The sequence below is a fragment of the Heterocephalus glaber genome, unplaced genomic scaffold, assembly GCF_053883595.1.
Source record: "Heterocephalus glaber isolate CG9 unplaced genomic scaffold, H.glaber_assembly_v1.0 deba00001538, whole genome shotgun sequence".
NCBI lineage: Eukaryota > Metazoa > Chordata > Mammalia > Rodentia > Bathyergidae > Heterocephalus > Heterocephalus glaber.
Genome location: NW_028258333.1, coordinates 20700848 through 20845026, shown reverse-complemented (window position 1 = coordinate 20845026; position 144179 = coordinate 20700848). Strand labels below are relative to the sequence as shown.

General features: G+C 39.6%; 5 protein-coding genes across 10 annotated transcripts; 2 read left to right on the top strand and 3 right to left on the bottom strand.

The window, feature by feature from the left end:
• Positions 1 to 18467: 18467 nt before the first annotated feature.
• On the bottom strand, positions 18468 to 19764 carry LOC101720071 (N-acyl-phosphatidylethanolamine-hydrolyzing phospholipase D-like). The gene is given in 3 exon segments (XM_087189473.1): positions 18468 to 18584; positions 18699 to 18920; positions 18922 to 19764. Coding segments are annotated over 3 exon segments (1179 nt in total). The 5' UTR covers positions 19762 to 19764.
• Positions 19765 to 43619: 23855 nt separating this feature from the next.
• On the bottom strand, positions 43620 to 49548 carry LOC147824502 (speedy protein E4-like). Its single transcript, XM_087189215.1, has 6 exons — positions 49446 to 49548; positions 48776 to 48834; positions 48097 to 48182; positions 46111 to 46279; positions 45857 to 45948; positions 43620 to 44481 (listed from the first exon to the last, which is right to left on the bottom strand). The coding sequence occupies exons 1-5, from the start codon at positions 49546 to 49548 to the stop codon at positions 45904 to 45906; spliced, it is 462 nt and encodes a 153-aa protein (XP_087045341.1). The 3' UTR covers positions 43620 to 44481; positions 45857 to 45903.
• Positions 49549 to 61689: 12141 nt separating this feature from the next.
• Slc45a2 (solute carrier family 45 member 2) lies at positions 61690 to 127339 on the top strand. Of its 6 annotated transcripts, XM_087189275.1 has the most exons (13): positions 61690 to 62059; positions 64246 to 64453; positions 65500 to 65676; positions 67088 to 68296; positions 70351 to 70455; positions 72543 to 72721; positions 99423 to 99874; positions 101777 to 101953; positions 113300 to 113625; positions 119447 to 119590; positions 120318 to 120441; positions 124452 to 124663; positions 127064 to 127339. In XM_087189275.1, exons 7-13 carry the CDS (start codon positions 99490 to 99492, stop codon positions 127292 to 127294), a joined length of 1599 nt encoding a protein of 532 aa, XP_087045401.1. In that variant the 5' UTR covers positions 61690 to 62059; positions 64246 to 64453; positions 65500 to 65676; positions 67088 to 68296; positions 70351 to 70455; positions 72543 to 72721; positions 99423 to 99489; the 3' UTR covers positions 127295 to 127339. The 6 variants fall into 6 exon arrangements, with proteins under 6 accessions (XP_087045401.1, XP_087045405.1, XP_087045400.1 ...); XM_087189274.1 differs by lacking the exon at positions 61690 to 62059 and having other exon boundaries at positions 62686 to 64453; XM_087189279.1 differs by lacking the exons at positions 61690 to 62059; positions 127064 to 127339 and having other exon boundaries at positions 62123 to 64453; positions 124452 to 124678.
• On the top strand, positions 67707 to 70494 carry LOC147824501 (alpha-(1,3)-fucosyltransferase 4-like). Its single transcript, XM_087189214.1, has 3 exons — positions 67707 to 67967; positions 68100 to 68348; positions 70351 to 70494. Exons 1-3 carry the CDS (start codon positions 67707 to 67709, stop codon positions 70492 to 70494), a joined length of 654 nt encoding a protein of 217 aa, XP_087045340.1.
• A 4321-nt stretch (positions 127340 to 131660) lies between the features above and the next one.
• Rxfp3 (relaxin family peptide receptor 3) lies at positions 131661 to 135472 on the bottom strand. Its single transcript, XM_013073506.3, has one exon. The coding sequence runs from the start codon at positions 134734 to 134736 to the stop codon at positions 133369 to 133371; it is 1368 nt and encodes a 455-aa protein (XP_012928960.1). The 5' UTR covers positions 134737 to 135472; the 3' UTR covers positions 131661 to 133368.
• Positions 135473 to 144179: the final 8707 nt, after the last annotated feature.

Sequence of the window (144179 nt, the reverse complement as noted above, 5' to 3'; positions counted from 1 at the left end):
TATGTTTGTATTTTGGAAGCATAACCTTGTGTTCTATGTTTGGTGTCTTGAACCTTCCTCCCTGACTATTTCCAAAGTGCGGCTTCTCACCTACCATGAATTAAGCAGCTTTGCATCACCATGCCATTATGCCATGATATTTCTAACTTGGAGCACCTGATCATGAACTGAAACTCCTTTGAAATAAGCCCAATTAAGCTTCTTCTACTTTTAAATTGTAGTCAGGAAGTACTGTGCCCAGCAACAGGTAATGTGGCTAATACATATAACTACGCCACAGCCTAAATGTTGGGCTGCCTTGAAATATTCTTTATCACATTTATCTGTCATCTTTACATTCAGCCTTATGCAAAGTTTTGGGACAATTCTCTAGCCTTCGTTTGCTACAGTTTAACACATATGGGCTGTCGTCAAGTTTGTAATACACTCCTCATTCCCATCTGAATCTCATGAGCCTGGCCTTTATGACCACATTCCAATTACCATCCTGGTCTTTGGAGTTTCAACCAGAATCAGTCTCTGCTTATAGCACTGTTAAGCATTCATAACCCACATTACCAAATCTTTCCAAATTTTTTTCACAAACTATTTTCAAAAGCTTATGAACCACATTGTCTAAGTACAGTGGTACCACAATACAAAACTTATTTCCATGATTCTGGTTGCAAATTCAATTGGATGAAAACCAAATCAAATTTTCCATAAGGTCAACATAGACCTAATCATTGAATTTTACTCAGCTCATGTCTAATTTAGTCCATGGTCAGAATTATGGAAAGAATTAAGTTCATGAACTAAGGTACCACTGTATAGTCACAGAAATCATCCCTCTTCTCTAATATTTTAAGTTTTGTTTTAACTAGTTTTTCTGTTGCTGGGAAAAATGCCCTACACAAATATCTTAAAGGAGGAAATGGTTTATTTGTCTCAGTGGGTTTCAGAGAGTCCAGTCCATCCTTAGCTGGCTCCAAGACAGGAGCATCATTACAAATTACAGTAGGAGCAAAGTTTGTCTCTTCCTCATGGCCATGAACTAGTGGAGGTTGAATGGAGCTATGGAAAGGAAAGGGATAGAAATTAGATATAGTTTCTCAGGTCACAGTACCATGATTCATCTTGACACACCCCCAGAAATGTGCTTTACTAAACTCTTTGGTGTGTCCTCACATGTGTAAATACCAAATCGTTTCTCTGGTGTGAAAAACTAAAAGTGTAAATAAGGATCAAAATGTATAATTGATATTGTGAAATAGGAAGAAAATGTCTAAAGGAGTAGGGGAAGTGGGAGGGGTAGGGGAAAGGAAAGAAGAGAAAAGAAAAAATATGAGAAAAGGAAAAAAATGGAAACAAAGTCTTTGTAAACAGGGAGGGGAGGAGGGGGTGAAGGGAGGGCAGAGGAAAGGGGAAAAAATAAGAACCAAGATACATCATGTAAAGGTACAAGATCCCAATGATGAATATAACTGTATTGTATACCTAAAAAGTACCAATAAACTTAATGGAAAAAAAAATAAACTCCCAGGTGTGTCCTAATCCAGTTAAATTGAAAATCATGATTAAGGGTTACCATCTCCAAGATATCTCACGTGATGAACTAGGAGAAAAAAGTTTAAAAATAATAAGGTATGGAATATAATAGTAAAAACATGTAGGTAAAAGAATAGGACTTCAGCTTTGGAAAAATTATTGTATTATTGTAAAGTTACACATTTTGTTGATGGAAGATCATACACAAGTCCTTTCTCCTTTCTTTTACTTTCTATCCTGCCTTTCACCCTCCTTTCTTTTCTAGCTTCCTTCCACCTTCTAATTTCTTCTTTTCTTCTGTTATTAATTCAATTATTGTGAGAATTACAAGTGTATTTCTAGGATTAATTTATAATTAAGAAATTAACACAGCAAAATATTAATTTCTTTTTTTTTTGGTACTGGGGATTGAACTTGGGACCTTGCACTTGCAAGGCAGGCACCAGAACCTAAACCCCTGGCCCCAAAGTATTATTTTGAAAGAACTGTCTCATTCTAAGTTTTCAGACCATTTTCTTGATTCCAAAATAGACATTTCTGTTAAAAATTTTAGTCATAACCGTGACAAAGAATTTATTGTTTATAGGATGTATCCTATATATGCTGCTCTTGTATTTTAAAATGTCAATTTATATATATATATATAATTTATATATATAAATTTATATATAATTTATATATATACATATGAATTTTCACAAAGGACATGTAAATTAAGAATTTTTGGTTAACTGCTTTGTCTGAACCTGAAAACATTGTCTAAACATATTTTATTAGTCTTTGTTTCTCTGAATTTCCATTTTATATTCATTCTCTATAAAATATTAATATTCTCACAGATGGGAGATTCTGCCTGGGCATCTACAACTGTAAATATGTTACTGCTTTCCAAGCACTTCATTATGTACCTGTTTTTTTAGATACAGGCTGAATTATGTATCTTTTCTTTATACTTCTAAATATTGTTTACAAAAATTTTCAGGAGCATTTTCATATAATATTATCACTATTGTTAGCTTATTTCAGATGCTGACTCCACTAGATATTAATTTCCTTATGTACAGGACTCATAATCTCATTTTTATCTTTAACATTTCTTCCAGTTAACTTTAACTTTTTTTTACCAAAACCTATTAACCTTCAGGTACAGTAAAAAATTGAAGTAAGCCACAGCCCCTAAATTTAAGTACTTCACAATCCAATGGGAAATATTAATGTAATTCAGAGACTGTAATGATAAAAATAAACCAGAAAAATTGAAGGTATTTATTGAATGCATGAAAGAATTAAAAATGAAGATTGCTCTGATCAGGATAAATCACATAGTAAAAACTTTTATAAGTTTTCCTAAAACATTTAACTAAGATTTTCATCTGGATCCCAGGCTCCTAGGTCAGTGAAGCTCAGCAGGTCCCAGCACCCAAAGGAAGCTCCTCGCCTCCATCCTAGGCTCTTAGGGTCAAGAAGGTGAGCCGGTCCCAGCACCCGGAAGGAAGCTCCCCGCCTCCACCCCAGGCTCCTAGGGCAGTGAAGCTCAGCCAGTGCCAGCACCGGAAGGAAGCTCCCCCACTGCCATCCCAAGCTCCTAGGGCAGAGAAGGTGAGCCGCGTGGGTGCCAGAAGCACCCCTCCCCATGGAAATGAGAAGACACATAAACAAGCCTCAAAAACAGACTTCCAGATCACCTACAGCAACCCCAAAGGGAAATGAGATGGAACACTCTGATACTCAACCACCTGGACTCTCTGAACTGGCAACAAAAGAGGATCTGGGAAAAATGAAATCAGAAATAATTACTCAGATAACAGCAAAGATTTTGTTCATGGTGCAAGACATGATTAATAAATCTAGAGAGGACACAGATAAAAAAATAGAGGATCTGAGGAACATGATGGAATCCCAACATAGGAAACAAATGGAATCCATAAAACAGATACAAACAGATTTCCAAGGGATTAAAAACTCCATTGAAAGTCTACGCAGCAGAATGAACCAATGTGAGGATAGAATTTCACATACAGAAGATAAGATTGCAATTAATGAGGAGGAAAAGAAAAATTGCTTTAAAATTGTAAGGGAACATGAGAAATCAATCCAGCAGCTGTTAGACGATGCAAAGAAGAATAACATAAGACTGATTGGAGTCAATGAAGAAAGAGGAGAGAGTGCAGATGACATAATAAAATGGAGTACTACTCAGCCATAAAAAATGAGGAATTAGAGACATTTATAGCTAAGTGGATGCACATTGAGGCGATACTCAAGTGAAATCAATAGGACACACATGTGTAAATACCGAATAGTTTCTCTGGTGTGAGAAACTGAAAGTGTAAATAAGGACTAAATGTATAATAGGTAATGTGAAATAGGAAGAAAAGGGGCAAAGGGGAAGGAAGTGGGAGGGCTAGGGGAAAGGATAGAAGGGAATGGGATTAATATGAGAAAATGGAAAAATAGGAACAAAATCTTTGTAAATAGGGAGGACTGGAGGGGTTGAAGGGAGGGCTGGGCAAGGGTGAAAAATAAGAACCAAGAGAGGCTATGTAAAGGTGCAAATTTCCAATGATGAATGTCCTTATATTGTATACCTAAAATGTACCATTGATTAGAATGAATAATCGATAATGTAAAATAGGAAGAAAAGGTCCAAAGGGGTAGGGGTAGTGGGAGGGGCAGGGGAAAGGAAAGAAGGGAAAGGAAAAATGATGAGAAATAGAAAAAATGGAAATAACGTCTTTGTAAATAGGGAAGGGTGGAGGGCATGAAGGGAGGGGTAAGAATGGGGAACAAATAAGAACCAAGATGCATTATGTAAAGGTACAATTCCCAATGAGAAATGTAATTGTGTTGTATACCTACAATGTACCAGTAAAAGAATTTAATACAAAAAAAAAACCAAAAAAACTCTTCACAGAAGTGATGGCAGAAAACTTCCCAAGCAGGGGAAAAGAACTTGACATACAGATAAGTGAGGCATATAGGACTCCAGCTAGCCTTAATAAAAAATAATCTACACATAGGCATATAGTAGGATTATAGCAGTAAGAGAAAAGAAACAAATCACATACAAAGGAAAGCCCATCAGAATCACAGCAGACTTCTCAATGCAAACCCTCAAGGCAAGAAGAGCTTGGCATGATGTATTTCAAGCGCTAAAGGAAAACAACCTCCAACCCAGATTGATGTACCCTGCAAAACTATCTTTCAAAATTGATGGAGATAAAGAGCACCTCAGGAACTTCATGAATACCAAGCCTGCACTCCAAAAAATTTTATACAATACCCTAGGAAAAGACAATGAGCATCACAACCCCAGGAAACCCAGCAGAATGAATCCATTGGGTGTGACAAATTAAACACAAAGGGGGAGAATCCAACAAAAAGAAAAAGTCATGACAAGGCTTTTAAAACTTTTGACTTCATCTCCCTAATGAGTGTATAATTCAATCTTATTATTGTACTGATTAGTATTTTTTCTGATTCTAGAATTGCACACCATTCCTTGTGCCATACTGGCTATTTATCATCTTCTTATGTCTACATTTTAATTGGGTTGTCTATTAATCAGCTGTAAGAATTCTTTATATATTCTGGTCATAGGTTATATGCATTGTAAATATGGTCTGTTTAAGGACTACTTTTCATTTTAATGATGTTATTTAAAGTTCTAAATTGTGATGGGATCTCATTTAGCATTTTTTTTTCTTTTATACATCATGTTTTTTGTATCCTAGGTAGTTCTTGCCTACCCTGAATTCATAAATATTTTCCCTTATAATTTCTTCTTAAAGTTGTATACTTTTAGGCTTTTTTATTTAGGTTCATAGATCCTTTCAAGTTGTTTTCATGTATGGAAAAAAAGGGTTGAGGTTAATTTTTTATATACGGATACCAGGTGTTCTAGTGCCATTTGCTGAAGACACTGTCTCTTCCTTGGCTCTTGAATCGAGTTTATATTCTATACAATGCTAACGTTAAATAATCTTTCAAAACTCAGTGAACCATATATGTGTGGTTCTATTTCTAGATTCTCTGTTTTATTCCAATGATCTATATGTCTTTCCTTACACCAACACTGCCTTGATTACTGTAGCTTTAGAAGAACTCTTAAAATTGGGTGCTAAACGTCTTCCAACACTGTTTTTGTTTTTGGCTTTTCTGGGTCCTTTGTACTCCTACATAACTTTTAAATTTCAATATCCAGTTCTTCATTTATAGCAAGTATACACAGACCTGAATTTTTATATATACCTTGTGTTTTCTAATCCTGCTAAATTCAAATACAAGCTCTAGGGGCTCCTAGAGATTTCTTAGTATTTTCTCTGTAGATGATCATTTCATCTACATATAAAGATTTTGCTTCTGCCATGCCAATCCTATCCTAGTTGTGTCATTTTATTGCCAGACTATTTTGGTTTAGACCTATGTTTCAAAGTCTAATGGACAGATGAAGAGTAGGCATATATGCCCTTGTTCCCCACTTTAGGGAGAAAGCATTGTATCATCTCCATTCAAAGAAGGAGTTTCTGTTGGAAGTATGGAGTACATGTCTTTGATCTGTTGAGAAGGTTCTGTTCTATTTCAAGTCTCCTGATAGATTTTACCATGAACAGCTTTGGAATTTAGTCCAATATTCTTTCTCCAACTAGTGACAGATTATATGGCTTTCTCCTTTCCTCTGTTAAAATGATTACTTTTGGGGGTGGGTCTTCCAATGCTGAACCAACACTGCCATCCCTATAACAAAACCACTTTCTACATACTGCCAGATCTGACTTCTACTAGTTTGTTTTGTTAAACAAATTTCTATCTATGTTCATACTTTTTTCTTCTATTATCTTTATCCAGTTTTAGCATTAGCACAATGTTGATTTCCTAAAATGAGGGGAGAAGTGTTCCTTCTTTTTTCTGCTTTAATTGTTTGATATAATTTATCAGTTAAAATGTTTATGAGCCTGCTGTTGTCATATAGGTAGGTTTTCAAGCTAGAAATATACTTTCTTTAATAGGTGTTATTCAAGTTTTATATTTCCTCCAGAGTTAGTTTCATTAATTTGTCTTCTAAGTTACTTCTTAGAAGTTGTCAAATTTATTTCAAAAAAGATTTTTGTAATGAGCTTTCTATATCCTTTTAAATTCTGTAAAATCTGTGGTAATGTTTCCTAGATCTTAATATTGTAATTTTAAAAATGTATAACTGATATTGTGTAATAGGAAGAAAAGGTCTAAAAGAGCAGGAGAATTGGGAGGGGTAGGGGAAGGGAAAAAAGGGAAAGGAAAAAATATGAGAAGAGGAAAAAAATGGAAACATGGTCTTTGCAAATAGGGAAGGGAGGAGAGGGTGAAGGGAGGGCAAGGGAAGGGGAAAAAGAATAAGAACCAAGAGACTCATGTAATGGTACAAGATCCCAATGATGAATGTAACTGTATTTTATACCTAAAATGTACCAATAAAGTTAATGGTGGGGAAAAAAAGTTTTTCATCTGTTTCTTTTGAATCAAAATAATAAAAATTATGCCTATGGGAACTTTGTTGTTTAGGATTCATGGATTCAATAAAACTCAAACCAATCAATTAGTCCTGCGAGATAATCCCAATATGTCTTGATATATTTTATACATAAAATATTCATGAAAAGTAACTGTGCATTCATATGTGTACGTATGTGTGTGTGTGTAAGTGTGTGTGTGTGCTGGAGACCAATCCCAGTGCCTTGCACACACTAGACAAGCACTCTTTCTCTGAGCTATATCCATTGTCCTTACGGCAAGCAATTTTTGATAAAAATCCAGCAATATCATAACTTCTAAACATGAAAGAAGATGTAAAAAGGTATTCTAGATACTCTAGTGTCTCCAATTTCATATAAAACAGTTTCTCAAATATGAAATATATCATAAACTACTTATCATCTTATCAGATTTATATTTGAAGATATATGAGTATAATAAATATATTGTATATATTTGCTTCATGAATAACTGCCCAATGTTATTTATGTAAAATGCTATTAATATTATTTTATTTATGTATTATTAATTCTATTCTTGGGAAAAATATTTGATATTAGCATCAAGTGGATACAGTATAAGCTAGTACCTCTCTATTGCCCTGTGTCTCTTGGATTTTTGCTAGAAGTTTAAAAATAACAGCAGTCAGCAGAGAGAGTTTATGAGCTATACTTATTTATTCAGTGGGATAAAAATATATAGATTTAATTATAACAAATATATTACCAATTTCACATACAAAAAACTGTCACATATTAAGTCTTCTAGAACCTAGCCATTTTTAAAACAGTATGATTTAATTTGTAGAAAATTAAGTGACAATGCATATTGATTGAGATTATAAATGTATTTAACAGCAAAGAATTTGAGTAGCATGATATGCAAAAATAAATGAAAATGCAAAATTCTCACCATATATTTTATCCTCATTATCTTCTAAGGACTTTAGCTCTAGAAAAACTAGTATGATAACTTTTTTGCCACTCAAGCCCACATGTCGCACAAAAGGATTGAGTGCCTACTATGTGTTGGGACTTTTTTATGTGCCTGGAATATCTCATGAAACCAAAGAGATAAAAATTGTTACCCTAGAGAAATTTCCAGTTTGGGGAAAGAGGCAATGAAAAATGAAAATAATAAGTAAACTTAATATGCATTTGGGTATTATAATGTAAAAATAAGCAAAGGGTACAGCAAGGAAGCTCATGTGAGCTTGTGGGAGGAGGGAAAGTTGCAGCCTTAGAATGGCCAACTATGTTTCAGGACCAGCTCATTGGGAGGGTAAAACCTGAACAAAAATCAAAAGGACTTAAGGGAATTATCTACTGGAAAAGAATTTCTGCTAGAAAATTTGATTGAACAAATGTCTTATGCATTTGTAAATAAGCTAGAAAACCAGAAAGCATTCTGGGGATTGAAGGAGGAATAGGAAAGAGAAGAAGAATAGAATACACAGTTCTCGTTTAGCCATCTCAGAGGTCTGTAAAACCAGTGTAGGAATTATGAAATGTTTTCAAGTGAAAGAACAGCTAAAAGATTTTGACTGAAGAATTGACATCAACTGACATAATTTTACATTTTGTGTTTCGTTGGTGGTAACAACTTTATTCTTGGTAAAATTTATATTTGAGAATGTGGCTCACATGTACAGACTTTGTATGCTTGTGGACAAACTGGATTAGAAAGGCTTTTCTGTAAGAGATTTTTCTCTTATACTTGTACCATGGAGATGCAGATGTGATTCATGCTTTATCTGAGAAACTGGCCCCCTTGATTAGAAAATAAAATAAAAAAGAAGAGTGTGGGTACGAGGAGGTAATCTTTCTAAACTTTGAATAAACTGTAAAAGGGGTACAGAGCCCTAATTCAGGGTTGCTTTGAAAGCAACTCCTCCAGGTGGGAAAGAACACGAGGAGTGAAAAAGAGATTTCCTCCCAACAGGTTCATTTTTGTTCTGCTTTCTGCATGAAGTGAAGAGACTTCCCCTGTGCAGAAGGTGTTAAGTTATTGAGTGGCTAGAGTAAGTCAGTCAGTCTGCTTCAGATGAGGACTACCAGGCCATTTGGCCATGTACCTAAGCCTCATCTTCAAGTCTGGTTTTTGTCAATAATTGTATTTAATCCTTATTAATCCCACTTCTTATCTCTCAGTGGCTTGTGAATTAGAAGAGAGGTGTTATCTGTTCATCATACAAATTTAAGCAGAAGGAAACCATGAGTGATAAAAGTATCTGGAAAAGGGATTCAGGGTTTCAGAAGTTTCAGGAGAAAAGACAAAAATGAAGTGATTTTTCTCTGGTAGGGAAACAGACTAGACAATGATATTTTGACAATTCATTAATTACAAGTATTTGGGTTTTGCAGATTCGGCATTTAGGCTGAGCATTCATGGGCAAGGCATTTACATCCCCCCCATATCAGAGTGGCTTATGTGTTAACACATATAGGTTACACCCACATATCCAGGTACATTAAGATATGCTTTATTAGAACTTGAAAGCCCAGGATACATGATGCAAAAGAGAGATGAGAGTCAGTTCAGGGATCTCTACCATATTGTAGAACATGCAATGGAACTCAAGTGGTATAAGATGTAATGTACCTGCTGATAATATTGTGGATGGCTCTTGAAACTCAAGATATCACCAAAGAGTCATCAAGAAGATGTCATTTGAGGCATATGGTGGAACAGGGGTATTTTAGATGAAGAAAAAGAATGCTGACATCTACAAAGGCACACATTCTTTAACTTGATACATGGTAAAATATTACTAAATATGTTTTGAAGTTAGTGCTTAGAAAAAATGAAAAGAAAACATGTAGACAAATAAATCAGAGCTTTACTGTGGAAGTAAAAGTTTCATTTTTAAAATAACAGAGTATCAGAATTTATTTGTTTAAATTTGGGTTTATTACAACTGGAATCATTTATTGAAAACTAATGTAGTAGATATATCTATGTCCAATCAATGTAAGAGATGTTGGTACTGGAACAATGCTTAAAAACTTATTTTAGTTGTGTTAGTCTCAGAATTTACTGTTCAGAGGGATATGAGAAATTCTCCAAATACAGAGCCTAAGCTATGCCCGTCAGACTCAGACTTATTTTCTCTGAAATATGACAGAGATATCAGCATTTTGGTGGGCTCTGTGTATCAATCCAATGATCAAGTTCAAGTACACGTGGAGCAAAGCTGTAGTAGTCTAAGTTAGATGTCATGGGACCCTGAACTTGGGCACAGTTCTTGAAATGAAGAAAACAGACTACAGAGACATTTTGAGTGTTCTGTTATCAACATTAAGAATCTGTACAATAGTAAGAATAATTCTAATAATTCAAGCCCTAGTAAGGATTATAATGTTTTAATGTAATTTATAATTTAAGAAAAACATCTTAGATGAGGAAGATATATTTTCTTAGAAGACAGCTTTTGCAAAAAGCTCATGTATTGAAAACTTGGACATCAATACCTGCAATGTTCAGAGCTGTAGCAGGGGGATTTGGAAAGTGATCAGATCATGAAGGCTCTGATCTTATCAATGGCTCCCAGCTATTGTCTCATAGTTGAATTTACTATCCTGAGGTGATGAAAACTATAGAGGTAGGGCCTGGTTGGAGGAAGTAGGTCACTGGGGTGTGCCGTGTAACAGTATATTTCTTCCTAAGCTTTTCCTTGCTCTCTCTGTGCCTCTTTTCCACCATGATGTGGGCCACTTTGCTCTATTCCATATTCTTTGCCATGTTAATCTCACTATGGGCCAAGAAGCAATGCAAGCAAGTGACCATGAATAAAAACTTCTGAAACTATGAGCCAAAATAAACCTTTCACCTTTTAAATTGATTTTCTCAGGTATTTTGTTACAGCAGTGAAAAGCTCACTAACATGTAGAATCAATGAAAATATGTTATCTTTACTGTGAGATCAATGAAAAGCCAGAGGAGTGTCTTAAAGAAACAAACTGGAGGATATTTCTACAGCAAGGTGCTGAGTACATGGCATAAGAGGCTATCATAATTTTAGAACAGTTGTTGTGAAAGGTAGCATCAATTCTATCCTCCTATTGTTTCCTAAAATGAACCTTACAGTTGAATTCATTATTATTTATCTTTTCAGATAGATTGGATTCAATGCTAAATCCATGCTCATTCATTGTGTTACTTTGAAAAAATCTATTTACTTCCTTGTTTGTCAACTTTATTTTCATGAGAATAGTCTATAAGGGGCTAAATAACAATACCTGGTCATACCTCCCAGAAATTCTAAACTTAAATATCAAAGACAATTTTAAAACACTGTCAGATATTTTTAATATTTTTCCATTGCTGGAACCCATTGACTATCATTTAATGTTTAGTTTTTTTCACTGTGACAATTGGCTGAAGATATTAGTACCTAAACCTGGAATTGGTATGAAATTAGATGGTGTTTGAAAACACTCATAGACTAGTCATGTTGCTAAAACCATGCTAGTTATTCTTATAGTCACCTATTATTAACTATTCCAATTACATGCAACCACACCAATTCAATGCCATTGAATTGATCTGTAAGGAAGCTATGCCTTTAGCTCCTGGCCTGGTACTCTGGATAACACTGATTATTCAATCCACTGTAGAAGGACTCTGGTTTGATGTGTGGCAAAGTTTCCCTGTATTCTGAGAATATTACCATTTGTAATAGCATTTTAATGTTTAAAATTTTATAGACTCATTAAAATTTCTTTGCATCAGTTTTTTGAGTGGTATGATTCATGCTCAAGAAAATGTATTGTTCTTACTCATTGTATTCTGAACATCAAAATCAAGAGAAAGAAATAAAGCAAAACAGAAAAAAATTAACAGCAAAAACAAACTCATTAGGCTAGAGGATGGATATAGTGATTATATAGCCTTGATTGGCTTGGGAGCTGCCCAGAGGATTAATAAAGCATATTTTGGGCTGGGGATTTAGCTCAGTGGTTCACTGCCTGTTGCACAAGTGCAAGGACCCAAGTTCAATCCCCAGTACCAAAAATAAATAAATAAATAAAGCATATTTTGTGGTGTGTCTCAGTGGGTCAGGGAAGCAAGACCTTTCATGCTATACATAGTCCTTGGCCATTTCCTCTCTAGTACTGATCCTCTGCTCTGATTGCCAGAAACTATGAGCCAAGTGTGTTTGCTCCACCATGGTTTTCTAACATTAAGTTTCTGCCTTGGGGCCAGCCAGTCATGGATTGAAATTCCCAGAAATTTTGAGCCAAATTAAACTTCTTCTCCTTTAAATTGTGGGTGTAAAATGTTATGTCTCAGGAATGGGACAGCTGACTAATACAAATACAAGTATAGATGGAATTTAGAGATGTTGAATATAGTGATACAGATGTAATACATCACTTTAAAATTTAAAAAAAGTTGTGCTATATAGACTAACTTTACATTTAAATTTTAAGTAACAAAACTTCTTTTTCTGTAGAAATCCTACATAAGAACTAGTATGTAGATCTATTTGGTAGACTTCACTTGCTCAGCCCCCATTCTTCAGTATACAGATGATAAATAACTTTGAACCTAGTAGTCTGAGTATAGATTTTAGCAGGCTAATTTTCTTGCCTGACTTTTGTTCATGTATTAATTCATAGTTAAGAGGCCATAATTCAGTCCTTAGGGTTTTTCACTGTAATTTGTCCTACATTATGTTTCATCATTTCCTCTGCATTTGAGAATAATTTGTTTTCTTTTTTTTAAATAAATAAATAAAATTTATTTCTTTTGAGAGAGGGTCTTGCTAATTTTCCCAGACTGGGCTCAGAATTGGAATCCTCCTCCCTCAGTCTCCCATAGTGCTGGGATTACAAACATGTATCACCATGCCTGGCTTCTTTTACTCTTTGGCTTTTATCTATGCAGGATTTTGTAACATTATACATTGGTTTAAAAAAAAACCCAAAACAAAACATTATACATTTGTCATTTGGAAAATAGTAATTCATGAGTTATGCAGATCTCCTAAATATTGATGCATTTCATTACACAATATAAAAAAATCACATTTGTTTATGCTACCATCAATTTCTTCAGAAAAGTATTTTGGTAAAATGTTAAGCTCACAATGTTGGATACAAGTTTTCCTGATTTTCTCTTAAAAGCTTGCATTTTATCATTGACAACAATGATGAAATAATTGTTCTTGAAGTTAAAGGCTCAGTTTGTTCATTTTCAATAAAACATCTGCCAAATACCCTAATCAGAATGAGCATACTTTGCCTATCAGTTGTTCTTTCAAATAAAGTGGTATTTCATGAAAAAGCAGCTTGTCCAGCTCAAAAATTATCGCACAAATGCACTTCCTGGAAAGGGCTGTTTTAGTTGAGTGTGCAGAAGAAGTTGTTTATGTGTACTGTCCATTTCATCTCATAGATTTAACAAGATTAATAATTTTAGTGCTTTATCAAGGACAGTAAGTGAAATTGGTTTTCTTCCTAAGTGCTTTTTGATAACCCTATCTTAATACATGCTGATGTACCAGCAGTTTTACTACTTTGTGCTATTAAAAAAAATTGTTAGGGACAAATTCCAAATAATCTTAGTATTATGAAGTTATATATTATATATTTATAAATTGTATGTTTAGATATTTCATAATATAAATATATAAAATACATTTGTTTAAAATTATACTATGAAATTACTTTTTTTAAATCTCATAAGCCTCCTGAAATAATCTCCCAGATCCCCAGTGGTCCACTGATCATGCTTTTATAGAAAATAGTTTATTTATTTCATTTATGAGTGTGGCAGATAGGTAGGGGAAGAGCCTGAGATATAGTTGGATATTCAGCCATATTGATGGGAATTAAAATAAGAATAGACAGTGAACTAGGACTTTTGACCAAGAATGAACTTCTTCAAGCAACATGGAATGCAGCCCATTCTCTCCTAAAGGTAGTTGCAGCCTATCCGTACTAAGTTCCTGAGTTCTGAGGAAATTATATTGCAAACTAACCAACTTTTTTCTAAGATCCCAGGTTTCTGTAAACTCTACACATTGAAGAACTGATTGAGAAGTCTGAGTTCCTATTGGTTATTTTAAATCCACTGAGCCATCTGTGGTAAGTGACCACTAAACTGAGCAATTCCTGGGCTCTGCATATCTATAACTATCTCTGGATTGAGAGGCCATGTGTCTTCCCACTTGGGACCTCTTCTGGAAACCCAGGAGCTATTCTTATTATTGTATCTAATAAAATTCCTCTAACCTCCTCTTTTGGTTTGTGACTTCATTCCTCAATGTTTGTGGAACTATGAACTTGGTCCAGACGTATGATATTTTGGTGTTTTAGACTGGTGTATCTTTTTCTCTACATGCACTATCCTTAGAAGCATTAAGCCCCAGCAAGGGAGCCATAAGAGAGGAGAGAGGTGGCTACAGAAATCAGTTTGCATTAAAGTTAGCCATGGACAAAGAGGGTTTGAAAGAATTCAAATGCTAACAAATGCTAATGAGGCTGCTGGGAAAAATGAACCCTTCTATGTCATTGATGTGAGACAGGAAATTAGAGCATGGCAAAGCTCCCTGGGGAAATAGGTATGACCTGTTAATTACAAAATCTCAGGACACATGCACAGAACAGTTCCTAAAGCCCTGCACATGGGCTTCTCATGAGAATTTGAGCAGGTTTTCTTTTTTTCTTTTTTGGTACCGGGGATCAAACTTGGGTCCTTGTGCTTGTGCAGCAGGTGGTGAAACCAGTGAGCTAAATCCCCAGCCCATCAAGCAGGTTTTCAACAGGATGGCCTAGGCTTGACAGGAGCCCTGATTGATCTAAAGAAGACAAAGATGGGTTTTGTTTGGTGAACCATCCACTTTTGATAGTCTGAAAGTACACTACAATAACACAATGGAGCTATACTGAGTGGCTGAAGGTAATGTCCATGGAGGGTCGTACATCATGCCATGCTATACCATGCTATAATGTCCAGGGGTGGACAGCACATCACTGCTCTGCCATGTCATGCCACTGCTTTGCTGGAATACAGCTTCTAGTGATCCTAAATCCAGCATCTGTAAAGAACTCCGACCAGTAATTTTGGTGGAAGACCTCCAAAATGATATAGGGGGAAGAGATGTAACTCCTAAACCTACTAGATATCCAAAACGCGAGTTCGTGTTCTCTAAAATTGAAGAATGAATTCTAGGAACAACAGAAGATAAGAGTAGAAAAAATTTATTGGGAGAAAGAAAGCTTCTGCCTAAGAGAGAAAGAAGGGAGACCAGAAAGTGGGTTGCCCTAATAATTTGTTTTCTATTATTTGTACACCTTCAAACGATCTTAAGTTATATATGCATACATGATATCTTTCTTGAGGTCAGAGACTGTTTCTAGGTTGATCTTGGGCTAGTGGAGCTGATTCTAACAGAACTGCCATTTAAAAGGGTATTCTAGGCCCATTTATTTTACTGTACAGTTTTTTAAACAATGTTGATACATCCCCACTCAAATGAGGAATCATTACCTGTATGACAGAAATGACAGTGACTGTAATGCTGACCAGAGCTTAACTTTGACTCTTCACCAGTTTTGGTCACTTCACTACCTTAAATATGCTGAGTTATATTCCTTCCAGTACAATGCTTAGCCAGAAATATAACTCTTCAATGATTTTGTCACATAAAAACTAAATCAAAAGTCAAAACCATAAAATTGTAAAACAAAAATTCAATTTTACAGTCTTAGGTTACCCAGTAATCAATGCTATATATAGCTATCAAATATGTTGATTAATGTACCTTTGATATGCATTAACTTTATTTTATTACATAAGGATTCAAAATTCAACATATAAATACAAGATGAGAGGGAAGCTAGAAATCTCAGGAGAAGCATTTGTAAATACAATAAGATATGAGCACAACACTTGATTAAAAATTATAGAAAAATAGACAGTGGGGCTGGGGATTTAGCTCAGTGGTTCCTCTGTCTGCCTCATAAGCACAAGGTCTGGAGTTCAATTCCTGGTACCAAAAAAAACTAGACAGTGTATTCTACTGTAATAGTTATTTTCCTCCCTGCCTAGAACATAAAAGGCAGTACTACAGTTTTGCCAGGAATGCTACCTTAAAGGAGTAGCAGAATGGACTGCCTCTTCCTTCCAAAATTATGTCTTGTTTTTCCAATGAGGAGAAATACTGAGTGTGATTAATATTTATTGTTTTTATTAGCAGTGTTTAGCTAAGTTTACTGAAGGCACCAAGTGTGGCTTTAGGGACTCTTTGGAAGAGACAATATTCTTTTCTTACTACAAAATATTCATAGTATACTTACCTGGAAGTTTTTAAATGCAAGTTTGTCTGAATCTACTTTGAACTAAATGGCTTGGTAAATTGAATTGGGAAAAGACTGTTTCCACTTTCTACTACACTGAAATGTTCATATCAAATGGCTCCTAAATACACAAGTCAAAAAATACTGCAGTATCCTAATGAAAGACTGAGCAATGGGGAATAAATTAGCATTTACAAAAACCTTTTAGTGCTAGGTGTTCATTTTATACAAGTCTGAGAATGACTATGTAAGTATCTCCACTTTCAAAATGAGGAAAATAAAGCCACAGAGATATGTGCAGCATAACCAACTCATCTAGCAGGCCAATTCAGAATCCAAACTTTTGTCTTTCCAATGACAAAGACTTTGTGCAATAGTCATTTTTGTAGTTTATAACACTTGGGATAAACCGTATCTTGCTCCTTCTCTCTGCATTTTTAAGACACTTTTTTCCCCAAATTATTTATATTTGTGAACTTCTGCTTTTTGTCCTTTTCTGATTACACCCTTAAATCTTAGTAAGTTCACTGATTCAGAATATAAAATTTATCTCTTTTTTTTTTTTGCTTTTTAAAAATCTCTTTATTAATTTTACACATTTTGAAGGTAGGTCAAAATTACCCTCTTGTTGCACATGAGGAAGAGGCACAGTGAGCATAGTGACTTTTCAGGTTACAAAGAAAATGAAGATGAAACAATGAAAATTGAAATTCAGATTCAGTGGTTAATGTGTCATGCATGCATCCATGCAAATCCAATTACAGAGCAATGCCTAGGTAACATTTGGCTTAGAAAACGTGTTATTTTATGTGAATAAAGTATTTCACTAAGCCTATGGAACCGGAGCATGGAATGGCCCTCTAATAGCATCTAACACACCTCCCTGGTGATCCTCCTGCCTCAGCCCTCCAGAGTTCTGGGATTACAGGCATGTGCCACCATGCACAGCTGGTTTAGAGCAATCAAGTGAATACAGAGCCTTATTAACCCTAAAACTCAACTCAGCTGACACCCAGTATCTTATTTTAACAATCAGTTGTATTCCATAAAGGAACTATCATACTTAGAGGATACAAAATATATGACATCTTAATCATATAAAACAAAATATTTATAAAACAAATTGGGATTAGTGCTAGCAAACCAGAAAAATATGTATATAAAGAAAGTGGAAAATGAAGAAAGTCAGAGTGTATAGGCACATGTAAAACCTACACTTATCTTCTCTGAAATACTTAATTACAGCTATATTTGTGCTTAGCAGGTGTTTTATATTAAAAATAGAAAATTTCATAAATCATGTTCTCATCACCATACCCTTTCCCTTCCTCTGCCCAGATCAGAGTGCTTTTAATTTGGGGATCATAAATGTGCAATAGAATATACTGTTCCCCTCTTTTAAAACTTTTAAGTCATGGTAGTCATGAGTGCAGAAGAATGTGAATATACTTAATGCCAAAAAACTACATTTTTTACATGGTTAAAATAAAGTTTATGTTAGGTATATTTTATCACAAAAAGCAGTAAGTCTTTAAAAAAGGTAATTTAGCCCAAGCACCTATGTTTTTATGCTTACCCAAGTACATCGCCTAACATTTGGCATGTAAGCTAATCATGACAGAGCAAGAAATGCTATGTTTATAAGCATGTGGGAGTCAACTGTATCACTTACTACAATGTGAATATTGGATGTGTGTGTAGGCCTCTGAAAAGATGCGAGGAGACAGCCTTGACTTACCTTGAAGGCCCTAAAGAGAAAAACAGATGGGTCTTTAATAGCAGTTTTTCATAACCTCAGAAAATTCTACAACCACTAAAGTATAGTGCTTTAGTTAAAAACTTTCTACTGAAATGCTTATACCACTGATATATTTCTATATCCGCATTGGCCAACTCATTATTTAAGTGACCCACCCCTGAACTACCTTCATAGTTTTCATAAGCTGGTCATCACACTGGTAAGCAAGTTATTACATAAAACATAAAACACACTTGCAGGAGCTGTTTGCTAATGAAAAAGTCTTTAACACTCACGAATTTCTTAGTCTTTTCGTTTGTTTTCCAATTTATATCAAATGATGCCTTTTTCATTAAAAGCTTCTGTGCTCATCTTTATTCAGAGTTTTAATTATCAGTATTTAAGTATCTTGATTCTCCATGCTTCAAGACAAAAAAAACTTCAGTCTTAAGTCCATATCTTTCCAAAGCTTCACTCAGTTTCACTGGAGGCTCTAAGTAATGACGACAGCACTTCCCCTTCCAATATCTGAATCGCATTCATGTCTTCCAGCTCTCGCTAACAGGCAAATCACCTCGAAGGGGACAGCACGGTGGCTCCTTTTTCAACTCCTGAAGCTCATATGCTAAGGCAAAAGTTCCCCAGTGAATGGCCACAGATTTCTTTGCTTGAACGTCAGTGTGAATCCTTATGGCTTCTTCCGGGTCTACATGCTGGTATTTCATAAACCACCTTGGCTCGTAAGCTCCAATGGGAATAGCTGCAAGGTCAAAAGGTCCAAATCTCTTTCCTATCTCTTCAAACTCAGAGCAATAACCAGTATCTCCTGCAAAAAAAAAATCGATTCCAAGGCCCCAAGACAGACCAGCCGCCCCACAGAACCTTGTTGTCATCCATGAGAGTCCTTTTGCACCAGTGCTGCGAAGGCGTGAAGACGAAGGTGACCTGGTTGTGGCCAGGGACACAATTCTCCACCCACCTGTCCAGCTCAATGACGTTCTCACAGCCACACTTTTGCATCCAGTCAAGGAGACCCAAAGGCACGAACCACCTCAGTTCATTTCCAAATCGCTCGTTCAAGGCAACAACAGAGTTGTAGTCCAGGTGGTCGTAGTGGTTGTGACTGATGAGGACGGCATTTATCCGGGGGAGTTCCTCTATCATGCACGGGGGAGGACGAAACCGCTTTGCACCCAGGTACTGGAATGGAGAGGCGCGAGAGCTGAAGATGGGATCTATGAGGAAGATGAGCTCATCCGTTTCGATGAGCAGTGTTGCATGGCCCAGCCAGGTGGCCCGTAAGCCTGCCTCCCGCACTCTGGCTTCTCCAGGGTCGTCAATAAAATAGAGTTTAAGCACTGGGAGCTCTTTGTCAAGTTCCTCTTTGCAGCTCGGAACGCTGCTGTGATTCTTCTCCGTGATTAGCCACTTGAGAGCATTGGAAAAGGACGGATTCCTCCATGTGGGCCACGGGTTAACAAACCTCCCATCTTTGCCCTTCTTTGATTTAGTTACATCTTCCTCTAGTCTGTAATCCAGCTTGAAGCTTTTCTTGGACAACTTAGAAGAATCACTTTCACCAGAATCCTGTGCTGAATTTTGTCCTTTTTGTACTGCATCATCGGGACACCGGCCGCTTGTCATCCCTGACTCGTTACTTTCATTTTTATCCATGTCCATTGGTGAAGAAAGTTTATAGATGTTTCAGTGCATAGTTGGCTGGTTTCAAGGGAGGGCGGCATGACAGAGGGGCATCAAAGAGGAGAAACAGTCCATGCCAGGCAGACAGGCAGGAGGCAGCCTAAAATTTATCTCTTGATCTCGTCTTCCTCATTTTGAGTCAAAGACTAACATGGATGGTCTTTGGTATCATTGGAATAATATTGTAGCCAAAGTGTAGTATCAGAAAGATTCAACATGTTAGAGTTAAAAGATGTCTTAGAGATGATTTGATATGAAATTTTATTTACTTCTCAAGGAATGAGAAGCTGAGACTCAAACTTACATGTAAATTTGAATATAAGCACAGAATTAATAAGAATAAGAACCATAATTAAAGCCCAGCTCACACTTATATTGGTATTTTCATGCTGAGGCTCTGAGTAGTCTTACAGCTGGAGTTATTTTACTGTCTTTTATATTCCTGTACAAGTTTGAAGATATCTGCTCAAATTAATTAGTAACATTCTCTCTAAAAAAACAAAACCAATTTTAACTCTTTCTAATTTAGGAATTTAAATGGGATCACTGAGTGGGGCTTTGTGTGTTTGTGTGCTTTATGATTAGAGTAAATTGATTTTAACAGAAGTCTTATTTTTATCAGGTTGAAATTTAAAGTGATTTGATATTACTCATTTAAACAATGTTCTCTGCATTCAATTGATACTCCATTATTGTCACTTGATGTATCAATATGATTGTGCCCCCATGCCCAAATATATGCAGAATATTTTTAACTAGTTGAAAAATGAGTTTTCTGCTACAAAAAAGGAAAATAAATCTAAAATTATCTCTGTGGAAAGTTATTCAGAACTGTGAGGAATTACTTCATTTTTGTGTTCAAACACATTCACCTAACAATACATTTGCCTATTTAGTGGAGAATAAATTTTTATTCATTTTTTTAACAGATACTGAATTGCATTTGAGAAAACAAACATTCACACTACACAAAGTTGAAAATTACTAATTTCTCAGTCACATAGATTTCTTAGAACATTGAATACTTTGTTATTCCTTCCTTTAGCAATAACATTGCAAATTGAGCTGTTAAACTGATTAATGCTTAGACTAGCAAAAAAAAAAAAGGCAGTAAGTGGCTCTGAATCTTTCATAAATGCGGCAGAAAAGATTTCAGTCTGTGCTTACCCCTTACACCTGCTATTTTGTGTCATAATGCATCATTACATACTGATGTTTGCTCTTGTGCAAGTCAGCAAAAAAAGAGATTGCACCGTGTGTATTGGCTTTTTTCCTTGAATTAACTGTGTCACTTTTGATTTGTTATGTTATTGAACTGCGTCTCAGTACTTCTTCGCATTGACAGCTATGGCACAAATATACGTAGTCCTCCCCAGAGCATTGCTATATTTTTATCTACACTCTGAACATTTTGGACATTTGTAGTCAGATAAAATCTATTTAAATATGATATAAAATAACATTCAAGAGGGGAAAAATTGATGATGTATAATCTAAAGAGTGTGTTTTATGTAGTCATTCCCTCATGGAAATTATAATAGAAAGTGAAGTGATTTTGTAGACTCAATAGTAAGACAAATTGAGAAAAATTTTGAGTCTAAAAATTATCTCAGATGTTATATAGCATAATCATTCTTTCCTTTTCATCCTCAACTTTCTTCTCAAACAGGTAGTACCAGTGATCAGTCTACCTTTTGCTCAAATTCTTTCATTGATGAAGACCCCACTGCCTTCAAGGACACTCCTGACTGTTGAATATTTCCCCATTGTTCAAATATTCTACATGTAGTTTCATCAGAATCTTGCTTTGGGTTGATTCTTCAGATGTTAGAGATAAAAAAGTGTTGTATTTTATTTCCTGTCCATTTAACCTATTGTAAAAAATGACTAAAAATCATATAGTCTCAAAAATCTCAACTTTTCCTGTTACCATTTTATTGCTTATACTCATAACTAAATTAGGACTTGTTTTGGTTTTAAAAGTTTGGATTTCTGACTTTTATATTTTGTTTCTTTTCTCCTCTGCCTTCCCTTTTCCCCCGTAGTGGACAAACTACATTCATAGGTGGCAGGATCATTGGGTAGTTTTGAAAAATAATACTCTGAGTTACTACAAATCTGAAGATGAGACAGAGTATGGCTGAAGGGGATCCATCTGCATTAGCAAGGCTGTGATCACGGTGAGTTCCTATTTCTCTTCAACAAGGATTCATTGAGCATCACCTATAGTCAGGAACCATATACATCTGTGAACAAAATGAAGATCCATGCTTTTGTGGAGCATATTTTCTAATACTTTTTTTTTTCTTTTTGGTACCGGGGGATCAAACTTGGGACCTTGCACTTGCGAGGCAGGTGCCGGGACTGCTGAGCTAAATCCCTGGCCCTCTTACACTTTTTTCATCAGTTATTTTGGAGTGCTGATCACTATGTAGTGTTATTTTGTATAGGTATGCAATATTTCATATCCAATTAAATTGGGACATTTACTTCATAAGTTATGGAAAGAGTTAAATCAGGAAAATCATATAAAATTTGCATCTTATTTTCAACTTAAAATATATAAATATATATTCATTTGCCAAGTTTTTCACGTTGAGCAAATGTCATCTTTTGTGATGCTGAGAATTGTTACTGTGTTAACTGTATCCATAATTATGTACAGTCTACAGTTTCCAGTTTTGCTTCCCCTAAATCGGAGTAAGAGTTTAAAGATACTTTTGAAAAACTGATTCTGGGCTCTTTCTGTGATGTTCCCTAACATTTTGCAATTGTGTCACCTTTATCTAATGTAACACCTTTTTTTTTTTTTTTTGGTACCCAGGATCGAAATCGGGTCCTTGTGCTTGCTGCTTGTGCAGCAGGCCGCGAAACCACTGAGCTAAATCCCTGGCCCTAATGCAACACCTTGTAAAAGAATAACTCACTTTTGAGTCATTCTACTTAGTTTACATTCAACTCTGGACTGCAGTCCACAGACTTAATGTAATTCATTTGTGTAAGAATAAAAAGTGAACTGGCCTAAACAGGTTTGGGAATAACAACTGACTTGTTTAGCATGTAATTCAGTTATACTGGGATTAGGAGTGTTTGATTATGGTTGGATGGAGTGGCTCATGACTGTAATCCCAGCATTTTGGGAGCCTGAGGCAGGAAGATTCCAGGTTCAAACCCAGCCTGAATAACTGAATGACTTGGCATGACCTTATCTCAAAATAAACAATTTTTAAAAGATTTGGAATGTAGCTCAGTGCTGAGGTGCTGGGTTCAATTCCCAGCACTGAAAAAATGAAAAGTTCTTAATTGTAACAAAAATAGTTGTTAGTTGAGAGTGGCCAGAATGCCATATTCATATTTATATTTAGTAAAGGCCTAAAAAAATATTGGCTAAGGTAGGACAGGTAAATGAAGATAGATCAGTTAAGGGAGCTATTGTAGTTAATATCTAACATTGGGTATGCTAAAATAAAAGTATACATTTTATTCACCCATTCAAAGAGAAAGCACATTTTCCAATAGAATTTATTTTATTTTGCTTATGAAAGTAAAAGGTATACTTTGGATTTGTGACTATTTGTATCTCATTTATGTCATGCATTTAAGGAAAATCTTACAGAATTTTTCCATCATTTTTTATTCATTTGATATATTCAAGTTTGAAAAGAGAAGCTTAGTTAGATATCAAGTTGGAAAAGCAGGAATTGTTTGGAAGCATTAAGCTACTATTCTTCATTCTAGGGACAATTTTAAATAAATATTTTGAACTTAAAGCTCAATATTTACTTTGATGTGTGGTAGATTATGGTGTGTTTTGATATATATTTATCCAGTCTAATATTTTCAAAGTTTTTCTCTTGGGCCGAGGATTTAGCTCAGTGGTTCTGCTGCCTGCTTTGCAAGTGCAAGGTCCCAAGTTCGATCCCTGGTACCAAAAAAACAAAACAAAACCAAACAAACAAAAACAACGTTTTTCTCTTTTAAGATACATCATTATTCATATCGGGATAGAATAGTGGATGGAAATATAGTTTATGATCTTGAAGTGTCTTTCCACGGGTTCTTCCCTGCTCCCCTTCTTTTGCATATGTCAGGTACATATTAATTGTAGTAAATGACTCTTTGAAAATAATATGTTGATGATTGATGTCAAAAGGGGAGGGAAATAAATATTATCTTTATCGTCTCCTAAGTAGTAGTATTCCTAGAGTACCATGCTCGTTTCTGTGGATTTAAATATAGTTATCCTGTCTTGAAATATTGGTAGTAGTAATAGTTCATGTCTTATTTGAAGAAAAGTGTTTTTTTGGTACCGGATATCGAACTCGGGACCTTGCGCTTGCAAGGCAGGTGCCAGAACCCCTGAGCTAAATCTCCAGAGTGAAAAAAGTTTTAATAAACATTTTCATTGCATCTGCGGGGTAGAGAGCATTATGTTACTTCATTGTAGATTTTTTTGTGTGTGTGATAGTTATATTTGTATGCAGAACTTTCAGTTTGTTATATAGTTACAAGGAATGGGTAGAAAAGTGGGATTGTTTGAATACTTTGGAAGGAAAGATGTATAAGTGACTAGTGGGAATATATTAAAAACATTTCTTTCTAGTAAAAAAAGAAAATCAGCTCGATTGTTTGGGTCACCTGCACTTCAATTTGATGAAATTGAACTGACAAGGGACTTGGGAGACAGCGCTGAGGAGCTCAGGCCAGAGAGGGGGCGTGTGCCAGGGAAGGAGGAGGCGGGAACTTGCGCGTGGGAGGGGGCGCGCTCAGCCGTTGCGGTCCCCTCCCCCCTAACGGTGGCCCATAACGGTGGCCATGAGGGAGGCAGGCAAGGCATGAGGCTGCGCCGGGAAGTGACCCGCAGCCTCCAAACAGGGTCTGGGAGGACATAGTAAAGGGCGCGAGTAAGAAGCGCAGAGGCGGAGTCCGGAGCCGCTCTTGACCTCCGCGCCTGGGTAGCCCGAGCTAGAGAAGCAGCGACGCGTGGACGAGGCCTCCGGGAACCTGGCTGGCCTCGCGGGGCTCCAGCCCGGCGTCCTGGGGATCGGGGCTCCCGAGGAGGCAGGCACCCTGCAGCAGCCTGGGACCCACCACGGTGCCATGCTGGGCCTCTCAAGGGGGCGGGAGGGCGCCAGGCCTCTAGGGGGCGCTGCAGCCTGGACAGAGATGGGGTGGACTGGACCCAGTGAGCAGGCAGGAGTGCGCGGGGCCTGAAAGGGGTGCTGCAGCCTGGACAGAGGTGGGGTGGACTGGACCCAGTGACCAGGCGGGAGCGCGCGGGGCCTGAAGGGGGCGCTGCAGTCTGGACGGAGATCCAGGATCCGGGGCTCAGGGCTCAGCCCTGTGCCTGCAAAAGTTACCTTAGTGCTAACAGCCAGTTTCAGACTTTGTAAAAATGACTGGCTGCCTCTCGTGGACTGACATTAGGTTGCACTGCATTTAGAACAGACAGTATGCCCCTGGGGATTGATAACCCGTTTACTTTCATCTTGCTGGAGAGTTTTAATATCTAAAATTATAGGCTTTTAAAAATGTAAGCACTGGAAGGTTTTTCCTTCTCCATTTATAGCCCTTGTTTTCTGTAGCTTGACAGAAAACTGAAATGCTGCTGTCTTAGTGACACCAACTGTGATTGAAGCCCTTGTTCAGGCGGCTGCTGATATGAACGGGGATGTGGTTGGATGTCTCTCAGTGCAAGTTATTGCCACTGCTTTCCACCCTTTGTTGTCTGGCTGTGGGGTGTGGTGTGAGAACCTGTCCGAAACGAGGTATGGAAATTTTAACAGCTGTGTTAAAATCCCCACAGACACATCCACAGCCAGAATCATCAATCAGGACTTGGAAACCATTTTCCCAAATCCAAGCTCCAACCCGCTGGTATCTGTCACACAGAAGACACCCGATGAGAGCTGCAGTGATGACTGACCGTGGCAGTGTTTCTGGAGCTCAGAAGAGGGAAATCATACTTCAGGTTGGAAATGGGAAAGGAGATCAGCAAAATCAGCAAAGACTTTTAGGAAAAGGTAGGATTAGAACTGTAACAAAGCGCTAAGCTTTAGATGTGCACAGTTGGTGCCGAAAATATTGGGGGCTGGCAGAACTGCAGGATGGTAGTCACCAGGGTCCCTCAGCAAGAGAACAGTCTGGTTGGAAGAGAGTTTCTGAAAGAGGAGGAAGTGGGAAGCAGGTTGGAAGATTGTTTGGGACCAGTCCTGGAGAGCCTGATTCATGACTGGGAGCAGGGCATTCATTCTGTAGGAAGGCACGAATTGATTCTTCTCTTTTAAAAATCATATGAGCCACTTTAAATACAGTAGCATTTGGTACACTGAATGATTTTTAAGTAGGAGAGCGATTTGATCAGAAGTGTAGTTCACAATGAACTAGACAGCAGTGCATAGATGGATTGGAGATGGACCGAGAAAGGAGAAGCATGGTTGTGAAACCACTAGTAGACTCCAGGCTGCGGTGGTGTAAAGGAGGGTTGCAACAGTAGGGTTGGACAGGAGAGGACAGAGGTGAGAGTTGATGGAGAAAGACTGCAAAGACTAGATAGATGGCAAGATCAAGATGATGGGAAGGGGAGAAAAAGGAAGAAAAAGGTCATCCAGGAATAAAGATTATGGATTGGAAAATTATGTTTGTAAAAGTGGAAGTGAAACTTGAAGATTTGGTGAGATTTTCAAGGGATATCATTATGGAGAGAAAAAGGCCATAGGTAAATATACTTTGGGAAAACTTTTAAACTTGAAGAGACAAAAGGAAGGAAAAAATCAGGTTAATGGTGTAATATGTGAGTATTTAGAAAAATAAAACCAAGAGAGTTGGTATGACAGAAGATTAGAAAAATACAAGTATCTGATCAAATACTGCAAAAAGATAGAAAAGCTTAAAAATTGAGGGAGGCCATTGATTTTGATTTTGATAATGGAAACGTTGGTCAAGTAAGAGAATTATGGAACCTTATAAGAAAGAAGTAGGTGGAAGTGAGAGGGGTAGGGGAAAGGAAAGAAGGGAATGGAATTAATATGAGAAAATGAAAAAATAGAAACAAAGTCTTTGTAAATAGGGAGGGATGGAGGGGTTGAAGGGAGGGAAAGGGAAGGGGAAAAAATAAGAACCAAGAGAGTATGTAAAGGGGCATATCTCCAATGATGAATGTCATTATATTGTACACCTAAAATGTACCAATAAAAGGATAAAAAAAAGAGAAAGAAGTAGGCCAAGAACCTTGTCACTGAATGGGAAGAGAGGGAAGGGCTGTTGGCTCATGGGAAGAGTTTTAGCTTCTAGGAGAAGGAAAGACTGAAGGGAAAGGTTCAGAGGAGGGAGTGAGATGGAGGATCCAAGAAAGGGAAGACTTGAAGGAGCAAAGTCTGGAATATTTGGCATGGGAAAATGAAGGCACAACTTGAGAAGCTAACTGGAAGGAGGAGAGCTGCTCTCTTTTCTGAAGTGGTGAATACAAGAGCAAGAATTATGTAGAGAAGTGTTAGGGGAAATGTAAAAGTAGCTCTAAAAGAAGTTAAGAGAGCTTGTTCTCACAGGTTTTGTTTTAGTAATGTAAGAAACTGGTTCACCTTCTTTGGTGAGCTGCTGGAAATGGGAGCAGGGTAGCTGGTGAGAAGCTGGAGGTGGGAACAGGGATTCAGGGTGAGGAGCTTGAGATGGAGGAAAGGGTGGAGAGTGTGGAGCTCAGAGTGGGAAAAAGGAATCCAGAGCAATTGCTTTCAGCACAGAAGTTCTTGTGATAATTACTTTATGCATTTGGAATATTAGCATAATTTCTCTCTCTCTCTCTCATGAGTGGTTGTCAGAGTCAGAAATATTTTGAGGATCATTGAGAAGATGGATGGATTTGTTAGCATGTTGATCTTTTCCATTTAAGTACCATATGTAAGAATTTTGCCAGTATATATAATTTCAAACAATACTGTGTACTAGCATGGTTGAGCAACACAGTTTCTGGTATTGTATTTGTTACAGTTAATGAAGCCTTAGCAGAGACACATCTATTTGGAGTTCAGTGAAGTTTTAACTTCAATTTCAGAGTGGTTCCAAGTGTAGTAGATAGAAAGTGTCATCCTAGGGCTGAGAACACTTGCCTGGCATGCAGCAAACCCTGAGGTCCCAGCACCACCAAAAATAAAATATGTTTTTCTTTGAAGATCCAGTGAGTAAACTGTTTAAGTTTGCAAGCCACATGCTCTTTCTTCATCTTTTTAAAATTTATTTTCACAATCTTTTAACAACAGTAGAGATCTTTTTTAGTTTCCAGCCAGTGAAATAACAGTCTGTGTACTATAGTTTGCCCATCCTAATATAAAATGAGTATATCTTTTGAGAAGTGTTTGAAAGGCACCCAGGGTCAAAAGTTATATAGATTTGGGGATAGATTTGAAGATGCCTGACTGGGAATTTCAACATTGCAATTTTTAATTGAATTTGAATTGATTTTGTTAGTGAAGGGGAATAATTCTTGAATTTTTTAAAAGATTAAAGTTGATGGTTTTAAAATGACTTGGGACAACCTGAAGAAATACTGTTACAAAATCTTGGAAGGAGGCAGAAATTCTTTTATTTATTTATTTATTTATTTATTTATTTATTTATTTATTTATTATTTGTGTCCTTCAGTATTTATTAAACAGGAAATGACAACAAAGGGCAATACAATCCAATGTTCATGTAGTATCATTCATGTTACTTATTGAATTTGGCTTTCCTATGTAAATTTCATACAGATAAACAAATGCAAACCATATGTTGTGATTGTTGAACCATCTTCTTACATTCATTTAAGGAAACCGGAAAAGAGTGAAAACTAGCTCTTAACTTAGTAAATATGATGTGGTATTTAACAATGGTTCACTACAGTAGGATTCTAAATATTGCCAATTGAAAAGCTGGAAGTATTATTGCTGTTCCAAAGGGATAGCAATAATTGATTCCAATAGCCTTTTAAATAATTGGATCCCACACTTATTTTAAAAACCCAGCCAATAAAATGGATTTTTCTAAATCACTTTAATTCTTCATTTCTCTTACCTATATCTTGTATTTCAGTGACTGCATTGATAAAATAATTTCAGTGTTATTATTTTGTGATTTGAAATATCTTTGCAAAATGAATTTATTTTTTGTTTTTGGTACCAGGGATCAAACTCGGGTCCTTGTGCAGGTGGTGAAACTACTGAGCTAAATCTCCAGCCCTAAAATTAATTGATTTTATTTAGACTTTGCTAAAATTGTTTGAGAAAGATTTTTAATTCTAATTCAATTATGTACTTCAAAGGTAGGATATAAAAATGACTTTTATTGTTATTCTCTACCAGTAAAAAATAATTAAAACATTCAATCCATTGAGGAAGAGTATAATAAATCATTAAGATTATTGAGGGTGATTATGGCCAGTTGGATCAGTCACCTCTTTACTTTGAACTGTTCAGCTAACAAATCAACTTCATTGTAAAATCACAGTTTACTACCCATTATCAACTAAAGTAGTTTTGCTTTGACACTAAGCACCAATTGGTCATACTAATTAATACCATGCCATGCAGATGGCTGGGCAGCTAAGATATATCTAAAATATACAATAGATTTTGGGAAACATGACACAAATAATTGCCTGTGACATCTGTTTATCTTGTATTGAATTTCCTTTGAATGGGTAGATGGAGACTCCATTTCTAAGAATAATAGATAAAGAAATAAAATGATCTTTGGCATTTTTTCCTGCATTCCTAGCCTTCTTTTACTCTATATGTCATATTTAGCCATTCTCCAGGGTCTTCTTCCAGGATTTAATAGCTCTACACTCATCAATGGCCAGGGCCTTTCTCTATACCCTTAATGATTGCAGAAGGGTAGAGGGTTAAATGGTTTGGTAGCACTTCTCTTGGCTGTAGTGACCCAAGTGAGCCAACTTGAATGACATATGACATATATGACATATAATGACATATATATGACATATAATGACATATAATCACTGACATATGTTTTTGATGAGACACTTCTTCTTTGGGTTCTCAGAATGCCTGTGGGAAATCACATTGCTAAGATAAAGTCATATCTCCAATTGTATGTGTCTTTGAAAGTCAGCTCATGGATTTCAGCTGGTGGCCTGACAAAAAATGTAAAATCAAAATCTTTTTTTTGCAGGATATCAAAATAAGAAAACTTTGCAAATAACCAGACCTATGAGAACATGCTCTTAGGCTGAACAATTCTATGCTGATGATGAGGTCAAAGAACAGAATTCAATAAGAATGGAAATTATATATTATGTTTCAGAGCTCTGCACAACATTGAACTTGATAATCATGTCTGCACAGTTTAACTGTGATGTATTTACTTGGAAATACATTTATTCTTAATTTGTAAAAACTAGAGAGGGTCCCTGTGTGATTGATTTCTCAGAAAAATCCTCACCCTAATACAGTGTGTGCATCAAATTCAGATTTTCACTTTTTTAATTCATTTGATCCTATAAATATGTAGGGAGTGAGAACCTTTTATACATGAATGCCTTGCTTCATCCCCCAATCCCCTCTCTAAAACACAAAGCATCTCTCAAATCTCTGTCCAACTTTGGCTGCTCAGACCAATGGCTCTTGACAGTCATTGCTGGGGGCAGGAGTGGAGGACCTTGTGTTAAGCAGAACACACGTGTCTGTGTGGATCAGTTGAAAATGTGCTTTCTGCGTGGTTGATACCACTGAAGGCCAGGGTACAGGAGCATCGGGGTGGCTTGGGCTCAGTCCAGAGCCAGGAATGGCTGAGTGTTCTCATTTTCTCCTTTCTCCTCATGTTTCAGGGTCCCAGCTTCTACCACAGACTGAGATCTTTTCATCAGCTTGGGCGAGCATTCTCTCTCCAGATTGGAGGATGTATGTTTCATGTGCATTGCATTATAGGAAGTATGAGTGTAGTCATTTTCATCACTGTAGTCAGGACCAAGTAACGTCCGGGGCCATGTTCCCATGTCATAAGGAGGAAGGGTTCCTCCAAATTCAGAGGGCAAAAATTCAGGATGTATTAGTTGGTGAAGGCTATTTAAATTATTTCCATGCAGGAAAATCTGTTTCCTGGTCTTGTCTTTAAGGAATGGCTTGATGAGTGTATACAGAGCATGAATGTACCAGGGCTGGTTGACAAAATGGACTCTTCCAAAGCGGGCAGGAAAGCTGTCTGTTTCTTGCTGGTCAATGATTTAGTCTCCTAGTAGAGAAAGAATGAGAACATATTCAACTTCCTAGCTGTTATAATGTTCTCCTTTCCTCTTGCCTCTCTCCACTTTGACTCCACAACTTGAAAACTGTGCATAGTGTCAGAACAGTCTTTTAGCTATATGGAGAGGGGAGTCTGAGTTCTTCATAGCCTTTAGTCAACCCTGGCCTCAGTTCCCACAGGCTCTAAGTTCTGATCTCTCTCTTTCCTCTCAAGTTCCCTTCTTCCAGAAATTCTTGAATAGTTAAATAATTCATTTCTGCATGACAGTGAGGAGAGGATACTTTAAAATTATCAAAATCAATACTTTCAAAACTCTAGAAATAAACCCAAAGCTTACAACAACCCAGTGAACATTAATTCAAGAAAAGAAACAGAACCTCCATAAGAACACTGGTGTGTTTTTTTTGTTCTTTTATTGGTGCATTTTAGGTATACAATATGTTTACATTTATCATCAGGTGCTTGTACCCGTATATGATGTATCTTACTTCTGATTTTTTTCCCCATTGCCTGTGCACCCTTCATCCTCTCCACCCTTCCATATTTACATAAATTTTGTTTCCATTTTTTTTTCTTTTCTCATACTTTTTCCTTTCCCTTCTTCCCTTTCCCCTTCCCCTCCCACCACCCCTACACCTTTGGACCTTTTCCTATTTCAAATTATCAATTATTCATGTTAATCTTTGTTTATACTTTCAGTTTCTCACACTAGAGAAACTATTTGATATTTACACATATGTGTCCTATTTATTTCACTTAAGAGTATGGCCCAATATGGATCCATTTAGCTATAAATGTCTCTAGTTTCTCATTCTTCATGGCTGAATAGTACTCCATTTTATAAAAACAACAACATCTTTATCCAGTTTCCCATTGATGTTCATTTGGGCTGTTTCCAAGTTTTAGCTATTACAAACTGTGCTGCTATAAACATGGGTGCACATATATCGCTCTGGTATGATTCTTTTAATTCTTTGGGGAAGATCCCCAGCAGGGGAATAGCTGGGTCAAATGGGACCTCTAGCCCTAGTTCTTTGAGGTATCTCCATACTGATTTCCACAGTGGTTGCACCAGTCTGCACTCCCACCAAAAGTGGAGAAGGGTTCCTTTCTCTCCCCCGCCCCCCGCCAGCATTTGTTATTGGTTGATTTCTTGATAGCAGCCATTCTTTGTGGGGTGAGGTGGAATCTCAGTGTTGTTTTCATCTGCATCTCTCGAATGACCAGGGATGTTGAAAATTTTTTCATATATTTATTTGCTGCTTTTGCTTCATTGTCTGAGAAATGTCTATTCATTTCAGATGCCCATTTTTGAATTGGGTCTTTGAATTTGGGAGGTCTTTTTTTTTTCAGTTCTTTATATATTCTTGATAGTAGACCTTTGTCTGAGCTACAGCTGCTAAATATTTCTTCCCACATTGTAGGTTGTCTTTTAGCTCTGTTGGTAGTTTCTCTTGCAGTGCAGAAGCTTTTTAATATGATGAGATCCCAGTTGTTGATTCTTTGTGCCAGCTCCCGTGCTACTGAAGATTTGTTCATAAAGTCTTTTCCTATGCCAATACCTTCAAGAGTTCTACCTAACTTATCTTCCAGCAAGTTTAGTGTTTCTGATTAATATTTAGATATTTAATCCACTTCGATCTTAGTTTAGTGCATGGTGATAGGTATGGGTCTAGTTTTAATCTATGGCAGGTTGAAATCCAGTTTTTCCAACACCATTTATTAAAGAGCCTATCTTTCCTCTGGTGAGGGTGGTTGACTCCTTTATCAAAGATGAGGTGGCTGAGTATGTCTGGAGTTGTTTCTGCATCTTCTAATCTATTCCACTGATCCCTGGGTCTGTTTCTTTGCCAGTACCATGCTGTTTTTATCACAGTAGTTTTGTAGTATAGTTTCAAGCTGGGGATTGTGATATCCCCAGGCATGTCTCTGTTGCCTAGAATTGCTTTTGCTCTTTCAGGTCTCTTCTGTTTCCAAATGAATTTTTGTATTGTTTTCTGTAGTTCTGTGAAGTATATTATTGGAATTTCTATCAGCATTGCAGTAAATCTATATAGTAGTTTTGGAAGTATGGCCATTTTCACTATATTGGTTCTTCCTACCCAGGAGCAAGGGATGTCTTTCTACTTTCTTATATCCTCCTTGATCTCCTTTTTCAGAGTGCTGTAGTTTTCAGTGTAGAGGTCTCTTGCTTCCTTTTTCATGTTGATTCCTAGATATTTCTTTTTTTGGATGCTACTGGAAAAGGAAGTGTTTCCTGAATTCCTCTCTCAGTGAATCTATTTGTGTATAAGAAGGCTATTGTTTTTTGAGTTTTGACCTTATATCCATCTACTCTACTGAATCTGTTAATTAGGTCTAGAGGACTTTTGACTGAGTTTTTTGGGTTTTCTATGTAAAGTATCATATCATCAGCAAATAATGACAGTTTAAAGTCTTCCTTTCCTATCTGTAATCCTTTTATTTCTTTCTCTTTTCTAATGGCTGTGGCTAATGTTTCCAGAACTGTATTGAACAGGAGTGGTGATAGTGAGGATCCTGGTCTTGTTCCTGATTTTAGTGTGAAAGTTTTCAGTTTTTGGCCATTTAGTATGATGTTGGCTATTGTTTTTTCATTAAAAGCCTTAATCAGGTTGAGATAAAGATCTTCTATTCCAATTTTCTGTAGGATTTTTATCACGAATGGGTGTTAGATTTTGTCAAATGCCTTTTCTGCATCTATTGAGATGATTATATGGGTTTTGTCCTTGACTCTGGTAAGGTAGTGTATTACATTTATCGATTTATGAATGTTGAACCATCCTTGCATCCCTGGGATAAATCCGACTTGGTCAGGGTGTATGATCTTCTTGATGACAATCTGTATTCTGTTTGCCTGTATCTTGTTGAGGATGGTTTGCATCTATGTTCATTAGGGAGATTGGTCTGTAGTTCTCTTTTTGGGTTGGGTCTTTCCCTGGTTTTGGAATCAAAGTAACACTTGCTTTCAGGAATGAATTTGGAAGCCTTGCTTCCCTTTCAATTTCCTTGATGAGTTTAAAGAGTAATGGTGATAGTTCTTCTTTAAATGTCTTGTAGAATTCAGCAGTGAAGCCATCAGGACCTTGGCTTTTCTTTGTTGGTAAATTTTTTATTACATTTTCAATTTCACTCATTGTAGTTGGGTTGTTTAGAATTTCTATATCTTCTTCATTTAACTTTGGCAATTCATATGTATCTAGAAATCTGTCCATTTCTTCTGTGTTTTCCATTTTATTAGAGTACAGATTCTCAAAGTAGGATTGATGATCCTGTGGATTTCTGGTGGGTCTGCTGTGACTTCACCTTTTTCATTCTTAATTGGATGGATTTGAGCCTTTTCTTTCCTTTTCTTTGCTAAGGTTGGCTAAAGGTTTATCAATTTTATTTATTCTTTCAAAAAACCAACTCTTTGATTCATTAATGTTTTGTATCATTCTCTTAGTCTCCATTGCATTGATTTCTGCTCAGATCTTTATAATTTCCTTTCTTGTATGAGCTTTCAGTTTGTTATGCTCTTCTTTTTCTAGGAGCTTGAGGTTCTGCATTAGGTTATATAACTTGAGTTCTCTCTGTTTTCCTAATATGGGCATTGACTGCTATTAATTTCCCCCATAGAACTGCTTTCACTGTGTCTCATAGAATCTTATATGTTGTACTGGCATTATCCTTTACTTGTAGAAACTGTCTAATTTCTTCTTTAATTTCTTCTGTGACCCCCATTGGTTGTTCAGGAGGGTGTTATTCAATTTCCATGTGTTTGTGGGAGTTTTGCAGTTTCTTATGTTATTGATCTCCAATTTTATTGCACTATGGTCTGACAATATACAGGGGATGACTTCAATTCTTTTACATTTAGTTAGACATGTCCTATGAACTAGCATGTGGTGTATTTTGGAGAATGACCCATGGGCAGCTGAAGAGAATGTGTATTCTGATTTTGTGGTGTGGAACATTGTGTAAACATCTATTAAGTCCATTTATTCAATAGCTTGGTTCAGTTCTAGAATTTTATTGTTAATTTTTTGTCTAGATGATCTATTTGTGATAGTGGGGTATTGAGGTCTCCCACTATAATTGTATTAGTGCTTATTTGGTTTTTCATGTCCATTAATATTTGTTTTGTATAGTTGGGTGCATTTGTATTTAGTGCATATATATTTAGGATTATCATCTCTTCCTCTTGGATTGTTCCTTTCACAAGGATGTAGTGACTATCTTTGCCTCTCTTAATTAGTTTTGGTTTGAAATCTACTTTGTCTGCAAATAAGATTGCTACACCTGATTTTTTCTGGGTTCCTGTCACATGGAGAACTGTTTTCCATCCTTGTACTTTGTCTATAAATTTCTTTTTGAGTTAGGTGTGTTTCTTGTATACATCATATTGCTGGATTCTTCTTCTAAATCCATTCTGCCAGTCTATTTATTTTGCTTGGTGAATTGAGGCCATTAATATTGATAGTTAAAATTGATAGATATTGACTCATCCTTGTTATGATGTTTTGCTGTTGTTGGCTCTTTTATTTCATTTTTTCCCCCTTCCCCTTTAGTGTCTTACCTTGCCTGGTGGCTTCCCTCTGTTGGGTCTCATGGAGTTGTGACCTTCATTATCTTTTTCTAGGATATTGCTTGACTTGTTTGGAGTGCTGGTTTGGTGTTCATGAAATTTCTCAGGTGTTCCTTGTCATGGAAGTATCTACTTTCCCCATCAATTTTGAAAGGTAATATTTCAGGATACAACAGTCTTGCACAGATGAGACTTTATACCCTTGCACTTCTTCAGGGTTGGAAGCAGCCCTGGGGCCTGACCATGGGTCAAAAGCCGAGGCTTTGCCATCCACCAATTTGCTTGTTTCTATGTCATCTTGATGCAAAATGCTGAACTCAGAGTAGAAATCAACTTACTAATTCATCACAAAGGAACACAATGCACCAACAAGAGCTCATGGAAACATATAGAATATGATGGATTCACTGAACAAAAATACTGCATATATGTAAACCACATGCCCAACTGTTAGACACTGAGTATATGACAGAGAGAGAGAGCGACTCCAACTTCTGCCTTTCAGAAGCAGAAAACACTGTGTGTAAATGACACAAGTTACATCAGATAGAAGTCTTTATGCATTGCTAGTGGGCTAATTTTATAATCAGTTAGATAAGGGAATAATAAAAATTATGCCTCAAATGTTTTCAATATATTATTTCAAGTTAAAGCAGACAAATCCCTTGTCATTTAATAATCTGCAAAAAAGCCTTGTGTTTGAGTATGTGTCTTAGTTTCTTTCTCATTGCTGAGACAAGATACCTGATGGCCAAAGTTGAGGGAGAAAATGTATATTTCAACTCACAATTTGTAGACATTTTAGTCAACAGTAGGTTGGCTCCATGGCAGGGTGGCATGGCAGAGGGGCATTGCAGAGGAGGAACAGTTCTTGGCAGGGAGGAGACAAGAAAGCAGTGAAGTAGCCCTAGCAGCAACCAAGCCTGCCTTTACATTTCATCCAGGCTACCTGCCCTTTGGGAGGTGCCACCCACACCCATGGTGGGGCACCTTTAATCCCAACATCACACGCTTACCCCTTGTGTCACATACCCTAGATCCAGCCATGTCTGAAACACCTTGCCTATGACCACATGTGGCTTTGGGGGTACATCTAGTCACAAGCCATACCAGTATGTTAGACAAGTGGTGGTATCAGTTAACTTTTTAATACTATTTCAATTCATCCTCCCAGGTTTACAATTTGAATTTCTTAGTCCTGTAACTTTTAAGACTCTTGCAGAGAAATGAGTTTAATTCTTTTGAGAATTTTTGATTCAAAATTTCATCTGACCCACATGTTTTAGACATAGTCTGAATGTATACATGAATCTTTAACACTTACATTATATACATCACATGGTTATGTTATATGCCTTACATGAGTGATTCTAATTACTTCCAGTTCTCTTTTGAATTTACAGCTAATCCTTTTAAGGATGTATTGCATACACTCAGAGGTGATCTTGAATACTTGTCCCACCTGAACTTGTTACATGTGAACACTTGATTTTGTGAATGCCCCAGGTGACACCAATTCATGTATTGTTGCAGTCCAGTGTTGAGGTCAAAGCCCAGGATGTCTTGGTCACACCTCTGGGTTGGACGTGAATCTGGCCAAGGAATTGTCACAGTCCCCACCCCTGTCTTCTTCATTACTCCTGGGGCTTCTTGGTCCCATAGAGCTGGCACTTGTTTTGGGCTTGTACGTTGGTCACTCTCTACTCAGTGGTCCCATATGAGGAGCTCCAGAACAGAGAAGCTTTGCTTGGCTCTGAGAAGTAGGATCCAGTGGGCCCGGGGTTAAGGTTCCCAGAGGAAGCCAACCCTCTGTTAGGTGAATGATGTTTACTGTCATGGGCCTGACATGAACCCAGACTTTCATTGATTTCAGGTCACCCCTGTGATGTGGACGCCAATTCTCCAAGAAACATTTGGTTATCTGTTCCTGGTGCTTCAGATGTATATTTAAACCATGATTCTCAGGTAAATTTTATGTATAAAACACAGCTAAGTAGATTACAGGTTAAATTTCTTAAAACTTGATTTAACCTTTTATTGCCAAATTTAGGCTATGCTTTTTAGTTATTTTAAAAACAAACAGAATAGAGAGTGGAGGGAATCTGGAAATTACTATGTAAAAATTGATATCCATTTATGAGTTTAGACTACATGTTTTAGATGACACTGTAACAAATCAAAATATATGTGTTCATATATGGCTTGCAAGGATTCAACAGCTTTTGAAAGATTTTTTTTTTTATTCTTAAGTTCTTTTATTGGTACATTTTAGGTATCTAATACATTTACATTTATCATTATTTTTTGTTCAACGTTTATGCACTGTGACTTACTGCTTTCCAGTCTGTGGTTTTTGTGGCATTTTCACATATGTGCCCTGAAAGGTGCATAGAATTTGGAAAATACTGGGTTAGATAATGTGTGTGTGTGTGTGTGTGTGTGTGTGTAAATTCATTTCTGAATAATGGTTCTAGGAGTTCTACCAGTTTTATTGCCACCAATTTTCTTGGATGTATTTTTGGATGAATTGTTTATAGACATTTCAGGAATTTAAGAATTCTGAGAATGTTAGTGAGATCTCTCACTGAATGAAGCAATGATCAGTGTCTTCTCTAAAATCCCAGGGACCCATTGCACATCACTTAAGTATCCTTGGCAGATCCATCTTCTGTCAAAATCATTTGTGTATGTGTCTTCCTTCATTCTTTCCTTTTCTTCCTTCCTTCCTCTTTTCCTTCAACTATAAATTTGTGAATCATGAAAAAGTTTACAAATGTCTACATCTGCATTTTCATATATTTAAGAACATCCCATTGGAGAAAGAGACCATGCCCTACTTATCCCTAACCACAGAGCACTTAGCACCCTGTCATGTAAATAGTTGAGGTGCTCCTGTGGTAAGTGATTGAATGGAGGTCAGTTCTGCATCCCGAGGAGGCCACAAGCATTAGAGAGGAGCACTCCAAGTCCTGATGTTACCTGCCTGGCAAGTTTATTTGGGGGTTGCACCTTCATTTGACTGTCCACTCCCTGTCCAGATTTCTACATTTGCTCTGTATGTTTTCTCCTCTGAAAGAGTATGGTAAAGAAAGTTGCCCATTCCCACCTATTTGCCTTCATTTTTGGTTAAATTATTAGGAAGATCTTACTAGGAATATTTTAACACCTGTGTAAGCTCTGTCACCCACATGTCCCTGAGGAGGGATGGGGTTAGAATCCCCTGGGAAGGAGAGCTCCTCCCTCACATTGACCTCCCTTTGATGGGAAGAGGAAGTACCTCCACATCTCTTGTGTTCTTGAAGGACCTGGTTGAAAGCTTATTGTGGGGTCTCCTTACCTAACTGCCTGGTGAAGGCCTTGTGGTGTTCAGGCAGCACTGACCACAGGCACTTCCTCTTTGGGGTCAAGTGGAGCCCACATGGCAGCTCCATGCCTCCTATGTGTTGAGGATCTGGGTCAGATTGCCCTGTGGCTCCTATGATTTCTTCCTTGAACCAGACGACCCATCTCTCTTTCTCTTTTGGCCAGGGACTGCGATGAGAGCTGGGGCTTACTCTCAAAGCTAAGTTAAAAGAAAAACAACAAAAAAACAGGAGTGTCCACTTCATACCTCTCAACTTTGAAGGAATAGTCCTTCTGTTTCTTCTGTCTAGAGGTAGAAAATAGAGTGATAACTGAGGGACTATATCAAAAAGACCCTGCAGGTCCTTCTGCAGCTCATCTTTAGACTTCCACAGTCTGTCTTCCTTTTCTAGCCTGAGGCCTGAGGACAGAGGCTGGGTGCCACCAACAGAACTCAGGAAAGAAACCAAGTTTGGTGTGAAACCTCGCTTTTTGGAGTTCAAATTTTGATCATCTAGCACAGTGCCTTCTTCCCAAACCCAAAACTTCTTCCTCTGTCCTCTCCTTCAGAGTCACATTTCCACAGTTTACCTTCACTTTTCCATCTGCCTCCAGTTTTCCCTGCCAGTTCCCTTGTTCCCTTCCATCCAAACTGCTGCTGTAGACACATTGTCACAGGTGTGTGGAAGCTCTGCTTGAGGATCTGCTCTCCCTGTGCATCCTGAGAACTCATCTTCTAACCCCTCCTGCATCCACAGCTCCACAGCTTTTCCATTGATTGGCCATCCTTGTCCCTCATCCTGTCTTTACCTACTCCCATCCCTGGTCTCCTTAATCCCTCCTTCCATTTAGAGCAGCTGCTCCTCCTGACTATCTCTGGCTGTTCACCTGATGGTTCTGGCATTTGGTCATAATCCCCCACTTCCAGGGTGTCTTCTGAGGAGCCCATCTGGAGAGCTGCTGTGCAGAGTGGGAGGTCACTTGACAAGTGCCCATGAGTTCTCTCAAATACCTTGTTCCTCCATAAAACCCAGACTCTGCTCTGTCCAAATTGTACTTTACCCACCCTGGGATCTATATGCAAGTTGTCTTACCTCATCCTTCCAAATTCATAGGATGAAAGGCCAGCCTCTTGAGGATGTTATTAGAGTACTGGGCCACTGCACAGCACATTTTATTTGTTTTCCAGGGTAGACTTGCTTGATATTCACAGCAAATGTGGAAATAATGATGGGGATGTGTTCTGGGAAGTGGGGAATTGCTTGAAATTGTCATTGTGCCAACATCATAGAGTGATCACACCCAACTGTGACAGCTAGCAGGGCAAGAGTTGATACCATCTCATACAAGCACTATGTCTCTGTGGTCCATCACTGGCCAAAATGTCATATGTGACACATGGCTGTTCATTGCATCTGTTGTGCAGCCAACCCTCTATCCATCTGTGAATGTTTTTGCTCATCCTGAGTAGAAACTCTGGCCCATGAAACCATGTATGCCCACTCCCCTCTCATAAGCCCTGGGAACACATGTCCTCCTTTCTGATGAAAGGACAGCTCTGGGCTCCTTGTGTGCCTAGCAGTCCTGTGGGCTCAGACCATGGTGTCCTCAGTGTCTGCCTTCTTCCTATTAGTGCAGTGTCCTCAGGGCCCCACATTGGTGCAGGATGTCATGGTGCCCTCCTTTCTGAGGGAGGTATTATGGTCACCTGTGTATATGGATTACATATATTTTCATAGCCATTTATTCATAAGGGGACATTCAGGTGGCTTCCACATGGAGATTCTAGGTCTTGGTTTGATCCAGTCCTGGAAAGGTGACTGGGGCTGTCTCTTGTTTGGGTTGTGCCTGAAGTTTATTTGGTACTTTTATCCCTGGCATGTTTTCCCTCAACCCACAGAGACTTTTGTCCTGGATGAGAATTTTTTTCTAGATCTTCATCATCTTGGAAATGTGGGTGGCCCCAATATCTAAATCATAAATTTCTGTGAAGTATAAGTGGGTTGCTGCATTTTCACCAAACTTCAGATTTAAGAAATTTAATTCAAATATTGTGGATAGGCCTGTAATGCTGGTACTCTGGGAAGCTGAGTCAGGAAGATCACAAATTTAGGGCAGTCTGGAAATCTCAGTGACTTACCGAGATCCTGTTACAAAAAGTAAAAAAGGGCTTGGAACCTTACTCAGGGTGTAGGTCCTGGGCTCACTCCACCTTATCCCAATAAAAAAGGAAACAAATGTGGTCAAATAACAGTAACATTGTGGAGACTAAACAAGTGATGCACCCTGACACATTCACACAGATTGGGAGGGTGAGAGGACAGTTCATCTTTATAGTATTTCCTGGAGAGCTGCATGTCCTGACCTCTTTAAGCACAGGGAATGCTCATGTTTATTCACCACCCAGCTCCTCTTTGCATCACCAGAGCCAGGAGCCAAGCAGATGACAGAAGTACATGGGGATGCTCACAATAGAAAAGTGAAGAACAAACGTGCAAGTGAGAATTTTTATTTATAAGAATTTGGGGTTGTTAAACCTTACCTCAAAGGATAAAACATATATCACTACAATAGAGAAAATGAAAAAAGCTTCCCTTAAATGGGCATATGTTTATGGACATGAAATAGTTGAAATACCTAACACAATACTTTTTGGGAACAGCCTGTTTTCAAAACTACGGTAGCTAAAAGTAGTTAAAAGAAACATAGTAATAATTCCATGTTCTGCATGTTCAAAGAAACCAGTCAAGTTTACACATATTCTAAAGAAATCTTGACAATCCTATAGCTCTAATGTTACATTTTAAAAGTAACTCATTCCCATTTGAGCCTATACAGGTCACTAGGAAATAATCTGCAGAAATGAAATAATCTGCAGAAATAAAATAATTTTAAAAATTAAAACAGGTCCTCCAACTATGATTTGTAGTGAGCATGTAAAATTATAAGGTAGCTGAGGATGAGTGGAACCAGAAAGTCCCAGGATCTCATCCACTCTGTCAACTCCTGGCTCCTGGGGCTGTGATGGAGTGAGTCCATTGGGCTCCTTCTGGAAAAGTCTGCACTCATAGAGGTGGGAAATAACCAATGTTATCAGGGTGTACAGATGCTCACTTCCTTAAAATTTCTATTTTGAATGTTAAATAGTGCACAGGCTGGAGAAAACCATTTGGTGGCCCCTGAGAGAGTTCTCCCCACGTGACCCCATGAAGCAGCCACTCCATACTTACCCCAGACCCAAAAAACTGACAACTGCTAAGAATAGAAGAACTGGTGCACAAATAATTCATCACAGCCTATGTACCAGAAACAAAGGTTAGAAACCACCCTGTCTTGCTGATCAGACTGCGGGATTTGAAGCAGTGAATTTCTAGACAGTCCCTTAAAGACTTTCCCTAACCTAAGGAGAATCGGAGTGCAGGGTTCCAAGGGTGAGTGATGAAAACAAATCTTTTACTGCTGGTGGAGGAATTGAATTTAAAGCAGACCTTGAGTGTAGGGGTGCAAAGGCTGTGGGAAACAGGCACCTAGTATTGTTCCAGGAACCACCTGCAAAGCTGAGGAAGCCAACTTCAGGTGGATCTCAGTTTGGACTTCCTGAGCCATTCTGCTGGGTTGTACCAAGAACCAGGCCATCAGGGCACCTCAGCTGAGTAAAAGACTTCTGAAGGCAGGTGGTTGACATCAGAATTCCTCTCCAATTTGCCATTTTAAAATTTATTTATTTTGCCACACAGGGGATTGAACCCATGTTCCATTCATTTTTCACGCTGACCTCCATTTCCAAACATTTTTAATTCATAATTTGAGATAGAGTCTCATGATGGCACTCAATAGTACAGGCTAGACCTGAGCTGGTGATCTTCCTGCTTCAGCACCCCACAGTGCTGGGATGACAGGTATACAACTTTTCCCATTGTGATGAAAGGAGCCCATCCTTAATGGCTTCTCCCTTGATTTGAATTTCCATGTCTCCATGTCTCTGCTTGCCCGGCTCACCTCACCTCCCTCCTCCCCTAATACACCCATCAGACATTCAGCTTCTTCCATGTCTCAGCCTTTCCTACACTGCCAAAATTGATTCCACTTCTTTCTTGGTCCCCCTTCTCATCTCCTCTGTCTGCCAGTATTTGGACTTACTTTCTTCTAACTAATGAGTTGTTCAAGCTACTCTGCTCCACAGCTGCTTGCCTGTTCTCTGATGCTGCCATCCCCCAAGATGATTCTCTACAACCATGCAACATCCCTGCTCCTAGCCCTTTCATCTCCACCCCCATGGATTTGACAGCTTTGGCTCTTCAGATCATCACACTTACTCAGAAATAGCTGCTGAAGGGCTGGGGATTTAGCTCAGTGATTCCACCACCTGTCTTGCAAGCACAAGGTCCTGAGTTCAATACCCAGTACCAAAAAAAAAGAAAGAGAGAAAGAAATAGCTGCTGTATGCTCACTTCCACAGTTGTTCCTAATTTTCTAGATTTCTTTTCTATTATGTAAACCTGGCATAAGATGTGAGAAAGAATGCCCTATGACTGAAATCCCCCAGGGATGCCCTCATGGCTGAGTACTCCATCCTACCCTGGATCATTGCCAGGCAGTGTCCCTCATTTAGATGCTTTTCTTTTACTTAGGATTTACAGTGATTATCCAGGAACCCACAGAGTTTGCTTCCTTCCTTTGCTCTTGCTGGCTTTTCTACTGCAATCTCCATGCATCATTTCCTTCTTTAAATCTGTAGGGTACATTTTTTGTGGTATGCTTGGTGTTTTTGCTTGTTTCCTTTGCATACATGAAAAGAAAATCAGTACTTTCTTTTCACATTTAAGAAATTTGGTCAAATAAAAGCAATTCAGAGTGACAATGTCACACACATCAAGAAGGTGAGCAGACAGTTCCCTTTTATGATCTATCCAGAAGAGTTTCATGGCCTTGTCCTCTTTAAAGCACAAGTTGCTTTACCATCCACCTGATGTTTTGCATGTCAGATATGTGAGTGAAACTGAGTTAAAGAATGACAGCTCAATGTTCACAATCAATAAGGAAGAACAGTATGGTTTTTATTTGCAAGTGTTTGGGGTACTACTACTCATCTATAAGGATAATGCATATACAAACTTGTTACTATATCACTTAAAATGGCTAACAAATCATTGGAAGAACAAGGTCATAGATATTTATTAAATACAGTAAAATTTATATGACTACAAGATTGACAATAAACCAATGAATATTTTACTATATATTGAAGCAATCTATGTCAACAGTATGGTTCTAATAGTCTATTTTAAATAATTTCTTCCAAATCTGACACTCTACAGGTCATCTTGAAATTTATTTATCAAATAAATGAGGTACAAAGTATATATAAAATTAGCAGATGTCTAAACTTCCAATTAAGGGGAAACTTGAATAAGTAGTGTAAAATTTAGAAGGTGACAGAGAAAAACTGGTTCCTAGTTGTCCCTGCATAGGTTCATCAGCGCCAGGGAATATTGTATGGTGATTGCATTTCAGTGCTCCCCTGGGCCCAGAATCTGAAAGTAAGAGAGACACTGTCAGATTTCATGGGGGAAATTTTCTAGATTTATACGCAAACAAGATATATCATATACAAATACAAAAACAAGATATAACATACACAAATACCTAAGGATGAATGTCATGGTATTGTATACCTAAAATGTACCAATAAACTTAATGAATTAGAAAAAGTCCATCCCAACTATAGTTTCAGTTCATTTAAGTCCAGCTTGATCTCTAATCCTTCCTTCTTAACCCTTGTCCTAAATGATCATTCCTAGTTGTGGTCCTCAGACTTTTTGACACACATTCCAAAAATCACTTGAGATATCTAAGGTTAGGCCCACATTCCTGCTGTATAGTGAGAACTTGAGCTGATTCTTCTCGGAGATTAGAGCACGCTTGGAGAATGTGCCACATTTCCACTTACCTCTCACCTTAGTGCTTTCCACACAGTTAGCATCTGGACTTCCATCTTTGATGGGAACATCACTAATATGTCCACATGGTAACCATCAGCCCACATGCCTAATGCCTAATCCCAAGAACCAGTGCCTCACCAAAATTCTTACTCCTAAATTTGGCTGGTTGCACATGATTTAAAATAAGTCCTTATGTCTCTGCCCAAACCCTTACTGTACCATCTCTATCTTAATAAGTAACCCCCAAACTAATACATACCTTTCATCATTCTGACAAATATCCATGACCTTACATTTGAAAAGAAAATGTGTAATTATTGGAGAGGAGAAATTCATCCACAAGTGGAAAGACAAGATAGGAAAAACTCTCAGGTACACTCAACCATGGGCAATGTGTCTGCAAGCAACTTGGGGTGTACATGTGGTCTTGGATAATTTTCTCCCCTTTCTAAAAATGGAAACCATTTCATCTGATAGCTTTTGATGTAATATTCAGATTGTGAGAAAACAGTTCCTTTCTGTGTGATCCCTAAAGGATGACATACCCTATATAGAAGACCAAAGGTAAAAGTACAACTTCTGCAGGGCAATGAAAAGTTATGGCTAGTAGATATTCACTTGCAGTGAAAACCAATTTTTCATCCACAATGAGATTTCAACACATTTTCCCTGATTGAATGGATTTCTACCAAATCACTGATCAGGGACAGTCTGGTTTTGTGAGGTCTGACTGAACAGTGTCCCTGCACCTGGCACATCCCTCTGAGGTCACTTCTGTGTACCTGTCACCTTGGTGGCTGTGGAGGAGAGAAAGGGAGGCTAAACCTGTGCCTGAGGCTGAGCTGTTCCTGATGTGCAGACAGTGGATAGGGTGGGAGGATCATGAGAGGAGGGCAGTGCCTGGGTTCTCTGCATTTTCAAGATAGAAGGCAGTGGTGCTGTCTCAACCCTGGGGACACACACATACCTTTTTGACGCCAAAGTCCTCGGGGCTCCAGTGTTCCCAGAATGAGTTTACGATCTCTTCTCCACCCAGAACCCAGGATCATAAGCTTGGATCTGGAAAGCAGAGAAGCCCCCGAGGGCATGAACACCTCCAGTAACAGCACCCTGTTGTTCAGCCTGCTTTTCTTTCTGATCACCAATCCCTACCCCTCCTCTGTTTGCATCTGGCTCCAATCCAGACCCCCCCTTCCCAGCCAGTCCCAAGGCCCCACCCACCTCTTCACATTCCTCTGGAGTCACCCTCAGGTTCCAGCCCATGCAACAGATGAATTCATAGCGCAGCTTTTGGAATTTGGGAATCTGGGCCAAGTTCCTCCCATACAGAAAGAAGAACATGTCATATTTCTGTAGTTGACTATCTTCCTCCATCTCATTGGCCAGGAAGCTGGGAAAGACAACAGGTTGCTCATCAGGGTCACAATCAGGAACGAGTTGTGCCCCAGGTTGGCTCTGAAAGAGGTTTGGCAGGTCCCTTTCAGCTCAGGATCCCATCAGCCCTATACAGTGCTCCTGAGGACCAGGTATCTTTGGAGAGGCCAAAGCTGCATAGGGCCATACTGAAGGTGCCTCCAACCTGGCAGATGAAGAAGGAATCCCTGTACAGAGCCTGAGTTGGACTCCTACCCATCACCCTGTGCCTACACATGTCTCCTGGCCAGTGAGAAGCACTTAGTTGAGGGTGAACTTGATATTGTTCTGTGTCCATCCCTCTCCTCCTGAATGGCTAATACAGGGCTCAGTACAGAGGAGGTATGAATTCCACCTAGGTTTCCTACCCATCCATTCCCATTGCTTTACAATCCCTGGCAGGGGATGAACCACAGAAGGCTTTGTTGAACAAATGAATGAAGGCATGAATGGCATCTTTATCTGTAGGTAGAAGCCATACAGAGTACCTTGTGGACTTAATGCTGTAAAAGAGAAATACCTGCAGATTGCCAAGGATTGAGGGCACTGTGTTAAGAATGGATGGATCCTTTCACAAGAACCAGGCCTCAGCAATTGTCCTCCCCAAAGAAATTTAAGTAAAGAGAGGAGGAGGTGAGGAATTAAGATTTCAAAATATCTTGGACCAAACTACTGTTGGAATCCTGAAGGTGGGAGATCAGGGAAGAATGTAGTCAGTTTGGGAGTTTTGTTTTGCTTGCAGTACTAGGACTGAACTCAAGAGAGTTCATGCTGATCTACATCCCCAATCAGTTGTATTTCTCCTTTGGAAACAGTGTCTTGCTATCTTACCAGTTTGCTGAGGATTGCCTCAACCTTGCCACTCTCCTAACTCAGTCTCCCAGTGAACACTGATTACAGGAGGGCACAAAAAAGTCCAGGTTTGTTTATTTTGAAAGAGGGTTTCATTGAGTTGCCTTTGACCTTGAACAGTTGGTCTTGAATCAATGGATTTGAACAATCTTTCCCCTTTATCTTCCAGAATCTCTGAGAATACAAGTGTGCATCACTATGGCCATCTGAGTTTGGATGTTTTAACCAACTTGAAGATCCAGAGTTTTATTGAGGTTCAGTGTGTAAAGATGTGGACAAAATACAAGATAAGGAGAGAGAATTGTGTTTGGAAATAACAACGAAGGGAAAGAAAGAAATACGAAGATGATAAGCTGGTTTGGTGACAGAGACATTTTAGAGTGGGTGAATTCAAGGGGAGACCTGAATTAGCAGTTCAGTAAGCATGAGGCAAGTGAGCTGTTGGCCCATCTTTTGGAAAGATGATCAGACACCAGAGATAGAGCTTGTTCCTCCATGGCTTGTGGAATGGCTTGTCAGTAAGACCAGCAGGGAACATGTTGCACTCAGTCTCTGGCCTAAAACAGAGGGCATACTTGGGACATCAGTCTTAGAAATCCAGAGGAAAGGAACAGAAAAAGACCTTTGGTATTGCTGAGGAAGGAGACACTCAGAAGGGTCTGACATGGCTGCCCCTTTGGTCTGTGGGCTGAGGGCCACAGGTAGATTCTTCTGGCCTATGTTCTCTGAGGGTCTGTTTCCCCCAGTTCCATTCCTTTACTGACAGGATGGTAGATTGAAATTTTTACTAAGAGAACTATTGTAACACTCTAGTGTGAGGTTCATTTTGCACACAGTCAGCAGTACAAAAAGAGACTGGAAAACTACAGGATAGGATAGAGTCCTTCCACCCCATCCAGGGAGGGAACTATCAAGGACTCTCAGGGCAGGTACAGTACTCACAGAGCCAGGAAAAAGTGGATCCTCTTGTACTCCCAAGGAAAGAGGCCAGCCCGGCTAAAGTAGGTGATGACCATGGCCAGGAGGTACTGGTGGGGAGAGAGGAGGACAGTCAAGGGTGGACAACCTGGAGGCGGGGGCATGAGGGGACAGGGATTTGGAGGGGCAGCAGGGCTTCATTCAGAGAAGAGAAGCCAGGGTCAGGTGGCCTGGTTATTGGGGCAAAGTCAGGTTGTTGGAGGGTTTTTTTTGCAACTGAGAGCATCCAAGAGAATGGAGGCCATGGTGCCCAGGAATGCACTTCCACAGGTGTCTTTCAGACAGGGCATAGAGGTCATTTGGATGTGAGTGGGGTCCCTTCAGTTAGAGTAAATAGGTTCCCCAGAGCTAAGGGAGGGAACAGCAGCTTCAGGCAGCACTAGCCAGAGAACTCATACTGAGGGAAGACCCTGTCCTGGGCTCAGATCCCAGAAGACCCAGGTAGAGGATGGTGTACTCACCCAGTCCAAAAAGACCAGCCAGGCCCAGAAGGGAGACAGTGTTTAGACCTAAAGGGACCTTGAGGGTGGGCAGGTGAGGAATGAGCTCTAAGGAGGGGCTGAGAGAGGACTGCAGGGTTGGAATTCTGTCCTCTCCATGCTTTGGCACAGTGACAGCTCTTCTTAGGGTGTAAGGACCTCACCTTATCAGAAGCTCTGAGGTTCATGTCCCAAGCCAGGAATCTTTTGACAATGGGATCCTCTGGGAAGAGAGGGTAACATTAGGTTGGGACCTGCAAAGTTATTACTTTGAGCAAAAGAATGTGGAGTAAAACCACATTTGCCTGGGAGATGGTGCTGGATTTTATCAGGATAATGGGAAGGGGAGAAAGAAGTCTTGCCTCATTCCTGAAATGCCTTCAAGAGCAACTGTGAGTCCTGGGTAGCAGCAATATTAGCCAGGTTAGAACAATAGAGCAGGGTGGGTTGGCCTCTTCCAGCACAAAAAGGCATCACTTCAGAGGTCAGAAGTCACGTAGCTCCTTTTCTTTGTAATGGTCATATCCAGGTGTGGCCATGACCAAGTTGACCCTTAGGTGCTGCAACTATTTCCATTCAGGAAAGTCAGCAATTCCCCTGTGTCAGAGGGCCATGTCAGATCCAAGCTTTATGCTCCCACGTGAGGACCTATTTTGAGGTGTGTGTCATAACTGTCTTCTATGTGAGTGGAGAGGGATGGCACTGGAGTCCCTTAGGAATGGAGAAGAGAGCTTATGTTCACAGAGTCCTCCCTTCCATGGGAGAGGGATGTGCCTGGTTGTCTCCTGTGTTCCTAAATAACCAGTTTGGAGGTGCTGTGTAAGGTCCCCTTACCCAGCAGCCTGGTGAAGGCTGCTTGGTGCTCAGGCAACACTGATGACAGGTGTTTCATCTTCCTTTTCTTCTTGAGGCCACAAGGCTTCTCTGTGACACCCATGTGTGTAGAGGGTACAGGGCTTAATTCTTGTGATGGCTCCTGTGGCTCCTCAATGAGCAGGGACAGATATTCTCTCCACCTTTTTCAAGGTGGCAGCCTGATGTTTTCCCTGGAGGATGAGGTAAATCAGGGGCCTAAGTTAAAGCAGCAGGAGCCTCCCCTCTCTTCATCCTCCTTATACACTGACCACCCCCTCTACAATTTGTGGCCAGAGGACTGAGGTGGGAGGCTGGGCTCCCCCTCTAGAGCAGAATGAGAACCCCCTTGATATTACTTCTCCTGCTTAGCCTCTGCTTCCAACTCTGAACAAGAGGAGCCTCTCTGCTTCTTCTGGGCAGGCCTCTGAAGCATGAAGTAGGGTGGAACTCCAGCGACTCCATCACGCACATCCAGCCAGTCCTCCTGCATCTCCTCCTCCTCCTCAGACACTGGGGACCAGTCTCTCTTCCTCTTTTGAACACAAGCCACAGGTGGAAGACTGGATACTTCCCACAGGACTGAGGAAAGAAACCCAGGTCCAATGGGCCACTTCTGCTTTTGAAATTCGGCCTTTAACTGTCTCAGCCCAACTCCATCCTTCCATAAAACCCCCAAATTTCTTCCTCTGCTTTCTCCTTAAAGCCATTGTTCTATCCTTAATGTTTGCTGATCTCCATCTTAACCTAATTCTCCTTCACACTGTCCCAGCACATGATGCCTACAAACTCTTGTTCTTATACACCCTTTCACTCCTGGAAGCAGCAACCTCTGTTTCAGGCACTGTTTCACATACACAATGTTGCAACTCATGTCCAGCTTGCTAGGTTTTCTATCCATTACCCATCCTTGTCCCACCTCCTGGCTTTTCTTTCTCCGATTTTTGCCTTCTTGAATCACTACTTCCTTCATTTGTAGACCTTCCTCTTTACTGGTGACCTTCCTCTTTACTGGTTACCTTCACAGACCTCTTTTATCTCCAGCCCCCTTACCTGATTGTCCTGGGATCTCATCATGCACTATCACTGCTTTCAGGGAATATAGTAGAGAGATAGGCTGTGGACTCTGGTCCCCTGACTGGGAAGATGGTTCCTCAGTGGCCATGCCTTCTCTCAAATGCCTTGGTTTCCTCACCAAAACACAGACTCTGGTCTGTCCACTCTCAGTTAATGTAATTCTATCAAACCCAAGCCACTGTCTTTTTTTACAGTCAGATCATGAGTCTCCAGTGGAGAACAGTTCTTCAAAGCAGCTGTTGCTCACTGGGCTTCCAACTGCCGCTTGGATTTGAACCGTCCAATTAGGGAGGTTGGAATCCTATGAGGTCATCATGAACTCAGACCTGGCAACCAGTTTGAAGGAAAACATACCTAACTGCCAGACTGGATATGGGTCTATGGCATCTCCTGCCAGGTACCCAAACTTTGTCCATCATTCTAAATTCTCCTTGTGTCCTCTATGTTCCTCTCTTTTCTCAACACATGGCATTTTATGTTCACTGTCCTCTCCAACCATGCATTATCTTGCTAACCTCTGTGCTTTTCTTAAGAGTATAGACTGGTGAGAGAGGCAGTATAGTGCTCAGGATATTTAGGGAGATCAAAAATGACACAACCTCATCAGGAGGGCATAGTCATGGACAAAAGATCTCAGGGGCATTGACTTTTTGACTTAAACTTTTCAGTTTGGCCAAGCTCATCTCCCCAGTTTTCAGTGGTCCTTTCTGTGTTTGGGAATATGTACTGGGGACACACATTTTGCCTCTCTTGACAGACAGAGTGGTTGTAAGGAAAAATAAAACCCTAAATGTGGTCCATTTTCTAGAGGAAAGAGTTATACACTGAGTTGAAAATTACTGACAGTTTTTAAACTGCCTCACAATGTTCATGCATTTGCCAGATCTCTGGGCAGATGGTACCTTGAGGGAAAGATCCAAATAGTAATGTCAAAAACATGGTCTTTTCTATTAAAAATATAAGCCAGAGAGGACTTCCATTTTAAACTCTAGTTCAATGTAGATAACCCAACCTTTTTTCTGTTGAGCGCACTGAGTTATAGAAAATTTTTGTTCAATTTAAATATTTGGAACATAGCTGCTGACCAAAGATACCTTATCAATAGCCAAGAACTTTCTGGTCCCTACACCCTCTCCCCTCCCACTCATCCTGTGCAACTCTTCAGGTCCTTCCCTCGTGCTGCCTAAACTAGCCAGTTGGGATAGACTGTAAACCTTGAACCCAACCAGTGGGGAAAAGGTCAGTTACTTCTCCTAAGTTAGGAATAAAGAGGGCAACACTCCTTTTTTCCTGCACTGCAGCTGCCTCATGCTTGTACCCTTCTATAGAAGTTAACTTTAAACTGCTTTGTTGATCTTTCCTGTGTTGCTGTTTCTGAATGCATTCTTTCAAACACTGTCAATTTGAGTCTGAGGGCTTATTTCCAACAATTTTGTGCCCAATGTGGGGCCCCACCACATTAGGGCATGAGGACTCACTCCCAGATGAGATTCATCCAAAACCCTAGCTGCATAATCATACCACAGTGATATATGTGCACCCATGTTCATAGCAGCACAATTCATGATAGCTAAAACTTGGAAACAACCCAATTGCCCATCAGCTCAAGACTGGAAAAGAAAATGTGTTTTTTTTTTAATAAATGGAGTATTACTCAGCCACAAAGAATGAGAAACTAGAGACATTTATAGCTCAATGGATGCACATTGAGGCCATACTCTTAAGTGAAATAAATAGGACACGTAAAATACTGAATAGTTTCTCTAGTGTGAGAAACGAAGTGTAAGTAAGGACTAAAAGGTATAATATAGGGTGTGAAATAGGAAGAAAAGGTGCAAAGGGGAAGGGAAAGTGGGAAGGGGAGGGGAAAGAAAAGAAGGGAATGGAATTAATATGAGAAAAAGAAAAAATGGAAACAAAGTCTTTGTAGATAGGGATGGGTGGAGGGGTTGAAGGGAGGGCAGGGGAATGGGGGAAAAATAAGAACCAAGATGGATTATGTAAAGGTGCAAATTTCCAATGATGAATGGCACTGTATTGTATACCTTAAATGTACCAATAAAATTAAGAAAAGAAAAGCATTGTAGAGCAGGCTATAATGTAGACAAACCTTGAAGAAAAGGCTGACTGGATGGCCAAGCTGTAGCTGCTGCTGTGTTCCCTGTCCTAGATTTTGGAGCTAACTCTGTGCCTGCAAAGCACAGGAGACAGTTGATTTGGGCATTCAAGCTTTAACTGCTATTATGTTCCCAGAATCCATCTTTGCACCCCCTGGGCAAAATAATGACTGGATAATCACTTTTCCATTTTCATAGGCAGATTGTGTTTGATCCATGTGGTGAGTGTACCTGAGAATGAATACTCAATTGGGATGTGTAGCATTATTGGAGCTGTGACCTTCAGTGGGCACCTTACTGAAGCCAGGGTCACTCAATAGGAGGCTCGGCCATAATCCCACTCAAAATCAGCCCAAGTTATTGTTTTCTTTATTTTTAAATTTTATTGTATTTTCTATCTAATGTGTCTGTTAGGAGGAGGCTCATACCCTCTTCATTCCTCCAGATTGCTTTCCTATTATGTTGTGACTGAAAAATTCTAGAGGTACTTGAGAGAGGACTTAATGCAGTGAAGATCAAAAGTGTTCTGACAATAGGGCTATACAACCCTTCTGAGAAAAAGATGTCCTAAAATCAATGGCCTTTGTTTCTAGGATACAAGCCTGACTAAACAGACTTTAACTATTTCCATGCTATGAAGTGGGATGAAATATCTCCTTCTCCATCTTAACCTTCCTAATGTCAGCTTCATTTGACAAAGCTCTTGTCAGAAAAAAAATCTGTACAAGAAACAAGAGCAGCATGTCAAGTCTTGCCAATACAGTGTTTCTAATGTAAGTTGCCCGATGATATCCTTTTAAGAGAGAAGTTGACAGCCATTAGAGGAACAACAGCATAACACAAAGGAAAAAATGGAATATGTGAAGCATGTAATGCTGGTGGCTTGCTGGGAGTTGGAGTAGGACATAGCATTGGCATGTTTGGAGAGAAAAACACTGAAAAATTAACACTTGTTTATGTATACCTTGCCTTGTTCCAGAGTGAGTTCCACAGCAAGCTGATTTCCTGCACAAGTGTAGGGGGTAGCTCTATCCTTAAGCCAGTTGCTGCAGACTTCATGCTGCAGCCTGCATGCTACATGCTGTCATTAGAACCAGGCATAGAAAACCAGGAATCTGGACACCACACTTCTGTTCCCACTGGCAGATGATCTATGGAAGTGCCAGCAGTAGGCTTGGAAAGATTTTAGATTTTTTACATCACCTACACATATGAGACTAGAACCAAATAAAGAGATAGAGAAGAGTCTAGTCCCAAGGAAAACAAAAGCAGCTTCCTGGTCTCTAAGTGGAGGCTCTTCCCTCTGTTAGTCACATACAGTGTTCCAATGCTAGACACTATGTTCTCACCCCAACTATCCACTAATCACAATGGATATTTGGGGCCAGAACTGAACTATCCCATGTGCATTACTTGCCCTGGCATTGGGGCAAACTGACCTGCTTCCTTTATATTTTCACACCATCAACTCAAATAAATGAGTGTTCTTGTGTCAGCTGACTCCTTGGCAGTAGGAAACCCACATACGGTGAGAAGACAGAAAGTGGAAGAAGAGTTTAGAAGGAGTGTGAAGAGACAGGTGGAAGAAGCATTGCACAGTTTGTTAAAATGTGAGTACAGGCACCACTGCGTTCCCCATTCTCTGAAAACTCCAGATGATAATGTTCTAAAGGTAAGAATGAGAGAAGGCAAACTGTTTCACATTATATTAGGAATGACATTATTGCGATGCCTAAGGTTTTTTTCACAGACTATTTTGAGAATTAGATAATTATAGACTCTCCTCTGGTGGGGTATTTTTGTGTATATATGTTATAAATATATATATATATGTATATGGGTGTGTGTGTATATCATACACACACACACACACACACACACACACACACACACACACATATATATATATATATATATATATATGAATGACTGACTCACAATATCCTATTGTATAAGAACTACTTATGGCCCCCAAGATGGAAACTAATATTACAGCACAGACATAAAATATAACAACCCTCATCATTTGCATGTTATAAAATTTTTTACATCTAACTTAGTTTCATTCTTACACATTAGGTGTTGCTGTATTGTTTCTGTCCTATTCGGTTAAGGAAATTTCATTACAAAATTTCTTGTATCATCATGCTTTCAAAGGGTATGGAATTTTAACATTATCATTCCTGGTTTAAGCTAAACCTTCTCTAATCTTTCTGCCAACAATGTGGCACAGAGTGCTAGTTGCCTTCCAATATCCAGTTATCTCTTCTGAATTTGTCATCTAAAATGATAGGGTCATGTTTTCTAAGCTTCATTTGCAATAAATGGTCACATCACTAAGTTTTGCGGCAGTGCTGTGTGAGTGCCATGCTGTATGAATGTTCTAAAAGATCTCCCTGCTTCATTCTGCTGTCTGGAATGAAGATACAATAACTGGAGATCAGTAGCCAACTTCAACTGTGAGGGTGGCAGTGATACACGGTGAGAGTGTACATTGACTCCCTGGTAGAAGGTAAGATTCCATGAAGAGGACTGGAAACCATCAAGGCAACACCACTTAAACAATGTGTGACATGTGCCAAGGGCTCAGCACATTATTCAATGAATTGATGAGTGAGTGAGTTTATTCTAGAACCTTTTAAGCGAGGTCTCCACTTCTTGCATGTAGTCCAATGCTTTAAATTCCAATCACATGGTTTCTATGTGGTTCCATTTGCTTTCCCAGACGTGTCACTCTCACAGAAGGATAAGGATTTTTCACTTAAGAGTTTTCTAATGTTTCTTGCATATGAAATGGTTTCAAATCTTTGTTTCTGTTGTTAAATGCAGGTATTGTTAAATGCAGGCCTCCTCTACTGCGGTGTGTAACAACATTCCTAGAACTTAGGAGGACATCATCATCATGGAAGGCAATCACTAGGTGCTGAAGGTTTAGGATGATGTTGTTTACTGTATAGTCTTCCATTCATCTATGCTAACTAGATTTTAATACTGCATCATTGGACCGGGCATGTAGTTCAGTGGTTTCACCGCCTGCTGCGCAAGAGCAAGGACCCGAGTTTGATCCCTGGTACCAAAAAAAAAAACACAGGTAAGAAACACTGTATCATTCTTTTGTCCCCAACCTCATTTAAATGTTTTCAATGGAATGAATCATCTCTGCTTCCCTGCCTTTACAACTGACCTTTACTTTCTGTGAAGTTAGGCAATGTTCTGACACATTTTGTGGCCTGTTCCATGGTTATTTTTGTAAATGTTCACACTGTTTGCAAATACATATTATTTTCTTACTTTCTTTATGCTCTTCCCAACATTATTACTGTTTGATTTGAATAGGTGGGTCATCTTCTGCTTTTGTGACACAAATGTTTATACTTTACCCCTTGATTTTCCACAAATTCATCTTCAATTTAACCACACTTGATAAACACACCACCGCCAAGCCTCTATCTGTGAGTTCTGCATCTATGCATTCAACCAAACATGGGCTGAAAATATTTGAAAAAATTGGATGTGTACTGAATATGTACAGACTTTTCTGCCTGTCCTTATCTCACAAACAGTACCATATAGTGTCATTTAACATAGCATTTATATTGTATTATGTAGTATAAGTAATCTAGAGAAGACTCAACATATATGGGAAGAAAAATACAGATTAGCGTGCAAATGCCATGCCCTGTTCTATAAAGGACTTGTGCATCGTTGAACATTGGTATCCACAGAGGATCCTGGAACCAGTCCCTTAACTAGTCCCCTCACAAGGGATCAGGAGAAATATGGAGCTTCTTTGAAATGTAGACTTCTCTACACATAATTGATTCCTTTTTTTTTCCAGTCCTGGGAATTGACCACAGGGCATCATGCATAGTAGGCAAAGACTACCACCAAGCTCCCTTCTTAGTCCTTTTTGTATGTATGTGTGTATGTATGTATGTGTGTATGTATGTATGTATGTGTGTGTATGTATGTATGTATAATACAGGAACTTATTAAGGTCCCCAAGGTGGCCTTCACCTTGTGATGCTCCTGCTTCAGGATAATAAGGAACTCGGTCACCAGCTTGTGTCAACAGTCCTGGATATCATTCTTTTTTTCCCAAAGAGATTCTCTGAACAAAAGCTGAGTAAAATATACAAAAAGTCATGATCATTAAGTGAAATATTCCTAAACTTCTCCACTGGAATCTTCATCATCTTGTTTTGAAGTGGCCAATCCTGCATATAGCACATATCATCTCTTTTCTGTTTCTTTTCTTCTCCTTCTCTTTCTTCACGTTCTTTTTCTTTTTTGCTCATTTTATTCAGTAAACATTACACTGTTAAATTAATAAACTGTCTCATGACAATTTTGTGAATGGGACAAGAGCCTGAAAGTACTGGGTACCATACTGTCTTATCAAAAAGCAGAGGATATTTGTCCCCAGTACATATTCCTAAACACAGAAAAGGCCAGTGAACATTGGGCAAAATAATTTACCCCAAAGGAGAGATTTGCTTGAAATTTCTCAGTCAATAAGTCAATGCTTCTGGGATTGTTTTTTGTTACACTTACCATCTCCTGTTGAGGTCTAATCATTTCTGCTCTCCCAAAATATTTTTCCTACTATGCTTCTTCTCCCATGTGCTTATACTCTGAAGATAGAAAGCATATAAGGTAGGATGGTCATATTTCCTTGGAGTTGATGGTGAACACAAAATAGTATCCATTGAGTAGTGAGAGAGGAGCTTAGAGGCCAAGAGGGACATTAGTATGATGGATAGAGTTTGGGTCCCTGGCAGGTGATGCCATAGATCCCAGAAACCCAGTCTTGCCCTTGGGTGTATTTTCCTGAAAACTGCTTACTGGGTGAGAATGGACAATGACCTCATATTTTCCGAACTTCCTGATCAGAACATTCAAATAATCCTTTGGGATATTAGCAGCCCAGTGTGCCATAGCTGTTTCTCAAGGCTGTTCTCCAGTGGTGACTCCTGTCCTGTATGGAGAAGAGATAATGCATTGGGTTCCATGGATGAAAAAAGCAGGGTGTGAAACAGATGAGTGTCTGTGTTTTGTGGAGAGGCATAAGGCATTTGGAAGAAGTCAAGGCCACTTTTTATCCATGTTCCCAGACTGAGGACCAGAGTCCATAGGCTACTACCCCAGATACATCCAGGAGGTGATTATTATGATGATGTGATCCCAGAAAAATCAGGTGAGGGTACTGAGGACAAAAGTGGTCTTTGAAGGTGAACAGTAAGAAGCAAGGTGGCTATAGAACAAGAAAGGAAGGACTTGGGAAGGCAGACATGGGGAAAAGAAAAGACAGCAGTTTGACAGGGATGGGCAATAAATGGAAAACTTGCAGAGCAGGAAGAGTTAGGAGATGAATCCAAGCATTGATGGGGAAAAGGTGACTCAAGCACAGTGCCTTTCCCCCAGGAGTGAGGGGGTGTAAGTGTGAAGGAGTTGATAGGCACAGTGGCAGGAGGCAGGGGCAAGAAGAATTGGGATGTGCTGTAGCTCAGCAAAGGTTAAGGATGGAACAATGACTTTGCATGGGACAAGACTGGAAGAAATTCATGGATTACCTGGAAGGAGGAAGTTGGGTTTAGAGAGTCAAAGGCTGAATACCAAAGACAGAAGCTGTACCCCAGGTGTGCATATGTTTCTTCAGGCCTGGTGGTACCACGTGGCCTCCCACCTTGGGCCTGTGTTCAGAAGAGGGAGACCAGTCTTGAGAGTCTGAGGAAGAGCTGCAGGAGAATCTCATGGGTCTCTATAATGGAGTTCCTGAGCTAGTACACTACTTCCTGTCTCAGTTGGCTGCCCAGAAGAAGCAAAAGATCTGGTCCTCCTCACAATCATAATGAGCAGTGGAGCAGGAGGAGGATCACCAGGAGTGTTCTGACTCAATCAGAGGGGCACTTTCATCCCCCCAACTAGGTCCTCTAGCTCCCAATGGAAGATGGAGTAGGAATCAGTGTGAAGAGGATGAGGAGGAGGAGGGTCCCAGTGCCTTGCAGTAGCACCCAGGAATAATCTCAGGCCCCATCTCAAAACAGTTGGAGGAATTATCTTTCTTTGGCAAAAGGACCCACAGAAATCATTGGTATAGCTAAGCCCTGTGATTTACACACATATGGGTATCATGGATAAGCCTTGCGGCCTCAAGAGGAAGGTGAAGATGAAGCACCAGTCCTCAGTGTTGCCTGAGCACCACACAGCCTTTTCCAGGCTGCTGGATAAGGAGACTTCACACAGCACTTCCATCCATTATGTAGGAAAAAGGAGATATCTGATCACCTCCTTCACCAGTGGAAAGGAGTGCTCTGTGAGCCTTGAGCTCTCAATTCCTGGAGGATTCAGGCACCATCTCTCGTCAAAACATAGATAACAGTCCTGTGACCATCATAGTAGAATATGACCTTGATGCTTTCTGCCTTTGGAGTTTTCAATTCATGTGCCTTGAAAAGCCATCACTGTCTGCTCTAAGGTCCTAACATGTAAGATAGTTGTTGCTACCCAGGCTCTTACTCTGTTACTCTTCCAGGGATCTCATGTACGAGCTCCTTCCCTCACCCAGTGCATGTCATTCTTCTTCCCCATCCATCTGACTCTGTCCCAAACCACAACCATTATGCATGCAGGTGAGGTTCTGATCCCCATCCTTTCAACCACACACACAAAAAAACTTTTCCAAGTCCCAACCTAACACTAAGCTCTCCTCACAGAGGATCCTGTTGTCAAAAGGTTCCTGTCCTGGGACATGAACCCAAGAGCATGTGGTAAGGTGAGGTCCTTCTCCCCTAGGATGGGCTGTCACTGTGGCATACGTAGAATGGGGAAGGCAGACTTTGAACCCCACAATCCTCCAGTCCTTCCTGGGAGCCCCAACCTCATCCTCCAACCTCAAGGCCACTTCAGGTCTCAACACTGTCTCCCTTCAAGATCTGGCTGATGGCAGATAGGATGGGCACACATTCCTCTCCCTGAATCCTCTGGTATGCAAGCCCAGGCCATGAACTTCCCTGGATTTGGCTTCTTGGCTTGGGCTTCCTGAAATGCCTGCTTCCTCCCCATAGCTCTGAGAAACCCATTTGCTCTAACTCAGAAGACCACCTTATCATATAAATGACCTCAATTCCCTGTCTTGACAGACCTTTGAGAGAGTCATCCTGAATGTAGTGGCGTCCCTTCTCCTGAATGTGCTTACCATTGCAGCTCACAGCATCTGTCAGTATGCTTCAACATCATGTTTCTCCATGAAGCCTGGTGGAGGCCTCCACCTTCACTTTATAGATTCAATCTTCTTTTTAGTGAGCCACAAGCTAGGAACAAGGGGAAAAGTGCATAATGTGCCCTTCTTATTCAACCTTGTTTTGTCTCTTTCATTTCTCTATAGGTTTTAATGTTACCATCAAATCCTTCCTGTCTCATAGGGTTCTAGTCCCTCCATTTGTTTTCTTCTACATGTTGTTATTTTCCATTGTATGGGTTCTGAATCTCAAAGAGATTCCACCCTTTTCACAGTGGTCCAGCAGGACATTTGTTACTGTTTTGTGTGCAAAACCTCAGGAATGTTAGAAACAGATGCCTTTGGTCTGTAATCTGCTGTCTAGGTGGGGCTTCTTCCTGCCTGTCCTGTCTGGGACACTGTGTTTCCTTGCCTTCATGGTTTCAAATCTTAATATTGGCCAATTTGTTAGTTTTTCTATGAAAAGTTTTAGGCACCACCTCAATTCTTGTTTGAACAGTTTTCTGCCAGGTATATCCTGAAAACTGGATGCCCAAGCTCAACATTAAAGATGGACCTTAGGTAATCTCTTTAGTACCTTTATGAATCACATACTAGTTCTTTGTCAGCAGTATTTACATGGGCATGAAAGACTGTTTGAATATTCAGGACAAAAGTGTACCCATTTGTGGACTGTGTAAGTAACAGAATTGAGAGTTGATATAAACCAGAATGTGCACTGATAGATGAGAGAAAGGAGAGTAAAGCTCCTTCAACCTATACATTTCTTAGTGTGTACAAGACCCCAAGCAACTCACTCTAAATAACTATTCTTTCAAAAGGCACAGAATACCTTCTTCAAACAGGCCCGATGGTGGACAGTTACCACACTGTAGACCAACCGGCAAGGACCTCTGTTCTTGGAGGCGTGTGGCACAGCTTACTCAGAGTCAAAAGACTACTGGGTTTGCAGCAAGTCACTGCCCTAGTTACTGTTCCTTACCTCCATAGAGAGGGATTTCATTATTCCTCAGTTTCAGCCTACTGCATTAGAACAGCAAATAGGAGGACCTTAAAAATTTTCTATTCTGACAAGATTTTCTACCCAAATTGCATTATCTTCAAGAAATACGAACTTTGCATTTATTCATAAATTTGCATCAGTGATCTCAATCGTGTTTTGATTACACTGAGTACCCAAACATGAACTTGCTACTGCAGACTCAAAGAGCTCCATTCTATCTTAAAAATGTAAATAGGTAAATGCACATTGTGCCCTAATACCTCTACCCTGATGGGGATCACCACAAGTGTGTCTCCTCCCCAGTTGCCAGCAGTACCCCAGTACTGTTGCTACCAGGGACACAGCTCAGGATTCCTTTCCTTGCCCGGCTCCCCAAGACTTAAGGCCATTTCTCCTTTTTCCATGTAAGATGCATTTCTTTGTTTATGGCCTGCCCTTTCTAATAAAAACATATAGCACACAATGAGTTTAGATATCCTGACCCACAAGTAGACTGTTAGAATGGCCTGTGCAAACTTACCATCACACATTCTCTTTGTTCTTAGTACTGTGGTCATCTGGTATAAGGAGGGTACATTTGGAAGTTGGTACAGTGTATATTAGCCTCCAACACAACTATTCTTATGAGGTTTTTCTCAGTTGCCTTTTTGGCATATATTGACTCTTAAATGGCAGCAGGGAGGTCCTGATTTTGGTGCCACCTAGTTCTGATGGCAGCTAGTGAAAAGCAGGAACCCCTGAAAAATACCCAGTGTCACAAGATAGCAAGTTCTTTTCTAAGTTTTACTATTTTTCCCACTTATTCTCTTAATGTGGACTGAATGCTCCAGTAGACTGAATTGTCTTTCACCCATGTTTGGTGGGTGAGATTGAGCTTATCAGTGATACAATAAGTCTTTTCTAGTTTCAGATTTTTCTTTCTCGTCCTTTGTCATAATGTTCTTGTGTCCTCGGGATGTTGTATTTTCTTTGTTCTAAAATTTTGCTTATATATTATGACCTTGTTAAATTAGGTATGCATCATTAAGCATTTTATCTAAGTGGTTGAAGTTTTAAAAACCTTTCTTTTCAGCAGGAAATATCCCTGTAGTAAGAGAAACTGCAATGGAAGGTGGAAAAGGATGCGACTTAAGTATTTCAAGTCATTCAAAAGCACACGGTATGACTTCCCTTAGCTTGTTTTTACTAATATATAATGCTAGTGATTTGATAAATACTATCTATATAATAAGGGGCATGATGTCAATATATTACTTATTGATAGCAGTTTTAAATGATGTTGTTGCTAATTTAAGGATAATATTTTTTAAAATTTCATAAGTTCCCAAAATTGTACAGTTAAACAGGTTAAGCCAGGTGTGGTGACACATGCTTGTAATTCTAGCACTCTAGGAGGCTGAGTCAGGAAGACCAAAAAATTCAAGCCCAACCTGGACAATGTAGTGACTCTGTCTCAAAATAAACTTAGCAAAGGCCAGGGATATAGCTCAGTGTGAAGGCCCTGGACTCAATCTTCACTCCTGAAAAAATGCACTATTTACTATTTACTATTTATTCAATCATATGTGTTCCATTCTAATGATTTTTGTTATCTTTATATATACCACCTGTTTCATCATATTTTTTTTCTTTAAATATGTTCAGTTTTAAGCTGGGCTGAGTACTCAGCCCAGTACTGGGGAGGCTGAGGCAGGAGGATCACTGAGAGCTCAAGGCCAGCCTGAACTACATAGAGAGACTTTGTCCCCAAAAACAAAGTTCCGTTTTTAAATTCATTTAAAAGGAAACTTTATATCAGTTATTAGTTAATATAACATAAAACTAATATACACTTCATACAATAAGAAAGTAATGATACAAATAAATGCAACAAAATAAAATTATTAAATTTTACCTATTGTTGGTGTATTGCATCTGAAATCTGCTTTGTCTTTGTTGAAAGGAGAGATTAGCAGATGTTAAAGACATTTTAAAAGCATACTAGAACCAGATGGAAACTTTTCCTTCACATAGAGTAATTTAAAAAATAAAAATGGAACACATTCCTTACTCTGTGATTCAGTGTCATTTAATGTGGAAACCTTTTAAACCACCATGTAAGAAATGCCTCTACCCTCTAGCTTCCTCACATGGAAGTTTCCTTCCAAGTTCTTAAGTTACATGACTATTTTTTTAGAAGGTAAGTGTATTTTTTTCCCAACAATTAAAAAACAGTGTCTATTGTTTTCCTTGTGAGTGCAGATCTGGCTGGTAAACCCAGTGAAGGAACACGTGTACTGTGTCATTCTGTCTCATTTTGTGGATTCCTCAGCTGTCCTCAGAACACATAGTGCTTCATAAGCCAAACTTGATATTATGGTATATTTTTTAATGTCATCATTCATATTTTAGAATGATTTTCCCTTTTGCAAAGAATTCTTGGAAAATTCACTTTTAAGTAACAAGTTCTATAGTAGGTTTGGCTGGTTTTGGTCCATTTAGTAAGGAAGTGAGTAAAGTCCTTCAATCTTGGTTATTATTACGCTTATAACAAATGTGAGATATGTGAGAAATGATGATGATGAATAGTGTCAAATTCCAGCACAGATGTGTGGTAAAGTATTAACTTTTCTATTTTATGGTTTTTAGAGATAGACACCAATTCCCTTTCTGGCTATGGCTCACCCTCACCTTTCTTTTTAAGTGCAAGTGATGACTTATGTGTATAAGTATATATATCCAGAGAGATGCATATATTTCTCACCTACATTGTGAAGACTGAGAGAAAGCCTTACAACAGAGTATCTGCTAAGCTAAATTACTATTACTTCTTATTTATATTGTTGAATCTTAGCAGTGTTAAGACCCATCCCAGTTTTCAGGATAAAGTAATAATGAGCTGTATACAACCACTCTGACCTTGGTTAATTATTTAACCCTCTCATCATTAAAACACACATAATAATACCTGCTTCTTAGGGTAGTGTGTGTTATGGGATTTGATACTCTAACATTTTTATTACAGGCACATAGAAAGAATTTAGTTAATGCTAATAGGATGATATGGGTGATAACACTTTCTGCTCAGGTCAGACCTGGATATATAAGCATCCTGTTTGAGATGTAGGGGTCATTCATCCATGTGTGGTGTGTGGTATAGGAAGCATCTCATCCTAGAGAGTCCTAAATCAGTGACAATACTGAAATTTAAAATAGCCAGATAAAAGTGTACCTGAAAGGTAATTTCTCTGTATTTTTCCCAGCCTTCACAATTAGCAGACATCTTGCAGCCTTTCAGTGTGACTCCTTACCAATCTGGGGCATTTTCAGTTTGGCTTGGCTACTTCAACTCTTCTTTTATCCTAGGGTCATCACCAGTGTTATCACCAAGGAAGCCTTCTCACCCAGTCATGGATTTTTTTTCAACTCACATCTTTTAGGTGACTCTTCTTCACCAGCAACTAATTCTACCCATACAGAGCCCCATGAAATCATTGTAGGTGATTGCTTTGGTTCTGATGAAAACCTTCAGAAGCTGGAAAATGTCCTTGATGTTTGGAGTTCTGATCTTAAGGTATTGCAGCTGTTCAGATGCAGTTGTTTAATTTAATATGTAGTGCAGTAGTTTTGCTCAAGTCTACTGTTTATTCTTCTTTCTCAAAGCTTTTCTTAAAAAAAACATCTTTAGAGAGATTGGGGATGTAGCTCAGCATACCTAGCATGCACCAGGCCCTGGGTTCAATTCCCAGCACCACAAAAACAGAAAAACAACAAACAAACAAAAGTTTAGTTTCCTGAGATGAGTCCCAAGTCTTAGGTTTGTGGGTCAGGTACATAGGTGCCACCTGGAGATCTGGTTAAACTGCAGCTTGATGCTCAGTAGGTCTTGGGCAGGACCCAAAATGATCCACTGCTCTCAAGCACCCAGATGATCCTGCAGTCTGGAAACCATACTTTAAATTCTAGGAATAACCTTGTAGCACAGTGTCTATTAGTCTCCTCCCTTTGGAACAGGTTTTATACTTCCAATAATGGTGTAAGTCCACTGGAGTCATATATACCCAACCATTCAAATTGTTCTGTGTTCAGTTAGCCATATGTGTTATTTGTTTGTTGTGAGAAATGATTATTTAGTCTTTTTACTTATGCTGGGCAGTAGAGTGAAGATGCAGCCACTTGAGGTAAGGTGACCAGTATGATAAGTGGTTTGGGGAAGATATCTTCAACTCCCACAGTTCCCACTACCACCTCTATCTAAACAGTGTCCTAGTCATCATGGCTCAGCCTAGCCTGCAGTTCTGAATTTCTTTCTTACCTGATCCATTTTAATGTGGACACTTAAGTCCTTGACTAGACAAAGGGATTTAATGAATGAGGCTGAAATTTTCTTTTAAAATATAAGATTTTATACCAAGTAACTTAAAATAGGAAAAAGCTGTTTTCTGGTAAATATGAACCACAAAGAGCCATGACTGTTGAACTTGCATACATCATAACTAGTGTGTTGTGACTTTTTACATGTTTTGTTGACTGCTTGCTGTGATTTTTAAATTTTTTAAAATTTTAGTTTGAAGTGGTATTAAGGAAGAACTACTTAATTGTTGTACATTTATTTTTCAGACAAACATTACATCTGAACTAAGCAAATGGAGATTTAATTTTATTGACTGGCACCAAATGGAAATGAAAAAAGAGAAGGAAAAACATGCAGCACATGTAAAGCAACTGTGCAGCCAGATCAATGACTTGAAGGAGCTGCAGAAAGACTTTGAAATTTCCATTAGGAGAAAAGATGAGGTCTTCTTTTTGTTTCTCTGGGGTTTTTTGTTGTTGTTGTTTGTTTGTTTTGAGACAGGATCTTGCTATGTGTTCCAGGCTGGCCTTGAACTTACTATGAAGCCCAGGCTGGCCTTGAACTCAAAGCAATCCTCCTGCCATAGCCTCCTGAGAGCTGAGATTGCAGGCATGTGCCGCCATGGCTAGCTTAATATCTCTTTTTTGATTGAGATCCAGTAAATGTTTCACTAAGTAATAAGTTCTAAGAACTGATGATTATTTAGCTCATATAAGATATAAACAGGAAATTGCTTCAGAAACTGGTAGGAAAATGAGTGCCTAGCCATAGGATGTATTCTTCCTAACCATGTCAGCGTGATGCCATTTTATCTTTACTTTGGCTTCGGTGTTCATGTTTTAAGAGTGTCTGCTAAATACAAGTGCACTGGTTTTTATCTTTCTATCCTTTTTTCCACTCTACCTGCCCTTTAAAGAACATCATAGAATAAATATTACCTACATTTTAAACTGTTCTTTTAGGGAATATTTTAAGCACTCAAATTCTTTCTTTACTACTGAAGTTAAACACAGAAAATGTCCCTACTTTCACTTTGTTGCCTCTTGAGATCTTGAGAGTAGAGTTGAAGTCTCTGCTAGTCTTTTGCCTCTTGATAGCACCTTGAGCAAAGCAGCTGGGCAACAAATTTCTGCAGTTCATGGATGGAGGGTAGCGGCTTCCAGAGAAGAGGGACTCGGGCAGACACCTCAGCCGCTGGTCTAAGGAAACAGCACCAAGGCGTTTCAGTGAACTATATGAAGATTGTGTGTTTTAAAAATATACACGTACTTCATTTTACAGGGTATAAAATTGCACATTTTGTTTAGTTTATTTTCTGAACTAATGTACACTAATGTCAGTCATTTTCTCTATTACCTTCAAAAAACCCTGTTCTAAAATTTTGTTTTCACATTATGTTGAATTTATGAAGATGAGTAAAGTGAACTGCCATCCAGCTTAAGAATAGAATATAATAGTTATCTTAGAACATGTGTCATTTCCTCTTTTGAAAAGAACAGTCACAAATGTCTCTTGATAAATGTGTCCAATTCACTAAATATCTTTTTAATATGATCATTTTCAGTTATTCAGTTCTTAGTAAGAGAGAATGTTCTTAGGATATAAAGGCCTTCATTTTTTTAAGAACAAAAATATCACTGAGGAAGGATATCAAAATGTTACTAATTATTTGCTTTTATAAAATTCTTAAACCACAAAATTGTTAACAGTTATTGAAAAATTCCTGTAGCAAGATAGTAAGTGCAAATGACTAGAAGATATTTAAAACCTAGTCCTGCTCACAAGTGTAGTGAATTTGTATATATAGCAAACCTTTCAAATGTACAATCGTTTTCCTGAATTAAATGTCAATAGGGATCCCGGGACCGCCCCCTCCTGCTCCCAGGCCCGAGGCAACCGGCCGAGATGGCCCGAGCCTCCGAGACAGCAGGAGAGCCGAAGCCGCCCTTCCCCGCCCAGAGACGCTCGGCGAGCGGCTGCTGCTGTGCCCGCGTGCTCCATGGGGAGGCAGTGGAGACTCTTGGCCGGCGGGCGGCTCAGAGGCCGGGGGCTGCCCCGGAACGCCTCCGCGGGGCCTGCTGCTGGGCTGATGTGCACTGCGCTGGCAGCCTACGCCTGCTGGGGACAGCTGCCGCCGCTTCCCTGGGCGTCCTCGGCCCCGCCGCGCCGGGCGGTGGGTGTGCTGCTGTGGTGGGAGCCCTTCGGGGGTCGCGGCCGAGCCTAGAGGCCGCCCCCCGACTGCTGGCTGCCCTTCAATATTAGCGGGTGCCGCCTGCTCACCGACCGCGCAGCCTACGGAGAGGCTCAAGCGGTGCTTTTCCACCACCGCGACCTGGTGTGGAGACCCCCCGACTGGCCCCTGCCTTGGGGTGCCCAGGTGCGCCGGGCAGAGGAGCTGCAGCTGCGCGTGTTAGACGACCCGGAGGAGGCGGCGATCTCCGGCCCCGGGCCCCCGGGCCAGCGCTGGGTGTAGATGAACTTCGAGTCACCCTCTCATTCTCTGGGGCTGCGGGCCCTGACTGGGAACCTCTTCAACTGGACGCTCTCATACCGCGCCAACTCTGATATCTTCCTGCCCTACCGCTACCTTTATCCCAGGAAACACTCTGGCGACCAGCCCATGGGCCTGGTCCCGCCGCTGCCCTGGAAACGAGGACTGGTGGCCTGGGTGGTGAGCCAGTGGGATGAGCGCCAGGCCAGGGTCCGCTACCACCAGCTGAGCCAGCACCTGCCGGTCGGTCGACGTGTTCGGCTGGGGCGGGCCTGGGCGGCCGGTGCCTGACAGCGGGCTTCTGCACACGTGGCCCTCTACGAGTTCTACCTGGCTTTAGAGAACTCTCAGCACCTGGATTATATTACTGAAAAGCTCTGGCGCAACTCCTTGGTGGCTGGGGCGGTGCTGGTGGTTCTAGCCCCAAACCATGCCAACTACAAGCGCTTTGTGCCCCGTGACTCCTTCATCCACGTGGGCGACTTCCCTAGTGCCTCTTCCCTCGCTGCCTACCTGCTTTTCCTCGACCGAAACCTGGCAGTCTACCGCCGCTACGTCCACTGGCGCCGGAGGTATGCGGTGCACATCATCTTCTGGGGCAAGCCTTGGTACAGGGCCTGCCAGGTAGTGCAGACTGCTGGGGACCAACCGAAGAGCTTTTGCAACTTGGCCAGCTGGTTTGAGTGGGGAAGCCACCTAGAATGTGACCATTTTGATCCTCTACTGGATTTTCTCCTCAACTGCTGCCAATTTGTGGGACTAAGTTCCCCAGTTGCCTATTTTTGCTCTCTGGGATTAAGGTGATTTACCAATTAATATTAATTAGCAAAAGGATCCTTGATGCTCATGGTCTTTCAAACAACTAGCAGTTGTGCTTCCTCTGTTGTAGGTGGGCATCTAGGAGCCTTTCCTTACCCAGTATAGATCTATACAAAAAGTCTTTGGGAAGGTTTCTTTGAATTTCCTCCTCTACCACAGGCCATATTTGTAGCCTATGTAGACTCTGAATCTCGTACATGCTGCTCCTCGACTCATATTTGCCTGAACCAAGGTGAAGCAGACCCCTGGTGTTTAGAAAGAGGGTTGGTGTGAGATAGTGGAAGGGCTGTGTCCCCATGTGGGTCTTTTTATTTTTTTGGTACCGGGCCTCAAACTCAGGTCCTTGCTCTTGCAAGGCAGGTGGCTGCACCACTGAGCTAAATCCCCAGCCCTGGGTCTTTTTCTTTGTTGGTTGGATTCCTCAAAGCCTCTGCTCTTGGGAAAGGTGAGGAGTACAGTTTATGAAGCCCCTGACTTTCTTAATAAGGACTGTTTGTTTCTTTCCCTTTGAATGGGAACAAGTGCTGGATTGTCCTTGGAGGAGAATTAAAATGAATATATGGGTGCACCTCACTTTATACAAGAAATGTATTCCTGAAAAGCTGCATCTAAATCACATCCCAAATTCAGTGCCCTAAGGGAGTTCAGTATTTTTTAATGGAACCCTGTGGAAAATCCCTTTACAATGTGAATAATCATCTAATTTATTTCTTCTGTCTTTATATTTTCCTATAAACTGGATTTAAAAAACATGAAAAGTACAAATGTGAAAATAAAGCACAAGCAACCTTCTTCTCCCCCTCTTCCCAGCAAAGCAGCCTGTGCTTACAAACGGAAGAGAAGAGAGCCAGTGTCACTTTCTACAAAATTATTTATTTCATGTCTTATTGGACCCAAAATTTCAACTGGAATGTCAGCCCTTCAGAGGTGCTGGCATTACCTGTGCAGAACAGTGACGGAGACGTTACTGCATTACGGAGCCATGCAAAAGGAAAAAAGCTTCATGGTGTCCATTAGGGATAGTTTTTGTTTCTGTCAGTTTTTAGTTAAATGTTTAGATCCTAGGGAGTGGAACTAAAACTAATGCCTACAATTAGCTTACTCTTTTGTTAAAGGCTAACTCTGCAGGCCTCACTTGGGTCCAGGAGTTTTCCTTGCTAGTCTGTAGAGTTGGAGAGCAGACCCTCACATTTCTAACATCCTTGAGGCTGTGCTGCAGGATCAAGCTCGGAAATACATGCATTGTCTGTATAGGTTGTTGATTGACCAGCATATTCAACAGGTGTTAGCGGGTGACTACACATTGCTAAACACTGGGCTTAAGGCCTTGGGGAAGATAAAAAAAAATGTATCAGGCAACATTCTTCTCTTTAGGGCTCTTAAAATCCACCACTGCCAAAAGTGAATGGTGACTTTGATAAAACAGTTGGCACAACCCATTTGATTACAGTGGGATTCTCAGTGCTACAGACCATAAATCAGTGATTAAAAGCCATTTGATTTAAAAAAATGTCAATAACTGTATTAATTTTCATATACAGAAACTTGTATTGGTTATGAACAAAATATGTGCACAATGACAGTTTCCTCTTATTCCCCTTTATTTGTTAATATGTAGTGTATTCACATGGTGAATTTTTGTGGTCTTTTTTAATAATAATAATAATAATAATAATGAAGCTAACTAGATGAATACAGTAGAGACTCATAGTTATTCTCTCTAGCACTTTTTGATATATTAGAAAATCATATTAACAATTATTATTGTAATATCACAATAATTAATTAGGTTAATTGCTCTTTACAGGTGATTTCCAGCTTGTCTCATGCCATCAGCAAACAAAAGGAAAGGACAGAGTTGACGCTAACATTCTTCCACTGGCAGATTGGCCATGTCAAATCCAGACAGGATGTAAGTATAAATAAAGACAAGATCTCTGACCAGTGTTAGACTTCTGAAAAAGGTTTTGGATCCTGCTTAGGCACTTACCCATTGCTGACATGCAGACCCTACACTCACAACTTAAAGGAGGAGAGGTTCGTATGGGCTCATGGCTTTTAGAGAATTCAGTCCGTGGTTGGCCAGCTCCAAGGCAGGAAGGGCATGGTGCAGGGAAAGCTGCTCATGTCATGGCAGGCAGGAAGTAGAGCAGGAAGGAGCCAGGCATGGAGATGCACCCTTCCAGTCATACTCCAGTGACCATCTCGTGCAGCCAGACCCCATCTCCCAACAGCAAGTCAGCTATAGCCCCAAAATTCCCACCTCTGAACACATGAAGTCTGGGGAGACATTCGCAATCTAAACCATAACAGAGCACTTACCAGAACTCTTGTTCAAGCAAAGAAAGATGTGTTTCCTAGTCAAAATGAATTTATGATATTGTTTCTCTTATTTGAAAGCAATTTGATTTTTATATAGTTTGCAAAAAACACTTCTCAGATTCTATAGACAAATGCATTATGATAGATACAGCATTTACTACTTCATTGCAGTTTAATAGAGATTGTGCCTGAATTATAAATGTCCTTCTAATGGGCCTTCTTTAGGAGATTTGACCTCAGATATGGTTATATGGAAAAATAATTTATAATGTTAAGTGTATCATATGCTTCTGTATTGTTTACCTGAGCCAGAGTAGTGCCGTGCACCTGTAGTCTCAGCTACACAAGAGGCTGAGGCAGGAGAATGGCTTTAGTCCATTTGTAGGCAGCTGGGCAACATAGCTAGACCCTTTCTTAAAAAAATAAAATACCTGAATACAACCTTTTCATTAAAAGATATTGCTATTCACACATTACAAAATATTGCAAATGTTTGTTGTGCAAATTGCTCTTAGCATGAGAATTGAAAAAGCCATGCCTCGATTTGATTTTTTTTATTTAAAAAATTAATTTTTTAAAAAATTAAATGAGTAATTTAAACCTGAACATCTTTAGTTTAATAAGAATTGAATCAATATATAAAAATAGTGAAGTGACCTCAAAGTAGAAAAACACGAGAGAGAGAGAGAGAGAGAGAGAGAGAGAGAGAGAGAGAGTCAGTCATAAATATAAGGGAAGGATATAAATATTTCCATGTATGTATGTTCCTGTGAGCTTGGAGTAGTTTCTTTATGTTAGGTTCCAAGAGATTAGTATGTATTTAGGAAAAAGTTATTGTTATCATGGAATAGAATTTTTCTTTAAGGATTTGTATTGGTCAGCTTTCTGTGCTGGGAAAAAATAACTGACACTGGCAGTTTAAAGAAAAAAGAGGTTTATTTCACTCACGTTTGGGCCCAGGATAGCTGGTTCCAAGGCGCAAATGCCCATACCAGAAGTTATGATACAGGAAAGTTCCTTAGCAGCCCCCCTCCCAGCCAGGAACAGAGAGCAGGGGAGGGGCCAGGCAAGGGGAAGAGGCCAGGATGAGAATGCACTCTTCTAGGTTACTCCTTCAGCGATCTTTGTCCTCCAACCAGGCCTTCATTCAGCTGGGAGGGCCTCAGTGGACCATCTAATCAACTTCCAGAGCCTCTTAATCCAGCCACATTGACATTCCAGGTTAACTAGCACGAGTATTTCCTAGTGCTTTTGTGTTTTAATTAATCCCAATGGCTCAGCTCTGCCTTCATTATGTTGAAACAAGTTGTTTAAAATGAATGTGCCATGCTTTGAAAGTAATTTGTCAAGTGACTCATATTGAAAACAAATATTTATTTAAAAGGTCATGCAAATTCATAGCTAAATTGGCAAGTTTCTGGTTTTCTTTGCTTTGGGTTTTTGTTTTTCCCCTGACCTGATTAGCTGCATTAAACCATGATGGAGGGATAAGGCAGGTCTGGCTTTTCCCATCCCCCATATGTGACTGAGGCCTGTCTCCTACCTGGTAAGCCTGTCCTCCCAGGTGCAGTTTGAGTACAGTATGGTTGACTAGGGTTGAATGATCCTGTGTGTACACTTACCACCGTGAATGTCTGTTATTACCACCAGTACAGGTTGTATGTTCCTTTTGTTTAGGTTTATGAAGGTAAACTACTGACCAGTACTTCCAGAGAATGTTACTGAAGAAAGTCTGGAAGAGCTGGCATTCTCTTGTGCAAAGGCAGTGGAAAGAAGTGGTAGAGCGAGTTTGTCAAGCAGGAGCTGAAGAATTTTGTATCCAGATTTCCAATGATTATGAGACCAAAGTTGCTATGGTAACCTCTTATATTTCACTTTCTTTTAATCCAATAAGAAAGATGAATAGGTTCATTATTAGTTTATAGTTAGTTTTCTCTTTTTACACTTTATATAGCCAAAAATAAAAACAACAAAAAAAGATTTTATCCTCATATTTAAATTTTATTCTTATAAGGTTGGTATAGCCAGGCATGGTGGTGAATGCCTATAATCCTAGCACCTGGGAGGCTGAGGCAGGAAAATTGCTGCAAGTTTGAGGCCAGCCCCTGAACTACATAGGGAGACCCTGTCTGAAAAAGAAAAAAAAAAGTTGGTCTAAAGCAGATGCACATATATTGGAATTATTTTTCTTTGACTTTTAATAATAAAATTAATAGTTTCCATGGGAAAATATTTAGGACCTAAAATGAAATTAGAACAATCTGAAAAATATAGTAGACTTCATGAAATAAATATTATAAGGAAAATTTACCATTATGGCACTAAATTCTTAATATTAAAAATAAATTTCAGGGCCGGGGATTTAGCTCAGTGGTTCCGATGCCTGCCTCACAAGCGCAAGGATCTGAGTTCAAGCTCTGGTACCAAAAGAATTAAAAATAAATAAATAAATAAATAAATAAATAAATAAATTTCATAATACAAAAAATTTTCTGCAATTCAAGTGACATGCAAAAATGTAGTCCCTATAGGTTTGGTCCAGGGGAAATATGGGCTGTACCCTAAATCCACTCTGCACTTTAAATTCTGTAGGTAACATTCATTTTCTAAAACTTCTCTACATGTTGCATTTAGGGTTTTGTTTTTGTGTTTGTTTTTTTCCAGAAGGAATTGGGGTATCTGTGGCTCATGTAAATAGATTATTTTGTGTAATATCCTACATAAGAGTTCTATGGTAAAAATGACATATTTTTATATAGAGAAAATAAACTGACAATGTTCAGTGAAACTGGTATAAAATTCTACTTATTTGAACCTTGACTTTATGGTTAGGAATGAAAATAGGTTTTTGATGAAGATAGTAGGTATAAAATGCAACTAAATTGAGTTACATAGCACAAGAGGTATATAGCAAAGTGTTTTTAATATTTTATATAAGAATAACCTCACAGTGAATATATATATATATTTTTTGTATTAAATTCTTTTACTGGTAAATTGTAGGTAAACAACACAATTACATTTCTCATTGGGAATTGGACCTTTACATAATGCATCTTGGTTCTTATCTTTTCCCCATTCCTACCCCTCCCTTCACGCCCTCCACGCTGCCCTATTTGCAAAGACTTTATTTCCATTTTTTCCATTTCTCATCATTTTTCCTTTCCCTTCTTTCCTTTCCCCTGTGCCTCCCACTACCCCTACCCCTTTGGACCTTTTCTTCCTGTTTTACATTATCGATTATTCATTCTAATCATTGGTACATTTTAGGTATACAATATAAGGACATTCATCATTGGAAATTTGCACCTTTACATAGTCTCTCTTGGTTCTTATTTTTCACCCTTGCCCAGCCCTCCCTTCAACCCCTTCAGTCCTCCCTATTTACAAAGATTTTGTTCCTATTTTTCCATTTTCTCATATTAATCCCATTCCCTTCTATCCTTTCCCCTACCCCTCCCACTTTCTTCCCCTTTGCCCCTTTTCTTCCTATTTCACATTACCTCTTATACACTTAGTCCTTATTAACACTTTCAGTTTCTCACACCAGAGAAACTATTCAGTATTTACACATGTATGTCCTATTTATTTCACTTAAGAGTATTGCCTCAATATGCATCCACTTAGCTATAAATATCTCTAATTTCTCATTTTTTATGGCCAAATAGTACTCCATTTTATTAAAAAACCACATTTTCCTTATCCAGTCTCCAGTTGATGGGCATTTGGGCTGTTTCCAAGTTTTAGCTATTAAAAACTGTGCCACTATGAACATGGGTGCACATATATCACTGTGGTATGATTCTTTTAATTCTTTGGGGAAGATACCCAGCAGTGGAATAGCGGGATCAAATGGGACTTCCAGTCCTAGTTCTTTAAGCTATCTCCATACTAATTTCCACAGTGGTTGCACCAGTCTACACTCCCATCAGCAGTGGAGCAGGGTTCCTCTTTCCCCACAGCCCCACCAGCACTTGTTATTGGTTGATTTCATGATAGGAGCCATTCTTTCTGGAGTGAAGTGGAATCTCAGCGTTGTTTTCATTTGCATCTCTCAAATGACCAGTGATGTTGAACATTTTTTCATGTATTTATTTGCTATTTCTACTTCTTTGTCTGAGAAATATCTGTTCATTTCAGATGCCCATTTTTGGATTGGGTCTTTAAATTTGGGAGGTCTGATCTTTGTAAGTTCTTTATAGATTCGAGATAGGAGACCTTTGTCTGAGGAAGAGCAGGTGAAGAATTTTTCCCACATTGTGTGTTGTCTCTTCACACTGCTCGTGGTTTCTCTTGCTGTGCAGAAGCCTTTTAATAACAAGAGATCCCACTTGTTGATTGTTTGTGCTAGTTCATGGGCAACTGAGGTTATGTTCATAAAATCTTTTCCTACACCGATGTCTTCAAGGGTTCTACCTAAACTCTGTTCCAACTGGTTCAGAGTTTCTATTTTAATATTTAGACCTTTAATCCATTTTGATTTTAGTTGAGTGCCTGGTGAGAGATATAGGTCTGGTTTTAATCTTTGGCAAGTTGAAGCCCAAGTTTTCCAGCACCATTTATTAAAGAGGCTATCTTTCCTCCAGTGAGGGTGTTTGGCTCCTTTGTTGAAGATGAGATGGCTGAGTGTGTCTGGCATTGTTTCTGCATCTTCTAATCTGTTTCACTGGTCTGCAGGTCTGTTTCTTTGCCAGTACCATGCTGTTTTTATCACAGTAACTTTGTAGTAGAGTTGCAGGTTGGGGATTGTGATACCCCCTGCCATGTCTCTATTACCTAGAATTGCTTTTGCTATTCTGGGTCTCTTCTTGTTCCAAATGAATTTTTGGATTGTTTTCTCAAGGTCCACGAAGTATGCTGCTGGGATCTCAATTGGAATTGCATTAAATCTATATAGCAGTTTTGGAAGTATGGCCATTTTCACTATATTAATCCTTCCTACCCAGGAGCAGGGGATATCTGTCCATTTTCTGATATCATCTTCAATCTCTCTTTTCAGAGTGCCATAGTTTTCAGGGAAGAGGTCTTTGATTTCTTTCATTAGGATCATTCCTAGGTATTTCAGTTTTTTGGATGCTATTGTGAAAGGAATTATTTGCCCTATTTCTCTCTCAGTGAGTCTGTCATTGGTGTAGAGGAAAGCTATTGATTTTTGTGTGTTGACCTTGTAACCAGCTACTTGACTGAATTTGGTTATTAAGTCTAGAAGACTTTTGGTGGAGTTCTTGGGGTCTTCTATATAGAGTATCATGTCATTTGCAAATAATGACAATATGACTTCTTCATTACCTATCTTTATTCCTTTTATTTCTTTCTCTTGTCTAATTGCCATGGCTAATGTTTCCAGAACTATATTGAACAAGAGAGGTGATAGTGGACATCCTTGTCTTGTTCCTGATTTCAGTGTGAAGGGTTTCAGTTTTTGACCATTTAGTATGATATTGGCTGTTGGTTTTTCATAGATGGCTTCTATCAGTTTGAAGTAGAGACCATCTATTCCAATTTTTTGTAGGGTTTTTATCATAAATGCATGTTGAATTTTGTCAAATGCTTTTTCTGCATCTATGGAGATAATCATATGGTTTTTGTCCTTGGCTCTGTTGATATAGTGTATTACATTGATTGATTTGTGTATATTGAACCATCCCTGCATCCCTGAGATGAATCCTACTTGATCAGGGTGTATGATCTTCTTGATGATCTTCTGCATTCTGTTTGCCATTATCTTATGAAGGATTTTTGCATCTATGTTCATTAGTGAGATTGGCCTGTAGTTCTCTTTTTCAGTTGGGTCTTTCTCTGCTTTGGGGATCAAGGTGATGCTTGCTTCCAGGAATGAATTTGGGAGTATTGCTTCCCTTTTAAATTCATTGAAGAGTTTAAAGAGTAGTGGCAGCAGTTCCTCTCTAAATGTCTTGTAGAATTCAGCAGTGAAGCCATCAGGGCCCGGGCTTTTCTTAGTTGATAAGTTTTTAATACATTTTCAATTTCATTGGTTGATATTGGGTTGTTCAGAATTTTTAGGTCTTCTTCATTCTACTTTGGTAATTTGTATGTATCTAGGAATCTGTCCATTTCTTCTGTGTTGTCCATCTTATTGGCGTGTAGGTTCTGGAAGTAGGTATTGATGATCCTCTGGATTTCTGCTGGGTCTGTTGTAATTTCACCCTTTTCATTCCTAATTGCATGGATTTGGGCCTTTTCTTTCCTTTTTCTGACAAGGTTGGCTAAAGGTTTGTCAATTTTGTTGATTCTTTCAAAGAACCAACTCTTGGCTTCATTGATTTTTTGTAGTGTTCTTTTAGTCTCCATTGCATTGATTTCTCCTCTGATCTTTATAATTTCCTCCCTTCTATGAGCTTTGGGGTTGTCCTGCTCTTCTTTTTCTAGAAGCTTGAGGTTCAGCATCAAGTTGTTTAATTGGGCTCGTTCTGTTTTCCTAATATGCGTATTCACTGCTATGAATTTCCCTTGTAAGACTGCTTTCATTGTGTCCCATAGATTGTGATATGTTGTATTGTCATTGTCATTTAATTGAAGGAACTGTCTAATTTCTTCTTTAATTTCCTCTGTGACCCATTGGTTATTCAGAAGTGTGTTGTTCAATTTCCATGTGTTTATGAAATTTTTTTGAGTTTCTTTTGCTATGGATCTCCAATTTCATCACACTATGGTCTGATAATATACAGGGGATAACTTCAATTCCTTTGCACTTAAACATGTTCTATGTGTATGTGGTCTATTTTGGAGAATGACCCATGTGCAGCTGAGAAGAATGTGTATTCTGATTTTGTGGGGTGGAAGACTCTGTAAACATCTGTTAAGTTCATTTGTTCAAGAGTTTGATTGAGTTCTAGTATTTCATTACTTATTTTTAGTCTAGTTGATCTATCTGTTTGTGACATTGGCTGTTGAGGTCCCCCACTACAATTGTATTAGTGCATATATGACTTTTCATGTCTGTTAATATTTGTTTTATATAGTTGGGTGCACTAATGTTTGGTGCATAGATATTTATGATTGTCATCTCTTCCTCTTGGATTCTTCCCTTTACAAGGATGTAGTGTCCTTCTTCATCTCTCTTAATCAGTGTTGGTTTGAAATCTACTTGATCTGCCAAGAGGATAGCTACTCCTGCTGTTTTTCGGGTTTCTGTCTCATGGAGTATTGTTTTCCACCCTTTAACTTTCAATCTATGAGTTTTCTTTTGAATTAAGTGTGTTTCTTGTATGCAGCACATTGTTGGATTTTGCTTCTTGACCCATTCTGCCAGTCCATTTCTTTTGATTGGTGAATTGTGACCATTAACATTGATGGTTGTAACTGAAATGTATTGACTAGTCATTGCCATGACTTTTTCTTTTTGTTGGGTTCTCTCCCTTTCCATTTAATTTCTTGTCATGCCAGATGGGTTCATTCTGCTTTGCTTCCTGGGGTTGTGATCCTCAATGTCTGTTCCTAGGATATTGTGTAAAATTCTTTGGATTGCTGGTTTGGTATTGACAAAGTTCCTAAGGTGCTCTTTGTCATGAAAGTATCTTATTTCTCCATCCATTTTGAAAGATAGTTTTGCAGGGTACATCAATCTGGGTTGGAGGCTGTTTTCTTTGAGAGCTTGGAATATGTCCCTCCAAGCTCTTCTTGCCTTGATGTTTTGTGTTGAGAAGTCTGCTGTGATTCTGATGGGCTTTCCTTTGTATGTGATTTGTTTCTTTTCTCTGACTGCTTGGAGAACTTTGTTCTTCTGTTGTGTTTCTGGAATCTTAACAATTATATGCCTATGTGTAGATGTTTTTGATCAAGGCTATTTGGAGTCCTATATGCCTCACTTATCTGTATGTCAAGCTCTTTTCCCCCGCTTAGGAAGTTTTCTGCCATTATTTCTGTGAAGAGATTTTTTATGTTATCTGCACTCTCTCCTGTTTCTTCCCTGAGCCCAATCAGTCTTATATTATTCTTCTTTGCATCATCTAGCAGCTGCTCGATTGATTTCTCATGTTCCCTTATAATTTTGAAGCAATTTTTCTTTTCCTGGTCACTTATTGCAATCTTATCTTCTATATCTGAAATTCTGTCCTCACATTGGCTCATTCTGCTGTGTAGACTTTCAATGGAGTTTGTCATGTCCTGGAAATCTATTTGCATCTGTTTTATGGATTCCATTTGTTTCTTATGTTGGGATTCCGTCATGTTCCTGAGCTCCTCTCTAGATTTATTAATCATGTCTTGCACTAGGAGCACAATTTCTCCTGTTATCTGAGAAATTATTTCTAATTTCATTTTTTCCAGATCCCCTTTTGTTGCCAGTTTAGTAGGTCCAGGTGGTTGAGTATCAGAATGGTCCATCTCATTTCCCTTTGGGGTTGCTGGAGGGTGATCTGGATGTCTGGTTTTGAGACTTATTTACATGTTTTGTCATTTTGACTGGGGCAGGGGGCTGTTAGCACCTGCACGGATTACCTCCTCTGAGCTGGGTGAGGAGGGACAGGGGCCGGGAGCAGCGGTAGGGATGGTGACCCAAAAGCCCTTTCCTGTGGGCTGGGAGCAGTGGGAGGGATGTTGGCCGGGAAGCCCCTTCCTCTGGACCAGGAGCAGTGGGATGATGGCTCAGAAGCCCGTCCCTCTGGGCCTGGAGCGGTGGCAGGGATGGTGGCCTGGAAGTCCCTTCCTCTGGGCCAGGAGCAGCGGGACAGAAGGTGGCCCAAAAGCCCTTTCCTCTGGGATGGGAGCAGCGGGAGGGATAGTGACTGGGAAGTCCCTTCCTCTGGACCAGGAGCAGTGGGACGATGGCTCAGAAGCCCCTACCTCTGGGCCGGGAACAGTGGGACTCAGTACCTTGGTCTGGTGGTCTGGTGTCCTCTGTGTCTTTGTAGTGTGGAACCAGGTGGCTGCCTGTCTGCAGCGGGGTGATTCGGTGTCTTCCATGTGACTCAGGACCTCGGTAGGGCATGCACAGACCTTCCTGTGTGCAGCGGGATGATTCGGCGTGTTCTGTGCAACTCAGGACCTCGGTAGGGCATGGGCAGACCTGCCTGTCTGCAGTGGGGTGATTCGGTGTCTTCTGCATGACTCAGGACCTCGGTAGGGCATGCACAGACCTTCCTGTGTGCAGCAGGCTGATTCGGCATATTCCGCGAGACTGGGGACCTCGGTAGGGCGTGGGCAGACCTGCCTGTCTGCAGCGGGCTGATACGGGGTGTTCTGTGTGACTCAGTCTAAATAAGTTTTGAAAGACAAAATATCTATAGATAAAAGTACCTTAAAATGTTTAAATATATTGCCTCAAAATAGTTATCCCTGAAAGAATTTTCATATTTTTAGTTGATGGAATTTTACAGCTATATCATAATAGAGTTCTAGCCAGGAAAACTGTATCTTTACTTTTCAAATGTGTTTATTACAAGGATAATGGGAAGCTATACTATAAATTGTTAGTTACTTGTGTCACTTCATTTGGATGGACTCCTTTAAACAGTGAAGGATATGTACAGACAGATGTCTACAAGAAAAACATTGTTTTTTCTTAGCATATCTGATCTTTCGTGAGAATTGAAGAGGAATGAAAACAGATTCTTATTTTCTCTACTCTGCAACATTTCTTAATTGTGTTCTCTTTTCCTCTCTTCATCCATTTTTCTTCTATGTGCTCTCTGTGCAACCTTTGGCAACTGAGTCCCTCTTCAGCTGTTTGTGTAATTGTGTGTGTGAAAGGGATAACAATTTCACTTTGTAGGACTGTTTTCAGCAACATGTACACCTTGAAAAGCATTAAGGACTCACCCAGAATTTTTATTTAGTAGCAAACAGTGAGTCATGTGAATTCACTCCTAAAATAAATATTTCTTTGTGATCTTTATTATTATAGCAGTTATTGTGATTCTCCAAGAGGTATGTCCACCAAGAACCTGTAAGAGTAAATTTGTTTATTTAAGAAGAGTCTTGGCGAATGTAATGAAGTTAAAGTACTTGAGTCAAGGTCCTGGATTCAGGATGGGCACTGATAATGACAGCTGTTCTTACAGGAGAGAAAAAGGATATCTGAGACCCAGTGGCAGGGAACAAGGCAACGTGAAAATGAAGGGAGGCAGAGACTAAACTTAGGCCCCACGAGTGAAGGGACACAGGCAGCCAGAGAAGCTGGGAGAGGTAAGGAAAGGCTCCTTCCTAGAGACTTTTCAGGGACAGTGGTCCTGCCAACACATTGCTTTCATATTTCTGATCTGTGGCACTGTGTGTGTATAAATCTTGTTTGAAGACACCAAATCTATGGTAAGGTTTACTAACCCTAGAAAACTAAAGCATTGTCATTCATTTTGAAGATTCTTTGAAAGAGTCTGATTGAATATACATGTTAAATATTAAGGACATTTTTGACAAATTTTAGACTCTGATTCATAGCAAAGCCCTAGTTTTGAAATGATTTTATATAGTATTAATATAAAATTATTTGATGATTATAACAGAAAATCATATTTCTACATATTGAATTGGTTTTATTGGAAAAATTTAAATGATATGAAATCTAGACTTGGACAAAATTATTAAAGGAAATTAGAAAAGATATGAAGGATGAATAAAAGGAGTGGCTCTTGTAGTACATGAAAACTTGTTTATAATGTGGTTACAAAGTCTTTACTGAGTGATTTATTCAAAAGTTACATATTGAGAGACCATGTTCTTGGTCCATGGTTGTTTACAACTTGAATTCTTTTGATAGTGACATGGACTGAGAAAGCCACCTCTAATTTTGGAAAAGATGAAAATTTCCTCTTCTTGGTTTATCATCATTTTATCAGCTAAGTAAGCCTGGAACAGAAATACCCCTTGAGAAAGATACAAGCTTTGAAAACGGACTCATTTTTTTGTAGACACAGACCAACAAAAACAAGCCCTACACATCTAAGCAAAATATCAACCATCTACTCATCGTTTTATTTGACTATTCTCAACTACATTATCATGCTTGCAATTAGTAGCCAAATGCCTTCTGAATAAACATAATCCATTCTACGGCCATCACAACCGATAATTTGAGATTTGAAATTTTGTGCTTATGCATATATATCACCCACTTAAAGGTACAAATCATTCCAAATTATGACTTACATTCATCCTCTTGAATTCAGTGAAAAATCTGTTGCCTACAACTGGGTTTGGAGCATAAGCAAGGTCTTTGAGTTTATTGTCCAACCAAGTGAAAAGCTTCTTTGGCACACACATGTGCATGCACACACGCACATGCACACAAACACACACACACGCACCAAGGTATTTTGAGGCTTAGCCACAGCCCTATGTTTTGACTGTGAAATGCTGATCTGTTTGCTGTAGAGAGAGATTACAGTAGGGACAGCCAGCGCAGTGACAGCTGGGTCCTGACATCCTGGCTTCCAGCCCAACTGTATATTGTAATGCTCTAAATCTGCCTGTCAGGAGATGGGACACAAAGGTAACAACTGCCAGTTAAATCAAATTGCTTAGAGGAAATTGGACAAATTTTGTTAGCCTCTTGCCCACCCTGGCTCAGGGCCACATCAGCGAGGGCAATGATGTTAAGTTTGGGTTTGAACTTGTGACTGAACAAAACAAATTTAGTAGTTGCTTCCAGCAACTGTGTTAGGCTGATTAAAGCAGCTTCATGGTCAGCTCAAATTGTTTTATATATTGAGGTTTTGTTGTCACCAAATGAGCTGTAGTTTACTGGTAAACAGGGACAGAGGTTCAAGCAGCGGTGCTTTACTGTGAGACTTGAGCAAAGTATTAGGCACATAAAAGTGCTCAGTTTGTATTGTTGGACTGATTGTTTATTTCAAGCAAGACATTTTGTTTAATTTCAAAAACATACCAAGTAACTCTTTGTAGATATGCTTCCTTAATTTACAGCCATATAGCAATCCAGTATTTGTCTTATCGGTTAAGGTATCTAAAATCCTTAAAACACATACACTCTAACAGGACATACAATTTCAGTAGCCATATTGTTACTTAGAGAACTGTTCTTATTGTGGTGAAATTTCTTGTGTAATGAAGGAGAGTAGGACTAAAAGTTCCTTGGTCTTCACTGCTAGCCCACCACGTTAAGAGATGTGTCATGGAATATGGAACAAGTCACCAGTTATTAATTAAAAAGGTTAATGTAATGTCACATCTTTATATATTTACTTATTTCTGCAGAAATTAACAAAAAGAGCTAAATATATTTATAGTTTTCATTACTATAATTCCAGTTATATGAGAAGGGAGAAAATATACTTTTATCTTTTCCAAGAATCCTCATGCTTTTCTTTCAATCAGTCCACCACATTAAAAATGGAATTTAGAGCCCCTAATTGTAACAAGTTCATGAAAGCATACATATAAAACACACACACATGCACATTCACAGACACACCCACCCAAGCAAAATACAAATTCAATAATTCAGAGAACAATCACAGCAATAATTGAAGTTAACATCTTCCAAAAATATGATCTAAATTATTTTTCTTCAAAATTTTACTTTTATATGAAAGAAAAGTTCCCTCTGGTGATTTATCTAATATTGACATTGTCCTCCTAGCATACACTTTATTTTGTGTTACTTATTGGTCTTAATAGTCTTTTTAAATTATTCAAAACAAAACCCAACCCTAAGAATCAATGTTGTACCATGTTACTATGTAGTAAGAAAGAATATAAAAGAGGATATATTAATTTCAACATCGAGACAGTTTTTCCATGCACAGGGAATACATTCACAAAAGCATAGAAATGTCAAATAAATTTACAAGTGAAAGTGGTGATATCAAAGGTGTATTAATAAAGCATGGAACAAAGTTTTCAAGCCATCACTACATTTTCTCTCTTGCTTTTGTCTTTCTTTTTAAATAGACAATTCTTAGAACTAGTCTTTGTATTTTATAAATGAATGAATATGCAGGAGGAAGTCATGGAGAATTTCAGCTTCCCAGAATTTACCTTTGGTTTGCATCATTGTCCTTTAGAACTTTCTCTATCTACTTGCATTAAACATTTTCAAGTCTGAAAATTTTATTTTTTAAAGTAACTTTAAGGCTTTTACCTCAGTCATGAGTGCCAAGTGTAAGTCATTGATTTGGTACCTCTCTCACATTGTTCAGACATTTCCATTTCAATTGTTTCAGTTAACTTCTATTTGCCAGAATTTCAAAATTTGGTCTGAAGGCTTTTTCTTGGGACCACAAAAAGATCCTTTACTCAAGAAAGGGCTGGTCCCTCCAGGCCCTCCAGTCCCCACAAGGAACAGCCTCCTACTATTTTCTTTTGATGTTTTGGATACCACAGGTTCTTTTTTTCCAGTCCTCAGTTGGGTTGATTGTGATGTGTTTTGCACTATTTCTGTTTCTCTACATGATGAAGTACTTGTGACCCAATCCGGCGGTGCCCTTCATAGCATTCCCCTTGCCTTAGTTAGTCAAGGCTGCTGTCACAAAGTACCATAGATTGGGCAGCACATTAATTTGTCATAGTTGTGAGGTTGTAACTAAAGTGATTGAGTCACCAGTGTGGTATAATTCTAGTGTGATCCCTCTACTAGTTTCAGATTTCTGTATTCTCTTTGTGTCCATTCATGATAAAAAGAGGGAAAGAGAGATCAGCCCACTGCAGACAGGCAGGTCTGCAGATGACCTACCAAGGTCGCGAGTCGCGTGGAACACACCAAATCAGCCCTCGCCCCAGCAGCAATCCACTGGACACCTGGCCCCCCGCCAGCTACTCTGGCCTCTTCTCTGTACAGCCACCTGGTTCCACACTACAAAGACGCAGAGGACACTGGACCACCAGACTACTATACTGGGTAAGTTGGAGTCATCTTCACCTACCATCAGGACCAGGACTGTCTTCAGGGGAAGGGCAGCTGGAACCTGCAATACAACTCTGCAAAGTTCAACCCTACAGGAGGACAGGGAGCTCAACTTGGGACCTGCAGCCAGAAATCTGCCTGAATCTCATGGGTCTGCGACTAGCTTGCTCAGACTCATTGACTTCTGTCTGCACACTGCTACCCACGTTGTCTATTGTGACAGCAGAGACATACCCTGAAAGAAGCCCTTCATCTTCATTGTTTTTTTATTCCCAAAATTAGTATTATTAGTTTTTTTTTCTTTTCCTTTGCTCCTCTTATCTTTAGTTTTTTTCCAACTCTTTGCAAATATTTGTTTTTCTCTCCTTTTTTTTTCTTTTCTTTTCTTCTTTCTTTTCTCTTTCCTTTCTCTCTCTCTCTTACACTCACTCTCTTGATCTCCCACATTGTTCATCTTCCCTTTTCGTCCCTGTTTTGGTCCTCATTCGGAGTTCTTCTTTATTTTCCTATTATTCTCTTTTTCCTTCTCACCTGTGTCCTCTGACCACACTGCTAACCTTCCCCTATCCTTCTTCCCATCTATCCCTCCCTCCCCAACCCCTTCTAACTCCCCATCCCAAAGGGTAAGGGTGTTATATTGAAGAGTTTATTCACTATATGTTGGGTTGGTCCTTGATCTTGATTTAATTCACACAGCTAAAGGTGATAGATTAATAACTACCACAAAATGTCATTTTCAAAGATCTACTTGATGCAATGGTGTTGCTGATTGTATCACTTGGGCTAAGTTGTGGTTATGGATCTAGTCAATGAACCTTCCTAGTATAAGAAAATGAGATAGCCTTAGAGTCATTAGAGACTCAAAACTTAAAGATCAGCTATATCTGGAAGACACCTCTGAGAAGCAATCATTCCATAAGGGTTCTAATTACAAGCAACAAAGATACCTACAATAAGCAATTTCAAATTATCAACCCAGGAGTTAAACCAAGGACAGTACCAAAAACAAAAATGAGAAGACACTTAAGCAAGGCACAAACTCAGACTTCCACCCCACCAAGGGTAAATCCTGGGGGAAATGAGATGGAAAAGTCCCATAACCAACCACCTGGATACCCTGAACTGATAGCACAGGAAGTAACAAAACAGATGAATGAGGCTCTACAAAAATTCAAAGCAGAAATAATCTCCCAGGTATCTACAGAGATGGTGAGCAGAGTGAAAGACGTGATTAGAGGATCTAGAACAGAAGCAGATAAAAAAAAATAGATGAGCTCAGAAACATGCTGGAAGCCATGAATACTCAGCATAAGAAATGGAAACTATGATCGCCCAACATAAGAAAGAATAAAGAATGAGAAATTAGAAACATTTATAGCTAAATGCATGCACATTGTGGCCATACTCTTAAGTGAAATAAATAGGACACATATGTGTAAATACTGAATAGTTTCTCTCATGTGAGCAACTGAAAGTGTAAATAAGGATCAAAATGTATAATTGATATTGTGTAATAGAAAGAAAAGGTCTAAAGGAGTAGGGGAAGTGGGAGGGGTAGGGAAAGGCAAGAAGGGAAAAGAAAAAAATATGAGAAAAGGTAAAAAATAGAAGCAAAGTCTTTGTAAATAGGGAAAGGTGGAGGGGGTGAAGGGAGGGCAGGGGAATGGGGAAAAAATAAGAACCAAGATCCATCATGTAAAGTTACAAGATCCCAATGATGAATGTAACTGTATTGTATACCTAAAATGTACCAATAAACTTAATGGGAAAAACTAACATGAAAAAGCAGTGCTACAGTTATCATATATGATTTCAAAGTATACTATACAACCATAGTAACAGAAACAGCATGATACTGGCACAACCAGAATATAATATATCACACAGAAACAAACTCATACAAGTACAGACATTCCTAATGAAGGACCAAAAACATACACTGGAGAAAAGACAGCTTCTTTAATAAATGTTTTTTGGAAAATTGGATATCCACATGTAGAAATTTGAAATTAGATCTGTATCTCTCACCCTCTACAAAATTCAATTCAATATAGATCAAGGATCTAGGTAGAAAACCTGAAGCTTTGAAATTGTCAGAAGAAAACTTAAGGGAAATAATTTATAAGCACAAGGAAAGGCTTCTTAAATACAACTTCAAAAGCATAGAAATAATAGCAAGAATAAGCAAATGGATTACATGAAATTAAGTTTCTACATAGCAAAGAAGACAATTTAAACAGTGAAGTGACAGCCTACTAAGTGGGAGAAGATCTAAGCTAGCCACTCTTGTGATGAATGATTAATATCCAGAATACATAAGGGACTAAAAAATCTCAGTGCCAAAATCAATAACCTAATTAGTAAATAGGCAAATGAATTGGACAGACACTTCTTAAAAGAAGTGCAAATGCCCAATAACATATTTTTGAGACTGCAACTGCCAGCAATGAAAAAAAGTGCTTTGCACCTAGAGATAGATCTAGGAATCAGTCATGTGTAGTCTAGTGACATATGGCTTAGTGTTGGAATAACTTCTGTGCACCAACCATCTGCCTTTGCATACAACTCGTGGAATTTCCTTTATACTCAGCATCTCCTTCCTGTTAAAAATCCTGCACTATCTGAGCTTTTTCAGAGCAGTCATGCAGATCTGTCTGAATCTGTCTTTCCCCAAGATGGAATTTTCAAAATCCAAATAAAATCCTATTTTTAGTTTCTGACCTTGAATTGATAGATACCTCTCACTTTATTTAGGTCCTTGTACTAATGTCACCCTACTGGGTTCCTTCCTGACCTTTGTCTAAGATTCAATCACCCTGTCATTTGCTCTCCCCTCATCCTGTTTTATTTTTCTTCACACTACATGTCACTGCTGAGATTCTATCTACCCCCCACCTCATACACACAGAACAAGAGCTTTTGAGGGATTTTGAACATATTCATTGCTAAATCTCCAGATCATAGCAGAGTGTCCAGGCCTATAGTGGAAATCTAGTAAATGTTACTAAGCAAATAATTCTCAGTAGTGAAGTACTATCAGTCCACCTTAACAACTCTTGAAATCTATTCCTCTGCTCACTACTTCTCAGTTTGCCTTTAAGACTTTTGAATTTCAGTACCACTGCTTTCATTTTTAAACCATGTTCTCTTCTTGTATCTTACACTAAAGTGGTCTTTCTAGTCCTGCAAGGAATTTAGTCATGCTGTTTTCCATACAGAATAAAATATATAAAGCATATCAATCATTTAAGTTAATACTTCTATCTTGCAATACTATCCCATATCCCCTCCTCATTTCCCAGCACTTTGTTTTGGACTACCTGAAATTTATAAATGTGCTGTGACCTGTCTTGCTTTGATTCCTTCCCAAATACTGCATCATATTCTAGGACTAACAATCTCCTTTTGGATCAATTGATTCATCTAGCAAATGCAAACATGACTCAAACACATTCCTTTGTGAAACTTACTATACCTCTCAAACCTAGGGTACTATTGTACAATGATTATGAACTGTGGAGCAAGGAAGGCCTTGGGTTCAAAACTCACTCTATCATTATGATGTTTAAGGCAATGCCTGTGAAGTGTTTTGTTAACCCCTATTTTAAGAGTCCTTTTGAAATGCTCCCATTGAACTTTGTTCACAATCTCCATGGAGAGTAACTGCTTTTACTACAGTTCACAGAACTCTTCAGTAGGGCATAGGATCCTAGAGTGGCAATTGTAGCATGCAAAATTATCACTTGGAGCTTCTGTTCAAACAATGACTCCTGGGCCTACCCACGAGGATTTGAATGCAATGGGTTTAGGTGAGTTCCATGAACTTGGATTTCTTCCAGGTTTCTAGGTGACTATAATGTTTTTGATTCAAAGACTGCACCTTAAGAAGAATTGTCCTAAATTGTTTTTACTTACATTTACTGGGGCCTGGGATTTAGCTCAGTGGTTTCGGTGCCTGCTGTGCAAGCACAAGGACCTGAGTTTGATCCCCGGTACCAAAAAAAAAAAAAGAAGTAAAATTACTTACATTTACTGTATGAAAGGTACTCAGAAAAAATATCAGTTGAGTGAATTGGTGAGGGAAAGAATAAAACAAATTGGCAAAACTGGTGAATAAACAGATGGACTAATAAAATATTGATTTATTTGATTAGTTGACTATACAAAATAAAATGTTTGATTGAAAATTTGTTCTGTGTATGTTGTGAACTTGAAGAATTGATGTATGTGAACAAGGTAGTAATTTTTGTTAGTGACCAGCTGAAAAAAGCTCTAGAACCCTGTGCAAAAATTGTCTCTTTTTGTCATCTTTGATAGACTGTAGATTTAGAAGTAATGAGATAAGAAAAGAGAATACAGGGAACTTTAAGGTCATAAAAGAGAAGCAAGAATTGGAATTGACAAATTCTAGTGAGAGAAGAATTTTATTCCTGAATATGTTGTACAATACTCATTTATTTATATGTTTTGGTCCTATCATGTACAAAGTGATGAAGTGCAATGTATTGTAAGATAATAAAGGAAACAATTCACATGAAGCAGGATATGTTAGCTTTTCATCATTATGAGAAAAACAACGTAAAGAAGGAAATATTTTTTTGGCTCATGGTTTCAGAGGCTTCAGTGTTTGGTCACTTGGCTCTGTTGTTTCTGGGTGCATGGGAAGGCAGAGCATCATGTCAGGGAGATTTTGGTAGAGTGAAGTGGCTCATCTCATCATGGGCAGGAGGAAGAAAGTATGTACAGGAAGATTTTCTTCTTTCACTTTTATTCCATCTGAGTCTCCAATTTGTTGGATGGTTTCAACCATGTTCAGCGCAGGTCTTCTCTCCTCAGCTTGCTGCCCCACATTCTGTCTCTAGAAATGCCCTCACAAACTCACCCAGAAGTGTGTTTTGTACTTCCCTAGGTGCTTCTAATGCAATCAAGTTTATACTCAAGAGTAATCATCACAGAGGACTGCATCAGGTCATTATCTCTGTGTTCATATCCTTTCTCTAAGAACACTCTAGGGTTCATTAATAATTATGTTGCATTTTGTAACTTGCAAAATTCTTTTACCTATATCAAATTGGGATAGCTTCAACTGCAAGCAACAATATCAAAAACAAGAAGGAAATGTTTTAACTCATAATCCAAGTTCACAGAGATGACACATTTTAGTTATCTTAATCCAATCACTCAAGATCCATTTTTGTGCGGTTTTCTTGGTTACCAATTTTCCTTCTTACATGTGTAGATTTTTATCTTTATGCTGTTATCAAGTTCTGGATCTTACATCCACACACACGTAGTGACGTTCAGAAGAAAAGTTCTCAAGAGCCCTTAGCAAACCTTGTCTTGCATGTCCATTGAAGTCACAAATACTTCTTACAACAGTATTTGGCAGAGATTTAGCTAAAGCCAGCCAGCTTCTAGTGCTGCCCTGGACATGGCTTCCCAAAGCACGTGGGTTTGAGTAGGGGGAGTTCCAGAATCTAATCCAAGTACCATTCTGTTGGAGCAAGTGGAGATTGGATGTTGGTAAGGCAGGCCACAAGGGCCATTACACGCAGTATCTCAATTACTCTTCCACTCTCACAAGGGGGACAGTACTATGTGTTTCCTCATTTTACAGATAAGAAAATGACTCAAAAGGTCCTAAACTTTAGTTCATGTCTTTCTTAGTGTCTCAAGTTATTTTTTGTGATGCTGCTAGGCAAAAAGAAATATCCAACTATTCAATTTAAAAAATAATTAGATCCAAGCAGCTTAAATATTTATATTCTAATAACATATTAGGTGTTTGAAAAACATAATGCCCATAAATTGCAGATAAAATTACTTTTTCTTCATTGTTAATCTCATTTACTTATGATAGGATGTAGGTACCAGTTGGACACTACATGTCTTCTCCTACCTTGGAATCAGATTAGATACTACTTCCTTTTCTTTTCCATATTCATTTTCTTACAGTGCTTCCTTTTAATCACAATAATTGTGGAAAATTAAACTTCACAAAACATGCAATCATTGAAAAGATTATACTACCATTTTTTGAAAGCATGAACCATATCACTAGTACCTCATGGACTGTCTGGCAGATGTTGAGTTTCACTGTGTCTACTTTTAGTATGTTGAGATACACCCATGAATTTACTGTAATCCCTGGATGCCTTAGCACACAGTTTGAGAAACTTCAGATTTAGTGATCCTCCCCATCCTGTCCCCCAAGAAATACAGGTGGGAAGAGGTATAAAAGAATTTGAACTTTAATGTTTTGACTCCTAGTCTTACTCTTTTTTTTCATCATTTCTACTAGTGCATACTATTTTTTAATATACATATTGGGTTTCATTGTGACATTTTTATACATACATATAAAATATTTTCTCATACCTAGTCCCCAATTCCTCTGCTTTCAATTTCCGCACCTCCCTTCTACTCCCTTTCTCTTGTCTAACAATCGTCAGCCTTCTATTTTCATGTCATATTTTCTATATTCCCCTATGAGGGAATGTGCTCATCTTTCTGAGTCTGGCTTAATTCACTTCCATTTTTTTAAAAATAGCATAATTTAGGTCTTCTGGCATATTGTGTATATACTGCATGTTTTTTATCCATTCATCTGTTAATAGACATCTAGGCTGGTTACACATTTTGGCTGTTGTAAATTGTGCCACAATAAACAGAGGTATGTAGGTATTCCTATAATATGTTGACTTTAATCCCTTCAGGTATATACCAAGGTGTGGCATAGCTGGATTATATCATAGTCCTATTTTTAGCTTTTTTGCAGACCCTTCATGCTAATTCCATATTGGGTGTACTAATTTACATTCTTATCAACAGTGTAGAAAGGTTCCTTTTCCCCTGCATCCTTGCCAGCATTTATTGTTTTTGTATTCTTTGATGATTGCAATTCTGACTGAAGTAAGATGACATTTCAATATAGTTTTGATATGCATTTCTCTAAAGGGTAAAGATATTGAACACTTATCAGATGTTTATTGGCCATTTGTACTTCTTTTCAGAAGTGTCCAATTCATTTCCCCATTTATTCATTGGGCTTCTTATTGCTCCTTATTTTTGTTGTTAAGTTTTTAGAGGGCTTTTTTTGGTATAGAGTTTTTAAAAATATATTATAGATACTAATCTCCTATAGAAGTGTAGAAAAAGAAGAAGTGTAGATAGCAAAAATTTTCTCCCATTCTGTCAGTTGTCTCTCTTGATTTTTTTCCTTTGCAGTGCAGATTTTAAATTTAATGTAGTCCTGTTTGTTGATTATTGCTATTATCTTCTGTGCATTTGGAGTCCTACTCAAGATGTCTTTTCTGTTCTATGCCATCAAGTATTTCCCCTATATTTTCTTCTAGCAGTATCAAACTTTCAGATATCAAACTTATACCTAGGTGTTTGATCTATTTTGAGTTGACTTTTGTGAGGGGTGAGAGATTAATGATCTAGTTTTGACATGCTACCTGTGGATGTCCATTTTTCCCAGCACCATTTGTTAAAAAGGCTGTCTTTTCTTCAACCTATGTTTTTGGACCCTTTGTCAAAATTCAGTTGTGTGTAGTTGTGTGGGTCTGTTTCTGTGTCCTCAATTTTATTCCATTGATATATGTGTCTTCTTGTACCAGTACCATGCTGTTTTGGGGACTGTGCCTTTGCAGTGTATTTTGAAATAGAATATTGTGATATTCCCTAGTATTGGTCATTTTGCTCATGATTACTTTGGCTTTTCTTTTGTGCTTCATATGAATTTTAGGATTGTTCCAGTTCTGTGAAGAATGACATTACTATTTTGATGGAGATTGTATTGAATGTATAAATTGCTTTTGGTAAGATGGTAGTTGAAATGATATTTAATCTGCTAATATACAGCATGAGAGGTCTTCCCATCTTCTTCTGTATTCTTCAATTTCTTTCTTTATTATTCTGTACTCTTCATTGTAGAGGCCTTTTACTTCCTGGTTAGGTAACTTCACAGGTTTTGTTTAAGCTATTGTGAATGGAATTGTTTTCATCTCATCTAGTTTATTATTGGTTTATATAAATCATATTTATTTTTAATGTTGATTTTGTATCCTGCTATGTTGCTGAATTTGTTTATCAAATCTGAAAGTCATTTGGTGGGGTCTTTTATGTCTTTTAAGTATGGAATCACAACATCAGCAAATAAAAGATAATTTCATTTCTTCCTTTCCTATGTGTACCCCCTTTATTTCTTTCACTTATCTAACTTCAATGAAGAAAATTTCAAGTACAATATTGAATAGAAATGATGAGAGTTGACTTTTTTGTTTTTCCTGATTTTAGAAGAAATGCTTTTAGTTTTTATCCATTCAGTATGATATTGGCTATGGATTTTTCACATATACCCTTTGTTATGTTGAAGTATGATCCTTCAATACTTAGCTTAATGAGGGCTTTTTTCATGGAGAGATGTTGAATCTTGTGAAGGCTTTCTTGCATGTATAGAGATGATCATGTGACTTTTAATCTTGATTCTATTTATGTGGTGCATTACATTTATTTATTTCCATAAGTTGAACCATCCTTGTATCCTTAGAATGAAACCTATTTGATCATGGTGTATAATCTTTTTAATATGCTGTTGATTTTTATTTGCAAGTATTTATTAAGGATATTTAGATGTATGCTCATCATATTGGTCTATAGTTTTGTGTGCATGTGTCCTTAACCAGGTGTAGTATTAAGGTGATATTGACATCATAGGATGAGGTTGGAAGCATTATAGGTTGAGGTTGGAAGCATTTTTTTTGGGGGGGGGGGGATACCAGGGATTGAACTAGGGACCTTGCGCTTGCTAGGCAGGTGGTGGCACCACTGAGCTAAATCCCTGGCCTGGTTGGAAGCATTTTACCCTTTCTATTGCATGGAATTATTATGCTGTGTTAATTCATTACAGATGTGATAAAATTCAGTGGTGAATACAGCTGATTGTGGGCTTTTCTTTCTTACAAGAGTTTTTGTACAGTTTAATATTACTTGTTATTAATCTGTTTAGAATTTTTAATATCCTCTTGTTTCAATTTTTAATTAATATGTGTCTAGAAATTTATCCATTTCTTCTATATTCTCCATTTATTAGAATATAGGCTTTGAAATTGGCCCTAGTGATGTTCTGGGTTTCAGGGTTGTCTGTTTTAATATCCTCCTTTTCATTTCTAATTGTGTTGTTTTGGATCTTCCCTCTTTCTCTTGGATAGTTTGGTTAAGTTTAATTTATCAGTCTTATCTTTTTATTTATTTATTTTGGTACTGGGGATCGAACTTGGGAACTTGCACTTTCAAGGCAGATGGTGGAACTACTGAGCTAAATCCCAGCCCCCAGTCTTATCTCCCCCCACCATTAAGTTTATTGGTACATTTTCAGTATAAAATACAGTTACATTCATCATTAGGATCTTGTACCATTACATGAGTATCTTGGTTCTTATTTTTTTTCCCCTTCCCTTGCCCTCCCTTCACCCCCTCCACCCTTCCCTATTTGCAAAGACTTTGTTTCCATTTTTTTCCTTTTCTCATATTTTTTCTTTTCCCTTTTTTCCTTTCCCCTACCCCTCCCACTTCCCCTGCTCCCTTAGACCTTTTCTTCCTATTACACAATATCTATTATACATTTTTACACTTGATCTTAGCCAAAAGGCCAAGAAGCGATCAATTATACATTTTTAAAATTACAATATCAAGATCTAGGAGACATTACCACAGATTTTACAGAATTTAAAAGGATATAGAAAGCACATTACTAAAGTCTTTTTTTGAAATAAATTTGACAACTTCTAAGAAGTACCTTGGAAGACAAATTAATGAAACTAACTCTTTAGGAGATATAAAATTTGAATAGCACCTATTAAAGAAAGTATATTCCTAGCTTGAAAACCTACCTATATGACAACAACAGGCTCGTATACATTTTAACTGATAAATTATGTCAAACAAAGCAGAAAAAAGAAGGAACACTTCTCACCTCATTTTAGGAAATCAACACTGTGCTAATCCTAAAACTGGATAAAGATAATAGAAGAAGAAAAGTATGAACATAGATAGAAATTTGTTTAACAAAACAAACTATAAGAAGTCAGATCTGGCAGTATGTAGAAAGTGGTTTTGTTATAGGGATGGCAGTGTTGGTTCAGCATTGGAAGATCCACCCCCAAAAGTCATCATTTTAACAGAGGAAAGGAAAAAGCCATATGATCCTGTCACTAGTTGGAGAAAAAGTATTGGACTAAATTCTACAGCTGTTCATGGTAAAAGCTATCAGGAGACTAGAAGTAGAACAGAACCTTCTCAACAGATTAAAGACATGTACTCCATACTTCCAGCAAGAATGCCTTATATGAATGGAGAAGATACAATGCTTTCTCCTAAAGGTGGGGAACAAGGGCAGATATGCATACTCTTTATCTGTCCATTAAACTTTGAAACCTAGGCCTTACCAAAATAGTCTGACAATAAAATGACACAATTAGGATAGGAGTGGCAAGGTAGAAGCAAAATCTTTATATGTAGATGAAATGATCATCTACAGAGAAAATACTAAGAAATCTAGGAGCCCCTAGAACTTGTATTTGAATTTAGCAGGATTAGAAAACACAAGGTATATATAAAAATTCAGGTCTGTGTATACTTGCTATAAATGAAGAATTGGATATTAAAATTTAAAAGTTGCATAGGAGTACAAAGGACTTAGAAAAGTTAAAAAAAAAAGCAATGTTGGAAGACATTTAGTACCTAATTTTAAGACTTCTTCTAAAGCTACAGTAATCAAAGCAGTGTTGGTGTAAGGAAAGACATATAGATCATTTGAATAAAACAGAGAATCTAGAAATAGAACCACACATATATGGTCCACTGAGTTTTGAAAGATTATTTAACTTTAGCATTTTATAGAATATAAACTCAATTCAAGAGCCGAGGAAGAGATAGTGTTTTCAGCAAATGGCACTAGAACACCTGGTATCCATATATAAAAAATTAACCTTAACCCTTTATTTCCATACATGAAAATAACTTGAAGGGATTTATGAACCTAAATATGAAAGCCTAAAAGTATAAAACTTTAAGAAGAAATTATAAGGGAAAATGTTTATGAATTTAGGGTAGGCAAGAACTACCTAGTATACAAAAGACATGATGTATAAAAGAAAAAAATTGATAAATGAGATTCCATCAAAATTTAGAACTTTAAATGACATCATTAAAATGGAAAGTAGTCCTTAAACAGACCATATTTACAATGCATATAACCTATGACCAGAATACATAAAGAACTCTTACAGCTCATTAATAGACACCCCAATTAAAAAGTAGACATAAGAAGATGATAAATAGCCAGTACAGCACAAGGAAAGGTGTGCAACTCTAGAATCAGAAAAATACTAATCAATACCATAACAAGATTGAATTATACACTCATGAGGGAGATGAAGTTAAAAGTTTTAAAAGCCTTGTCATGACTTTTTCTTTTTGTTGGATTCTCCCCCTTTGCGTTTAATTTGTCATGCCCAATGGATTCATTCTGCTGGATTTCCTGGGGTTGTGATCCTCATTGTCTTTTCCTAGGGTATTGTCTAAAAGTTTTTGGAGTGCCGGTTTGATATTCATGAAGTTCCTGAGGTGCTCTTTATCATGAAAGTATCTTATTTCTCCATCAATTTTGAAAGATAGTTTTGCAGGGTACATCAATCTGGGTTGGAGGCTGTTTGCCTTTAGGGCTTGAAATACATAACTCCAAGCTCTTCTTGCCTTGAGGGTTTGCATTGAGAAGTCTGCTGTGATTCTGATGGGCTTTCCTTTGTATGTGATTTGTTTCTTTTCTCTCACTGCTTGTAGAATTTTGTTCTTCTGTTGGGTTTCTGGAATCTTAACTATTATATTCCTATGTATAAATTTTTTTGATCAAGGCTGGCTGGAGTCCTATATGTCTCACTTATCTGTATGTCAAGTTCTTTTCCCCTGCTTGGGAAGTTTTCTGCCATCACTTCTGTGAACAGTTTTTTTATGTCATCTGCACTCTCTCCTCTTTCTTCATTGACTCCAATCAGTCTTATGTTATTCTTCTTTACATCATCTAGCAGCTGCTGGATTGATTTCTTGTGTTCCTTTACAATTTTAAAGCAATTTTTCTTTTCCTGGTCACTAATTGCAATCTTTTCTTTTATATCTGAAATTCTATTCTCACATTGGTTCATTCTGCTGTGCAGATTTTCAGTGGAGTTTTTAATCTCCTGGAAATCTGTTTGCATCTGTTTTATGGATTCCATTTGTTTCCTATGTTGGGATTCCATCATGTTCCTCAGATCCTCTATTTTTTTATCTGTGTCCTCTCTAGATTTATTAATCATGTCTTCCACCATGAGCAAAATCTTTTCTGTTATCTGAGTAATTATTTCTGATTTCGTGTTTCCCAAATTCTCTTTTGTTGCCAGTTCAGAGAGTCCAGGTTGTTGAGAATCAGATTGTTCCATCTTGTTTCCCTTTGGGGTTGCTGTAGGTGATCCAGAAGTTTGTTTTTGAGGCTTGTTTACATGTCTTCTCATATCCGGGGGGGAGGGTGCTTCTGGCGCCCATGCGGCTCACCTTCTCTGCCCTAGGAGCTTGGGATGGCAGCCGGAAAGCTTCCTTCTGGGTGCTGGGACTTGCTCACCTTCTCTGCCCTAGGAGCTTGGGATGGTGGCAGGGGAGCTTCCTTCTGGGTGCTGGGACTGGCTCACCTTCTCTGCCCTAGGAGCTTGGGATGGCAGCAGGGAAACTTCCTTCCAGATGCTGGGGCCGGCTCAGCTTCTCTGCCCTAGGAGCTTGGGATGGCAGTGGGGGCACTTCCTTCCGGGTTCTGGGCCCCAGTCTTATCTTTTTAAAGAAACAACTCTTCAATTTATTTATGCTTTATAATGTTCTCATAATCTTTATTTCATTGATTTCAACCCTGATCTTTATTATTATTTTTTTGTTGTTCTTCAGTTTGGTTTTGGCTTGTTCTTGTTTTTCTCAGACTTTGTGATAGTTATTTATTTAGAGATTATTTATTTGAAATTGCTCTTGTCCATGGCTATACCACTCTGAATGTGTCCAATCTCGTCTGAAATCTGGCTCTGATTTTTTTGATATAGATTTTTTTATATAGCCATAAATTTCCCTCTTTATCTTCTCTGTATCCCAGAGATATTATTATACCGTGTTACTATTTTCATTTGATTCTTGGAAATTTTCAATTTCCTCTTTGATTTTTTCAATGACACCCTGATTGTTTAAATGTAAAATTATCATTATCCATATGTGTGTATAGTTTCTCTTGCTCTTGATTTTGTTTTATTCCATTATGATATGATGACAAGGAAGAATTGCTTCTTTTTCTGTACTTAAGACTTATATCCTAAAATATGATCTCTTTTGAAGAACACTCCATGAACTGCTGAAAATAATGTATACTCTATTGTCTGATGGAATGTTCTATACATGTCCATTAAGTTTGTTTGCTCTACAGTGTTTTTAAAACAAAGAAAACATAAAACATTTACAATAGTGATGAAAGTGCAGAGATACTGAGGTAATCTATATAGGAGCAAAATCTAAAGGGCAGGGTGACTCTTATGGATGCAGGAATCAGAAGCCAATATTTCCTGGTGGAAGGTGGATCTACCATCCCAGGATAGAGAAAGAAAATGGCAGAAAACCCCTGACACCTTTCCACCCCCCCACTCCCAATCTTCCTACCAATGCCTCCCATTAGACAAACCTCTCAGAAGCCAGACAGCAATGGACCCTGGCAAATGTAGTCCCATAAGATAAAGAACACTAGGCAGAATGTCCAAGCAAACAAGGCAGGTGGGTTGGCTTTGCAAAATGTAGATTATATTTATTCATTTAATAGTTAATTTAGCAAATATTTATTAAGAACCTATAAGGTACCAGGAATCATGCTAGATGGTGGTTCAAAGTAGCTAGAAGCACAAGGTGAAAAATAGTTCTAATCTCTGTCCTTAGGAGATCAAAGACTACTAACAAAGGATATAGAATAAACACACAACTATCTAATTATAAAATTCATGAAGTGCAAAGAGGAAAAACATCAGGGTGCTAATGATTTAGAGAAAAGATGAGACCTTATCCTTTTAAGTCTAGTTATTTGACTTTTGAGTTTTATGTGTAGAAAACTTGTAGTCAGGAAAAGATAAAACATCTGTGTCTATAAAAATAAGTTTATAAACTTGATGTGGTGGTGCACATGTGTAATCCAAGATCTGTGAGAGGCTAAGGGAGGAAAATCTCAAGTTGGAGCCTAACTTGGGCAAATTAGTAAGACCCTATTTCAAAATGAAAAATAGAAATGTGGTTGGAGATATAGCTCAGTGTGAAGGTCCTGGGTTCAATGTCTAGTACCAAAAACAAGAATAAGAACAAAGATATGGATTCATTCATATTTTTATTTCACCCAAGTAATAAGACATTATTATCTCAAAGCCATGTGTGATTATGTGTAATAATGAGAGAGAGAGAGAGAGAGAGAGAGAGAGAGAGAGAGAGAGAGAGAGAGAGAGAGAAATGGGCCTTTTTAAAAACATGCACACAGGCTAAGGAGCCAGAGAGTTCACGGGCTAATCTCTGTCATGCTTTCCAGCACCAACACATACTTTCCCTTTCATTGTAACTTGTGATCTTAGAAGCACGAAAGAATTTGAGCCCCTCCCCCAGCCTGACCACGTCTGCTGGTTGCTCCTCAGGCTTCCTGTCAGATTGTTTGGAGCACAGACCTGAGGACCGCACAGGAAATTTTCTCACTCTGTGGACATGGGCAGCAATGGTGGGCAGGCTGGCACCCACACCTATCAGTCCCTCACCGAAGATGCCCTCTTTGGCTCCATGGAGCCACCCAGAAGACCCACGGGCCGACTGGTCATGCACAGCCTGGCCATGTTCGGCCGAGAGTTTTGCTATGCGGTGGAGGCAGCTTATGTGACCCCAGTGCTGCTCAGTGTGGGCCTGCCCGAGAGTCTGTACAGCGTGGTATGGCTCCTTAGTCCCATCCTGGGATTCCTGCTGCAACCTGTGGTGGGCTCAGCCAGTGACCACTGCCAATCCAGGTGGGGTCGCCGGAGACCCTACATCCTCACGCTGGGCATCATGATGCTCTTGGGCATGGCTTTGTACCTCAATGGAGATGCTGTTGTATCAGGTAAGTGGATTCCCGGGGCAATTATGTGAGAGGAGAATGTGGAGCTCTTTGACATTTGATTGAAATTGGTTATGATGCTGCTCTCTCCTAAACTGCAATGAACTTCTACCTTTGAGAGAACCAAAATCTGTGATCAGGGAACACTTACTTCTAGAAACATCAGCCTGCATTTCCTCTGACTGTTGTGAAGATTTTAAAATAGCGTTAAATTTTTATCTATTTTATCAAATTAAATATTTTTACATATTTATCAGTTGAGTTGTTTTTTAATCCATAATGCCTTATAGAGTACCTTGTTCAACTTATCATCTACCACATTTTTATGGAGCATTTTTATGTTTAAACTCTTGTTTAAACATTTCCATCAGTCACTTGTGTGTTTAATCAAGAGTTAATTCTTTTCACGACTTTCTGTAGTCTTTTAATGAGTACTGGACATCAGCTTGTCAGCTCAAGGAGACATTTCTGCATTGCAAATTCTAGACAACAATAAATTTGATGGTAAAGCCCTTTTTCTAGCCATGAATCAGCTACCAATTAATAGGCACTTAGTAGTAGTACTTTGAAAAAAAGAATCATTAAATTTAAGAATGGGGCATTTTTTTAAACTGTTAACTCTCAGGCCAGCAGAATAGATGATTATGAAGTAGAATAATGAGGTATAATGTATATTAATTCAAGAGAAAGTACAACTATATAAATGTAGGATATTTCTGGAAGAATTAACAACAGCTGGTAAAAATAGTTACCTCTAAGGGCTGGAGGAGAAAGGGGGGGGTAAGCTTATTTTTTGTTTAATTTTATAATCCATATTTTTAATTTTTTAAAAATTATTTTATTGGTACATTTTAGGTATAGAATACATTTACATTTATCATTGGGTGCTTGAAACTGTACATCTTGGTTCTTATTTTTTTCCCCATTACCTGTGCACCCTTCACCCCTCCACCCTTTCCTATTTACATAGATTTCATTTCCATTTTTTTCTTTTCTCATAATTTTTCCTTTCCCTTCTTTCCTTTCCCCTTCCCCTCAGAAATTTTTAATTTTAAATATATCTTACACACTATTCTTAGATTTAAAAATATATTGTAAAGAAGAGACACAACAATGTGTCTTCCATCACAGATTGTGTCAATGAGTGGCAGCATATCCTTAGGAGGAATATTTTATCTGTAAAAAATGGGAGACTGCTCTTCTTTAACTGAAATGCAAGTATATAGGGAAAGTTGGTTGAAGAAGGTTAGGCCTGTACTAAATGACCTCATTCATAATGGCTATGCAATAGTGCAAGCATCGCTAGGGACTGTTAGAGACTGAGGAGCGCTGCATTTGGGGTACAGCTGCATACTCATTGCATGAGAAGAAGTGAATAAAGGGAAGTCACTTCCTTCCCAGAGGAAAACCATCAGTGGGGTTGGGTGCTGAAGCAATTTCTTCAGCTTTCTCTGAGGCATTAGAATTGCTTACAACAAATATGCATAAGTTCTTACTTAAAGAGATAATTTATATATCCAAAAATTCATTTAAAAGCACATAACGCAGTATTCCTTAGTATATTCACAAGTTTTGTGAACCGTCACTGCACTCTAATTCCAGAATAGTTCTATCACCCCCAAAAGAGACCCATTATCTATTGGCCCTCATTTCCCATTTCTGGCTATGTACCAGCCCTAGCCAATTTGTAATTTACTTTCTATCTATAGACTTGTCTCCTCTGGGCACTCATTCATTTTCATAATTTTTAGAATTTAAAAAAAAACAAATTTTTTTTAAATTTGGAGAAACAAAAGAAAATGAAAGCAAAGGGAAATGATTTAATGACAAAAAGTTTAGGTGAAATTTAAAATGTGGATCATTCTAAAGCAAGATTTAGGAGACTACTGTTTATTTCTCTTTTAGCTTTGATTCTTAACCCAAGGAGGAAGCTGGTTTGGGCCATAAGCGTCACCATGATAGGTGTGGTTCTCTTTGATTTTGCTGCTGACTTCATTGATGGGCCCATCAAAGCCTACCTATTTGATGTCTGCTCCCATCGAGACAAGGAGAGGGGCCTCCACTACCATGCCCTTTTCACAGGTAGGGAGTATTTCAAAAGTCTCTCCTTCAGCCCTCCAGACAGAAAGGCACTTCAGTGGAAGCCATCCCGTGTTTCTGCATGTGAAATGTTTCAAATGAATGGATCAGTTGATGTGATGCTCCCATCACAAGACTGACTCCCAGTGGATTTCTCTAAACAAAGTCAGCTTGTGACTGGGTCTGCAGAGTTTCTGTAAAGGAAATTTACGTAAGAGTTTTCTTTGGAACCATTTGTGGAGGGATTAGACCTTGAGTGAAAAGAACCTTGTATATTTTACTTTTGTTTTAAAGCCATGGATTTCAGACATCAGAAATGCAGCACCAGCCTTCCTTAGGAGTTTGTTGAAAATTCAGGCTTCTGATTATTCTGACTGGGTGGTTCTGGGATGGGGCCCAGGCATTTGTATTTTATTTAATAAGGACCCCAGATGATTTTGTGTCCTAAGAAGCACATTTTTAAAAAACAAACAAACCAAGTTTTAAAAAGAGTGTCTTTGAGATTTCTCTCCTGCTGGCTTGAAAAAGTCCATGCTGGGAGGATAACGGGGTACTGTGGATTCATTGCAGCTGTTGTCATCCGCATTGCTATCACATCATTTGTTTAGATAAATGCTACTTAGGGCACCAATGACTGCTGTACAAAGATGACAGGAGGGTCAAATATTAATTGACAGCGGTCTGTGGTCTAGGAAGGTTTTTATATATACATAGAAGGGGAACACAATCGTGCCACTTTATATGATTGCATTATAGCTTGGCTGCTATATTTATTTTATGTTTCAATGTATTGAATCGCCTTACATGGCCTGGTAGGGGCCGTGTCTCCAGAGCTAAGAGTAGGGCCAGCACATGGAAGCCTTTGGTGGATCTCTGTAATTTGAGCAACACTTGAATGATGAAAGCATGAAGAACTGAGGCTGGTGCAATAGAGTAAGCAGTTCTCTCCCTGAGCTGTTTATAGGAAAGGCCAGGGAGTAGAAGTCCAGCCTGGTCCTTCACTAGCCCTCACCTCCATGTCTCCAGATGTCCAAAGGCTCTGAAGACATGGCTAGGGTTTGGAACTTTTTTCTACTTCCCCACTGGTCCTCCTGCACAGCAGCTTTATTTCCTTGCCTAAGCTTCCTTTCCCCAGAACTTCCCATCTGTAAATACTCACTAAGGGGCTCTTACCACACCTGTCTTGCAGCAGTCCCTGTAGCATGCTCTGCCTTTGTCACCTCAGGGTTTAACACATGCTCTTCCCTTCCTGGACCATTTTTTTCACATAAAACCATGGTTGATGCCTTCATTTGGCTCAGGTTTCTCACAAATTTCTCATCAGTAAGGTCTTTATTGGCTACTATATCTAATGTAGTATGACCACTCCTCTTTTTCCCCTTATTTTTATCTTGTTTAATTTTTTTCCTAGTAATTGTCACTACCAAACAGATGACCTAGCCATTCATCCATCCATCCATCCATCCATCCATCTATACAGATATTTACTCATCATCTATCTGTCAGTCTGTCTACCATCCATCTATGCATCCACACATACATCTCATTTTGTTTTCTTTCAATCTAGAATGTCACCTTCAGGTAAACAGACCCTTCTTTTTTTTTTTCTCTGATGAATCTTCAGTTCCCGGAACAGTGTCTGTTGCATAGTAGGTGCTTAGTAAATGATGAATATTCATCAGATATGTCCTATCTGCTAATAACCCTGTATTATGTATTCTTTCTTATCTCAGCCTTTGCCTGTGGAAGTGGTATGATTTCCATTGTCCAGATGTGAAAGCTGAGCCTTAGGAGCTGTTGTGTCCTAGAGCTGGCTCACACTGGCTTGTGAGAATAAATTGTCCAATTTTTAGGAATTTAGTGTGTTGAATTCCCATCGGTAACTTGAAATTGGCCACGGTGGAAGTACTGAAACTATACAGAATGAGAAAACTATACAAATCAGCAAAGCTATAAACCATGGCTTTTTCCCCGGAGAGTCAGTGGTTAAACATTGACTCCCATTGCTTGGGGAGAGGAGAGGAATTTAACCAACTACCACCCTAATCCTGGTAGCCTGGATAAGATAAAAGGGGCAGAAAGACTCTGTTAAGGTTCCCTTGCTTGTTTGGTTTTGCTGTCTTCTGCTGCCATGAACTGTTGCTCCTCTGCCACCTGCCACTCTGCCTGAAACCTCTACAAACTGTGAGCTAAATAAATCCTTTCCCCTTTAACTTCGGGTGTTGGGTATTTTGTCTCAACAATGAGAGAAAAGTAACTGACACACCTGGCTTACAACAGTATGAAGCCTTCCCAAATGACCTATGCTTTGCTATCTCTGCTACTAGATTATAAACCTCCTCTGTATTTTGAAAATATTTCCAAGGCTTGCACATGGTAGCATTGCTATGAGTTTAAGATAATATACCCATTTTGATATTTTGGTGTTGTGTCAGTGAAGACATGCAATTTTGATATTGCCTTGGTTCAGGTTCTCACTACATCATGTCTAAATTTCAATATTTATCCCTTAACAGATCTTCTAGTCTCCATTTTTTTCCCATTACAATTGAACCAGCTGATGGTTTCCAGATTTCTGTTGCTAAAAGCCAATGATAAACAGGGCACTCTCTAGCTTATTGACTAGAATAAAGAACAAATTCCTTGTCAGGGATCAAGACTCAAGACACTATTTCTATCCCATGCTTGAAGGTTTACTTTGCATTACTCCCTCCACATTCTCTGTGGTCTGAAGAAGATTCCAACATGTTCCCAGGGCAAAGACCAGGTCTATTTTATTCATTGCATCCCTTGGTCTTCTACCACCACTGGTCATATTATAGATAGGTAAGTTAATTAGATTTCTTGTTGGCAGGTAGACAGGGCCGCCCTTAAGGCACCAGCCCTCCAGGAGCCAACACAGCAAGAAACCAACATGGAGAACAATTGAGGCACATTCACTGGTTGGCATTATAAAAAGGAAAAGAAGTACTACTTCCCCTAGAGATAGATACCAGTGATTGATATTCTAAATGGGAAATTCCTTGTATGTGATTTGTCTTCCCATTTGATCCTCATTTAATCAATATTACCTGGGTGACTGTACTTGTAATCTTATTGGTTGGTCATGACTTTGTGCCACCTCATGCCCACCTTGTAAATTTCCATTGGGTCTTATAGTTTTGTCCCACTTTGTGCCTGCCTCACCACATGGATTTGCTGTATAGAACATCTTTGAAAAGTGGGGTGAGTGGGCAACCCACTTTCCGGTCCCCTTCTGTCTCTGTTAGGCACAAGCTTTCTTTCTCCCAATAATTTTTCCTACTCTTAATCTCCATTGTTCCTAGAATTCATTCTTTGGTTTTAGAGAACACGAACTCGCATTTCAGATATCTAGTAGGTTTGGGAGTTACATCTCTTCCCCCTATATCAGTCACATTGTAGGTGGTCAAATAAATGCTACTGTGTCTTGCCCCATCTTCTCCATGTTCTGGGTTATTGCTCCTTCAGAAAGTCCTTCTCTGTTTTTTCTGCCTTTTTTAAAGATCAAAACTGCTCAGAAACTTTCACCCACTTCCCTTGAAGAAGACCCCTCTTGGGGCCAGGAATTTAGCTCAGTGGTTCTGCTACCTGCATTGCAAGCACAAAGTCCTGAGTTTGATCCCCCATACCAGAAAAAAAAAAAAAAGAAGAAGAAGAAGAAGGAAACCCCTCTCTACCTTCTAATTGCATGTAATTTCTAACTGGACCTTGAACTCAATCCACAAAATAATCTAACAGAAGTTTACAACATGGAGTGACATAAAGGTGTCCATGAGGTCACAGACCCAACCAGAAAAGATGGGTGAGGGTGTAGCTCACCACACACACATCTTGAATTTGTACCTCTCCTGGATCTCTCCAGCCTTCCTGGGCTGCCATGCCCAAGTACTGCTGGTGGGTTACTTCATAGAGCAGCTTATATTTCCCACTTCTGGGGGATGGAACTCCAAGGTGTCAGCAGTAGTTTTCTGGGGATGCTGCTCTTCCTGGCTTCTTCCTCCTCATCTCCTCATTGTGTCCTTACAGGCACTTTTCTCTGTGCAGGGCCTCCCCTTGTCTCTTCCTCTTCTTATGGAAATGTGTGTCCTGTTAGATCAGGGCTCCACTGACATGGCCTCATTCAACCTGAATCACCTCCTTGAAGATTCTAAGAATAACATCACACTAGGGGTGAGGACATGAAGATGTGAAGTGGGGTGGGGCCATGATCCAGCCCATAAAATGACCCTTTGTGATTTTACCCTCATTGTCCCTCAGCCCAGCTCCTGAGGGAGGGAAAACGAGATGTGTAGGGAACATAATCACTTTTCTCCTCTTTCCTCTATCCACAATTCCTTTCCGTTTCCTTCTTGGCATATGGGAGATATTGTAGAATTTTCAAATAAATAGAAAAGCGCAAAGGCTCTTACATTCCTGAGGACAGCTAAAGACCTTGGATACTGAGTGTCACTCCATGGCATTTCTCAGGCTTTTGTGTGTAATCTTCCTTTCAAGGGCTTCTAAATTCCCCCCAGCCCCTGTCCTTGGAGGGAAGGGGCAATTGGTAGCAAGAGGAAAATTGACCCACCCCATGAAGCAGCCAGTTGACTGCCTCTCACTTAAATAAACAGTCCAGTGCCAACGGCTCTCTTCATGTCATCTCTTTCTTGGCCCTTGTCATTTTCTACCCTTCTTTAGCTTTTTGCATTTTCAAATCACTTTCATTACACCATAAATTTCTCATTGTCTTGGAGATAACAGACATTTAGATATGTTAGTTGTGTAAAAGGAGACTCTTGCTTCTGTTACCCTGCTTGTATTCCATGTGATTTTACATCAAGGGAAATAAACAGCAGGAAAAATTGCTGCAATCAGACAAATAGGCTCACTTCATTACTTCGCTTTGTCTCCTGACCGGCACTGACCTCTTGACCTCAGCCCAATGTCTCCAGTGTGCACCTCTGTTCATATGAGGGACCAATGAGGGTGTATGGATAGCTTCAATCAAGTTCATTCCTTTAGCAGAAAAATAACTTTAAAACCTTCCTCTTATAAGTCAGTACAGTGCAGTATCTACAGTAATGTAGATCCTAAAGTCCTGAAGTGAAAATGACAAATAATCTGTTATTCATAACCATCTACCAGATTTTTCATAAAATATACTATGCCTTGTTCTGTGTATACAAACCTGCATATGTATTGATTATATATTATACATATAATCATCTCTCTTCTGTTTGTTCCTGGGCCTGTCCTCAATCAATGGGATCACAGATAAGATTACTTATGTTATGTAAAATGTTACTCTTCTCTTTTCTTTTTCTTTTCTTGCTTTGGCAAAGTCTAACTATATAGCCTAGGCTAATCTCAAACTTGCAGTGCTCCTGTCTCAGCCCTTTGAGTAATGGGATTACAGGCATGCTCTATCATGTCAGGGCTTATTCTTTATTACTTTTTCCATCTCTGTCTCTCTCTCTGTCTCTCTGCACCTCTCTCACCCCCCCCATTCCTCTCTCCCTATTTAAAAAATGAATAGTTGAATTCTGAAGAGTTAAACAGCAATATGTGACCTCACTGTAGTGCCCTTGCTCTGAATGGAAGACCATATTAAAATATGGAGTGAAAAAGAACAGGTGATTCTTTATCACTCTGCTCTATCTTTGTGTACCTGCTGAAGCTTTTGAATTTACATGTACTTGGCGAACAAATGACTATAGCATTACACTTGAATCAACATTTTCTGACAAAAGCATATTTGGTGTCAGGATTCATTTTGATTTTCATTAACAGGAAGATAGTATTCACCTAAAGAATCAAATCATCCCAGCAAATGGAAATTCCCAGTATTCATTTCACAGCTGTAGTTTTGGCTCCAAAAGTGCTTCACAAATAAGTTGAAGGATTCATTGCCAAAATATTTCCAAAAATATTTCTGACATTTTTTTTAAAGAAATGACTCTACTGGGTCTCAAGGAGATATTTTATTCTTCTATTTCCTGTCTTATATTTAAAGGTAACTGTAACATCTCTCCACCCCTGGTTATGCAGCAGCCAGGGTGGCTTTGGTGGATCTCCAATGTCCTTTTGGCACACAGACTCTTTACCGCTGGGTGCCTTTTAGGCTGTGGAGTCAAGCGAGCTCACAAACCCATGCTCATCTGTAGGAAATTCTTCCATTGTGCCAAAGTATACTTCTACTAGATTTAACCCCAGGCTTGCTGACCTTAGTAATGTGCTCTATTCTGTGGTGGGAGGAATGGGTGAAGCATGATGGGAAATTGTTGCTCTTCCTCTTACCTGCTGCACAGCCTTAACATTTCTGAGCTTCGTTGCCTCATAGACTTGTGAATACACATAATATCAGTTATGAACAGCCTGGGAATGGCCACAGAAACAGGGCAAGGAACCATTTGAAAGGATTAGATGCCAAATATTTATATTTACATGATAGCCTATATTCCCACCAAGCCTGTAAAAGTTGAATTTGTAATGCATGACTTAGTAGGAAACATACTCCTTCTATATCTTTGGAAGAAGAATGAGTACCTTGGTAGGTGAAACCTCTTTTAACTTTTCTGCTTTCAAAGTATGTACAAAAATATTAACTTGTAAAAAATGCTCTGATTAGCAAATAATTAAAGACAAGGATTTTTAAATTGCAATTTCAGGGCATATACCTTTGGCAGTACCACTTTCCATATTCTTGGCATTTATTTGCTTAAGTAAAAATGGTATGATTTTGGCATTGTTTAGGGCAAATTTTCTAGCTTATAGCATATCTAATGCTCAGTGAAAGACAATAAAGGGTGAATTCTTATGTCTAGTTTAATTGCTTCATTGTTGATCTCTTTGCCACGGGAGAATGAACTCGTAGCCTTCAGTGTGGAACGTTCTCTCCTTTTTTCCACAGGGTGCAGTGCAATCTTTAGCAGTTCATAGTGCAGAGATTTGGGAGCAAGAAGATCTGAGTTTAGTGTCATCTGTCCACAGTGATATTTATTGGGATGCCCATTGCACCATCACATTCCTGTGGTCAGATTAAGCTGTCACAATTGAGTCCTCTTTCATTCCATTTCCACCCCCAAGGCTCCTTCAGGACCAGGAATTCTCAGCTCCCTCCATGCCATCTGCTCTTCCCACCTCATACCTGTGGAAGGTAGACTCTGTGAGCTGCAAACTCTCAGCACTATGCTTTCTTTTTTTTTTCTAACAAAGAGATTAAAAGTACTGTGAATCCTCTTTATTGGTGGACTACATATTTACAAGTTCACCCACTCCTAAAATTTATTTGCAGTGCCAAATCAATACCTGTAGCCCATCTATTGTCATTTGATCTAGAGAGTGGGTAAATATTTGAGTCACCTAACATGCACATTCCCAGCTGAGTTCCAACAAGGCACCGTTCATTCTGTTTTCTTGTTTTAGTTCTCCAGCAGTATAAGCAAGTATTTTTTCATGGCATATCTGGTGCCAATGCCTTTTGCATTTGGGGGCCCAAAATGTAGTGCTGAAGTATTGTTTCATGCTCCTAAACACAAGAAGATTTTGATGTGCCTTAGAGAGAAAATTCCGTGTATTTGGTAAGCTTGTACAGATCTGAGTTATAATGCTGTAAACCATGCATTGAAGGGCAACGAATACACAGTATATAACAAGAAAAAGTGCCTTTAAATAAAATCACACCTAAAAAGACTCTGTGTTGGTAATTTGCTCAAAATGATGTGAGCAGAAGCTTGTAGGTACTTTGCCATATATTTGCTTTAGGAGCAATGGTTTTATTTTTTACTAATTCATTCTTAGTGGAAACTTTATAACACATAAACTGAAAATAACTAGTCATACCTTCCTCAAAGATTGTCATGAGGATCAAATGTGTCAGTATCTGCCACGCACTTAGAACAGTGTCTGGCACCCAATAAGCTCATCTATCTAGATCCACTGCACACCCACTCCTTCCTGGAGGTCTGATGACCTCCCTGAGGCCTGACCAGGTAATGAGGCAATGGTGTCCTCTGCTCTTGGATCTCCCAAGCTGTCTGCTCTCCACCATGTACCCTCCAACCCCAGCAAGGCCCATTGAGAAGGAGGGTCACCACTGCCTAATGCATTCACCAACATTGTGCACCCACCTTGAATGCTATGCCTCATCTGGGAAGCCTTGTAGATAAACCACATTTTCTACTGAACCCCCGAGCAGTGCCTTTGGAATCACAGGGATTCTGAAACTGGGAAGCCAGGAAACACTTGTTTCTCTGATTTCTTCTGTCACATCCTTCCCCTAAAGCAATGAGGCTTCTTGATCTGGCCACAATGTGAAGAAAGGGCCCAAAGGGAGAAGGAAATACTGAGATTAAAAGTAGGAAGAAAAAAAAGTGGGGAACATTTAAAATAATCTTACCAGCCTTTAAAACATTTTTCTTCTTTGTAAATTTAAATAAATATCAGGCTAGTACCATAAAAAAAGAAGACGAAGAGAAAGAAATATCAGCTTAGCTTGCGTGTTCCCTCTGTGACTGCATCACATGTATCTCTGATTGATTTTCCTTGTACTCTCAGAAGGCAGGGGTCATATCTATCATGTTCACTGATGTTTCCCAAGCTTCCATCACAGTTCCTTGTGAGAGCAGGTGCTGTATCAATGTCCATTGATAAACTAATGGGGTGAAGAATACACACACCCAGGTACTTATGTTAAGTTTTTGAGGATTTAGTATTTATATGGTGGGCATAGGTATAAGCCATACTTAATTTGACACTTTCATTGCTATTTTCTGAAGTGCAGAAAATAATCAGAATTATCTTCTTGTGAAGATCCATGGCAACACAGGAGATCTTTAGTCTGTCTTCCTTTGGGCATAAATTAACCAGCAGGGAACTGATAGCTTTAGTGACTCGAGCTGCGTCACCTCCAGTGTTGAGCTGGCTAACACCACACACCTGATGCAGTGAGGCACTGACTGGCACATGGTTAAATACAGACACTGACTTGGATATTCTTTTGTGTTCTCGTTCTATTAGATTCCTTGGTCCTGAAAACCTCCTCATTTCCCATTTGATCTATGGTAGTTTTGGACTGAAGAAAAAATGATTTACATATTTCTATGCACTTGGATTTCTAGGATGAGCTGTTGTTTAAGTTGTAGCATAAGCTATGAAAAATGACATCTGTCTGCTGAAGCCATTCATTCTTCCAAGGTTATCTCTGGTCTGAGTTTGTCAAGACAGCCTGGCTCTGTGAGGAAGAGCCAGCTGAGCCTCTCTGGGCTCCTCTTTGTAAAGGCCTGTTGGCTAATGTGGTAGGAGACATCTTCTGGGTAGTCTGACTTGTGTCTTGTCTAATAGCTTGAAGATTGATGCCAGGGGCCCAAAAGAGGCTGATGTCAGCAGGAGGGATAACCACAGTCTGAAGGTAAATGTGGGAGGTGGCAAATTATTAAAATGGTTAGCCCTTGTTGCAGCTAACATGACTAGGCTTTGCTTGGAAGATTATTATGGAAGATAAAAATCTTTAGGTTAAGTAGAGGAAGCAAACAATGAATTTCCATAGCCCTGTATTGGCTCTTGGTATATACAACTCTGTAAATCGATAAAACTTGAATGTTTCCTTCCAGCATTTAAATATTGTGTTAGATGAATTTCCTCAGTGGTCCACTATCCTTTCCAGGCGTATCATGTTGTACTATTGGGACTGGTAGCTACATTTCACAGTAGTTTGGGACACACAAAAGGGCATTCCCCCCAACACACTTAAGGGAAGACAATGGCTTTTGTCAAGATTTAAGTCAACTATTTAATGAAGAAACAAATGGCCAAGACACAGGATTGATTTCAGTCAGAACTTTTCAACCAGGGGTCCTTTTAGACCCTCTCCCAAGGACATTGGTCTAGGGACTGTTTTGGTTAACATAACAGGTAGAGGAAGGGGAGCATTTTAACACATTCTTTTTGGTTAACTGCTAGACTTGACATGTGACTCTGACAGCTTCTACATTTCCACAGGTGAATAAAGAATGTCATGTGTTATGATGTCCAGAGCTACCACAAGTCCCAAAACTCCTCTGAATCAATGACAAAGTGTGGCTGGCTCAGGAATTTCCCCTTCATTTCAGGTCCTGCCCAGCTTCACCATACTTGTCATTTATAGTTTTATGCATTTGCACATCACCCATGGCTAGACCGTGTGTTCTTTGCTTCCAGAGAACATATTTCTTCATTGCACCCTATTAACCTCAGTCTTCCAAAATTCTGCCTAAAACACATCAATTCCCAGGTCATAAAACTGATGCTTAATTTTTGGCACCCAGTACTTAGACTGTTGGCCATCTATAAATAGTTTCCATATGAAGTTCCAACTAGCAAGAATGTGAAGTGACCCAAATCATTTATTCTCCCACTATTCTGGATAAATTAGGACTCATAGAACAAAGAGCTAGTTTTGTGTTTTGGGGAGTCAACTTTATAGAAGTTTCAGTGTTTAGAATTAGAGATAGGAACTCCTTGAGTTTTGTCTTTATCTGGGAAATAAAATGGAGACATCAATCACAAGAAAGAATAAAAACTAATCTGTTCAGGTAGATAACTCATGTTTGGTAAAGCAAGCTGGGAAGTTGACATTGAAATGTTTTTAACAGCAGGATCAGCCCTACACTAGGTTATGGGTAGTGCTTCAATTCCCTGGACATGCTCCCACCTCTTGGTATGTCCCCTTCAGTGACCTTAGAAGTCACTGACACTTCACTGGCAGAAACATCTGAGTAGAACACACTTACTTTGGAGCTGAGTAGTGTAACATCTTCCTCTACTCAGGAGACTTGTACTTTAAATCAAGGACTCAAGAGAATGAATCACTAATAATGGATTTCAAATATTAGATCATAGGATAGGATCGATTTTGAGGAGCCCTGCCTCAGTGTCCCTCCAATGGCACTGTGATTAAGCATGAAAAAATAAAGCAAGAACCAAAAAACTTTAGGTTGGAGTCTTATGGTATGATGATGGGATTTTTAAAAACTCATTCTTAAGCTTTTGTTTTCATTATTTCTATAGCTATCAAGTATGGACAAGTACCCAGAACTTCTATCAAGAAAGGAAGGTAGCTCTCAAGGCTGTTTGATCTTTGCAAACTAGCTTGTATCATTTTAAGAAGCTTAGTAATAAATAAGTAACCATAAGACATTTTAGTTTTATTACTTCCTGGAATTGGTTTCCTTTGGGACTCTTTCAGAAAATTAAAAAACAGCCCAGAGAATGCAGTTTGGAAAGGTCACGGTATCTCTGGTGGTAGCAATTTACTGAAAAGGAAGATGCTTGCTAAATATGCTAATTCAGCTCTTTTTTTTTTTTTTCCAGGTGTTGGTGGTGCCCTGGGTTACCTCTTGGGTGCCATAGACTGGGCCCATCTGGAACTGGGAAGAGTGCTGGGCACAGAATTTCAAGTCATGTTCTTCTTCTCTGCCTTGATGCTCACTTTGTGTTTTATTATTCATCTGTGCAGTATACCTGAAGCCCCACTTAGAGATGTTGCAAAAGACATTTCCCCACAGCAGGCCCCTCAAGACCCTTCATTGTCATCAGACAGAATGTGCAAGTATGGTTCTACTGAGAAAGCTAAAAATGGTTATGTAAATCCAGAGCTGGCAATGCAGGGAAGAAAAAACAAAAGTCCAGCTGAACAGGTAAAGATACAGATTCTCTTTCCTTTACTTGGATCTTCTTTCCTTTTCTTTTTTAAAAATTCATTGTTTTGTTTGATGTCAAGAGTTTTGTGAAGTCTAATTGAATCTTCAAAATCCTGATAGCTAGTATCACTTGGAATTAAAATTTGTACCTTCAAGAAAAATACATGCATTTTCCTCTGGTCCTCTTGTCTCCTACTCTTTTCAGAACTTGAAATCAGGAGAGATGAGGCCATTTGTGAAAGATTAGGCCATGTGAAAAGTCTGAAAACATCCTCAGTCCTGAAGAGTTCCTTGGTTGCATTAGCCACATTTCATAAGCTTAAAATCCCTTACTGTTCACAGCGTCCAAGTTCAGAACCTTCTGCAACTAAAAAAAAATTCTCTTGGGCAACATTGATGTTGCAACTGCTTCCTTCAAATTGAGTTTAAATATCAGCTCTTTTGTGATACAGTAGAAAGAAAAGAAAAGAAAAGAGAAGAGGAGAGAAGAGAAGAGAAGAGAAGAGAAGAGAAGAGAAGAAAAAGAAAAGAAAAGAGGTTGCCAAGGTCAGGTGAAGCATGGTCCATAGAGGGCTAGATAATATGAAGACTGGGTAAATCCTTTGGATTTGGCAATTAGGAGGCTGTATAAAAACTTGAAGGTATCAGTTGAGGAGCTTTGTAGTTTGAAAGACAAATTGTGAAAGGGATTGAGGAAAAACTCAGTCAAAAATTTGAGACAACTAGTGAGTATAGCAGAGATAAAAGTTTCTATGAATGATCAAAATTGTTGTGTAGTGAATGAGGCATGGATTTTGGAAGAGTCAAGTCAGAGTTTCAGTCATGGCCCCCAAATGAGTTAAGGTATAGGTGACTAGCTTGCAATGGTCTATAAAAGATACAAGTCATTTCTCTTCTCCTATAAAGGTCAAAATAAATGGTTCTGGGCTGATCTAATATTCTATGAGGGACCTGGATTAATTCTATTTTGTTGTTATTTTGCACATGGAGCTTTCATTTTGAGTTTCAAGATGACTTCATCAGTTATTACTATTATGTCTAAATTTCTGTGAGCAGAGAGGAGAAAAGGAAAGGGTGTGTTCCTTTCCTTTATGGACACAACTCAAAAGTTGAAGCAAATGTGACTTTTGCTTACCTACTTAGACAAGTGGCCAGAACTTATTCAGATGTCCATGCCCAGTTCCAACTCTGATGATGACTATAACAAGTGGGAACCCAGCTGAAACGTCTATGACCTGTGAGAAAGGGAGCAAGCACTGGGGCCATTTGTTAGTCTCTGATAACTTGCTAACTTCTCATTCTGATACTTAGGTGACCTTTTGTATTTTAACCCACAGAGTTCATTTTTTAAAAAATCTGCAAGTTGAAGACAACTGTTGTCCTTTATACAGAGTTTATAAACTTTAAATACAATATCAAAGGTGAAAAAACCTAGTCTGGTGATTTAGAAATATTAGTTGTTGTATAAGTCTACTCCCAGTCATAAAGCATCACAGATTCAAAATTAAAATCCAGGCAAGTTTGATGTGCTGAGGCAGAAAATGTTTTTAATAATTTAAAATAATACAAAGGATTACCAAATATTTTCAGATGAATGAAGTTTTATTGCACACAGTCCTCCTTTATCTTGTCCTTTTGGAGATCGTTATTTACTTCCGAAGACTCCATCTTTCTTTCTCTAACCACCTGGATTCAGGGCTCCTCCTATTGTCCTTTCTACTGTGATATTCATCCCCCTGTTGGAGGCTTTTAACTTTCTGTGCCTGTTTGTTAATTTGTATCTTCCTCACCCCATGCCAAGGGAATCCCTGGAAGAGGTGGTCTCTGGTCCCTTTCCATTCCTGGCATTTATCTCAGTGCTTGGCACACAGGAAGCTAGCAACAAATTTTCTGTAAGTGGTTTGTTGAATGAATGTGGCAAAAACAGTCATGTGGAATATAGGTGTCAATGGAAGTTGTTTGGGTCAATAGTAAGAATTATCAGAATCAGTAACATTGTATATATGGTTTGTTCATTTATTCATTCAATAACTATTAATAACCACTGCTGGGCCCCCTGCTGAGTAACAGGAGATTGTAGGAATCAAGACAGACTCTGTTCCTTCCCTATAGAGCTGTTCTCTTGCAAAGGCATGTTGCTTTATTTTCTTTTTTTTTCTTTTTTTGGTACCTGGGATCAAATTCGGGAGCTTGCACTTGTGAGGCAGGCACTGGAACCACTGAGCTAAATCCCCAGCCCTTTATTTTCTTAATAAATCTTTAATTTAAATAATTTTAGGTTTACAAAAAAGTGACAAAGATAGTACAGGTTTCTTGCCTACCTTTCTTTAACTTCTCCCTCATGATAACATCTTAAATAATTATGCACATTTGTCAAAACTAAGAACTTAGCACTAGTACAACACTATTAAAATAATTAAACAGCAGATTATTTGAATTTCTTCCATTTTTCCACTAATGTTTTTTTTTTCATGATCCAATCTAGGATACCATATTGCATTTAGCTAAGTGGATTTTGAAATTTGGAAGCTGTGCTTTGTAAAATGTTATTTTAAGAAAATATTTTTGCTGCTTATGGTCAGTAGAAAAACCTCACTTCTGTTTATTCAATTATGTGCATGAATAAAAACAACAAAGCTGTGAGTTATGAAAGCCTACTGTAACTAGTTTTTTCAAGGTTAAGTTTTTCCTCAAATATTGTTTGCTCCATTCATTTACTTAGTATGTTTTTCAAAATTAATGCAGAAGTAAACCTCAATATTGCATGTGGGTTGACTGAGATAACACTTCAGTTACCAGCCTGCTTCCACGCAGCCACCTGATAGAAGAATACAAAGAGAATAAACTTCTGTTCATCTAATCACACCCTCATCCCAGCTATTTTAGCACGAGTACACTGTTTTTGTAACAGGAAAAGCACAAAGAAGAACAAAGAAGTCATTGCAATGAAACTTTCCTTTTATCCTGATCACAGGACAGATAGAGAAAGCAGAAGCATTTAGGTCTCCTGGGACCCGAGCCCACCCACCTTTCCCTATAGCAGGTTTCCTGGGGAGAATACCTGGACTCCCTTCCCCTGCCACTAACAAATCAGGTCTCTAGTATGACTAGTTAGACTGGAGCCCACTTGTGTAATTCTGCAAACCAGCAGGGACGTTGTGAAACATCCACATGAAAAGTGTGCTTTTTCTAATGGTATTTTAAGAAAATATTTGTGTTGTTTCTAGTCAGTAGAAAACCTCATTTCTGTTCATTCAAATTGTGTGTGTAAATAAAAGCAGCAAATCTTAGCTGCTAGTTATAAAAATCTGTAAATTGTTTTCCTAAGGTTAAGTCTCCCTCAAATATTGCTTGCTCTATTCATTTGCTTAGCATTTCTTCAGCATTAATGCAAAAATAAACCTCAACATTGTGTGTGTGTGTGTGTGTGTGTGTGTGTGTGTGTAGTCTGGCAAAAGGGAATATATAAAATTATTACAAAAGGTGTGCGTGTTTTTGAAGAGTTTTGTAAAACATAATATGTCAAGTAAAACACATATACATACATAAAATAATCTTCATTTGGGGAAAAACTTGTATGGATAAAAATGGAAAGGAAATATATCAAAATGTTTATTGTCAAATATATGTCATTCTTTCTCTGTATAGTGGTTTAACAGATGACTTTAATTTTCTTTTAAAGAAAAACCTTGCAATAGATTCAAAATTTCTGTAACAGACATAAAAAGAAAAAAATGATAAAATAATGAAAAAATGTCATGTTTAAGGAACAAAATAAAATGAAGCCTTACTAACAATAAGTTGATATTATTCCTATAGAATATCTGCCTTTTGACTACCCCTTTGTTAAATTATGATTCATCTCAAAGAATCATCCAGCCTAGGACATACTTTTCCCCAGAGGCTGTGGTGAAGATCAAATGAAATGAAGTGAGTGCAAGACTTTTAAAAGGCATAAAACTTCTGTTCCAGTCACCACTCATTTTGACAGATAACATATTCTACGTACGGAAACAATTCCAAGGGAATGATTATATTTTTTAATACTAAGTATAAGAAAATTAATATAATCAGCAATTGGCTAAGTGCTATAAGATTAATGAATTCATTTAAATGAACAATAGACATTTATTTCTTATAGTTTAGGAGGTTGGGAAGTCCAAAATCAAAGTACTGGTCACTTCAGTGTCTGGTGAGGATCTGGATCCCTGCTCACAACATGGTCCCATTAGGCCCTTACACCATATCCTCATCTGAAGGAAAAGTGGGCAGGTTAAAGGGTTAAGCTAGTTCCCGCTAGGCCTTCTATAACCTTTAAGGATTGATAGTTTTAAAATACCAATTTATACAAGAAATGTAAAATGGAAAATTCTGAGGGTTTTTGCAATAAAGAAGTAAAAATCATTACAGTATAATGTAAAGAGTTGTAAAATGATTTGCAATTATAATTAGAATAGAAAATCTCAGGAGACATAAATAAACTAGCTGGAGTCAATTTCATCATATCAAGATTCAGAATAAATAAAAATCTGACCAGAAAGATCCATCACCCCACCATGATTGATGTTCATACTCTCAGTGCTATCAGGGAAGATGACTGATTAGTATTCCATGGTCTCTTTTTTTTCTTGTATGACAAGATGTTAGAGCCTATTGCATTCTTTGTTTCAAAATAGTTGTGCCAACAGTTTAAAGTTTCTCTTCCCCTCAAGTTTTTTGAAACAAAAATATAATTGTAGTCTATAGTTTTAACACAATCTAACTCTAAATTAAAGAATTTGTGGAAAGTGCAGTCATTTATATGTGTATATGTGTTCACATTGTTCTACCTTGTTGATATTTTAACCTGACATAACACATATCCACTATTAACAGGATCCAGAGAAATGAACCGAGAGGAAGGAGGTACCTGGATAAGGGCAGTTTTCTATTATTGCATAAAAAATTATTATAAACTTAGAGCCTAAAACGTCCTTTAATTACCTGACTGTTTTGTAGGTCAGAAGTCTGGGTGGAATACAATGGGTTCTCTGCTTAGGGCCTGACAAAGTAGAAATTAAGATGTAAGCAGTGTTGGGTTCTCATCTGGAGACTCAACTGGAAAAGAGCCTGTCCTTAAGTTCACTCTGGTTATTGGCAGGATTCAGTTCCTCGTAGTGCTGGACTTGCAAGGGTTCATGTGATTCAACAAGGATCATACAATTAATCTTTTGATGAACTCAAGGCCAATCAGCAACCTTAATTGTATCTACAAAATCTCTTTGCCATGTAAACGACCATAATCATGGGAGCAGCAAGGGGACAGAGATCACAAAGGCCATCTCGGATTTGACTGACCATGCTCTCTGAGTTAAGAAATCTAAGAACTATAATCTCCTGATGGTTGGCTCAGAGCTGTGAGATTTGACCTTGTGCAGCAGTATCATTAGCCCCCAAAGGGTCTAATAAATTATTCATCTGGACTCCTTTCTGATCTCATGAGGTAAGGGGGCTATTTGCTACTACCTTTATTTTTGTAAGAGAAACACATTTTTCCACACATAAGATAGGATGCTAGATGTTTCTTACATCTTGGCGTGTAGCTAGCACCATTTCCAGTATCATCACAAAAAGCCTAGTCTGGGCCTGAAACTGCTATGTAACTGTCAATCTTACTGAACAGAACACCTCCTCTAAGTCTGTTCTATGGAAATTTAGGTGCTATGCCCAGGAAAAGGGACCCTGGGTGGTGGCCAAATGACAGATATGTAACATGGCTATGTGATCTGACTCCTGCCACTGGCTGAAGGTCATACCTCTGTTTCATGTTTCATTCCAGGCGCAGAGGGTAATGACCATGAAGTCACTCCTGAGGGCACTGGTGAACATGCCTCCCCACTACCGCTGCCTTTGTATCAGCCACCTCATTGGATGGACTGCCTTCCTGTCCAACATGCTCTTTTTCACAGATTTCATGGGCCAGGTAAAGAACAAGCCTGTGCACATACTTAATGATTCACACATCAGTCCTTCAATCAATGCCTTCTAGGCTGGCTTCTAGAACATAGTAAAGTATTCAGTATACTCCATACAGTTCAATATTGTAAGAGTATAGGAAAGAGTACCTTTAAGAGCTAGTTCACAGACAAGTTTTGGAAGCAAGTGCTATACCATGTCTAAGTAGAGGACATCACAAGACCTCTATGAGTACTTGATTAAATACAACAAATAGAGACAAACCAATAGAAGCTATAGAGATCAAGGCAGGCCTCATAAAGGGCCCAGCATGATCTGGCCTTGAAGGGTGAGTGGGATTTGCAGAAATGTAGAAGGGGAAGAACACATTCCAAACAGGAAGAGAAATGGCATGTGTAGAGATGAGTCAAAAGCCTGTTTGGCTACACCAGAAGAAGGGTGGAAGGACTGCCTACCACAGGTGAAGCCAGATGCTAATGGAACAGGAATGTTAAAGATCCAGGGGAATCTTTTTAGACTTGAAGCATAGGCATGAGACTTCCTGAAGGTCCTGGAGGGGGTGTGATTGGAAGAAAGTGGTGATTTGACCATTAAAGAATGAGCTCTGTGCCCTAGGAAGGGCCCCTTGGGGAGCTACATGTTTGTTGCTCTTCACAAGGGCGGAGAAGCAGAGTGCATGAGGAGTCTCTGCCAGATTGCACTTGTACCTCAATAGCCCTTACCCTGTCTTTCAGATTGTGTACCGTGGGGATCCCTATAGTGCGCACAACTCCACAGAGTTTCTCATCTACGAAAGAGGGGTCGAGGTTGGATGTTGGGGATTGTGCATCAACTCTGTGTTTTCTTCACTTTATTCTTGTAAGTCTTCCACTCCTCAGGGTGATTTTTAAAGGTCTCTGGTCTAACAGAATCAAGATTTTGTATTTCTGCATCTATTTTCTTTTTTTAATAACATCAGATTTGTGACAAATATGTGAATGTCAGGAAAAACTTAGAAAACACTACAGGAAGTATTCTTTCTCATAGTGAATTCTAGGTATCATTTCCCTCAATGATTACTTTGTGCTTGAGGACTCAGTGGGTTCCTTATCAAAGTTTCCTGGAGAAATAAAAGAGAACTTTTTAAACACAATGATGAAGTAAGTGTTGGATTGTTGAGAGATAGCATCCCAGCAGGTCCATGTTTTACTGGAGCAGGATCACTAGTGGTGTTTCAGAGATATGCTTATCAGATTTGCAGATGATGCAAAACAGAAAGGATTGATAATACATCAGGTGACAAGGCCATCATATAAAATAACCTTGACTCTGATGTTTCCAGACCTGTGTTATGGAACCACTGTCCCAAGATGGAGAACAACTTCTCAGGTGTGAGCTTCCCATGAGGTCTGAGCCTCTTGATCCTTCAGTTGGTTGAGTTTCCACTTTTAGAACGTGGGATACTGGGATTTCTGCCATTGGTTTTAAAGAAGTCCAAACTTTGGTGCTACAGCTCTAGGGCATCACACAGGTGCAGTGTGTGCTTGCTAAGTTTATGGTGAGCTCCAGGCTCTATGTACATTGAACCAAATGAAATGTCTACCGTGAAATATTCAAGCAGGTCCTCTGGGGTGGAAATTTGGATCCTAATAACAATGAGATCTTCTCATGGCTCTTTGCTCCTCCAGGGCCTGGAGAAGAAAAGCTGATCCTCAACTCAGAGCTCCAGGTTTTGCATAGACACAGGGGCAGCAGTGGGATGGTCCAGGTTGAGGAAGAGGAAAGAGATGGGAAGAATCCTTGTTACCATTCCCAGGGAGACACACTGTCATTCTTATAGGGGGAAAAGGTTGAATCTTCCCCTGCTCTTCACCTCCTGATAGCACAACAGGAAACCTGCTTCCATATTACTTCAAAATATACTACAATTAGCAGGATGGGCCCTAATATAACATATAGGTAACTAAGGAGTCCAATAATCATAAAGTCATTACATTTATTATTTTGAAATTTATGACAATCAAATAGTGGTAGCTTAAAGCTTACATTTCTTTACAAACACTTTTCTTCCCCCTGGGAGTGTGTGAACTAAGAAAATTCCAGGAGGAACATTCCAGTACTTAAAATAGAATTGGAAAGTGACAGACCAAAAGGGTCTAATAAATTATTCATCTGAATTCCTTTGTGATTTCATAGGGTAAGGGAACTATTTACTATCACCTTCATTTTTATAAGAGGAACACATTTTTTCACACATAACGAGTATTTTAACTTTGTGTCAATTTTCTTTGTCTCTTCAAGAACCTCTACTAGGTACCATTTGATTAGTCTAGCTTGAATTCCTATATGAATTTCATAACATTTGAATATTTAAAAGCATATATTTAGGCCCTTTCTCATTAAAAGCCCTGTGTATGAGATAAACTATTATTTAAACAGTCTTCTAAACTTTACTGATGTATACATCTATGAGATCCTTACCATTGTAAATTCAAACCAAAATTTTATTTATAAAAGGCCAGCCAGCCCAGCCATCTCTCCATGTCTGCAGGACAAAGTCTATGTCCTGAACTTAGCATTTAAATATTTTCAGATTGGCTTAGTTCACTCTTTGAACTCTATTGCCTGATGCAAATTAACCACCCTAATGACCTCCTGCATGGACTTTCTCATCTCTATGAATTTGCCAGTGCTTTTAATTTTTTTCTACCTGGCTTCTTCTTCTATTTCTCCACCAACATAATTCCTAAATATGTCTTTTAACAAGCCTTAAATATTACTTTCTTTATGAAATCATTCAAGATTTTCCCCGTACCCTAGTCCACCCTGGCCAGAATCTGTCATTTCGGTCACTTCTAGAGCACACTCTGTTGCCCTTTGTCTTGGATTCATCAGATGCAGATCCAGTATCTCTATTTAATGTAGCTCAGCAGGGCAGCCTTGAGGTTGGGGAGGGATGTGGTGATAAGGGACTTTTGTTTTTTCAAGCTCCTTTTGCATAGCAAGCCACATTTACACCAATCGGAATAGCAATCTTAATTGTTCTTAATGGACACTAGTATTTATGGGCAATGATTAAATCAAGAATTTCCCTTCAACTCTAAGGAGAAGACTGTGGAAGGAGATGGCTACCTGTGAATATCAGACCTATCAGAGGACATTCTATGTTTGGCCTTGAAATTTATTGACTTCTCTCCATAAATAGAGCAATTCTTGGTCAGACTCGCAGTGTTTGTACCGAAGTTACTTATGTTTCCAAATATCCCTTTATCCTTGGATAAGAGCTAAATATTGATGGTATCTTTCAGGTAATTAGACACCTTAGATTAAATTTTGTGCATAAATGTAATCATTAAGCAAACAGGCTTATCCAGACTTATTGTGAAACTGACCTAGCTTATACTGCATCTATTTTCAACCTTAGCAACAGCCCTTCGGCCAAGGCAAGGATATAACAGAGGATTCATTGCTGCCTGCCTGTCATTTCCAGAGCTTGCTTTGCATCCAATGACTCCAAACAGTGTTTTGTCTCAAGTTGATTCAAATGCAATGCAAGACAAATCAGGTTTCTTGTCTTTAAGGTAGAAGTCTGATAATTATTTGGATAGATACAAAAAGTTTCATTCTTGAACAGGTACATTTCAACATCTATAATTTATTTTCTGCTTCATGTGTTCTAGTAGAGTTGGGCTGGGGATTTAGCTCAGTGGTGCTGCACCTGCCTGGCAAGGGCAAGGTACTAAGTTCAATTCCCAATACTAACAACAAAAAAAAGAACGCACAGATTTAAAACTGATTTTAAAAGGAAGATTAGTGATTTGGGGGAATTTTCCTTACCTTTATGAAAAATATTGTAAAATGTTTTGAAGCAGAATTTAAATCTTTTTATAAATTAGCTCCATTCCTACAGTTGTATGAGCAAATCAAATTTACCTACTTGGAGAGAAATAGAGTTAAGAGTCAGCTATCTTCGGACCAAGCAGTGGTTGTAGAACTAACAGTAACCACATTAATTGGGCATCTTTTATGTTCTCAACATTTGGCTGGGTTATTTTTCAGACATGTTCTCATTTGATCCTGAAAATAACTCCAAAATGTTTTATTATTCCCAGATTTCAGACAAGAACGCTGAGGTGATTCAAAGTTAAGAAACTTGTCTATGCGAGAGAGCCAGCCATGGGCCTTGTGGGCCCTTCACTAGTCTGGGAAGGGTTGGAAAGTCAGAGAAAGTGTCTTCAGAGATTTGTACATCTTTTACTTCCTTATGTACTTAGACTGCATTCAGATGGGGATTAAGAAATGGGGACTTAGGTCATTCTACAAAAGCTCACTGATCTAATTTTCCCCAGCTGACACTGGATGGCAGGTTCAGGATAAGTACACATTATCATTTTGCTGTTATTGAACCAGACCTCTTATGATTTTTATTTTATTTTATTAATATTGATGTTTTTAATAATGCTGGAGATCAAACCAAAGCTTCACACATGCTCAACCACTGTACTAAGTCCCCAACTCTGAGCCAGACCTCTCTAATCAGAATAACCCCGAATTTTCTTCCAGCACTTGTAGCTCCAAGCTAATGTGGGCTTTTTACACCCTTTTTTGCATTCTTTTGCTATTCAGCTGTTTGCTAAACTATGCTTTATTCTCCTCTATGGAAAAGAAAATCAGCTTAGCAGGGCAGTTTCAAGCTGTCTTCTATGCAGAGGATTTAAAACTGATACGAAAAGCCAGCTGTTTTCAACCCACAGATAAGGAGGTTCTTTTGTTCCTTAGTATCAGAAAGTCTCCTAAAAAAGTGAATCTTCAAAAGAAAGGATTGCCTGAAATTATTAAATGTTGTGAGGCACTGCCAGCTGTAATTTTTCCCTTTCTTCTCTCCACAGACTTTCAGAAGGCTTTGGTGCCCTACATTGGCTTAAAGGGGCTTTACTTCATGGGGTATTTGCTGTTTGGCTTAGGGACGGGATTTATAGGTCTCTTTCCAAATGTCTACTCCACCCTGGTCCTGTGTACCTTGTTTGGTATAATGTCCAGCACCCTGTACACCGTCCCCTTTAACCTCATGGCTGAGTACCACCTTGCGGAGGAGAAGGAGGTACGTGCTCATTGAATGCCTGCCCTGGGTAACATCTGGACTCACCTAAAAGCTGTTAGTGAGGTGTGTGTGTGTGGGCAGAGTAGACTTGACAGGAAAGTACAGAGCAGAGCTGGAAAATAAGAGTTCTTAAAACAGCAGCACTAAAATGTCCACTCAGTCATAGCCAGTGCAGCTGGATCTGCACCTTCTCCTCACTCCAGCCCCTGATGCAACTGGTGAAGTACAGAATGAGAACTGGTACTCCTATTTGTTTGAAGAGGAAAAGGGGAGTCAGTGATGCTGAAAAAACAGTCCACTGTCACACAAAGAAAGGGGGAACCTAGGTCTTCTACAACCTCTGTGCAGTTTTCCCATGTGCTTACAGATTGTCTGGATGCCTGAAGTATGAGTGTCCCCACCCCAAGGACTGGAGAGGTACAGGATAGAATTCTGGGAGTTATAGATGTGGGTAGGAAATTCCTAGGCAACATTGCCTTTGGGAGCCCAGGCTTTAATAAATGTGCAGAGAGGAGCCGTGGGTGGTGGTCATCTCTACCATGCTACCTCAAGGGCTGCTTAGCCTATCTGCCCCATCTACTCCATCCATGTTTTGGAACTCAGACCACTGAGGAAGAGCATAAGTGGTTCCTATAACCAGGTTGAATATTTTTGGTCTAAAATTATTACTTCTTACAGAAATATGCAACTTGTTCTCTATTCAAGTAGTCACATTGACTAGAGCAGTGATATAAAAGCCAATGCAGTACCTTTGAGTTTTATCCATCTCAACACAAAACTGCAAACACACTGAACACATGTCCATGTGGCTGTAATTCTGACCTTCTTTTACATCCTTTAATTTGGCAAACAAAGCAGGGCAGGGATATACTGGGAATTAGGACTTTTCAAACAAGGGTTGCAGCTTGCTGTCCTCATCTTTTGGCAAACATGGTCACCAATATTTCAGTGCAGAATGGTGGTTTTTCTGTTAAAGAGATCATCATCATAAAGAACTGGCCCTCCATGGAGAAGGTTTTATGGCACCAGGCATAAAACACATAAGCTTTAGACTCAGAGAAACTTAGATTCAAATCCTGCTTCCCTTTTTTTGAAGCTTTGTGATGCTGGGGATGTTATTAATTTATTTTTGAAATAGCACTTTTAAAATGAGTTCATTTTAGATGAGTTAATATATTCACATCGCTCAACAATTACAATCACAAACAAAAGTGTGTAAGGTAAAATTGCTCCTTTCATGATTTTGCTACTCCTCCTAGCCATGATGCATTACTACACTTGTTAGTTTTTTATCTTTCCGGTATTTTAAAGTGAAAATCAAATACGAATATATTTTCTTATTTCACTTGCCTATTAATAGGATAACATGCTTTATTCTGCACAAAGCTTATTTTACTTAGTAGTTTAGGAAATCACCATTTAAACTCTTGGGGGCTCAATTTCATCATTAGTCAAATAGAAATAACAACACCCACTATATAAAGTTGTTGAAAAATTAAGCACATTGGGACGTGCTTGGCACAGTGCCTACTTAGCACCTTTCTGATGAGGACTAAAACAATAATAGCTAGTACTATTGTTATCATGGGGATAATGATAATATGTGCATCTAAGGCAGTAGGGAGGATGAAATAAAGTACTGACTGTAAAAGAACATTACACAAAGCCTAACATAAAAGAGACAGCCAAAAAATGGCAATGTTAGTCAATTGAAACCAGATATTTAATATTAATTGTTAATTTATTAATATTAAACATTAATAAGCCATTAAATAATATTGACCATTAATCAAACAACCATTTTTGAACAGGTTGAATTGGCTTTTATGTTGCTTCTCCTGAGTGTTTGAGTGGGTCAGCATCCTTTTGAAAATGTTTGAATCTTTAACACTGAGCAGAAAAAGAATGGGATTTACTCTTTCTTTATTGGGTTCTACCACTTGCATTTATTGACTTCTGAGGAAGAGATAATTTTGCATATATTAATCCTTGAATTTCTTATGTGTTAATGGTGGCTTTTAAGAATTTGGCATAGGTAGGATGGAACTTCCTGGTGGCCGTAAATCAGGCTTAGTGGCCAAAGGAGGCTTGCTGCCTGTTTTTGTACAGTTCGCGACCAAGCTTTTATTTTAAATTTTTAAATGATTGAAAAATATCCCAGAGAAGGATCATATTTTGTGGTACATAAGACCGGTATGCAGTTAGACACTAACGTCGATAATGTTGGGGTGCAGTTTTTATGTAGAGTAGCTGTTTGTGCACTGTGAAAGGAGTTACAGCCAAAGCCTTGTGACCCACAAAGGTGTTTACTATCTGGCTTTGTATAGAAAACATCTTGCCGATCTCAGCCCTCAGTGACAGTCCCTGAGCTCAGAGTGTACTCCTGTGCTTGCCTTGCAGAGGCGGCAGGCTCCAGGATGGAGCTCAGACAGCAGCGGCACGGAACGTGGGAAGGGCGTGGACTGCGCCACACTCACCTGCATGGTACAGCTGGCCCAGATTCTGGTTGGAAGTGGTCTAGGCTTTCTGGTCAACACAGCTGGGAGCGTCATCGTTGTGGTGATCACAGCCTCTACGGTGGCATTAATTGGCTGTTGCTTTGTGGCTCTCTTTGTTAGATATGTGGGTTAGGTCAATAAAGAGACAATGATCCTAACCTCAAACAAGTGAAGCACACAGCAAGGAATCCGTCTTTTCTCTGGTTCGGCACCTTGAGGGTCTAGCCATTGGGTGTCCTACATTGTGATTTCAGCTGTGGTCATCTGTCCACCCCTCCACTAGGCCTGGCTCCCTTGCGAAGAAGACCCATGTTTCAGGCATCGTTTGCCTGGACTCTACCTCTGTGCAAGGGTAAGTATGGCTGGGAGCACGTGCCACCCTGCATCTTCCTCACTGGGTCTCAGTGCAAACACAGAGCAATTCAGGTCTTGACCCCTAAGGAGCAGACTAATTCTATCTGGGATCCTTATATTTATTGTATAATAGGATTTTTTTTTAAAAGTCAGCAGTGCTTACATAATTGGACAGTCACATATTTCACTAAATTCACAAACAAAATATGACTGAGTTTTATACTGATTTATTTATATTAATTTGCTCATAATTAATTTCTATTAATGTATGACATTCTGGGAATCTGCTTGAAACTTTAATGTTCATTTGATTACACAGTAAAATTATTTCTGTGTAGCCTGTTTGTTGTTTCATCCTCTGGAGTTTATATGAAAAATTTTCAATGATCTTCTGTCCCCAAGCTAAGCAGTCTTCCTCTAGCTATATCCCTCCAACTGCCTCCTCTGGGGTGAAGTTTTTAGTAGCTTGGAAGCCAGAATGCTTAACAGGAAATTATTGTGAGTGGTGGACAGCTCATTTTGAATCCTGACTTTGTTCCTCACTGGTGAACCCTTTGGTCCTCCTAAGCTGCACTCACTCATCTATACATTTTGAAGAATAACTCCTGTACCAGAGAGTTGTGATTAATGATCTATAACATAGGGTGCATACCACTATTCTAAATGTTTTGCCTGTGTCAACGAAGCAATTCTGAGAGTTGATGCTCTCACTGATCTCCATTTGCAGATGAAGAAACTAAGGTAGAGAGGTGTTACGTAACTTATCCGAAGCTACACAACTGTAAGTGGCAGAACTGGCTTTTGAATCTAATCTAGGGCCTCTGTCTCTGCTACTTCCTGTAGGGACAGCACCTAGCCTGGTGGCTGGCACTTGGTCAGTGCTCTGTGAATGATAACAAGCTGTGATTAATTTTGGGCTGCTAAAGGCACATCATTCCATCTCCCCACCCCTAGTCTATCCCAGTCTTTTATGAGTGTTTACCTACATGACTGTCAATGTGACTGACTAGTACAGAAATGAAGATTTGTCCACTTGTCTTTAAAAGTTAAAAAAAGTTGTATGATTCCTTTCTTCCCTTATCCTGGAGTCTGGTAGTATATTTACTGCCCCAAGTGAGTTTCTAACTGACTAAACCCTTCAGTGATGTCAAGGGATTTTGAGAAAGGAAATGAGCTGTCTCTAAGGACTGGGAAATTTGGGCATGAGGATGTTGCTTCTAGGTCATTTCCTCTTCTCCTCCCATTCTTCTCTGTGTCCCACACTGTGAGAGTCTTTGTGTATATGTTGGCCTTAGTGTATCCATAGCCACCCACACCTCTCCACTTCCTACCACCCATACAAACAGCCACCCTTACTGTTCCTCACACCCAAGGGTACAGGGACTCAAACGTGCTCTGCTTCTGGAAGAAGGACTCAGGCAAGGCCCCACAAAGGGCCTGTAGATGGACTCAGCATTGTTTGGATAGGAATTCTGGGATCTCAGGTCTGGAACGTAATCTAGAATTCTGGGGAGGCATTCCTTGCCATGTAGGGAGGGGATCAGCTGGAGGAATGGTGCAGAGCAGGATCCTCTCATGATGCTATGCAGGGCACTGGCCCTGGGTGCCCAGGCCTAGGGGCAGACTACCAGGCTAAAACTATTTGCAGAGAGCAGACCATTTGTCATTCTCTGTTGCAGCCTCCTTCCCCTTCCCAATTTATCCCTTAGTCTCAAAAGGCAGCTGCATCCCTGTGCCTCACACTCACTTTATCCTTCCTGCTACTGCTTGGGCTTTCACCTTGCTGCTGCCCAATTGCCTACTTTTTTGTGTAAAGAGCCTGTCTCTGCTGCTACTTGATTATCATACCTCTGTCTGGGCTGGAACATCTGGAATACCCTTGTGGCTGTGGCCACTTTTGGTGTGTGGGGGGCAGGGGACGAGAGGTGGAGGGCAGGAGGCTTACCCTGAAGCGACTGCTTCTTCCTGCCTACTGCTCACCCTCATCTCCTCCAGGATGGGCAGTTCCCTTATCTGATGCCAGGCACCTCAGACTTCTGCTCTTTCTCCCTTCTTTCCAGTTCTCCAGTGTTTTCCAGATTGGGTTGTATTTCCATACCTGTGCTGTTCTTTCAACCTCCAAGCATTGCTTATCTTTTCTCTACATAGGTACTGCTTCTCAATCATATCTCCTCGCATTGTGTTGGAACATTTATTCCCAAATGAAATAATCTCATTAATTTGGAGGGCACATGCAAAGTGACACCCAGCTCCTGGCTTCCCACTCATCATCCATCCTGGAGAAGTGAGATCACAACTGATATAGAAAAGTGATCAGGGAAAACACTTGGTCTGAACCCCAGAGCTTGGAATGATATTGAGGACATGCTTAGAGGGTCAATGTCATACAGTTCTCTGCATTATAAAATAAACAATGCCAAGCCACCTCTCTTACTTCCCCTACCTATCCTTGGCCTCTGCAAAGTTTAGAAATGGAATTATCTCCAGAATTCAGTGTACTTTGTGACTATTTCTCCAAGGACTGCTTTGATGTTTAAAGATTTGGAAAGCAATGCATGGCCAGCTAAGATGTCCTATAGAGTGGACCATCCTATCTGGACCCCTAAGAATTCAAATGTTGTCATCACTGAGCCACAGGACATGGTTTTTTCCACATGTGATGCTATTACATCAAACTTTAAAGTTTCCAACATTGGATAGGCTACTTGGCTGAGAATGGGAGCTAGAGCATGTCTGTCTGTCTGTCAGTCTCTTTTTCTCTTTCTCAAATACACTATGCAAATACTTTGCACATTGAACTCAACAACACTGAGGTTCGAATGAGTGGATACAATCCAATTTAAAAAGAGCCTGACCACCTCTGGGAACCCAAGCATTTGTTCCCAGTACACTGATGATATATTCTGTCTGGCAAAAGATAGTCCTGTTTCCAAACAAATATATAGACATATATATTTTCAATAGATATCCTGGGAAATCTTGGAGGAGAAATTAAAACTACAATGCTTTGCTTCTTTAATGAAGTACCTCATACTCCAACCACAAAACCTGTGAAGTACCTCATATTCCAACCACACACAGACTATCTTCTCACTACCCATACCTTTCTGCTTAAACTGTACTCATATTTCTAGGCCCATGTCAAATACTATGTTGGCCAAGAAGTCTCTTATCCCCCAGCAGTATTGCTTTTTCCTTCCTCTCTATTTTCAAACCACTTTGTTTTAGCTTTACTACAACATTCAATTCATTGTTCCCTATCTTATCTTGTTTGTGTCCCTGATTTTCTGTTCTTCTAAATATCGAATTCAGGAAAGCTCTAGTTCATGTCCTTGATCTCAACACTCAGCACGGGTCTTGGCACACAACAGGCATGCAAAAAGTAATAATTACTTCATTTGATTTGACCACATCCTTTTAAACTCTTATTCTCATTGTAGAGAGAAATTACGGTCTTTGATTTCACCTGCCATGTTCTCAGAAGCCCCCAGTTATGGGCTTGGACAAGCTTGCCCTTATTACAGAGTTTCTTCTTGAAGACTTTACCTCCAACCCGTTCTCTTATTTTGTACTAGTGCCCATTGTAGCAGAAGAACACACTTCAACACACATTTCTAAGAATTCTGAGCTACCCCCACACAGTATCCTATTGTTGAAATTGAAATGTCAAGTTGCTCTGATAAGAATCTCTCAGTAGGAGTCTAAAATTAGGATGTACACAGATATCTTGCTGTGATAGTAGGTAGTTGATTTTTCCCATATTGATTTTTCATGTATTTTGTATTTTGGAGATTTGGGGAGTTTATATTTCAACCTTCATTAGCCCAGTTGCTAGTCAATATTAATATCAATAAGTTTTACCTATGAGAAATGAATAGAGACTAAAATGACTACTTTGAAACAGATGCACTGGTCTGTTTTCTGAAAGTTGAGTTCTCAAGATTTATCAGGATTGAGATCAGGCAGCTTTTGTTTCTGTGGAAAGATCTATAAATACTTAGTAATCGCGCTGTTTCGTGTTGTAGACAGTGGGACAAAGGATGGCAGAGTTGTGGATCTCATATTTTGAGCCTTAAATCTCAGACATTACAGAAAATTTCAACAAAATTACCAAACAATTCTACAGGTCATGAGACCATTCAGACACATTTTCTAATGATTATTTATTTATTAAAACTGCTACACTTGGAGGTGCCTTCATTACCAGTTTCTTAACCCTAAAATCATCAAAGAAAACAGTAGCACCTCTATCAATCCTGGCAGATGGATGGCCGGGTTGATGTTTCATCTCAGTTCCCAGAACAGCCTCAGTAAAGGACTTTGTGATGACCTTAACATCTTAAGCTGCTACATGGACAAGGCTGTCATGGAAAACATGAGTCACTTTTCAGAGACAGCCCCATGGACTGTCTGGAAGTTGGGGAAGAATTCAACATGCATATGGAATGTGCAAAGCATTCTTTAGAATAAAAGGAATTTGGTTAACTGTTACCCTGTGAGAATTCTTATTTCTTACCTTCTCTTGCCAATAGTATGAGCAATAAAGAACCTTGCACTTGAAATTCTGGTGATTCTCTCAGAACAGCCTCTCCAATAGCCTCTTCCCTTTAGGGTGACTTCACATCAGTCTTCCATTCTTTTTCCCATTTCACACCTCTTCTTGAAATAATGGACTCCAGCTTTTAGGAATTTGGTGTGCAGGAAGCCACTGCACACTTCTACAGCATCTCTTAGTCTTCTAAGCACAGTCTAAACCTCACAGGAGAACCCTTCTATTCCCTGGTGCAGAGGCTGAATCAGAGTAGCATCCCAATTTCCAAACAATGAAGATGAGGGGCTGCAGAGGTACCCTTGCTCCCAGGGAGCTTTTCAGGATGCTCCTGAGCCCCTCTCACCTACAGCATATGAACCAAAGTGAACTGTGTCTCCAAGGGAACTGGAGCACCCAGCTTCCAAGATGCTCTTGCTACACATCTTGCTTAGTTCCCAAGTGAGCACCCGAGTCCCTTTAGGGGCAGTGTCCTAAAGACATTTTTCTACTCAGTTTCTCCAATCACACTGCTCACTCCTGGATTAAGGCCGCTCCCAAATAAGTCTCTCTCCTCCACTTGGGACCGACGTTTTGCCCCTGGTAGCATCTGAGCTCAGAGGTGGCAAGCCTGCAGTCAAGCTCAGCGTATGCCTACTTGCCCTGTTGGAAACACAGATGACACCATGGCTCTTCTGGAGGTGCCTCTCCCTTGTCATTTCTCCTGGGACAGACCAACATGGTCAATCCTTTCTCCCAACTCCGAAAAGGGTTCTTTCCTCCAAACTCACTCCTGGGGAAGCAACTCAGTCCTTTGCTCCTCAAGATGGTCTTAGAGGCCAAAGAGCAAAGGAAAGGGTTTTGGGTGGTTTTTCCTGTCTGGATGCAGCTTGAAGGCCTATAAGCTCCATAAACATCACTGGAAAAAATGCTCAATTATCTGTGCATCATTTGGCCGAGACTCACTCCCTGCGGCCCAATTTCTCTACTTTCCTTTGCCTCTCTCTGTTTCTGGGAGTGTCTGTCCTGCCCAGGGTAAATAGCATAAGGAGAGGACACAGGGGTGGGTTTTGGTGGAGAGTCAGGACTGGTGGCTGGGTCCTGTGGGAATGATCTCCACTTTGTCAGCTTCTTCTCTGCCTGATTTTGCAGCCTTTCTTCTCCAGAGAAGGCCCTCCAGCCCACTCACGGGTTTCTCCACTACCTTCCCCCTTCTTTCCTCCTACTTCTTGAAGTGGGGACCCCCAGTCTCCAGTTATCCACTCTCTCTTTTCCCTCCCCAGGGCTGGGTCCCTTTGCTCTGCTGCATACTCGGTGTCTTCCCGTCAGTAGGCTGAGCTGCTGGGCAGCAGATCATAGCGCCCCCCACTGTAGACCACCACGCCAGGCGGGTAGTAGAGCAGGTCAGGCTCCACAGTTGCGTGGAGCGGCGCCAGAGCCTGCAGCCCGTGATCTTCTGGCTCTGGCTTGGTGGTGGCGGTGAAAGGACGCATGTTGGTAAGCGAGGGCGATGCGAGCCGCCGTAGCAGGTTCTTGAGCGCCTTGCGGAATTCGCGGCGTACGAGACAGTAGAGGATGGGGTTGAGGCAGCTGTTGGAGTGCGCCAGGCACACGGTCACCGGGAACGCGTACACTTGGGACAAGAAGTACTCCTGGCTGAAGGGGACGGCATTGAACTTGATGAGGATGCTCCAGGTGGTGAGGGACTGGTTGGGAAGCCAACACAGGAAAAAGGATAAGACCACGATGGTCACTGATTTAGTGACCTTGGATCGCCTCCGAGCGCTGGCTCCGGTCAAGCCTCCCCCAGCCGCCGCTTCAGTCCCCACCACGCGGCGGTCGGAGATGAAGCGCACCAGCAGCAGGTAGCACAGGCTGATGATACCCAGAGGCAGCACGAAGCCCAGCAGCACCTTCTGCAAGTGGTACAGGCCCAGCCAGAACTGCCTGTCACCACCCAGCAACTTGTCGGGGAAGCGCACCAGGCACAGTTCCTCGCCCATCACCTTGATGGTGGTGGAAAAAATGGCATTGGGCAGGGAGCCCAGGGCGGCCAAAGCCCAGATCAATACACAGAGCGCCTTGGCTGAGAAGCAGCAGCTGTCTTCCAAGTTCTGGCCGCAGCAGTCTCCGCGGCCGCGCCCTCGGGCCCGGTGGCTCCTAAGAGCTGAGGCCACGGAGTGGTAGCGTGCCACACTCATGGCGGTGAGGAAGAAGACGCTGGCGTACATGTTCATGGACGTCACGATGGACACGATCTTGCACATGGCTTTGCCGAAGGGCCATTTGAAGTCCAGAGCGTTCTCCACGGCCCAGAAGGGCAGGGTAAGCACGAACTGAAAGTCCGTCAGCGCCAGGTTGGTGACGAAGAGGTTGATCGAGGACTTGCGCCAGCCTCGTTTGCTCTTCATCAGGTAGAGCACAAGCAGGTTGCCCGCCAGCCCCAGCGCACAAACCACCCAGTACACCGCGCTGATGAGGATCCGCACCCGGGCCTCTGTGTCGGAGCTCTCGGCCCCGCCGCTGCCCCGGGGAGGCCCTGGCGCGGCGCCGTCGGGCAACTCCAGCCCCAGCTCCCACCACAAGTCCTGGAGCTGCAGCGAAGCGTTGCCACTCGTGTTGGCCGCCCCCAGAAGGTCCGGGATCAGTCTGAAGACTTCCGCGAGCTCTTCGCCGCCAGCGGCCTTATTCATGGTGTCTCTCCTGGTTGCAGCAGCCCCCGCACGGGCAGGCACCTCTAGGTCATGTCTGGGGCACGGGGAGTAAGGAAGCAGCTCTCCCCCGGGTGGCGCCCGCCGAGCGCGCGGTGTACGCGGGAGCTTTCAAAGTAGCAGCAAAAGAGAGCGCCTAGGAACTGGGTGCTCCGTGCGCCCCCCCCCCCCCCCGCGCGGGGAGCCCTCGGGCGCAGTTGAGCTGGGCGCCTGCCCCGGCGCTGAAATGGAGTCCAGCTGCCGGCGTCCAGTGCAGGAGTCTCCAGCCGGAGAGAAGTCTCTGGGCTCCCAGGCACGACCGAGATCGCCCCTCTTTCCCCGCGGTTACGGGGCAGTGGCGCAGAACCCACCTCCTGCTCAGGAGCGTGGCTCGGGACAGCGCTTCCTTCTTTCCAATACCTTTGTCGGTTTCCTCCGCTGCTGCTTGGACGAGGTTTCTGTCCTTTTAGAGAAAAATCGAGATGGGAAGTTGCCCCCACCTCGCTCTCGCAGCCTGGAGGTCTGCAGGGGGCTCAGCCCCTCCGCTCTTAACTCCCAGTGAATCGCCACAGGCGCTTCGCCCAGTTATATTCGCAAGCGCCCACGGAGCCCGGGCGGCGGTCCCCAAGGAGCATGCGTAACCCGGGAGCGAGGAGAGGGGGCGCTTTCCGAGGTGCTGAACCCCGAGGCTCCCGCAGCCACGCAGGAGGGAGGGCCGGGCTGTCGGCACAGGCCCCTGGCAACTCCCTTTGGTCTGGCCAAAGTTTCAGAAGGGAAGGGTATTTATTTTCTTGGCGAGGGCTTGATTTGATTTGGGTTCCCTCTTCCTTCATTACTCTCAAATACTAATACTTTCAGGGTTTTATTTTTCTTTCTTCCTCACCCATTTGATGAAGGATGGTTCCAAAAATCCTTCATCTCCTGACCACTTCCCCTTTAAAAGCAAGAGTGGCCTCCTCATGCCTATTCAGAGGATGGTCACTGATTTAGTAACTTCGGACGGTCTCCAGGATCTATCTCAGGGACAGATCCTCACTGACTACTCAGAGTTCTGCTTCCCCTTTCTTAGTTAATTGACCACTTACTTGGCATCTGGTTGTCAGAATTTCCAAAGGGTCTTCGGTGTCTGAGCTAAACAGAGCGTGTATTCTGTTGCAGACTTCTCATATGTCCAGTCTGGGACTCAATACTCCTGGATGTATGATCATACACTCTTTAACTGGATGCAGACGAAATCAAAGATAATAGGGCCACTATCTCCTCTATTCTCTCTACTATTAATGTCTTTACCAGACGTTTTCAGACCCATGGCAGTAAATTCTAAGGAATCTTACAGAGAACAAGTGGAAGTCATTTTGATTACTTCTTAAGTTGTGGTTTATTTAAATCCAGATCAACTACTCTAGTGTAAATTACACTTTTAAGGATGGACTTATGGAATTTGAAATGTTTTCTTCACTGGCTAAGATTAAATTGAAATAAAAATATTTTAAGCATACAGTAATTGTCCTCACAGTTGAGCTCTGAGCTCCTCGCCTGGCTCACAGAGATTAAGAAGAGGTGAATTTTTAAAACAGAGAAAATAAACAACAACAACAAAAATGTAGTAAAAAGAAACACAGTACTCAAAACATAGAAGGGGAAACAGAAACAACCGTGATTCCAACCCTAGAACATATTTCCTTGCAAGAGAACATACTTTTCTAGAGACGCTGGACCTCTGTCTTCCCGCTAGAGGGCGCCGGGGCTTTAGTAAAAACCAAACCAAACTATGGCCTCTGATCAATTCTTATCTGAAAATGAGTCCTGCTGCGTTATTTCTCCCGAGCTCACTTTGACTTTCAGGGTTACATTTCCCTTTTTAAAAGTCGAATCAAATTTTTATCTCTTTTGTTGAGTTTATATTTCACCGTGATATTGAAAATCAGCGAAGCCTAGGGCACACGCTGAAAGCCCTCTGCTTGGAAGTTTTGCTGTGTTCACACTTAAGGCTTCTCACACAGGCCTCACCACACCCCACACCCCCCATCTCTGTGCTTCTAGTCTCACCTGGCAACACATCTGCTCGATCTGCTCCAAATACACGAAGTGTTCACACTTCACGAAGAATATTGCAGGACCTTTGTTCAATTGGACTCACACTCATTGGCCATTTACTCTTAGCTGGGCACTGAGCTGGGCTGACAGAAACATTAGGACAAAGTCTTCTATTCTACTCTCTGTGGAACTCTTAATCTCAATGAGTGTGTAATTTAGTAATGTCTCCAACTGTATTTTTGTTTAGTCTTGTGCATGACTAAGTTATCTAGAATGTAATGATATGTGTCAGATGCATGAACAATAATTTTACCTCTTTGATTTCCCTTCTATTTTCAAGGAGTGGGTGGATAATAAGCAGTTATAATGTTCTTTGATGGGCTGTTCCAGTTTTCACTTTTTAAATTTCAAGGCTACTTTATACATTTTGTATTTGAATAGACCATAAAAGGGGAAAAGTTCAGTTTTTATGTTACATAGTCTATTTCTCTGTCCCTTTTCCCCCTGAAATTAAGATGGAGTGTGATGGAGATCTGGAGAAAATTCTTGTTAGCAACCAGAAGCCCTTTCTTCTTCATACTGAAATCTTTTCCTGGACTCCTTTGTCTTTCTGAAGCCACATGGGGCATGGGAATTCATGAGTGAGGCCAGAGTAAAAGCACACTGAAGCATATAACTTCTGGGAGCCCATAATTATAGAATGTAGTAAATAATTAGCTTTAGCCCTGGTGTTTTGCAGAGGAGGCCTGGAGATACAAAGAGATCTACTCAGGATCTCACTGCTGGGAAACTGACACACCAGATCTAACTCATAATTCTCTTGACTTTTAGGTAACATCTTTTGGTCCATTCTTCACTTCCCAACTTGGATCTAACTCTTCCATACCTTTCAACAGTGCTAAGTAATTACCCCTCAAGCATGTCTGCATCCTAATCCCTGGCCTCTTTGATGTCACTTTATATAGCCAATGGGACCTTGGAGATGATATTAAATCAAAGGTTTTGATATGAGGAAGATTGCCATGGGATAGGCAAATGGACCCAATATATTCGCAAGAGTCCATAGATTCAGGTAGGAAAAGTCAGTGTCAGAAGAGAAGGCAGTGTGATAACTGCAGTAGAGGTTGAGGTAATGCTCTTTGAAGATGGAGGTAGGGATCACAAACCAAAAGTACAAGACACCACCAGAATCTGAAAAGAGCCAGGAGAAGGATTCTCCCCTAGATCTCTAAATAGAAACTGTCCTGATGACACCTTGATTTCGTGCTAGTGAAACTGATCTGGGACCTCTGATCCCTAGAATTGTAAGACAATATATTTGTGGCCTTATATAAAGCCATTATATTTGTGGCAATTTGTTACAGCAGCAATAGAAACCAGTGTAAGATGTACACGCTTGAATATTATATAACCAGAAATTGAGAAATTCTGAATTAAACCTTAGTTGATATTAACGTATCATTCACTCATCCAACAAATATTTATCAAATACCAACTTTATAATAGATACTTGCTATGAACTAGAAATTTAGTGATAAATGCAACAATGGCCTTGTGTTCTAATAAGTGAGACTAACATTTAGGAGCTGTATGATTATAATTATAAGAAGGAAAACAATAAAATAGGAAGTTATAACCATCTAAAAGGATATAATTTTTAATTCTTTCTGAGCATACTTATTAAACAAGAATCATGTCTTTTCAAATTAAAGATTTAAAAGATCAGTTTGATTTATACAATTATCATATGCATATTTAATTAGATAGAATTTTCTCCCTAGAAAACTGTTAATAAATGATGTGTCTTATAAACTGTAGTAACTTGGAAGAAAGGAAATTCAGTAAACAGACAAAGACAAAAGAAAGAGGAGAAAGAAGAGCATTCTGGGCAGAAGGTACATAATGAGTGAAAATATCAGGCAGGCAGGAACAAGAATCTTTGCAGGATGGGAATCAGAATAAGTCCAGGATGTAACACTGTGAGTGAAAAAACAGCTAGATAGGACACAGGCAGTAAATTATGTCTCACCAAAAACTTTTAATATTTAAATTTAGAGCAATGGTAGACTTTTTAAGCAGGGAGCAAAAAGATCAGTTTTGTATCTTCAACTATCACCCTAGTTGTCACATGGTGAGTGAACTTGTAGGGGCAAAGATGAATGTAGATTAAATCAGTGTCTTTTTAGTCACTTTCCTCTTCACTGAGACACAATACCCAGCATGCACAAATTGAAGGAGGAGACATTTATTTAGCACATTTTACAGTCCACAGTCAGCTGGCTCCAAGGCAGAAACAGCACAGCAGAGGCACATATAGGGGAAAACTGCTTGCATCCTGGTAGGCAAGGAGAGAGAGAGAAGGAAGGAGCCAGTGAGGGAAATATATCTTCCAGGTCACCCCCAGTGACCTGCCTCTTCTGACCAGACCCCACCTCCTAATGGCTGGTCAAGTATATCTCCCCCATGATTTAATCACCTTTTGAAAGCCATACCTATGGGCTAATGAGGTTTTTGGGATGATCTTGATCCATACCATAGCATTCTATCTGTAGCATCTATGAAACTCATGCACATTTCTTTATGCAAATGTATTTAGTCCAACTCCAGGAGTCATGGTTCTGGTTTATATCTATACATCCACCTCAGAGCCTAATGTGTCCATAGGTGGGGCTTTTGGAAAGCGATTGAATTATGGGGGCAATGTAACTGAGTTGCTATTAAGAGCTGGGAACTGGATTAGAGGTGAGGCACTGGGGGCGGGACCTGGAAGGGTGTATCTCCCTCCCTGGCTCCTCCTTTCTTTCCCTGCTTCCTGGCCTCCATGATGCCAGCAGTTTTTCTTCCTCTGTGCCTCTCTGCCATGTTGTTCTACCTTGGAGCCAGGTAACTGTAGACAGTAAATGTGATCCCAACTAAACTTTTCCTCCCTTCCACTGTGGGTGTTGGATATTGTGTTTCAGCAACAAGAAAGTGACTAGAACACATTTGGTACCAGAGGAGTGGGTTAAGGTTAGAGATAGCATTAGTGTTGGCTGTAAGTACACAAGTATAGGCCTGAGTGGTGCACGGATACACTTAGGGAAATGGATAGTATTGGGGTTCAGGGACTCAAGTATTGGGGTGTGTGGTACCCAGGTAGGCTTAGGATTGGGATGAGGGTTAGGGTTAGGGATAGTATTGGTTACAAGTACCTGAGTATTGGGGTTTGGGGTACACAGGTAGGGGTAGGGTTAATGATGGGGGTAGTATTGAGGTGCAAATGTGTGAATATTGGAATGAAGGGTACCTGGATAAGGTTAGAGCTGGGGTTAGAGTAAGGGATAGAGTTTATTTGGGTGTGCAAGTACCTGAGTATTGGAGTGTAGGGTTCCCAGATAGGGTTAGGGTTACAGTGAGGGTTAGATTTAGAGGTAGGCATAGTGATAGTGTTGGGCTGAAAGTATCCAGGTATAGGGATGTGAGTTACCTGGATAGGGTTAGGAAAAGTCATAGTGTTGTGGTACAAGTATCCAAGGATGGGAATGCAAGGTATCATAGGATTAACATTTGGGTTAGGGTATGAGTAGTGTTGAGGTACAAGTATCTGAATACTGGTGTCCAGATTTAGGAGTAGGCTTATGGTTAGGATTCGGGATAGGAATAGAGTTGGTGTGTAAGTACCTGAGTATGATGTGTGGGGTATCTGGACAGGGTTAGGGTTAGGGTTAGGATTAGGGTTAGGGTTAGGGAAAGGTGTAGTGTGGGAGTGGAAGTATCTGATTACTGGGATCTGGGATATCCAGATAGGGTTATGGTTATGTTTAGAGGTATGAATAGTCCTGGGGAGCAAGTATATGAATATCAGGTGGCAGGGCACATGGTGTTAGGGTTAGTTTTAGGGATAGTAATAGTATTGAGGTGCAAGAACCTGGGTTTTAGGGTGTGGGTACATAGATAGGGTTAGAGTCAGTGTTAGGGTTAGGAATAGGTATAGTTTGGAGTGCAAGTACACAATATTGGGGTGTGGGGTATCTGTATAGGATTAGGGTCAAGGTTAGGGTTAGGCATCAGGATAGTGTTGGGGTGCAGGTTGGCTGGATAGGATTAAGGCTGGGGTTAGAGTTAGGGATAGGGATAGTGTTGGGCTGCAAATACCTGAGTATAGTGGTGTGCAGTACCTGGATAGTTTTAGGGAAAGAGATAGTGCTGCTGTGCAAGTACCCGGGTATTGGGGTGTGGGGTACCCAGATAGGGTTAGCTTATGGTTAGGGTTACAGGTATTGTTGGGGTGCAAGCACCTGAATATTAGGTAGTGGGTTTAGGGCTAGTTTTAGGGTTAAGATTGGGGCTAGGGATAGAGTTGTGGTGAAAGTAACAGAGTATGGGGGTGCAGGTATGCAGATAGGGTTAGGTCATGGCCAGGGATAGGGTGAGGTGTAGCACTCAGGTGCAAGGACATGTATATTGGTGTATGGGGTTTCAGGATCAGGATAGGGTTAGAGATAGTGTTAGGTATGTGGATAATGTTAGGGAATAAGAACCTGAGTATTTGGGTGCAGGGTACCTGGATAGGGTTAAGCTTTGGCTTAGTTATAGTTTTGGTGCACAAGTACCTGAGCACTGGGATGTGAGGTACCTAGATATGGCTAGAGTTATGGATAGGGATAGTGTTTGGTACCAAGTACTGGAGTATTGGGGTACAGGGTATCTGGATAGGATTAGGGTAAGGGACAGGGTTAGGGTTTGGAATATTGTTGAATGTTGGGCTGCAGGGTACCTGATAGGACTTGGATTAGGTTTAGGGTTAGGTTTAAGGATGGGGATATTGTTGGTGTGCAGGTACACAAGTACTGGGGTGGAGGGTACCTGGATAGGATTAGGGTTATTGTTAGGGTTAGGTTTAGGTATAGATATAGGGATAGAGTTGGGGGTGCATGTACCTGAATACTGGGGTATGGAGCACCCAGATAGTGTTAGATATAGGGATAAAGTTAACATTAGGGATAGGGATATTGTTCAGATGCAAGTACTCAAGTTTGGGGTGCGAGGAACCATATAGGTTTAGGGTTAGCAACAGAGATAGTGTTGGGGTCCATGTACCCAAGTATTGGGGTGTGGTGTACCCAGACAGTGTTAGAGTGATGGAGTCTTAGAGTTAGGGTTAGGGAAAGGTATATTATTGGGCTGCAAGTATATGAGTATATGGGTGCACAGTACTAGGATAGGCTTAGGGAAAGGGATAGTATTGGGGTGCAAGTACACGAGATTTGGGTGCAGGGTACAGAGACAGGGAGAGCTTAGGGTTAGGGATTATGTTGGGGTACAATTAGCCAAACACAGGGGTGCAGAGTTAGGGTTAGTTTTAGGGTTAGAGTTGGGGATAGGGACAAAGCTGTGATATAAGTAACAGAGTATTGGGGTGTGGGTACCTGAATAGGGTTGGGTTTGGGTTAGGGAAAGGGATAGTTTTGGGGTATAAGTACCAGAATATTGGTCTGTGGGATACTTGGTTGGGGTGGGGTTAGTGATTTGATTAGGGATAGAGATAGTGTTGGGGTTAGGGTTAGGGTTAGGCATAGGAATAGGGATAATGTTGGGGTGCAAGCACTAAGTATTGTGGTTCAGGATACACAGATAGGGTTAGTGTTAGGTTTGGGGATAGTTTTGGAGTGCAAGTACCCAGTATTGTGGTGAGGGGTACATGGATAGTGTGGGAATTAGTGTTAACTTAGGGTTTAGGTTAGGGTTAGGGATAGGGACTATGTTGGGTTAAAGTATTGAGCACTGAGTGCAGAGAACCAGATAGGGTTAGGGTAAGAGTTAAGCATGGGGATAGTGTTGATGCAAGCACCTGAGTATTGAGTGTGGAGTTAGGTTTAGGGTTAGGCTTCAGGGGGTGGGTGTAGGGATAGATTAGGAATTAAGATTAGAATTTGGGTAAGTTTAGGTTAGGGTTAGGATTAGGGATGGGGATAGTGTTGGTGTGCAGGTACACTAGTACTGGGGTGATGGGTGCCCAGATAGGATTAGGGTTATTGTTAGGGTTAGGTTTAGGATTGAATTTAGGGGTTTAGGATTAAGATTAAGGTTGGGATAGTGTTGAGGTGCAAGTACCTGAGTATTGGTACTCATGTTTTAAGGTTGGGGTTTGGGATAGTGTTGGGGTACTACTACATGAATATTGAGGTTCATTTTTTAGAGTTATAGTTAGGGTTATTTTTGGTGTTTGGGCTAGGATTATGGATAGTGTTGGGTTCCAAGTACCCAAGTATTGAGGTTGGCTTTCTAGGGTTAGCACTAAAATTAGGGTTAGGGTTAGTGTTAGGGTACAAATGGAGAGTTTGGTTTAAGGTTAGGGTTTTAGTTAAGGATAGGGATAGTGTTACAGTGCAAGTAGCCAAGTAGTGGACTGTGGAGTACTCAGATAGATTTAGGGTTAGGGTTATGGCTAGAGTTAGGGATAGGGATTGTGTTGGGGTTCAAGTTCCCTAGTATTAGGGTACAAGGTACACAGATAGGGTTAGGGTTAATGTTAAGGTTCAGGATAGGGATAGTGTTAAATTGCACATACCCAAGTATTGGAGGGTTGTGTTCCCAGATAGGGTCAAGGTTAGGCTTTGGATTAATGCTAGGTCTAGGGATAGTGTTGGGGTACAAGTGCCCAAGTATTAATGTGTCTAATACCCAGATCCAGAGGTTGGGGCTGGGATTATGAGCAGAGATAATGTTGGGGTGCTAGTACCTGGGTATTGGGGTTTAGGGTACCCAGATATGGTTAGGGTTACATTTTAAAGTTGGGGTTAGAATTAGGGATAGGGATAGTGTTGGAGTACATGTAACCGAGTACTAGGGTGCAGGGTTAGGGTTGGGGTTAAGTTTAGGGATAGGGAAAGGGTTAGGGCTAGGTTAGGGGTAGGGTTACAGCATGGAGTAGGACAGATGACCAAGTCATGGCAGCCAGAAACCAGAGACAGAGGTGGAGTTAGGGACAAAAATGCACCTTTTCCGATCATGCCTCCCATGACCTGTGTTCTCTGACTAGGCCCCACTTTTGAACATAAGACTTTAAGGGATATTTTATTGCTAATTCATGGTATGGAGCAAGTATAATAGCAGATGTTTTTAAAAAAATTATGTAAGTCCATATCTATTGGCTCACCTCTGTTCCAAGCCTCCTGTGTAATCCTGTCCTCAGATAATTGTTCCTCTCTTGAGATCTCTACTCATATCTCTATGATTCAGCAAGTGTTAATTCCTGATATAACAGGAGGTCTCCAGGCATTTTTCTGCTTCCTCAGTAATTTTCCTATTTCTTTTTTTTTTTTCCAGTACCAGGAGTAGAACTCATGACCTTGAACTTTCCAGGCAGGCATGGCACCACTGAGCTACAACCCCAGCCCTTCCTATGTATTTTTGTGGATGCAGTTTAT

What these genes read in the sequence shown, in the direction of transcription:
- Slc45a2 (XM_087189275.1), top strand. Translation starts at nt 99,490, where the DNA reads ATGGGCAGCAATGGTGGGCAGGCTGGCACCCACACCTATCAGTCCCTC. An exon ending in CTACCATGCCCTTTTCACAG is followed by an intron (nt 101,954 to 113,299) that starts GTAGGGAGTATT and finishes TTTTTTTTCCAG; the next exon opens with GTGTTGGTGGTGCCCTGGGT. An exon ending in TCACAGATTTCATGGGCCAG is followed by an intron (nt 119,591 to 120,317) that starts GTAAAGAACAAG and finishes CCTGTCTTTCAG; the next exon opens with ATTGTGTACCGTGGGGATCC.
- Rxfp3 (XM_013073506.3), bottom strand. Translation starts at nt 134,736, where the DNA reads ATGAATAAGGCCGCTGGCGGCGAAGAGCTCGCGGAAGTCTTCAGACTG.
- LOC147824502 (XM_087189215.1), bottom strand. Translation starts at nt 49,548, where the DNA reads ATGGGTGTCACAGAGAAGCCTTGTGGCCTCAAGAAGAAAAGGAAGATG. An exon ending in AGCCTTCACCAGGCTGCTGG is followed by an intron (nt 48,835 to 49,445) that starts GTAAGGGGACCT and finishes CTCTCTTCCCAG; the next exon opens with AGGATCCCATTGTCAAAAGA. An exon ending in ATCCACTTTTTCCTGGCTCT is followed by an intron (nt 46,280 to 48,096) that starts GTGAGTACTGTA and finishes TGTCTTTCCCAG; the next exon opens with CTTCCTGGCCAATGAGATGG.
- LOC147824501 (XM_087189214.1), top strand. Translation starts at nt 67,707, where the DNA reads ATGAACTTCGAGTCACCCTCTCATTCTCTGGGGCTGCGGGCCCTGACT. An exon ending in AGCTGAGCCAGCACCTGCCG is followed by an intron (nt 67,968 to 68,099) that starts GTCGGTCGACGT and finishes ATTACTGAAAAG; the next exon opens with CTCTGGCGCAACTCCTTGGT. An exon ending in CTTGGTACAGGGCCTGCCAG is followed by an intron (nt 68,349 to 70,350) that starts GTAGTGCAGACT and finishes TGCTCTTTACAG; the next exon opens with GTGATTTCCAGCTTGTCTCA.